The sequence below is a fragment of the Prionailurus viverrinus genome, chromosome B4 (genome assembly GCF_022837055.1).
Source record: "Prionailurus viverrinus isolate Anna chromosome B4, UM_Priviv_1.0, whole genome shotgun sequence".
Classification (NCBI taxonomy): Eukaryota; Metazoa; Chordata; class Mammalia; order Carnivora; family Felidae; genus Prionailurus; species Prionailurus viverrinus.
In genome coordinates, this window is record NC_062567.1 from 11,548,818 (window position 1) to 11,692,996 (window position 144,179).

Below are 144,179 nucleotides of genomic sequence, written 5' to 3' on the forward strand. Positions count from 1 at the left end.
TGGATGATCTATCCATTGATGTGAGATATTAAAGTTCCTTACTATTATTGTATTAATGTCAATTTTCCCCTTTATGTCTGTTAATATTTGCTTTATATAATTAGGTGCTCCTATGTTGGATGCATAGATATTCACAATTTTATGTCCTATTGTTGGATTAATCCTTTTATCATTATGCACTGCATTTTTAAAAATCTTGTTACACTTTTTGTTTTAAAGTCTATTTTGTCTGGTGTAAGTATTGCTACCCAGGTTGTTTCCCCCCCTGCCCTCACTCTTCATTTGTATGCAATATTTTTTTCCATACCTTCACTTTCAGTCTGTATGTGTCTTTAGGTCTGAACTGAGTCTACTGGAGGCAGCATATAGATGGGTCTTTGTTCTTTGACCCACTTAGTCATCCTATGTCTTTTAATGGGAGCATTTAGTTCATTTTAAAGTAATTATTGATAGGTATGTACTTATTGCCATTTTATGTTTATTGCTTTCTGGTTGTTTTTGTAGTTCTTCTCTGTTCCTCTCTTCTTCTGTAGCTGTCTTCCATTGTTATTTGATGACTTTCTCTGGTGTTAGTTTGGATTGCTTTCTCTTCATTTTTTTCTATATGGATTATAAGTTTTTGGTTTGTAGTTGCCATGAGATTCATATGTAGCGTCTTATGTACACAGTAGTGTGTATTAAGTCGATGGTTGCTTAAGTTTGAACCCATTCTGAAAGCACTGTTTTCCCACCTCTGTGTTTTATGTGTATAATGTCACATTTCACATCTTTTTGTGTATAATACTCTGGTGTTTTAACCTTTATGTTAGCTTTATAAGTAGCTGATCTACTACTTTTCCTGTGTCTTTGCTTTTACCAGTGAAATTTTTTCCCTTTATAATTTTCTTCCACTTACAGCCTGTTCTTTTTCTACTTAAAGAAGTCCCTTTGGGGCACCTGGGTAACTCATTTGGTTAAGTGTCTGACTATTTTGGCTCAGGTCATGATCTCATAGTTGTGAGATCAAGCCTCACATTGAGTTCTGTGCTGACAGCGTGGAGCCTACTTGGGATTCTCTCTCTCTCCCTCTCTCTCTGTCCCTTCCCCACTTGCTCATGTGCTCTTTCTCTCTCTCAAAATAAATAAATAAACTTAAAAAAAAAGGAGTCCCTTTAATATTTCTTGCAAGACTGGTTTAGTATTGATAAACCCCTTTATCTTTTGCTTGTCTGAGAAGCTCTTGATGTCTCCTTCAATTGTGGATGATGACCTTGCCAGGTAAAGTATTCTTGATTTTATGTTTTTTCCCCCCAACATTTTGAATAGATCCTGCCACTCCATTCTGGCCTGAAAAGTTTCTGCTGATAGATTAACTGATAGCCCTGTGGGATTTCCTTTATATGTTCCTTTTGTTACTTTAAAGATTTGTTTATCTTTAATTTTTGCCATTTTGATTATTATGTGTCTTGGTGAGGACACATAATAATTGGGTTTATCTTATTTGGGGATCTCTGTGTGTACTGGATCTTGTCTCTTTCTCCAAATTGTAGAAGTTTTTAGATATTATTTCTTCAAATAAGTTTTCTGCCCCCTTGTCTCTCTCCTTTTCTGGGATCTCTATAATAAAATGTTGCAATGCTTGATGTTGTCCCAGAGGTCCCTTAACCTATCTTCATTATTTTATTTAGGTGCTTTTAACTATTGAACTTGATTGCTTTCCATTAGTGTCTTTCAGCTAGCTGACCCATTCTTCTGCATCCTCTAATCTGCTGTTGATTACCTCTAGTGTATTTTTCATTTCAGCTTCTGTATTCTTCAGTTCTGACTGGTTCTTTTGTATTTTTTTATCTCTTGGTTGAAGTTCTGAGTTTATGTACTGTTCTCTCAAGTCCAGTGAGTAATCTTTATGACCATTACTTTGAACTCTTCATCAGGTAGATTGTTGATCTCCATTTTGTTTAGTTCTTTCTCTATGGTTTTATCTTGTTGTTTCATTTGGGAGATAGGCCTCTGTTTCCTCATTTTGTCTGACTCTGTTGGTTTGCATTTATTAGGTAGGTCGGCTATGTCTTTTCATCTTCAAAGTATTGTTCTTATGGAGAAGGTATCCTCTGGTTCCCTATAGTGCAATCCTCCCTGGTCACCAAAACCAGGCACTCCCAGGGGTCTCCTGTGGGCTGTGTGGGCCCCTCTGTTGTGACTGAGCCATGAGTGCTATGCACTCATTGGTAGGTAGTGTTTGTCCCCTGCATGGCTGGTTGAGAAGCTCTGCTACAGCTGCTGTGGGTGAAATTCTGCTAGGCAGAATTTACCTACAGTGCATCTTGCTGAGGGCCTGGTTGCAGGTACAGCAGGTGCAGTGATTTTGGGGTTAGCTCGGTCCAGTCCCCAACGCAGAAGGTGATTTCAAAAGGGCTTGCTGGGGCAGGCAGGTGGGTTGCATGGGGCTGGTCCACAGGGGAATGTTGTGGTGGGGCAAGCTGTGCTAGTAAGGTAGATGGGAAGTGTCAGAAGTGGCCTCACAGGCATCTGGCTACCTAGGCCGAAGGGGGGCCCAGAAAATGGCATGTGCCAGCACTGCTGTTCCTGGAGAAAGCTCCTGCAAATACTTGCCCCTATAGCATACATCCTAAAACTAGTCAGTAAATGTCCTTTACTTTTAACCTAGGCAGTTTTCAAACTTTGCTTGCATTGGGTCTTGTGGTGTTACACAGCATGCTGGCTCTTTAGAGAACTGGGTTCCTATTGCCCTGTAGCTCTCTTGGAGCTAAGTCCTGCTGATTTTCAAAGTCAGACATTATAGGGGCTAATCTTTGTGGTGCAGGTCTCCAGGGATGAGGATTCCCAGTGTGGAGCTTGACCCCCTTGTTTCGTCATGATTATGCTATCTCTCCAGTGGTGGGTAGCCACCCTGATGGTTTGGTTCCTTACCATGTCTCTGCTCTTCATTTTCTTTTCCACACGGCTTTCTCTTGATGACTTTAGTTGTGGAAGATCTGTTCTGCCAGTCTTCAGGTCATTTGCAGTGTGTTGCAATACATGTAGTCGTTTCTTCACTGTGTCAGTGGGAAGTGGTGAGCTCAGGCCTTGTCCTTTGCCATCTTCCCTCTCCTGAGATTATTTTAAAATCACGAATAGTTTTTTGTATCAAATGCTTTTTCTCTTTTGAGATAATCATATGGGTTTCTCTTTTATGTCTGTTAACATTAGAAAAAATACTGATTTTTTAAAATCTGAAGTGAACTTAATACTTCTGCAATACTGTGTATTGCATATAAGCACGTATACACATACACCTGTGAATTTACTCCTGGGCTTCATATTTGTATAGGACTTTTGTGTCCATGATCATGGAAAATATTTGGTTGTAGTCTTTCTTGTGATGTCTTTTTCAGGTTCTGGGGTCCTCTCAGGGTCATTTTGGCTTCATAAAACCAATAGTTACTCTTTTGTCTATTGCCCAGGAGTACTTGTCTACAATCTGTATTGTTCTTTTTCTCAATGTTTGGAAGCATTGCTAGTGAAGTCCTCTAGGCCAATAGTTTGCTTTGAGAGACAGCTTTAACATACTGATTAAACTCCTTTCATGGATGTGAAGTTTTCTTCTCATGTCAGTTCTGCTTTTTCAAATTAGCCCATTTCATCTAAATTTTTGAAATTATTGGTGTAAGGTGCTTCATAATACCCTTCAGTTTACCACCTAGAGAATTTATAGTTATGTTTGCTTTTTCATTCTAATCTTATTTTTCATTTTTTCTTCATCAGTCTTGCTAGGTTTACAATTTTATCAGTTTTTGTTAGTGAGCCAACGTCTAGATTTGTTTTTTTCTTGTTCTAGATGTGCTATTTCAATTTTCTCCTTTCGTCTTTATCACAGTTCAGTATTTTTTAGTATATTCACAATTACATAACCTTACCACTATCTATCCCACTTATCATCCCCAAAAGAAACTCCATTAGCAGTTTTTCTCCACTTGTTTCCCTACTCCATTTATCCTCAACCGCTGGTGACTGGTAATCCCCTTGCTCTCTCCATGGCTTGCCCATTCTGGACATTTCACATAAATGGAATCATATATGTGGTCATTTGTGACAGTCTTCTTTAACTTATTTTAATATTTTCAAGGTTCATCTATGTTGTAGCATGTGTCAGTAATTCTTTTGTAGTGTCAAATAATAATTGTATGTACATAATACATTTATTTATTTATCCTTCCATTATTTGAAGGACATTTAGGCTGTTGCCAATTTTGGCTAGTATGAATAACATCACTATGAATACCTACGTAAAAGTTTCTGTGTAAATATATGTAGCTAGGATTGAACTGCCAAATCATATGCTAACTCTGTATTTAGCTTTTTGAGAAACTGTACAACTTATTTTTTTAAAGTGATTTCATCATTCATATCCCCACCCACAAGGGACCCACTTTCTCTACATCTTTGCCAAGACTTTTTATTATCTCTTTGATTTTACATATTCTACTGCGTGTGAAATGGTAATTTGTGGTTTTGATTTTCCTTATGACTAATTACGTTGAGAATCTTTTAATGTGTTTACAGTATGGCTGTATGGGCATCTGTGTATCATCTTTGGAGATACGTCTCTTCAAATCATTTGCCCATTTAAAAATACCTGTTTTTTATTTGGTATTTTAAGAAACCATTGCTTTGAGTTCAAGGTCACCAAGACTTATTCCTGTTCCTTCTGGGAATTTTATAGTTTTTAGCTTTACAATTAGACTTCTGATGATTTTATTTTTTGCACATAGTGTGAGGTAGGAGTACAAATTCTTTCCTTTGCATGCGAATACCCTTTTCAAAAAATCTTGTTTACTTTCTTTGGTGTACTTTGGGTTTGAGATGAAAGTTTACCTTTCCAATTTCCAAGCGTTCTACTTTTCTAATGTATTTAAAGCTGTTCGTGTCCAAGCATTGCTTTAGTTACATCTATAAGTTTGACCCTTGGGTTATTCAGAAGTGTACTGCTTAATTTCTAAAGTTTTAGAGATTTTTCTTGACTGCTTTATGGTCAGCATAAGCGTCCCACAGGCATGTATAAAGAAAACGGACCCACAGTTTTTTTTTCCAGTCATGTGAGGAAAGACCCTTCCAGTCTCCCAGCTGCACCTGTAGATTGAGAAGGAGACAAGCTCTCTCCTCTGTGCTCTGTTTAAACTGTTCAGACCCAGAATTTGTAAAATGATTGTTTAATGACATGAAGTTTGGGGATGGTTGGTTAGGTAGCAATAGTAAAAAGTATACGCTATTTTGGAGGCTCAATGTTTCTGAGAAAATCTGTGCTTTTTCATAATCCTATGGAATTTAGGACCCGAGTTTGTTTTATATACATTTGGAAGTAGCCAAGATTAACAACAGCCAAAAAGACATTGTACAGCTGTAATTTTAGTAGCTAGAATCACAGTCCTGAACATATCACCAAAAGTCATACATAAAATCGTGTGCCACTTTTTTCTTATGCTAAAGTCTACTTATATTAGAATAGTTAACATCTATGATAATTAAATAAAACCCCAAGTAAATTCACAGAGGAAATACACCTTCAGCTAAACAGTGAAGATAAAATTTAGTTCTCTTGACAAATACTTCCCAAGCGAAGGAAAGAAACAATTTCTGGCTATTCACATTTCAAATTGCTAGGCAACAAACCTGAAGTAAATTTCTCTAGACAGGATAGGTCTTCTGAAGCTTTGTCTACTCAGGTTCTAGCACTCCGGGCTGGCTAAGTTATAGAGCTCTTAGGTCAGCATATGGTTTGGTCTCACTTTTCAAGGCCTTTGTTGTTGAGTACATCATAGAAAGCTCAAGAACTTTCTGCTGGGCAGAAACACTGTGAAGTATTAGTTTCTTCTGAGTAGCTAATGTAAGAAATGCAAAGCTACAGTTAAAAAAAGTGTTTATTTAGACCATCCACCAGGATAATAAATAATGCAATATACTAATGTAATAACAGATGTTCTCATGCATTTATCACATAAATATACAAGAAAGCTGGCTTACAGGCTGCTGGGACAAATTTGGAAAAGTGTATTTGGCAATACAGTTAACAGTGTTAAGACTATCAAACAGATTTTCTTACCTATCATTTTTTTGAAATATGTTCTCTATATATCAGTGAATAAATGGTAATGTTTCCTTACAGTTTCTACTTTTTATAAACATGCCAGAGCTAAGCCAATTGGCAAAGAATCCAGGTTGATAATTTGTTATTTATCAGTATTTTAATGGAAACCAGATTTTAGAAAAGAAATAAGATTGAACTCTTCTGCCTTTCCATGTGGAGGCTGAAAGAGTGCAAGCCAGGATCACTGAAATAATAAACTGTGTCTGAATGAAATAAAAACCCAAAGTAGAAGTTTATAAAGAGTAACTCTGCCCAATATACAAATACTATATAGTATTAGGATGTTTTTAATTTGATAAATGACCAATTATCCGACTGTAAAAGTGATGAACTTTGATTAAAGCTTAATTTTGCTAGTAAATTTCACATAAAGAGTTAAAATAGGGTAACCTTTAACATAAAGCTTTAAAACAAATAATTTAAACTATCTTAAACACTGAAAATGTGTTTTTAATTGTTATTTACAGTTGATGATACCAGTGTATAGCTTAATGTAGCCAACCGCCTGCCTTGCATCCCTCTTTCAACATCTGCTATTACGAACTTTCTTCTACATCCGTAGGCAAGTTAGTTCAGTGAAGGAGAGCGATCTGTGGTCCACAGTAACTCAATGTATGGCCATTTGGTTTGGAGACAGCGTTTAATAGGAGTGTCATCTGTCTGTAGCATGGGATCTTCAAAACCCATAACCACTGCAGTCCCTTCAACATACATGACCTGTTGAACAAAATCAAGCCACAAAGGTCAATCACTATTCTTAGCAAATTCTTATGAGGGATATGCTGACAAACAAGGTATTGCATATTGTTTCATCTGGAACTTGAATTTTACTTTGATAGAAATTATGAGCAAGAATGCCTGCTGACTAATGGGAAAATATATTTGGAAACGAGGGTGATAGGCATTGTAACTGAGAGCTTATCAGTTGATTTTTAGCTCATGATTTAAAGGAAACAAAAAGTCTGTGTGAATCCTGAAGCACATGCGGGTTGTTTACGATAATCATCCTTTAATTAACATATAACATACACCACTTGGAAGAAATGTTTATTTATATAACGAAGGCACTGTAACAGAAACAAAGGTATATATTCTGAATTTAAAAGTGTCAGGTTTCCAGAACTGGAGGCAACTTGAATGTGTGTCAATGCAATTTGCTTAGTAAAAATGCTTGACAGATAAAACTAACCAGGTATTTTATATACAGTGGTAATGATCATATAAAATATACATGGGCAGTTGGCTACTGGAAGAAACTTTAATTTACAATGAACTTTTAGAACTCTCTACGAAATAATATACTAATACCCGAATTCATTAAATGGGCTCACCGTGTACGTTAAATGAGTTAGTCAATTTCATTTCGTGAAGAGAAACTCAAATTATAAAAGGAACAGGTACAGACCGCCTTCTTCCAAAGTACGTATAAGTATTTTTATATATTCAGTGTTGGATACACAAGATTGTAATTATGTTCGTCCAATGTAAAAGCTGGTGGACTAAGGAGCCCAAAGAAACAAGTTTCTGTGAAAACACATTTGCATCTTTATTTTGGTTAATCTATTTCTACTTTTGATGAAAGAAACTTGAAAAGTGTGAATTGTAGTTTTACTATAATTATCGGATAAAATAGGACCTATTTTTCATAAGGAACTTCACTTGCTTCTGGCATTGGAGCAGACCTTCTTGGGCAAAGTACTAGGACCTACCTCTGTGGCCTCAGCCAGCCTGTGGTGGCTGGATCATACTCCCTCCTACAGTGCCAGCATTCTAATGTTTGTTTATTGCCTCAGATATTTTTGGTAGGACCCTACCCTGTGGGAAGTAGTACTGCTCATCGTATTTCTGTTTCATATATGTATACAACTTAACAACATACATGCTTTGCTTTCTAGTACTTACATCCTGTTGTCCCATTAATACTTGATTTCGCATCTTTGTGTTAGTGAGATGCTTGTCATGAGCATGATTTGAGAACTTACTATATACAGGTAGCATGGCCGAGTAGACCAAGGACATTATTGGGAATCAGGAACTCAGTTCCAATCCCTGCTCTGCCAATGACTTGGTGAGTCACTTAATTTCCCTGTCATTGATGCCTCATCTGTAAAATATGAATAATACTTGACTTACCTTGCAGGGACTGTATAGGCAAATAACTAATTAATGACCATACAATACCTCCTATTACAAGGTTATGTAAAACTTCAAAATCTAGAGGAAGCACTCATCAACATCTATAGCAAAAAAAAAAAAACTTGAATGCTCTGTTCTAATTTATCTTGTGAAAAAAATCTTTGCACTCATATTTCGTTATGAAAAAGTAACTTTCAGTCTCAGTTTTAGATTTGATGTACACTACGATTGTGTATAGCCATCCTCAATTTATTTATGAAACCAGCATGGGTATTTCAAATTAAAAAGGTATGTTAGGCCTTATTCCTTCTAATAGTAGCTAATTGAATAAATGCAAATATTCCCTGTATATTTTATGTGTAAACAAAGCTAATTACCCAAACTTTTGACTTAAACCAGGTAGAACCAGAGTACATGTGGAAGTGAATCACCTGTGTGCAGTTGTCAATGATTTACAAAGGAAAGCAGCACAGTGGAGCACGTGCAAATGCAGGCTCCGGGGTAGACTACCTCAAGCGCAATCCTAGCTCTGCCATTTCCTGGCTGCTGGACCTTGACAAGCTGCTTACCTCTCTGGGCTTCCACTTCCTCCTCTGTAACATGGGGATGGATACACAAACAATACTTACTCCACAGGGAGGGTGGGAAACTTCAGATAAAACAAAGTATTTAATAGAATTCCAGGTAAATGCTCAATAAATGGTAGCTATGATGTTATTAAATACTTAAAAATATTTTCCTCAATCAAAAATCTTACCCTTACCCCTTTCTTAAACAGATCAGTAACTATCATTGGGTGAAACTTGGTTTGGTAATATCTCTACAGCAGAGAGCAATAAAACATATGCAGATCAAGTTAGCTGTTTTGTCACAGTGAAACTATTGTTCCAAAACTCCAAGGAGGATCTCGATGACTAACATATACTGATATATTTACCAACTCAGGTGAAGACAAATTACTATGTGAATTATCATACCTTTTCATTATAATTTGACTGCTTCAATCCATTGTAGTGATAGACAGTAAACGACTCTGGACCACTGGAACCCTATTATAAATAAAAGACTATTAAAACTTTAAATTATACTTTGATATTTGGCAATTTCTAATTAGCAGTTGAAACGAAAACACAAGTTGCTTAAATCCCTACTCTTTGGCGAATTGTTTGATAAAGCAAGAAACTTACTAGACGTCATCTACCAGAAAACCTAAGAGCTGAACTAGTTGCTTCTGGGGAAGAGGTTGCAAAGTGGGAAAGTATTTATTTTTATTATAAGCTCTTCTATACTAGTTTATATTTTTAACTGTGTGCCATGCACTAGTATATATTTTCTTAAAGGATAAGACTCCAAAACACCCATATGTTTCGTAAAATATCTCTGCCTTTTTTTTTTTCTGGTTGTAAATAATTTGTTCCTCTCAATAACTACCTAAGAACAGTAACGTCACTTTTTGTCAACCTGCAATCAACAGCTAGACATCAGTACTTCTCATTTGGCTCACAATATCAAATTAGGGGTTTCCACACCACCCACCTCATCTAAATACTGTCAATTTTTAAATAGCGAAAAGAGCCTTGTGGGAAATGAAAAGCAAAACTATAGCGTTCAGAGCCTATAACAGCATCCAATAAAGAAAGGAAATCCTCTAACTTGCTATTATACTAAACTTTCAGGAATGTCTGATGATGTTAGCTCAGCTGCCTTATCCTGGGTTCTCAGCTAAAGATCAATTTTCTGAACTGGGGCATTCAAGGCCATCAGTGGCCTGGCCCCACCAAGCGCACCTGGCTCCAGTGATTTCCCACAGGGCTTGTGGCCTTGTTTTCCTTGCCGTATTGGATACAAGGATGCACATGGGACAGAAGCTGGTCCTGCAGTCTGCCTTAGAATTTGTTCCTTTTGGAATGTAGAGAAGAGAGATGCTAGGAATGCTGGCAAGGATGGGAGAGGGCCCGACTGCCTTCCTGGAGGCTCGCTGCTTCAGTTCTTGAGTTTGTCTAAGCTACTCCCCGCAGCTCTGACCTTTCCCCTGACTTCAGGCTGTGCTTTGCAATGAAGCATCCTAAAATACAGGACCTAGTCTATCTTTTCAGCTGAATCTCCGGCTATTCACGTTTCTGAATTCTCTGTTAGGACAGACATACTAGTCATTTCCCATGAAAAGACCTGGTGTGCTCAGCTCTTTGCACATTCATTTTTTAAAAACTCCTTTCTTCTCATTTTTCAAGGTCTAATAAATCTGTTTTCTACCAAAAATTCTATCCCACTCAAAATGCTTTACAAGAAATAGAAAAATAACTTGATCATTTTCTTAATTGTTTACATCAGTCAATATAATTAGTTACTTAGATAATTTGGCTGCTTATTTTTCAGAGTTAATGTACTTTAACTTAGAAAGTATTTCACTGTCCTGGCTACACAATCTATATTCTTTAGTTCCACCTAACAATTGGGAGAAAATACTGAAATACCAGCAGAAGGTAGGGTGACATGGTGGCAAAGTACCTACTCTGGACTCCTCAATCAGCCACGGTCTAACTGTATGACCTCAAGCATTTTTCTGAAATTCTCTAATCCTCAACTTCCTCATGGCCAAAATGGGTGAAAATAGCACCTAATTTCTAAGACAGTACCTCATGCACAGTTGTGAGCTCAAAAAATGGTAGCTGCTTCTGCTATTATTATTAACAAATTGCCTTGAAATGCTTACCTGTATTCCACCAGCCCTCCCTTCCAATCTGCCTCTCCTTGAGGCAAAGAAAGGCTCTTCCCTACTGCCTACTTTAAGCATTTGTAGAGATTACAGAAGTTAGAGAAATGTTTTCCTGGCTGTCCTTCTGAGCCCAGTTTTACAACTTTACTGAGTGTTACCATATTGATGTGTTGGGTACAAAGCAGTATAAATGAATGTGACTAGGTGGGGATGTGACAAGTCTTCCTCTGAAGCAGCAGGTCTCCAACAATGGCACCATTAGAATCCTCTGGAGGGCTTCTGATTCCCTAGGGCTGGGGATGAACCCAAGAATCTGCATTTCTGACAAGCTCTGGAAGACTACATTTTGAAAGGCAAGGGGACTAAATTTATCTTTAATTAGGTCAAGGAATACTACAATTAAAAAATGTTCTTGAACTAATGAGTTCTTAGAATACTTGTAAGTCCTATCATGTAATTAATTACATCTAAGATGTATATTTCCAAAAGACATGGTAACTATCCCCCTTCATTTACATTTCGCCAGCACTTTTCAAAATCCTGCCCTAAATTTAGTGCAATTTTTAATTTAATGCTATAAAGTGCTATAACTTACTGAACATTTATTAAGCTGTCTAAAACAGAGTATTAGGTTCCAGAAAAGGACTTTCAGAAAACGCTGGTAGTTGGGAGTGTGAACAGATTGGCCATCACAACCCAGTGGACATTCTAGTCATGTCCGGAAAAAGAAAAAATTTTTTTCATGAAGCATTTACCCAAATTTTGAGAAGTCTAATAGAGATCTTGTGATAAAGTTACTTTTTGAAATTCACCCCACTTTCTTTACTCATGGTAAGCGATCCAGATTTAGAAAATGTGGGTTCCTTTTTCAATTACCGAGGGTGAATGTCAGTAATATCGTCTACTCTGTTAAAGATAATTTAAATCTGAAATATCAAATTAACAATTCTATCTTGACATTTTCCCTCCATTATTTTGTTCTAATTTTGCTTCTTGACAGTATGTCTCCTTTGTAAGACAGGTGAAAGAGAAACTGGCATTTCTGTTGAAACAATAATCTTTAACTTAAGCCAGGCTGGTATCTGATGAAATGATCCCCATACACCTGACTCAAGTATTTGGTTTAGCAGTAAAATCCTTCACTGGGATAGGAAGCATGAAGAAAACACAGGCAGAGGCTGTACAACTGGCTTTGTCAACGATGCGGATGGAACACCTGTCCTAACAGGAAACCCGTCCACTCAAAGGTTCTTCTTTCACTCAACTAAAATTCTCCTGGACCTCAGCAGTTTCCACTACATATGAACCTCTTTATCTTTATTTAAACGTATTTAAAAATTCTAAAACGATGCAGACCATCTATGAACAACAGTGACCTGAGAGAAGAAAATAGGGGTGCAAGTGGATAAAGAGCATCTTTGTCTTTTTACTCCACATACTTCTGAATGTTATGCTTCCTCTAGAAGAACAGTATCATGGTATGTATATACTGATGTGCGTACACTTTTCCACTACCCCCACCCCGCAAGTGTTGCATTACTGTACTGAAACAGACAATCAAAAAACGCTCATCCCAATGGAACAAAACCGTAAGTGAATTTCTTCAACCATGTTACCTGATCAGGAAAAAATTCTTGGAGGAATGGACCCAATAATATGATTCCTAATCCTTCTGGATCTAATTTATTCTTCATGAGATTTATACTATAGGAAGAAGAAGAAGAAAAAAAAGGAAAACAGTGGAAACCAAAGGAAAAAAAGCTCACTTTTCTTCTTTCATGATTCAATTACTAGCACTGTAACACATCTGACTGCCAAAAATCTTAAGAACTGTTCTTTTTAGACCCTTAATGACAAATACACAGGAATGACATCTAATTTGCCAAAACTTGGTTATTTTTAAACCAGAGTGATCTGTTACTATTTAGAATTTAAATTACGATGATGACTTTGGAATATTGTTCCTTATTAGGTAAAGTAATTTAAAAACCTCGGCTTATAAACTCAGGCTTATAACCTCCCAAAGGCAAATTCTCTTTGCTTCATAGGTATGTCTGCATTTAACAATCAAATGAAGCACTTAACCTTAAAAAATGTTTATTTTAAGCTCAAAGAGAAAAAAGAACAACATTGAAAGGCAGTGCTACATCAGATAATCAGAAACATCTCTAAAAATCTTACCTTTAAGAACTAAATGAGAGGGAACCTTGAAATTCTTAGTCAATGTAAGCTGAAGGGTAAAGAGGTAGGATAATTCTCAAAGAGCTCAAGTGCAGTGACTTAGAGCAGGGGCAAGGACCATATTGTTCCAGGAGCAGCCTGGATTGAAGGCTGCTTTGCTTGGCCCTTAACATGCAGGTGTAGCCAAGGCTGGTGAAAGGTGTTATATGTAACCAGAAAGAAGGCAAAGTTTTAAAAGTGAAAATGGTCTTTTTAGAAAATTTTCATTTTCCACCTTGTCTCCCAAGTTATAAATGCCAGGTTAATTATACCTTATTATATATACTATGCAAAGGGTAAGACATTTGAATGTCTGAGTAAGGGCAGCAGGTTAGGACATGAAACAAATAGGCAAGGTCATATTTAATATGTTTAATTCATTAATCCTTAATAGGGTCCTGTTAGTTTATAGGCCATCACATATTATAAATGTGACTGGACCAATATACAGAATGAAGAACTCAGTCCAATCTGTCAGCTACTTCTAGAAAAACAATCTAACTCAAGTGTACTAACTTCACAATTCAAGGTATGTTATGTATTCTGATGAAAAAAGGAAAATTAGGTAGATGATATACAGCCACCTATGTAAGAATACAGGAAAAAAAAACACCACAAAACTTTTTCCCTCCTTTCCCTAAGAATTGTCAGTAACCAAAATTGCCTGAATTCAGTTTTCTTTTGCAAATTACAGTGATATAAACAAGATGGTCTCCACTTGGAAATCAGTTCAGCACACACAGAGTAATTAGGATTATACCATTTATTGGACTAGTTTACCTACTTCAACTTCTAATGTTTTAAAAGCAATAGAGTCTGAGTCACTTAAATAACACTTCCTATTTAGCTTACTATTCAGGATCTGAAACGAGGTCCAATGCTTTCATCACATCTTCTAGAAGTGATTCAGGTATGAATCCATTATCTGGGGAAAAAATTAGCAAAAACATTTTGGAATAAGAGTTTTGCCAAGACCTGCTATGAGAAAAACCATGGAAGAGGCAATTGTGGCTATTGTTACCAGACACTCTCTTCTTTTAGTTTTCTTGAGCACAGAGGCAAAGATTCATTTTAAGGTGAGCTTCTAATAAAAAAAATTCCACATGCCTTCTACCTGAGAATTCCAAGGAGACTTTAAAGCCAAATGACTTCTTAAACAGGCTTACAAATTTCAATGAAAAGAAGTTTCTTTCTCTATTTAAAGTTACAGTAATTATTTAATAATTAGGTATGTCTTTGAATAAAACAATGTGAACTTTTATATTCCCTTTAAGAAATCCAATGAAAATCAGTCTTTACCAACAAATTCCTTTAGTTATAACGTCATTTAGCTTTTTGAAAGAATGTTAATTATGAGCTGTTATTTAGGTATTTGACAATATAAGACCGAGAGCTATCCCTGTAACAGACTTGATTTAAATAAAAGCCATAGATTTAATGGGAAAAATTCAAAAGTTGAAATTCAGAATAGAATCAAATGGTTGATGAAGACTCGTTTGTGGAAAATATTCCTTTTCTTGGGCTTGTTGAGGAAACAGCATTGGGAAATGGCCCAAATTCAGATGAGGCAATGGAACATGACACACAAAGAAAGCGTGTAGGTCAATTTGAAATCACAGTTTTAACAAGCAAGTTCATTGCCTTAAATGTGCAGTGCCTGAGTTTCTCTACCCATTTACTCATTCTTGAAGACTGTTTCAGCTTTAAATCAACTTCCAACACAATATCCTTTTCAGGAATTAGATAAGTTAAAAACAAAGTCTTTTCATGGAGAACAAGATGTACAAAAGCCATGCTTCCGTAATTCTACAGAATAAAATGTAGCTGTTTTTTCACGATGTGGCATATACTCTGTCTCTATCAGAAAGGAAATGAAGACTTTAGAGTCTTACACGTCTCAAGTAGATGCTTACCCATTTGAAGCAAAACTGGCCTGGACTCAAGGCAAAGAATCATTTAGGATAATTTAAAAAGTACAGTTATAAAAAGTGAAGGTTTAATTCCAAATTGTCAAGTTATCAATAATTTGAGGTATACAGAGTAAACTCGTTTCAAGGTACTTGTGAAAGGACTTGAGCTCTGTAAGCCTAACACTGATGAGTTTGAAAAGCAATCTGCTTAGCTAAGTCAGAGCTAAAACCAGCACTCGAAATGTAAAATAGGCTTTCTCTGGCCACTCGCTGACAGGAACGTTTCTCTGTATCGGTTTCCCTGTTTTCCAGCTATCATGTATATCCACTTGAGAGAAACCCTCTGTATTACAGTGTTCTCCATGAGCACTGAATCGTGGGCAGTTTTCTCTCTTCTTGCCATAACTAGAACCTTGGCTAACTGACTGTATAATCTATGCAAAGAACAACCAGGAAAACAAACCACCTTTTTGGCTCAACTGTGATTAACCTCAAGCATAAACATTCCGACATATTTTTAAGATACCTACGAGTATCTTAAACACAGACATTCTGGAGAATAACAGTCACCAGCAAGCCAGTGTTCTACATTTGGTACATACAGTACTTTAAAGCTAGATGGTAATGTAATTTTCAAAGACTTTTACTATACTCAGGATGAGAAGAGGCGATTTGGAAATTGCTTACCTTTTTAAAACCTTAATTTTGATGTTACTTTATTCTTTAATCATATCAAATAAAAAATCAGACAAATTCTTTAAGAAATTCTTAAGTCTGAAAGCAAATGAAACTTAAATCATCTAGTATTTAGGCAACAAATTCCTTGAAGAATATGGAAATAGAGACACTGATAAGATCTCAAGACAGCAGAGGGAATGTGAGTACCATTTGCTGACTGAACAAACCTAAGAAACACCCTAGAGCTTGAATGCATCGCTAAATTAAGCAGATAAACATAAAATGGACTTCCATTGGTTTTTTTAAATTTTTTTTCTACGTTTATTTTTGGGACAGAGAGAGACAGAGCATGAATGGGGGAGGGGCAGAGAGAGAGGGAGACACAGAATCGGAAACAGGCTCCAGGCTCTGAGCCATAAGCCAGAGCCTGATGCGGGGCTCGAACTCCCGGACCGAGAGATCGTGACCTGGCTGAAGTCGGACGCTTAACTGACTGCGCCACCCAGGTGCCCGTGGACTTCCATTGGTTTTAAAGCTCAGAAGAAGGGGGACCAGGAGGTGGGAGAACACAAGAGAGTGTACCAGTTGTGATCCTAAGCAGTTACCATGTAAATATTTGAATATGAGTAAACTGTGTTTGAAAGGACTTGAAGGGGGAAAAGCTGTGTGTTTAAAAATTAGAATTTGTGGGGGGGGTGCCTGGGTGGTTCTGTTAAGTGTCAGACTCTTGATCTCAGCTCAGGTCATGATCTCACAGTTCGTGAGTTCAAGTCCCATGTAGGGCTCTGCACTAACAGCCCGGAGCCTGCTTGGAATTCTTTCTCTGCCTCACTCATGCTATCTATCTAGTAAGTCAATAAGTCAATAAAAAATAATTTTTATCAAAAGCTTGTAAAAAGCATCAAGTTCCTAAAGGCTGAGCGGAGGAATAACTCAATGTAAAAAATCAGTGATGCAGAAGAACGATAGTTCAGTGAGTAATTTCCTAAGCTAAAAAACATTTGCACCAATCATGATTTCTGTTCTGAAAGACAACAGACTTGCCCATCTGATGCTGCAGAAGGAAAGCAAATATCAGGAATTAACAGAGAAGACAGCAGATTGCTTGTGAGGAGATGGGGGTTAGGGTTGGGCAGAACACGACGGCCCTTAGGACCGTACACATTCAAACCACTGTAGGTGTAAGAGAGTCAAGTTTCTTGGGAATAGAAAATAAAACTGAGATTTAAAGATGTTTAACGCCATTTACTTAGTCAAATAATTATTTTTACTAAATGTTGTGTTGTATTATACTTTACCTAATCTTATTAAAAATGTAAGGGGAGGAGTGGGGGGATGAGGTCAGATCACTGGGCACACTCAGGACATCAATCTGTGGAGTGGCAGAAGGAACTCGACAATGGGAGGGAGACAGCTTGGCAGGAGGAGGTGCCTGTATGTGAACTGGGGGAGATAAAAGGATGTAGGTATGGAGAGGAGGGAACCCCTTCTGTGGAGACACAAAAGGGAAAGACAGATTGTGAAACTGCAGTATTGAGTTAGTACAAGAGGAAAACCTCTCCGGACCACAGACTGGGGAACAAGAAACACGGAGAGTGACAGTTTCTATTTTGCAAACAGACTTAGGAGCTGAAGAATGGAGGTTTCAAAAGTGGGCGGCTTTCTCCAGACAGGAGCTGCCCCCGTGTGCATGCCTGTGGGGAGGGGAGCCGGGAGGGGGGGGGAGGGTGCGGTAGGGATCTTAGGGGCACACGGGAAAGAATAGTCTCCTTCCTCCAGGAATGTGGGAGGAGAGTTTATTGCCTCTCTAAGGGCAAAAGACCCTGCAGGCGCCAGCCACAGGCCTTTCATCAGCAGGGCGGAGTAGTGCTACCTGGAACCAGGGGTGTGGGATCCTTTCAGACATCAGGTTTTGTATCCCGGCTGAGGCCTAGGAGGCTGGGGAGACAGTGGAGCAGGACAGGCCGAGTGCCCGCTCTGTGAGGGCCGCCACTACAGTGTGGTTTGACACACTTGGTCCGGGGAAGGGAGGCTGCGGTGGGAGACCAATTTTTCTCCCCATCACCAACACGGTGGGGCTTCAGGGAATCGGCCAGAAAGGACAGCGGCCCCTAGTGGTGGCAGGATCTGCTTACACCAAATCCTGCCCCGCCGTGCCTGGTAACTGCTTATCTACTGACACTGACAGAAACCAGACGGCCTCTCCTCCAAACCAGCACAGCCACTGATCCCTGGCACCAACAGACAACTATTATTATTTTTGTTTTATATTTATATTTATGTTTGTTTAATCAGGCGTTTTCACTCTATTCTTTTTACACCTTTTATAGATCTCCTTTATTTTCTTTTCACTCTCTATGGATTAAGCCAGGCACTTTTTTTTTTTTTTTTTTTAGCTTCTCAGCTTGGTCTTTTTTCCCCCCACTTTCATTTTTCTCCTTGTTTGGGATCAGGCTCCCCCTCCCTTTCCTTTTTTCCAGGGTTACTTCAACGAACAAATCAAAGCACACCTGGCAGAAGGTCCAAGCACTCCACCACTACAAGCAAGGGACAGCATTGCAGAGGACTGAGCAGTGTGATAGAGCAGCCAAAATACAACAGAATATGTGCAACACACTTGAAAAACACTTCCTGAAAAGCCAGGCCCTGGACAATGTATTGCCCCTTTTTAATATAGTAGTACTCACAGGTGCAGGACACATAACAAGCTTTTAACACATGTAAAAGACAAAAACCTGGCCCAAATCCCAAAATGGAAGAATTCTCATTAAAAGAAAATCCGGGAAGAAATGATAGCCAGAGAATTGCTCAAAACAGATATAAACAATATATCTGAACAAGAATTGAGAATAGCAGTCTTAAGGCTATCAGCTGGGGTTGGGAAAAAAACATAGAAGACAGCAGGCAATCTACTGCTGCAGAGATCAAAGACATAACTAGTTATGATTAATTAAGAAATGCTATAAATTAGATGCAAAATAAACTAGCCATATTGACAGCAAGGATGGAAGAAGCAGAGGAGAGAATAGGTGAAATAAGATAAAATTATGGAAAAGGATGAAGCTGAAAAAAAGAGGGAAAGGAAATTACTAGATCACAAGAGGAAAATTAGAGAGCTAAGTGATTCCGGGAAACAAAATAATATCCATATCATAGGAGTTCCAGAAGAAGAAGAGCAAGAGAAAGGGGCAGAAGGTTTATTTGAACATATTATAGCTGAGAACTTCCCCAATCTGAGGAAGGGAACAGGCATCCAAGAGTCACACAGAACTCCCTTCAAAATCAACAAAAACAGGTCAACACCATGACATAGAGAAACTGGCAAAGTACAAAGATGAAAAGAGAATTCTGAAAGCAGATAGGGACCAAAGGGCCTTAACCTACTAGGGTAGATTCATAAGGTTAGTACCAGTCCTGTCCACTGAAACAGTGTCAGAAGACATAAGGTATCAGACTGGATTAAAATTAAAAAAAAAAAAAAAAAAGATCCATCTATATTCCACCTACAAGAGCCTCATTTTAGACCTGAGGACACCTGCAGATTGAAAGTGAGGGGATGGAGAACCATCTATCATGCTAATGGATGGCAAAAGAAAGCCAGAGTAGCCATACTTATATCAGACAAACTAGATTTTCAAACAAAGACTATAATGTAACAAGAGATGAAACATTATATCATACTTAAAGGGTCTATCCATCAAGAAGAGCTAACAATTGTAAACGTGAAAGTACCCAATATATAAATCAATTAATTACAAATGTAAACAAATGTACAGATAATAATACCATAATTATAGGGGACTTTAATACTCCACTTACAACAATCATCTAGGCAGAAAATCAATAAGGAAACAACAGCACTGAATGACCATTGGACCAGATGGACTTAACAGATATATTCAGAACTTTTCATCCAAAAGCAGAATACACATTCCTCTTGAGTGCACATGGAACATTCTCCAAAATAGATGACATGCTGGATCACAAAACATCCCTCAAAAAGAATGAAAAGACTGAGATTATTATACCATGCCTATTTTCAGGTCACAACACTATGAAACTTGAAATCAACTACAGAAAAATGTAAAGCCCTCAAATGCATGGAGGTTAAAGAACATCCTACTAGGGGCATCTGGGTGGCTCAGCTGATTAAACGTTCAACTCTTGATTTTGGCTCATGTCATGATCTCATGGTTCATGAGTTCAAGCCCTATATTGGGCTCTGTGCTGGAAGCATGAGGCCTGCTTAGGATTCTCTCTCTCTCTCTCTCTCTCTCTCTCTCTCTCTGCCCCTCCCCTGCTCATGCTGTCTCTGTCTCTCTGAGGATAAATAAATAAAAACTTAAAAAAAAAAAAGAACATTCTAATAAAGAATGAACGGGTCAACCAGGAAATTAAAGAAGAAATTAAAAAAATATATAGAGGCAAATGAAGACGAAAACATTTTGACAGTCTAAACCCTTTGGTATGCAGCAAAGGCAGTTCTAAGAGGAAAATACATTGCAATTCACACCTATCTCAAGAAGCAACAAAGGTCCCCAGTACACAACCTAACTTTACACCTAAAGGAGCTAGAAAGGCAGTAGCAAAGAAAGACCAAAGCTGGCAGAAGAAGAGAAATAATAAAGATTAGAGTTGAAATAAACCATACAGAACCCAAAAGAACCAGTAGAACAGATTAATGAATCTAAGAGCTGTTTTTTTAAAAGAGTAAACAAAATTGATAAAACCCCCTTAGCCAGACTTCTCAAGAAGAAAAAGAGAACCCAAATAGACAAAATCACAAATGAAAGAGATCACAACCAACACCACAAAAATACAATTATTAAAGAATACTATGAAAAATTATATGCCAACAAAGTGGATAATCTGGAAGAAATGGACAAATTCCTAGACATTCACATACTATCAAACTCAAACGGGACGAAATAGAAAATTTTACCAGACTCACGACAAGCCAAGAAATCAAATCGGTGATCAAAAATCTCCCAATGAGTAAGAGTCCTGCGCCAGATGGCTTCCCAGGGGAATTGTACTGGAAGCAGAGTTAATACCTATTCTTCTCAAACTGTTGCAAAAAGGGAAAAGCTCCCAGACTCATTCTATGAAGGCAGCATTACCTTGATTCCCAAGCTAAAGACCCCAAACTAATATCCCAAACTACAGATATTACAGGCCAATATCCCTGATGAACAGGGATGCAAAAATTCTCAACAAGATACTAGAAAATCAAATTCAACAGTATATTAAAAGAATTATTCACCATAAATTAAGTGGGATTCATTTCTGGGCTGCAGAGCTGGTTCAATATTTGCAAATCAATCAATGTGATACATCACAATAGAAGAAATGAGAAGAACCATGTGATCCTGTTAACAGATGCAGAAAAAGCACTTGACAAAATACAGCATCCTTCTTTTTTTTTTTCTTCATGTTTTTTATTTATTTTTGAGACAGAGACAGAGCATGAGCAGGGAAGGGGCAGAGAGAGGGGGAGACACAGAATCTGAAGCAGGCTCCAGCTCTGAGCCATCAGCACAGAGCCCGATGCAGGGATTGAAATCACAGACTGTGAGATCATAACCTGAGCCGAAGTCGGACGCTCAACCAACTGAGCCACCCAGGCGCCCCAACAGCATCTTTCTTAATAAAAATTCTCAAAGTCAGGATAGAAGGAACATACCTTAACATCATAAAAGCCACATATGGAAGGTCCACAGCTAATATCATCCTCCATGGGGAAAAACTGAAAGCTTTCCCCGGGATCAGGAACATGACAGGGATGTCCACTCTTACCACTGTTTAATAGTGTTGGAAATCCTAGCCTCAGCAATCAGACAACAAAATGAAATAAAAGGCATCCAAATCGACAAAGAAGTCAAACTTTCGCTCTTTGCAGATGGCATGATACTCTATGTAGAAAACCCGAAAAGACTCCACCAAAAAACTAGAGCTGATACAGGAATTCAGCAAAGTCGCAGGATATAAAATCAACGTACAGAAATCGGTTGCATTTCTGTACAACAATAATGAAACAACAGAAAGAGATATCAGGGAGTTGATCCCATTTACAATTGCATCAAAAACCATAAAATACCTTTTACCTAACCAAAGAGGTAAAAGATTTGTACACTGAAAACTACAGAAAGCTTATGAAATAAATGGAAGAAGACACAAAGAGATGGAAAAACATTCCATGCTCATGGATAGGAAGAACACATATTGTTAAAATGTCAATACTACCCAAAGCAATCTATACATTCAATGCAATCCCAATCAAAATAGCACCAGCATTCTTCACAGAGCTATAACAAATAATCCTAACATTTGTATGGAACCACAAAAGATCCCCAATAGCCAAAGTAATGTTGAAAAAGAAAACCAAAGCTGGAGGCAACACAATCTCATACTTCAGCCTGTATTACATAGCTGTAATCATCAAGACAGTATGGTATTGGCACAACAACAGACACACAGACCAATGGAATAGAAGAGAGAACCCAGAAATGGACCCACAAACGTATGGCCAACTAATCTTCAACAAAGCAGGAAAGAGTATCCAAGGGAAAAAAAGACCATCTTTTTAAGCAAATGGTTCTGGGAGAACTGGACAGCCACATGCAGAAGAATGAACCTGGACCTCTTTCTTACACATACACAAAAATAAACTCAAAATGGATGAAAGACCTAAATGTGAGACAGGAAACCATCAAAATCCTACAGGAGAAAACAGGTAACCTTTTGGACCTTGACTGCAGCAACTTCTTACTTGACATGTCTTCAGAGGCAAGGGAAACAAAAGCAAAAATGAACTATTGGGACCTCATCAAAATAAAAAGCTTCTGCACAGCAAAGGAAACAATCAGCAAAACTAAAAGGCAACTGATGGAATGGGAGAAGATATTTGCAAATGACATATCAGATAAAGGGTTAGTATCCAAAATCTGTAAAGAACTTACCAAACTTGACACCCAAGAAACAAATGATCCAGTGAAGAAATGGGCAGAAAACATGCAGAGACACTTTTCCAAAAAAGACATGCAGATGGCAGACACACGAAAAGATGCTCAACGTCGCTCATCATCAGGGAAATACAAATCAAAAGCACATTGAGATACCACCTCACATTGTTAGAACAGTTAAAGTTAACAAATCAGGAAACAACAGATGCTGGCGAGGATGTGGAGAAAGGGGATCTCTTTTGCACTGTTGGTGGGAATGCAAGCTGGTGCAGCCACTCTGGAAAACAGTATGGAGGTTCCTCAAAAAAATTAAAAATAGAATTACCCTATGACCCAGCGATTGCACTACTAGGAATTTATCCAAAGGTTACAGGAGTGCTGATTAAAGGGGCACATGAACCCCAATGTTTATAGCAGCACTATCAACAATAGCCAGAGTAAGGAAAGAGCCCAAATGTCCAGCGATGGATGAATGGATAAAGAAGATGTGGTATATATATACAATGGAGTATTACTCGGTGATAAAAACAATGAAATCTTGCAACAACATGGATGGAACCGGAGGGTATTATGCTAAGTGAAATTAGAGAAAGACATCTTATGACTTCACTCATATGTGGAATTTGAGAAACTCAACAGATGAAATAGGCGAAGGGTAGGAAAAATAAGCTAACAACAGAGAGGGAGGGAAACCATAAGAGACGCTTAAATACAGAGAACAAACAGGGTTGCTGGAGGGTGTTGGGTGAGGGATGGGCTAAATGTGCCACGGACAATAAGGAGGGAACTTGTTGGGATGAGCACTGGGTGTTATACGTAAGAGATGAATCACTGGATTCTACTAATGAAGCCAAGACTACACTGTAGGCTAACGAACTTGAGCATAAATTAAAAAAAAAATTTACTAACACATAGCTGCAATTTAATATAACACATAGAAAAAAGTACTTTTGTCATTAGGCTAAGTTACGACATTTTCCTGTTTCAGTGTTCCTTGGCCTCTTCACTTTAGTGTTACTACTGGTTTGTTCATCTGGCTCCCTGATAGATAGGAGCTCCTGCACTGCAGCGATTCCCTAACCCCAGAGCTAGCACAGTGCTTGACACAACTTGCGCTCAAGAACATTTGTTACATTTAATTATTCAACCTAGTCCTAACTTCATGTTTCAACAAAGTACTCCATCCAGGCACCTGGGTTCAACCAGAAATGCTTTGTAAACATACTAAGTTCAGAAAGAAGGGAGTACTTTACGGCTTCTCCTGCAGAACCACTTTTATTACAAATGATAGAAAAGCTACAAAACAAACATGGTGGTGGGAAATGGAAAAACTATGGCTGGGCGCCTAAAACAGAGTGATAACTGTGCAACCACAAGGTAAAGCGTTGCAGTGACAAAAGGGGGAAAAGGGGAAGCAACAAAGGAACAGAGAAGAAAATGGTATCATTTCAGAGGAATAGAGAAGACTGAACAAAAGGCAATTTCTGGAGAATGTCTAAGGACTGATGAATAGTAAACAATCTCCAAGTAAAATTATTCTCAAAGGTTACACAAATGCAGCACACTAAAATCAGACAAAAGATGGCAGTCAATATATCTCATCAATTTAAAAAAATAGCATTTAAAGGGCTCTTTTTATATCAAAAAATAGAGCCCTGGCCCAAACAAGGTTGCCTCCTGAAATATAATTATACCAGGGAGGGGCGCCTGGGTGGCTCAGTCGATGAAGCATTCGACTTTGGTTCAGGTCATGATCTCATCATTTGAGTTTGAGCCCCACATTGGGCTCTGTGCTGACAGCTCTGAGCCTGGAGCCTGCTTCAGATTCTGTGTCTCCCTCTCTCTCTGTGCTTCCCCCACTCGTACTCTTTCTCACTCACTCAAAAAAATAAAATGTAAAAAAAAATTAATTATACAAGGGAAAAGAAAGAGAGTAAGAGAAAATAAAACAAATCCCATGGTGTGTAATGCACAAACTTGTGTCTGTCATTTCAAATACCATTTATGTAGAATTCAGTGCTTTGAAGGAAACTGAATAAGCTCTATGCCACTTTTTTTTTTTTTTTTAACAACATGGTCAATTTACAGAGTAACTGAATAACCATGTAAACTAGATATAAGTCCATTTTAGGGAGGAGAAAACCGAGGTTAGGAACTTTCCCAAAATCACACAGCTGAGTAACAGAGGTAGGATTTGAATCCAGGCTGTCTGATACCAACAGAAGTGTCTTTAGCAGTTTAGAAAGACATTTTACTTTTAATTTTTAATTGTAGTTGATATATACTATCAAATTAGTTTCAGGCATTAAACAGTGATTCAGTAATTCTACAGGATACAAAATGTTTACCATGAGAAGTGTATTACAATATTTATTGACTGAATTCCCTGTGGCTTAAATTTTAGAACTGAAGTTACTACCTCATGACCCTCTTCCCATCCCCCCAACCTCCTCTTCTTTGGCAATCATCAATTTGTTCCCCCTGAGTCTGTTTCTCTTGTCTTTGTCATCATTGTTATATTGTTGGCTTGTTCATTTGTTTTTTAGATTCTACACATAAGTAAAATCATATGGTGTTTTTCTCTCTCTGGCTTATTTCCCTTAGCCTTATGCCCTGTGGTCCATCCATGTTGTTAATGACAAGATTTCATTCTTTTTTACGGCTGATATTCCTATGTGTATATACCACATTTTTATCTGTTCTTCTATAGACACTTAGGTTGTCTCCATATCTTGGCTACTATAAATAATGCTTCAGTAAACATACGGGGGCATATATCTTTCCAATTCAATGTTTTCCTTATCTTCTGGTAAATATCCAGGAATGGAATTACTGGATCGTGTGGTACTTGTATTTTTAATATTTTGAGGAAACTCACTACTGTTGTCCACGATGTGCCAGCCTGTATGAGCCTATATGCGCCACCAACAGTGTATGAGGATTCCTTTTTTTCCATTTTCTCCACATCCTTGCCAACGCTTTTTTCTTGTGTTTTTGATACTAGAGGGGATATCTTATCATGATTTTGATTTGCATTTACCACATATACATTTCAACTAATGTGACATTGAGCATATTTTCATGTTGTCTGTTGGCCCCCTATAGGTCTTCTTTGGGAAGATGTGTATAGAGGTGTTCTGCTCATTTTAAAATTGGGATTTTGGGGGGGGGGGTGTTGAGTTGTAGGAGTTCTTTTAATATTTTAGATAATAACCCCTTACTAGATATATGACTTGCAAATATCTTCTCTCATTTGGTGCTTGCCTCTTTGTTTTGTTGGCTTCCTTTGCTGTGTAAAAATTTTCTAGTTTGATGGTAGTCCCAACAGATTTTAATTTGTTTCCCTTGAGGAGACAAATCCAGAAAAAAGATTGCTGAGGTTGATCTCCAAATTACTGCCTATGTGTGTTTTTTATTAAATTTCTAATTAAAAAAATTTTTTTTAGGAGTTTATAGTTTCAGCTCTGACATTAAGCCTTTAATCTATTTTGAGTTTGTTTTTGTGTAGGGTGTAAGAAAGTGGTCCAGTTTTTCTAGCACCATTTATTGGAGAGACTGTCTTTTCCTTGTATATTCTTGCCTCTTCTGTCATAGATCAAATGACCATATACCATGGGTTTATTTCTGGGCTCTCTGTCCTGTTATATTGATCTGTGTGCCATACCACAATCATTTTGATTATCATAGCTTTGTAGTACATCTTGAGACCTGGAATTGTGATACCTCCAACTCTGTTCATCATTTTCAAGCTTGCATTGGCTATTTGGGGCCTTTTGGGGTTCCACACCCATTTTAGGATTTCTGTTCAAGTTCTGTCAAAGCCACTGTTGGTATTTTGATGGGAATTTCATTGAATCTGTAGATCACTTTGGTAATACGAACAATTTTAACAGTATTCTTCCAATCAAAGAGCATGGTACATCTTTCCATTTGTTTGTGTTGTCTTCAATTTCTTTCATCAGTGTCTTGCAGTTTTCAGAGTACAGGTCTTTCATCTCCTTGGTTAAAACTATATCGAGGTATGTTATTCTATTTGACGTACTTGTAAATGGGCTGGTTCCCTTTCCTTCTTGTGATTTCATTATTAGTGTATAGAGACACAACAGATTTCTGTGTATTGATTTCATATACTGTAACTTTCCTGAATTTATTAATTAGATTTAGTTTTTTGGTGGAGTCGTCATGATTTTCTCCATAAAGTAGTATGTCATCTGAAAACAGTGAATGTTATACTTCTTCTCTACTAATTTGGATGCCTGTTATCTTTTTCTTGTCCAACTGCTGCAACTTTGACTTCCAGTACTATGTTGAATAAAAGTGGCAAGAGTGGGCATCCTTGTCTTGTTCCTGATCCTAGGGAAAACCTTTCAGCTTCTCACCACTGAGTAGGTCAGCATTGGGTCTGTCACATATGGCCTTTATTATGTCAAGGTATGTTCCTTCTATATCCACTTTGTTGAGAATTTTATCATGAATGGATGTCGAATTTTGCCAAATGCTTTTTCTGCCATCTGTTGAGACAATCATGTATTCTGTTGTGTGTATTAAACCGTGCTTGCAACAAATCCCACTTGATTGTGGTAAATGATCCTTTTAATGTATTTTTCAATTTGGTTGCTAATATTTTGTTGAGGATTTTTGCATCTTAAATTCTCATTTTTGTTTTTTTTTTTTTTGAGTTGTTTAGTATCAGAGTAATACAAGTCCCATAAATTAATGTAAAAGCATTCCTTCCTCTTTTTCATTTTGGAATAGTATGAGAATGGTAAGTATTAAGTCTTCTTTAAATGTTTGGTAGAATTCACCAGCGAAGTCACTGTCCTGCATTTATGCTTCTCACAAGTTCTTTTGTTTTTAAAAAAAAATTTTTTTTAAATTTATTTTTATTTTTTGAGAGAGGGAGAAAGTGTGTGCAAGTGGGGGAGGGACAGAGAGAGAGAGAAAATCCCAAGCAGGCTGTGGAGCCTGTCACGGGGCCTAACCCCACAACCCTAGGATCATGACCTGAGCTGAAATCAAGAGTCAGACACTCAACCAACTGACCCACCCAGGCAGGCGCCCCTTGTTCCAAGTGTCTTGATTAGTGACTCAATGTTGTTTATAGTAATGGGACCGTTCTCAGAAGAAGGTTGTACATTTTTAGGAATTTGTTTCTTCTAGGTTAATTTGCCAATTTTTAAATAATAATCACTTGTAATTATTTGTATTTCTGTGTTCTCATAACTTCTCATTTCTGGTTTTGCTTGGGCCCTTTCTCTTTATTAGCTTCAGTAAAGGTTTATGAGTTTTATCTTTTCCAACAACTCAGTCTTGCTTTCATTGATCTGTTCCACTGTTGTTTGTTCTCTGTTCCGTTTATTTCTGCTCTGATCTTCATAATATCCTTCCTTCTACTAACTTAAGCCTTAATTTATTCCTCTTTTTTAGTTCCTTTAAGTATAAGTTTAGATTATTTATTCAAGATATTTCTTGTTTCTTCAAGTAGGCCTGTACTGAGATATACTTCCTTCTTAGAATTGCTTTTCCTTCATTCCAAAGATTGTGGACCATTGTGTTTTCGTTTGTCGACAAGTATTTCTTGATTTCCTCTTGGATTTCATTTTAGCCTCTAGGTGTTTGGGTTTCTCCTATTTGTTTTTTTCTTGTAACTGATTTCTAATTACTTGCTGTGGTAGGAAATGATGGTTCATTCGACTTCAGTGTTCTTAAATTTATTGAGACTTGTTCCGTGGCCTATCATATGATCTATCTTGGAGAATGTTCCATGTGCACTTGAAAAGAATGTGTGTTCTGCTGTTTTGGGGTAGAGTGTTCTACACATATCTGTTAAGTCCACCTGGTTGAACATGTTATTCAATGTCACTATTTCCTTGATTTTCTGTGTGGATGATCTAGCCACTGATGTAAGTGGGGTATTAAAGTCTCCTCCTATTATTATTATATTGTCAATTTTGCCCTTGATGTCTGTTAATATTTGCTTTATATAATTAGGTTTTGTTATATTGGGTGCACAGATATTTACAAATCCCATGTCTTCTTCTTGGATGGATCGATCGCTTTATCATTATGTAATGTCTTTTGTCTTGTTATGGCCTTTGTTTTAAAGTCTATTTTGTCTGCTCTAAGTATTGGTACCTAGTTTGTTTTTTTTTTAACTTCATTTGTATGAAATACTTTTCCAATTCTTCACTTTCAGTCTGTATGTGTTTTCTGAAGGAGTTTCTTGTAGGCAGCATATAGATGCATATTGTCCTTTATCCATTCAGTCACCCTATAGCTTTTGGTTGGAGCATTTAGTCCATTTATGTTAATGTAATTTTTACAGGTATGTTGCCATTTTGTTAATTGTTCTTTGGTTGTTTCTGTAGTTTTCTGTTCCTTTCTTTTCTGGTGGTCTGATGGTTCTCTTTAGTGTTATGTTTGAACTGCTTTCCCTTTGGGTATCTTTGGATTATCAGAGGGTTCATATATAACATCCTATGTGTGTGGCAGTCTATATTAAGTTGATGATTGTTTAAGTTCAAATACATTCTAGAAGCACTAAATATTTACTCCTTTAAATATTTACTTCCTCTTTGAGGAAGTTCTCATGGATTTCATCCACTCTTCTCTAAAGTCCTGTTAGTATCTTTATGACCGTTACTTTGAACTCTTTATCAGGTAGATTGCTTACCTCCATTTTGTTTAGCTCTTTTTCTGTAGTTTTGTCTGTTCTTTCATGTGGAACGCAGTCCGCTGTCTCCTCATTTTGTCTGAGTCTCTGTTTCTGTGTAGTTGGTAGGTCACTTAAAATTCCAGGTCTTGAAAGGAGTGGTCCTGTGGTGTAGTGCCCTCCTGTTCAGGAGAACCAGGAGTTCCTGGGGTGACCCCTATGTGGATTGCAAGTGCCCTAATGTTATGGCTGAGCAGCAAATCCTGTGGGCACCCTGGTGTGCAGATCATGTTCCCTGTGCAAGCAACTGAGAGAGAAAGTCATTTTCTGATACCTCGAGGTACTCCGAGATTTTTCTTTTATCCCATATCTTTGGTCACATCAATTAACCTCCAAAACATCTACTTTTTAAAGTTTTGTTATTTTTAAAACTTGTATAAAACATGAACCTGAATACAGTGCACATATCCAAACACTTCCCCCACAAAAGGGATACAAAAAAACCACAAAACTATGAACTTGCTTTAAAGACCATATGTAACACTTTATATAGGTCTGATACCTGATTCATTTTTGGGTCTGAGCACACCTATTGGTGTTTATTTTCATTTCTGAATTTGAGATTATTCATTAAACTGAGCCAAGTAAAGCTTATTTCATCCAGTGGTGGGTAAATATACAGAGGTCAGTAGGTTGTACTTTTCATCTGAAGATTTAGAATGATATGTTTTTGAAAAGTGATGATTATTAAGTCCAAGAGAAAATAAACTAGCATGTTTCTTAAGTTAGAAAAAAGGCAGAGTGGAAGAAGCTAAATCAGAGTCAAGTCACTACTACAAGCACCATTCGATGTATAGAGAGAAACGATCTCACATTTATAAAGTGGATACTGTGTGTTAAGTACTAGACAAGGTTCTTTCCACAACATTACTCATTTAATCTTCATGATGATTCTAAAAAATAGATGTGGTTATTTTCATTTGATGGATAGGAAAAAAGACTCATCAGACCCAAAAGCAACTAGCCTAAAGCTAGAAAAAAAAACTGAATCCATTCAGGAGTTCAAAAGGACTTATTGATTCCACAATGTAGATTTTCCTGTTATCGTAATTTACAATGGCATTTCAGGTATGACTTGGTTTTAGTTATATACAAATGCAAAATTGATCAAATTAACCCACCTATAGTGATACAGTGGACGCTCTAGTGATATATATGTGAACTTTTAAAACTTTCTTTGCTAGAAATGTTAGACTCAGACTCAGACTCATAAGGATAATTTGTCTTATCCTTCTGCATCTTTTCCCAGCACAATCAATTATATGGAGTGGAGTGATGTCAGCAAGATGGTGTGCGAGGAGGCCCCGAGGCATTATCTCCTTCCACTCCCCACAAAAAACAACAAAAGCAGTAAGTAGGTAACCATAAACTTAAGAAAACACCTCAGGCAAAGCTCTAGAGTACAGAGAAGCAGCAGCAGCAACAACCCTGTGGGGTTCAGAATAATGGAGGATGGCCGCATCCAGAAGTACAGCAAACATATTCCCTGGGTCATTCGTCTCCTAGTCAAGATCAGAGTGCCACCAGGGAGGATCCCCTCTGAGGAAGTTCACTACATGGCATAATGGAAAAGAAGAGAACCCCAGCACGCCTCACCATGGTGACATCTGCAGCCTTCGCTTCGCCCGCCTTCAGCAACGTTGATTCCAGTTGAAGGAGCTACCCACAACCCCCCCTCACTTTGCGTCTACTTCCAGAGGCTGGAGCTGCTGCTGCAGTGAGCCCTTCAGCACCACTGTCTCACTCCCTCAGAGGGGGGCAATAGAGCACTTCACCATATGTGAGATCAGAGGTGCCACAGGTCTGTGTCCCACCTCTGCCCACCGCCCCACCCCCCCCAGATTGCGGCTTTATCCCACCACTACCAGGGTGCCAATGGACACATCACTGCTGGCAAGGGGTACTAGTGCCCTGAGCCATACCCCATGTCCTGGATCACAGCTTTGAACATCACTTCCAGGGCTGTGTTGCCATTGCTCTGAGCCCAGTTCCCCAGGACCTGACATGCAGCTTCAACAGACCACCACTGACATTGTGCTGCTGACCTGTGACTGCTTCCTGGAGCCCAAGTTGGGACTTTGGCTGACTCTATGCAGGCTATGCTGCTACTGCATCGTGTCATCACAGGGCCTGTGCCACTACTGTGTGACCCAACACTACCTAGTCACCTGAGTGAGCCCCTAAAGCCCAGTTCTGTGGGATATCTGCACACACATGGACCCCAGACACCAGTACCACAGAGGCACTTGCACTTGCCCAGGATCTAGGCACTGTGATAGTTCTACACGTGCCTGATCCTTGGACCCTGATGTTAATAATGCTCTGAGGGCCAGCAGGCAAGACAAAGAGCAGAGAATACCCTCAGCAAGAACTTCCTCCCACAGGCAAAAGGGAAGAACAGAAATATTCCAGCAGCCACAGCCTTCGCCTCTGAGGACCCCAACAGCACTACCAGCCACTGCTACCTGTAGGAAACTGTGCAGTCGTAGCCACAGAAGATCCCCACGCTATGGTCAATGTCAAACTCAGCCAATGAAGATGTACACAGTCGGTACCACTGTGCGGTCTCAAAAATCCACGATGCTGTATCCCACCTAGGGGGTGCCATAGCAGCCACCTCCAGGTTAAAGTCTTCCACCAATGAAGCCAGTCCAAAAAGGTGGGAAAAGGTAACTTACAACTTCAAGTGCACAGACATAAATGCAAAGCCATCAGAAACATGAAGAAGCAAGAAAAGATAAAACCACCAAAACAGTGTAATTTTCCAGTAACTGACCCCATAGAAATGAGTATCTGCAAGTTACCTGAAAAAGAATTCAAGAGAATTCAGAAAACTCAATGAATTTAGGAAAACAACATGAGAACAAAAAGAAGTTCAACAAAGAAGTATACATCAAAGAAATGAAATTTTGGAGCTTAAGGATATAAGAAATGCAATGAAAAAAGCAACAAGTAGCTTGAACAGGCTCAATCAGGCAGAAGAAAGATGGATAGGTCTCTGGATATTATCAGGTCAAAGGAAAATGAAGAAATTAGAATGAAAAAGACTGAGAAATCCGAAATGCATTACACTGTTGGGCATCAACAAGAAAATCAATATATGCATTACGGAAGTTCCAGAGGGAAGAGAGGGGGAAAGAAATGAAAACTTCCCAATTCTGGAGAAAGAGATAGCCATTCAGGTAACATGAAGGTCTAAGATCCAAAGACATCTTCACTAAGACATATTATTGTAATCAAACTCACTAAATTCAAAGACAGAGAATTTTGAAAGCAGCAACAGAAAAAAAAAAAAAAGACTCCTCTCACACAATGGAATCTCAAGCCTATCAGCAGGTTTCTCAGCAGAAACCTTACAGGTCAAGAGAGTTTGGGATGCTACATTCAAAGTGCTCAAAAGAAAAAATTGTTAAAGAATACTTTACCCAGCAAAACTGTCATTCACAAAGGAGACAGAGATAAACATATTCCCAGACAAACAAAAGCCGAGGAATTTATCACCATGAGCCTGCCCTATAAGAAATACTGTTTTTTTTCAAGCTGAAATGAAAGGGTGCTGAATTAGTAACATGAGGACATAAATAAGTATAAAATTCATTGGTAAATGTGAATATACAGTGCAATTCAAAATCCTCTATTGAAAGTGTAATAGAGAATTGTTTATGTCCAACACCTCAAGGAACTAGAAAGAAAAAAATAAATGAAGCCCCAAATTAATGGAAGGGAAAAAAGAACAAGGATCAGAGTGGAAATAAATGAAATAGAAATGAAACAGAAAAGGTGAATGAAACTAAGAGCTGATTTTTTGAAAACAGAATTGAGAAACCTTTAATAAGACACATCAAGGAAAAAAAAAAAGACTCGAATAAAATCAGAATAGAAGATGTGACATCTGATACCACGATCATAGAAATACAAATGATCAGAGGAGACTACTATTAACATTTATATACTAAATAACTGGACAACTGGACAAGAAAAAATGGATAAATTGCTACAAACATACAACAGATCAACGGTGAGTAAAGAGATTGAATCAGTAATCAAAAATCCGGTCAACAGACACAAGTCCAGGACCCGATAGCTTCACTGGTGAATTCTAAATATGTTGAAAGAATACATACCAATTCTTCCCAAACTCTTCCAGAAGTAGAAGAGGCAGAAATACTCCCTAACTCCTTTCATGAAGCCAGGATTATCCTGATATCCAAACTAGACAAAAATGGCACAAGAAAGGAAAATTGCAGGCCAATATCCCTGATTAACACAGATGCAAAAATCTTCAACAAAATATTAGCAAATATTAAACAATACATAAAAGGTACCACGTACAACCATCAAGTGGGGTTTTTTCCAAGGATGAAAGGATAATTTAAAATACACGAATCAACCAATATGACATACCATATTAACAGAATGAAAGATAAAAAACCATATGATCATCTCAAGAGACGCCAAAAAAGCCTCTGACAAAAATGAACATCCATTCATGATTAAAACTCTCCACATAGTGGATATAAACGGAACTACCTCAACATAATAAAGGCCATGTTTGACTAGCCCACAGCTATTATCACACTTAATAGTGAAAAGCTGAAACCTTTTCCTTTAAGATCAGACAAGACAAGGATATCTACCCTTGCCACTTTCATTCAACACAGTATGAGAAGTCCTAGCCAAGCAATTAGGCAAGAGAAAAAAAGGGCATCCAAATTGGGAAGGATGAACTAAACCTGTCACTGTCTACAGAGGACATGACAGTATATTTAAAAAAAAAAAAACACAAAAAAACCCCTAAACACTCCACTAAAAAAGTGGTTAAACAAATTCAGTGAGGTTGCAGAATATAAAAACCTGTTATATGTCTGTACGCTTATAATGAACTATCAGAAAGAGAAATTAAGAAAATAATTCCATGTACTATTATGTAAAAAGAATAAAATAGGAATAAATTTAATAAGGAGGTGAAAGAGCTGTAACTGAAAACTGGAACACATTAATGAAACTGAAAACACAAATAAAAAGAAGGTTATTCTGTGTTTATGGACTGGAAGAATTAATATTGTTAAAATGTCTACACTACCCAAAGCAATCTACAGATTCAATGCAATCCCTATCAAAATACCAATGGCATAGTACACAGAACTAGAATCAACAATTCTAAAATTTCTGCGGAAACACAAAGATCCCAAATACTCAAAGAAGTCTTGAGAAAGAAGAAAGCTGGACACATCACACTTCCTGACTGTAAAGTACATTACAAAGTTATAGTAATCAAAACAGTATGATACTGGCATAAAAAAAGACACATAATTCAATGGAACAGAGACCTGAAACTATAAACGGGCAATTAATAACAAAGGAATCAAGACATACAAGGAGGAAAGGATAGCCTCTTCTATGAATGGTATTGGGAAATGTGGAAAGCTACATGCAAAAGAACAGAACTGGACCACTATCTTATACCATACATAAAAATTTAACCCATTCAATACTAGAATATAATATCTGGTTTTCTTTTTCTTTTTTTTTTTTTTTTCAACATTTATTTATTTTTGGGACAGAGAGAGACAGAGCATGAACGGGGGAGGGGCAGAGAGAGAGGGAGACACAGAATCGGAAACAGGCTCCAGGCTCTGAGCCATCAGCCCAGAGCCTGACACGGGGCTCGAACTCACGGACGGCGAGATCGTGACCTGGCTGAAGTCGGACGCTTAACCGACTGCGCCACCCAGGCGCCCCAATAATATCTGGTTTTCTAATAAAAGTTTTATGTTTTCTAAGTGGTAAGCTTCAAGACATGTCTTGGCTATGACTTTTTGAATTTAACCCCAAAGGAAAGGCAACAAAATCAAATGTACATAAAACTAAAAAGCTACACAGTGAATGAAATAATCAACGAAATGAAAAGTCAACCTACCAAATAGGAGAAAATATTTGCAAATGATGTACCTGATAAGGGGTTATTATCCAAAATACATAAAGAACTCATACAACTCAACAGCAAAAAACCCATGCAATATTTTTAAAATATGGGTAGAGGATCTGGATAGACAGTGGATATAAAGTGGATATAGAGGATCTGGATAGACAGTGGATAAAGTGGATATAAAGATGGCCAACAGGTACATGAAAGGTACCACTAGTCATCAGGGAAATGCAAATCAAAACTACCATGAGATATCACTTCACACTTTTTGAATGGCTATTACCAAAGAGACAAGAAATAACAAGTGTTGGCAAGGATGTAGAGAAAAGGGAACATTTATGCACTGTTGGTGGGAATGACAGATGACATTATCATATTTATATTATATATATATGATATTAACATAAATATAAAACCCTAAAAACTCCATTAAACCACTGCTAGAACTAATCAATTATTTCAGTAAATTTGCAGGATACAAAATCAACATACTAACATCAGTTGCATTTCTATACATCAATGGACTATCTGAAAGAAAAATTAAGAAAGCAATCCCACTTACAACAGCAATGAAAACAATGAAATACTTAGAAATAAGTTTAACCACAGAGATGTAAGACTTATACACCAAAAACTGAGACACTGATGAGAGACTGAAGACTAACAAATGGAAAGATACCCCATATACTTGGATTGGCAGAGTATCGTGAAAATGTCCATAGTATCCAAAGCAATCTATAGGTTTCATGCAATCCTTATCAACGTTCCAATGGAATTTTTCACAGACGGAAAAATTATTTTGGAACCACAGAAGGCCCCACGTAGCCAAAGCAATCCTGGGAAAGAGAAATAAAGCTGGAGGCATCATGCCACTCGATTTCAACCTGCATTACACAGCTACAATAATCAAAGGAGTATGGCTCTGGCATAAAAACAGGCACATAGACCAGTTTAACAGAATGGAGAGCCCAGATGTGAACCCATGCATATATGGTTGACTAATTTTTCACAAGGGTGCCAGAAACATACAGTGAAGAAAGGATAGTCTCTTCAATAGATGGTTTTGGAAAAACTGGATAGCCACATGAAATGGATATGAAATGAAACCAGATCCCTTACACCACACAAAATTAACTTGAAGTGGATCAGAGACTTAAATGTAAGATCTGAAACTGTAAAACTCCTATAAGAAAACATAGGAAAAAAGATCCTCATCACTGGTCTTGCCACTGATTTCTTGGGTAAGACACCAAAACACAAGCAATAAAAACTAAAACAAGTGGGGCTATATTAAATTAAAAAGCCTCTGCAGAGCAAAGGCAATAAATTGAAAAGGCAACCTATAGAACAGGAGAAGATCTTTGCAAACCATCTATCCGATAAGGGGCTAATACCCACAACATTAAGAACTCAAGGAATTTAATAGCAAAAAAGAAAATAACCCAACTAAAAATGGGCCATGGGTCTGAGTAGACATTGTTCTAAAGACAACATACAGACAGACAACAGGCATATGAAAAGATGTTCAATATTACTAACCATAAGGACAGTGAAATTCAAAACTACAATGAGGTATCATCTCACACTTGTTAAGATGGCTTTTATCAAAGAGATGAGATAAATGTTGGTGAGTATGTGGAGAGAACAGCACCTCTATACACTGTTGGTGAAAATATAAAACAGTAACCCATTAAAAAATAGTATGGAGTTCCTCAAAAAATTAAAAACAGAACTACCATATGATCCAGCAATCCTACTGGTAGGTATTCTCTGAAGGCAGCAAAATCAGTAATTTGAGGAGATATCTGCACAACCCAAGTCACTGCAGCATTATTCACAACAGCCAAGATATGGAAACAACCTAAGTGTCCAGAGATGGATAAAGAAGATGTGGTTTATATATGCATAAACAATGGAATATTGATTAGCCATGACAAGTAGGAAATCCTACCTTCTATAAGTAATATGGGTGGACCTTGACAGCATTATACTAAGTGAAGTAAACGAGACAGATAAAAGACAAATGCTGCACAAAGATCGATTTGCGAAACAGTAGAATGGTGGTTACAGGGGCTGGGCAGGGTAGATTAATTGGGGAGATGTTTAAGACGTTACTTGCAACTAGTAGATAAATGAGTTCGGGAGAGCTAATGCACAGCATAGTGATTATAGTACAAAATTCTATACTATGCTACAAGACTAGATCTTAATTGTTCTCACCAAAGAAAAATTATAACTATGTGACATGACAGAGGTGTCAGTTAATGCTACTGTAGTAATCATTTTGTAATATATAAATTATAAAAGCAACACTTGGTATACCTTAAATTTACAGAATATTATTTGTCAATTTTATTTCAATTTTTAAATAACACTCTGGAAGACTTACTTAATATTAGTTTGAATAATAAAGGAATACCTTTTCAAAAACCTTGTTCAGAAGGTGGTATTTTCCCGTTTAACACGGACAGAGGTCAAGATTCAAGTAACCATAACTTTGTTACCCCCAAGAAACCTGCAAACCTTCTATTATGCTATGAGAGGATTTGACAATCACTTAAGTATCCTTATTTGTTCCCATTTTGACACTTCCCCTTTAAAATTTTCAAGAAATGCAATCTACATTTCCTTCAACAATCTAAAAACACTTTTGGATACAACTCAGGGATCAATATATTTCAAATATGTAAAGAAATAAAACACAGAGTCAGTGTTAATAAAATAATAAAATCTGTTACCTTCTGGATCATAGGTTTGAAAAACTCTCCTGGCTTGTTCTGAAGGTGCCTCAGGAGCAACTAAAGCCATGTCCTGAAAAGACAGAAAGCACGCTATCAACCAGCTACAATAATATCATGACCTTAAAAATAAACAGGACAAATACAAGGCTAGGGTGAGGACACAGGACATCGGGAGTCAGAAGACTTGGAGTTATATTTCTATCAGATATGTGTGACTAGGTAAGTCACAAACTCTCTGGGCCTTCACTGTACATTTGAAATTTGAAAAACAGGACAAGTACTTCAGCCAAAGGGAATTGTTGTGATCGTGACACTGAAGCTTTATATAAAAGCTCTTGAAAAGTTTAGTATTACAGAGATGAGTCATTACTATAAAATAGAATCTGCAAAAAGCAATGATCTATACATCATTGTTCAAATAAAAATAAACAGAACTTAAAATATACTCTACTTTTCAAATATTTAAAAATTAAATCAAGATCTATGATAGCAAACAATTACATAGAAATGCATTTGAAATTTATTAGTTTAGTAAGCATTTTACATCAATACCTGGCCACAGATCAACAATCAAGTTTTGCATGTCCAGGATTTTAATTTTTCTTAACTCAAAGGAAACATCTAGAAGGCAGATTTCTTTTTCCCATCAAACGAATTCTCTATCATATCTAATTTCTTTACATAGTAAGCCATATTACAATTTATCAAAAATAACCACAAAATTGAGTGTTAACTTGGACTCTTCACAAAACTTTACTCCATATAAACTGTTAGAAAATTCTATTTGACTGACAGAAATGTAGAATCTGGGCCCCAGTTGTCCTCTATTCATAGTGTTGGTCTGAGCCTCTGTCTATAATTGTGTTCACTGACCCAAACCTCCTCAGGGAACAAGTTTCTAACTACCTCAATTTACCTTCTTGAATCCTCTTTAAGAAGTTATGGGATATACAATTTGAAATGCTGTTCCTCTTTGTAAACACATTTTTTTTTTTTTAAGCTTTTTTTTTTAATTTTTTTTTTTTTTTCAACGTTTATTTATTTTTGGGACAGAGAGAGACAGAGCATGAACGGGGGAGGGGCAGAGAGAGAGGGAGACACAGAATCGGAAACAGGCTCCAGGCTCTGAGCCATCAGCCCAGAGCCTGACGCGGGGCTCGAACTCACAGACCGCGAGATCGTGACCTGGCTGAAGTCGGACGCTTAACCGACTGCGCCACCCAGGCGCCCCTGTAAACACATTTTTGTAGGAAATGTACTAATTATCTTTTGTCCTAATCACTCCCCACCCCTGCCGCTTCACCCCAAAGATGAAGGAACAAAGTGTAAGAATCAATTAGAGTAGTTCTTATGAGACTAGGTGCCTCAGTTTATATGGGAACATAAGTCAAATGGGAATAGGAATTAAAACAATGACACATTTTTCAGGTATTAAAGTAAAAAAAAAATGCTATTTTATAACACAGTCAAATTTGTTCTTTCCCACTTACTAGCCCTTTGCCTGCAGTTTCAATACTACTTTGCAGATGATCTGCATGTCAAGTCGCACGTTTTCATCTGGCCTAACTTTCAATCCTTTCTGATTTCATGATCCAGTCCTTCATTGCTGGATGCTTGGATAGTGTCTAATCTTTCACTATGAGAAACAGTGCTCTACCAAACAAAGCAGCACATGGAATTTCACACATGTGCAGTTTTATCTGTAGGAGACAGCACGGAGTAGGATTGCTGGGTCAGAGGAAGAATGCACTTGTAATTCTGGTTGATACTGGCAGACTCTTGTGTTATGTTTATTTAGCCTATTCAGAACATTATTTCTTAAAAACGCTTTCCTTTTTATAATGTATCACCGGTAAAGCCTTAGAACTATAATTAACTTTGTACTGAAGCTAGGATCCTAGTGTCAGCTCTCAGATTTAGGGAGCAATTACTAACACTGGGGCTATTATTATTATTCCCTAGCTGCTTTTATCACATCCAAACCGTAAGTGTAAAAGTCGCTGCGTGTATTTCACTGTAAGCTTTAGTTTCCTTAACTATTTTTTTAAGTTTATTTTTTTTCTTTTTAAAATTTTTTTAAATTTCATTTTCTTAATTTACATCCACATTTTTTAGCATATAGTGCAACAATGATTTCAGGGATTAAGATTCCTTAATGCCCCTTACCCACTTAGCCCATCCCCCCCTCCCACAATCCCTCCAGTAACCCTATTTGTTCTCCATATTTAAGAGTCTCTTAGGTTTTGTCCCCCCGTTTTTATTTTTGCTTCCCTTCCCTTGTGTTCATCTGTTCTGTGTCTTAAAGTCCTCATATGAGTGAAGTCATGATATTTGTCTCTCTCTAATTTTGCTTAGCATAATATCCTCGAGTTCCACCCACATAGTTGCAAATGGCAAGATTTCATTCTTTTGGATTAATACTCCATTGTATATATATACCACATCTTCTTTATCCATTCATCCATTGATGGACATTTGGGTTTTTTCCATACTTTGGCTATTGTTGATAGTGCTGCTATAAACATTGGGGTGCATGTGTCCCTTCAAAACAGCATCCCTGTATCCCTTGGATAAATACCTAATAGTGTAATTGCTGGGTCATAGGGTAGTTCTATTTTTAATTTTTTGAGGAACCTCCATACTGTTTTCCAGAGTGGCTGCACCAGCTTGAATTCCCACCAACAACGCAAAAGAGATCTCTCTCTCTGCATTCTCACCAACATCTGTTGTTGCCTGAGTTGTTAATGTTAGCCATTCTGACAGGTGTGAGGTGGTATCTCATTGTGGTTTTGATTTGTATTTCCTGGATGATGAGTGATGTGGAGCATTTTTTCAAGTGTCTGTTAACCATCTGGATGTCTTCTTTGGAGAAATGTCTATTCATGTCTTTTGCCCATTTTTTCACTGGATTGTTTGTTTTCTGGGTGTTGAGTTTGAGAAGTTCTTTATAGATTTGGATACTAACCCTTTATCTGATATGTCATCTGCAAATATCTTCTCCCATTCTGTCGGATGCCGTTTAATTTTGCTGTTTCCTTTGCTGTGCAGAAGCTTTTTATTTTGACGAGGCCCCATTAGTTCATTTTTGCTTTTGTTTCCCTTGCCCCTGGAGACGTGCTGAGTAAGAAGTTGCTGCGGCCGAGATCAGAGAGGTTTTTGCTTGCTTTCTCCTGGAGGATTTTGATAGTTTCCTGTCTTACATTGAGGTCTTTCATCCATTTCGAGATTATTTTTGTGTATGGTGTAAGACAGTGGTCCACGTTCATTCTTCTGCATGTCACCGTCCAGTTTTCCCAGCACCACTTGCTGAAGAGACTGTCTTTATTCCATTGGATATTCTTTCCTGCTTTGTCAAAGATTAGTTGGCCACATGTTTGTAGGTCCACTTCTGGGTTCTCTATTCTGTTCCATTAATCTGAGTGTCTCTTTTTGTGCCATGCTTAACTATTTCTAACCCTTCTTTTCTTTTTCAGTTCTTCCCTTTGGAACAGCTGCTGGAATCCGGGGATTCTTCAATGAAATTCTGGCTAAGGAGAAAGTACAGCTCCAGATGAGATTTTATCCAAACATAAACTTGTACGGGCCCAAGATGAGGATACAGTCCTTAAGTTTCTCTTAACCATCTGCTGCATTTCAACCTTTGTTACTAGTAAGTGATGAGGAAAAACTTAAAACGAGGGTTAAAACAGGACTTTGGATTTTCTAAATATAAGTATGATCTAAACAGAGGGAAAGGAAATACTCTTTTTCTTGGTCAATACGTAAACTTTTTAGAGAAGAGGTGGCAGAGAATACATCTGAAGCATTATTTTAATACTCTTAATAAGTGAAGTTTTGGGAAATTACTACTGTTTAGTTACACTAACAAGGAAGATTCTGGTTTCAGCCACAGACAAAAGTTTACATCCAATCCTCTGCATTCAAGATATCAGAAAATGCAGAAGCATAAAAGAATTAGAAGCGAACCACCTGATACCTTATCTCTAAGTTCCAAGCGCGACAAATGAAAAATATACTATGCTAATGTCAAAAAGATTTAAAACAGGCTTAATGAAAAGCGTGCTGCCTTATCTCTTGCCTTTGGTTATGAACATACAAACCACGTAGGCTTCAGAAAACGTATTATTCTTGTTTGAATAGGCTATATATATGCTGGCCTGATACAGAAGATCATCTCAAGCTTGGGCACAACTCCCAGCGTCCTCTGGTTTAACAAATGTTCACTTAGAACAGGGGCTGGTGGTATACTTTTTCTCTAATGGGCCAGAGAGTACATATACCAGGTCTTGCAGGCCATGTGATCTCAGCAGCAAGACAGCACAGTTAATACATAAACAAATGAGCATGGATATGTTCCAGTAAATATTTTACAAAAATAGCTCATGGCTTGATTTGCCCTGTGGGCCAGTTTGCTAACCCATGATGTATTATTTCCTCAAATGCACTGACGCTTATTAAATACGCCTTCTTTCCAACACATCTGGGGGTATAAAGAAGTCTTAGTACCTTAATGGGTTTCATAAAGAAGATAATTCTGGCTCTCATCTGAAAGAGAAAAGAGGGTAGGGAACCCTTGCTGGGAGGAATTAAGAGCCATGGCTGGGGGACTAGAACTGTGAGAAGAGCAGTAGTCAGCAAGGGAAGTCAGCTGTGGTGGAAGAATGAACATCAGGAGTTAGGAGGTGATGGTTACATATCCAGGTAGAGCACATGGCGTTCCCACAATGCTTAGCACACATGGAACACTTAGTGTTGCGAACAGGCCAGTGGAAGCCGGACGCGGGCACTAGACGAGACAGGGTTGCAGAGCCTACGAGATGAGGCACTGGAACGGATGACAGGCAGTTACTTCAAACATGTCACAGGAGAGGATGGCCAAAAAGGAATTTAGACTGTTCATTGTTTGAAGTTTCTAAGTTGAACCAAGTAGCTCAAAACCCTGTATATGAGCAAACAGCCGATGTGTCAACCACCTAAACACAAATTCTTTTTCTCCTCCCAAAACACGGCCCAGTGGCACGGGCTGTGATACACTAATAGTGATACACTAATAGCTAATTTGCTAAACTCCTTAGAAATTAATTGTTCTTAATCATACCACTCATTTTAAGATGTGTTTATGCCAAAGGGAGAAGAGAAAAAGGAAAAGAAAACAAAGGCCAAAGCAAAAAAAAGTGAATTCTAATGAAAACATTCCAAATGTTTTCATCCACAGATCAAAGCCAGTATGGTCTTCTGAACTGATTACTGGCTGGCTTATTTTGAGTATTTACAATGAGTTTTAGATTATTATAGAAAGCCATCTCTTAGTTAACACGTGCTTAAATTTACAGAATGTTTAAATGTTTATAGATGAAACCTGGAAAAGTTACAAAACCACCTATTCCCATTCAAGTGTTTCATACTGAACTCTCTTTAACTTTCTAATTTGGTTTAAAATGACAAATTCCAACACTAATCTCAACCAATTTCTTTAACTTAAATACATCTGAACAAGGTTCTAGTTTAAACATCTGTAACAGAATGATCCAAGTCGTAAATTTGGTAATATATTAATGTCAAATGTATTTCATATTTGCATAGCAAGTTTGGCAAATGAAGAATTCTGTTCAACTGAGGAAGACTCCTTTACCATCTTAAGGCAAAATATTTTAGCAAGAGATAGAACTGATGTGTTTTTCTCACTGAACATAAAGGATGAAGTAAAATGGAACTCCGATGTAATAAATAACTGTGTCTAAGTATGAGGAATAATAAGAGAACATTACCCTTCAGATTTCCATTTTCAAGACTTAATATAGCAATAGCTTTTAGATTACATATTTAGTATATTCTTTGCATATAACTATCCACACCTCCATAATGTTTTGAACACTGTCCAGCCTGTTAAATGGTAAAGAAAGAGGTAGTCTGTACATTTAAGGTGACCACCTAGTGGGAGGAAGAAAAATGTGCTACTATATGCTTATTTTGGTGAACAGTATTAAAACTGTCTTAAGAAAATTACACTGCAAAACAAAATTCAAATATACACCCCCCCCCGCCAGAAAACCAATGAGTTATAGATTCCAATGATGTAATTCCAAGTTATCCAAATCAGCAAGTATACCTGTAGACATTTTTTCCTTCGCCCCTAAATGCATTAAGTAGGACAAAATACCGAGTTGTACTGCATCTGAAACTCTTTTAGGTGCCCCTCATTGGGAAAAGATAGAAAACCTAACAGTCAAATATTTAAATATTGTTTTAGTTATTTAAACTCTGATTTACCATCAAAATTATTTTTACTCTAAAAGTAGTTCTCCACATTGGTCATATATAATTGGATGCTTTTATCAGAGCAGAGGAATTTTAGAACAATTTCTGTTTAGCCAATTTACTGGGCAACTGGGATTGCTACACAATATAGCTTTTAAAATGATCTGTCCTCAACCAACTTGCCTTAATTGGCAAAGTGCTACTGAAGAGAAGGGGGAAAAAGGCAAGCTGTTAAGGGACTATCTAATATCCTATAGTCACGAAACAAATATCTCTTTTCACGTAGTTCTGCCTACACTGTTACTATAATTATTTGGTGTTCACCATAAACCTTTTAAAATGTAACATTAGCTATCCTTCTAAACAGCCAGTGAAATATAAGGCAGGCCTATGTTCAGTTCATTGGCTAGGTGTAAGTAGCTCATTACTGAAAAGGTCTCTAAAGTTTATTCATTATGGCTTTCATCATTATCAAGAGCAATCTCTTGTCCTAAGTAATCAAAGAACTTCTGAGAGTTTTACCTAACTTCAGGAATGATCACACATATAAAGTACAATTTAGCTCCCAGACAGCATTTTATAGTGCTATGAAGATCCCTTCAAAAGAAAAAAAGTTAACTGGTATAGAACATACCTTTAAACTGTAAGTAATGTTTGCTTTAAAATCACTTTATGTTTCATATGCACTCTTAAACTCATTATACTTCTGAAAATATTTTGGGGGTTACTATGAAACATTTTAAATCAATAACCAAATGCTATTAAATATGTAACAGTTTTCAGTGCCAATGTTAGAAACAATTCAGGTAATGCCACGTCAGCTGAAAGTAGCTAGGACAGTGGTCTTTTTTCTTTACTCTTCCATTATTTCCCCCCAAATGTGCAAAAGCCCTTGGCTATCTCCACAGCAGCCCACGGCTGTGCAGCACTGATTTGTGCTGCGCTGGCAGCAAAGTCAGGGAAGGAAACATAAGAAAAGCCCTTCAAGGCTCCTTCTCCAAGAAAAACCAAACAAACTTTAAATGTGCAAGTTGAAATAAGGCAGTAGGAGGAAGTCTCCAATAGGTATGATCATCGTCGTTACTATTATTAACACTAGTCAAGGGGCTTCTTTTTCTCCCTTTCATCGTAACTATACAACTCACCTTAAAAATCCTTCCAACCTTTCTCAATTGGTTTCTGCCGGAGAATTCACCTCTAAGACCTAAGGCATCTACTCTATGCAACCAGAATCATGTTCAGTGTTCTGTTGCTTATGTGAAGAACTGTGCAGAGAAGAGCTGTTAGCCTTTTAATTACTGATTTTCATTAAGAAAACAGCTAACATAAGCCATTACTCTCTAGGCACATGATACTTCCATAACTCAAGAAAACTGACTCCCTAACTTATTTACATGGCTGAAGTTAATATTCACTGATCAGCTGGATAAAATCAAATACGTTGTTAAAAAGTTCCTCCTGATTTCTAAGTAAAGACTCTATATCAATTGAATCAATTTAAACTGTTAAATCACCTGGACACAAGAGTAACTGATTTATGGTGGTAGAAGAGGTTGTTCTCACACTCTTGCCCCTCCGGGCCTTGTAAGAGGATTATTTATCACTGCCTGTGGCTAGAGGACACAAAGTACCTCTCTGGTAGGGGTCTACTTCCTACCCTCACGGACATCAGGTTTGGCCAGAGAAATGAAAGCAGAAGTGACATCACGCTAGCTCCCAGAAGAAGCTTTAAGCGCCACCTGCGTTTTTGCCAAGTGTCTCTGTTCTCCCTCTGCCAAGAGAAGTGCACAATCCTATGGGCTGCTCCTTCAGTCCAGATCTTAGAATGAAGAAGGCACATGGAACGCACCTGCAGCCAACATGTAAAAGTAAGAAAGAAATTAGCTTTTGTGTGTGTTTGGGGAGAAGGGGTATGGTGGCAGTGGTGTACCCAGTATATGCAAATACAGGGTGCACGGTCTGGAGAGGATTTAAATGTAACAAAACGGACGCCGTCTTAATGCTTTTTATCACCAACACATGCAGGCAAATCTGAACAATTCCAGTGGCAGACATCCCTCCTACCTGGGGTAGACTGCACTCCTTCTCGAATACTGAATAAATCACTTAAATTGCAGGGTCTTTGCTTCAGGGAGCTGGCATGAGGAATTAAAACCTAATATTCCGCCCAGGGTTTCACTTTGCTTGTGCCCCACGTGTATTTGCTTTTCCTATTCATAGGTGGCTACCTTTTCCTCTCGTCTTTCCCTTCGTGTTTACCCACTAACAATTTTGATAATATGAACTGTATAAAGGGGTCACAGTACTCAAAGTTCTAATATTCTTCAGTTTTATCACAACTTTAGAGAAACATTCTTAATCTTCATTATGAAAGTTGTTCTACTTCCATGAACATGCCTTACATTCATGCCTTGGGTATTCAGGTTAAGCCTTTCATATCAAGATAAGCATGCAAACATAGTATACCAAAGATGGTGTGGAAATAAATGATTATTCCAGCCGGTCCTGTATCTGATCCCAGCCTTTACTTCCTTCTTAATCTTCCAGCGCAACTAGTCTGGTTCGGCCATCCTGAACCCATTACTATTCCCCAAATATAGCATGGACTGTCGTCACCTCCCTCATCTCTTGTGTTTCTGCTTAATCTTTTCTCCAAACCTAGAACATAGCCCTCATTTCATATTAAGTCAAAAACTTATGTCCTTTAATTCATGTATCATATCCTCTGTACCTCTCCCCTCTTCCAGTCTCTATTCCACTCTTGTATAATTATTTGCTTTTTGTATACCTAAGGGACAGAAGTCGTTAAAAGCTAAGGAGTCAGAAGATTTGAGTTTGAATCCTGGCTTTGGTGCTCACTAGCATTTAACTTTGGAGTTGTTATTTTTCACTGGCCCCAGACTATAAAATGTTGACGAAAAATGGTACTTACCTCACAGGGGTGAACTGAGGATTACACGAATGCATGTAAGACGGTTAGCGTAATACCTGGCACAGGCAATGCTCAGTAAATGTAAAGAGAAAACTACTACAATGCGTTCTTTATTAATCTTTGCATTTCAACAGTACTTAGTGCAATATAGGTAATGTAGCTATATTGGGTCCTGTGGGAAAACAGATAAATCTCAGGTAGTATCAGTGATCACAAGAAGGTAGAAAGCTGGAAGAAAATACAGGAGCAACAAGGGAGAAAGAGAAACAGGAGTCCCAACACTGAAGATTTCAAGCCTGGACCATGAATAATGAGCAGGATTTTAATCACATTCTAGGCAGAGGGTAACATAAATAAAAGAAACATAAACAAAATCATAAACTTGTTAACACCATCATACATAAATACATAAGACCTTTTGCTCCATTCTATCAAGTCTATTTATTATAATTATTTTCATGAATTATAAATAAACACCTAGAAGTGTATCAATGCTGATTCTAATTAAAACCTATAGACTTTGGGGCGCATGGGTGGCTCAGTTGGTTGAGTGTCTGACTTTGGCTCAGTTCATGATCTCCCGGTTCGTGAGTGTGAGCCCTGCATCGGGCTCTGTGCTGACAGCTCGGAGCCTGGAGCCTGCTTTGGATTCTGTGTCTCCCTCTCTCTCTATCCCCCTGTCCCCTGCTGCTCGCGCTCTGTCTCTCTCTCTCTCTCTCAAAAATAAACATTAAAAAAAATTTAAAAAAACAAAACAAAACATAGACTTAACTGATGACCAAACTCCTTTAGGCCTTTCTATCAATGATATTTTATCTTATTTGGACAACTATTTGGGTTCTAATGTAATAAAAAAATTATTAGAAACTAATTGAAAGGGAAAGAGGGACTGCTTTCAGTCAGCAAGTTGACATGACTGAGATAAAAAGGAAATTCCTAAAAATTATAAAAACCAGACACAGGAACAGCTGCATAAGGGCATTCAGAGTAGTAGGAAAGAGAACATAAGAGCAATTTAATTGTCACTTTTAGGAGGTAAAAATATTTATGATGCATTTTCAAAGAGTTCTGAAAAAAGTCAGGTACAAAACAGAAGCTTTATCATGATGGCACAATCGCTGGCATAACCCTACAGATTAGCTGATGAGGGCTAGCTCAAAGGGTGTTTGTTAAGCAGCCAGGAAACAGTTTGTGGTTAAAGATGCATAGTTTTTCAATAATTCACATAACTAAAAATTGTTAATTCATGTAGACTTCTACCCAAACTTTCCAAGTTGTTGAAATAACAGATGCTATTCTTATGTTTGAAGATAGTTGTTAAAAGTCACATGACAAGTTATGACCTTAACTATAAAAATAAGTAGGTCTTAAATCCATTTTCTTTCTGCAGTAGAGAAGGCAGGGCATTGAAACCTAAGCACAAATTCACAAAGTTACTTAAGATAAATGGATAGGGTGGGGTGCCTCGCTGGCATGTGACTTGATCTCTGGTTTTTGTTTTTTGTTTTTTTTTGAGTTTCAGTCCCACACTGGGTGGAGATTACTTAAAAATCTTAAAAAGCAAAAAAAAAAACCAAAAAAACAAAAACGGATACATGGATGGGATGGCGAAACTGCTTTAATATATATAACAAAACCCCAACTATAACATTTTATGTGTTACAGAATGTCCAACTGTGAATTAACTGCATTCCAAGTTCCAGGACTTTGACTCAACAATGAAAGATACACAGAGGTGAATTTCTCTATAGCAAAGTCTATAAAGTGTTGTTTTACTATTTTCCCTTAAAATTATGTTTATTACATGTAGAGAAATGTATTATTGGCGAAGTAGAGCTGTCCAATTTTTAAATACCTAAAACAAGAAATCTAACACTCAACTGTAGTAGTTGTCCTAATGTTACACCAAAGAACAAACACACAAAAGGAGCTAACTCTATAAAAAGAATTCTAAACAGTCTCCCAGTAACAGATACTACAGTAAGAGCAGTAGGCTCATGGAGGAACAGTTACATGTTTTGTTTCTCCTTCGCATTAAATTCAGTTTCTTTATATATTCTGAGCTGAAACAGTAATGTGTTTTCATGTGTTCTTACTAAAAGGAAAACTGCTTTATCACAGGAAAGGTCAAAGGTGATACTCTACACATACAAAGAGACCTTTTTATAACCACAAAAGAGGACAGAAAGGGATGTAAAACTCATCTCTCCAACTTCAAAAGAAAGTATGAAATGGATTACCAAGGAAATTAGTCACTGATCTTCCAAAGATGAAACTAGATGTTATAGGTAGGTTCCAGCTATTTTTATATTGAACCAGCAGCTATCATCCCACACCGAGGTTGAAATGTACAATAAAAACAAAAGAGACAAACTTATTTTGTCTACTATTTTATACACAATTTTAATAAAATTAAAAGTATCGTATTTTCAAATGTAAAACCCTTGCTTTCAAATTTGCTTTGAAAACTAACTTCATAATTGCAATTCAAGAGGAAATTATGAAAATGATCCCAAAATTTTAATCTTAAAGCCAAAATATAAAAAAGAAAAAGAATCAAAGGGAAAAATGATGGTTGGAGAGAAGGAAAAGATGGGAGGAGAAATGCTCAAATACTGACTGTGTCAGGTAGTATTTGGGCATTTAAATTATATGTTTCAGAATGAAAAGAACTGACTCCTAAAAGACGATTTAACATATTACAAAACAAATGTTACATAGCCTTGTTTTAATAATAAGAGCTCTTTTTTAAAAAAATTAAATATAGGTTCTAAATTCTTGAAGCACGTGCAAAGTCTTTTACCTGTTCAGTAAGTTTGCAAGTTTTAAGCTTATCAAAAGTACCATGGCACTAGAATTTAAAAAAAAAAAAAAAAATTACACTGGTATGATGATTTTTAACATATTATCCATACCTACAAGGCCTGCTTCCTCACAATGTACAGAAAACTTTATTCTGTTATGGCTCAGATGACTTGTTTGGAGAATTCTCCACCCTACTTAACGGAAATTAAGTTTCCTTCTTTGAAGAAGTCCCTTTACCTACTGCAGTTAGCTCACCCACATCCCCTTTTCCCAGGGTTCTGTGGGACTCCTGCTGCTTGATGACTAGGTTCCTGTAAGATCCCTGCAGTCAGGCTATGTGCTCTTCCCTCTTAGTATAAAACTCCCACTTACACAGGATTGCTTCCATGTATGTTTTGCAACCACATTCTCTAAGATACATCAAATAATACAAGATCATTTTTGTTGTTTCTCAGACATAGATAAGAAAGGTCACTTTTTCTATGTCAGATGGAAGAGTACGATGACTTATAAAATGTGGGAGATAAATTTAAAAACTTAAATGATATTAAAAAGATAGTTATAATCAATCTGAAGTTTTAACAACCTGCTCATAAAAGTCAATTATTAAATTTATTTTTACCACTGATTTTTAAATAAAATTGAATTGTGAAAAATCTCTTCTAATCCCACAAAATGTATTGAACGAATCTCTCCATGGGTCAGGAAAAGGGCTCCGATAAAATTTTAAAAAAGTTAAATTCTGGGCCACTGGACATCTCCAATATGAAGGGATAACTTTATTAAGTAAATAGTTTGGCACTCAAATTTATAATGACAAATTGTACACCTCTTTTAAAATAAATTAATATATGTAAGAGTCCTAAAAGTAAGCTATTCATCTCAAAAGGCAAAACCAAAACAGACAGTTAAGAAGTTATCTCACTGAACAGGAACAATTTTCTCACTCATCCTCAAACTATGAACATAAATTTTAAATATGATAGAGGATATGTGACGATGCTTATTTATAAATACTCATCAAAGCTGTTTTTATTCACTAATCTGGAGAAAGAATCTGCATAGGTGTGTGTATTTAAGTTGATCAGCTAGGAGAGCAGAAGCAAGTTCTTCTGTTTTAGTTTCCATATAGTTAATGCACACACTAACCGTTATTTCTTGGATTTACAAGCTTACGGATATGTTGAATTCTTATGATCAAAGACAACTTAGCATTCCTACGTCCCCATCTCCTTCCGTGTTCGAATCCCAACACAGCTGTATCACAATTTCTGGTGAGACAGATCTTCAGTGTTTTCTGCATGCAATCATTTGTTCAACAAAAGTTTACTGAGCACCAACACTGTGTCTGGCCCTGTTCTAGGTACTGGAAAACAGCAGGAGATAAAACAGACAAAATTCCTGCCTTCAGAGAGCTTACTAGTGAGAAAGATAGATAATATATAAAACAAGTAAAATATATAGTATGTGCCTAAAACCAGAATATATTAAGAACTCTTGCAATTCAATGAAAAGACCAACAACCCAATTCAAAAACAGGCAAAGGACTTGAACAGACATTTCTCCAAAGAATATATACAAAAGGCCAAAAAGTCTATTTAAAAAAAGATCAACGTTATTAGTCACTAATTAGGGAAATGCAAATCAAAGTCACAATGACTACTCGACACTCACTAGGACGGTTATAATAATAATAATAAAGAGGAAAATAACATGTGTTGGCAAAGACGTACAAGAACTTGGAAGCTCGTACGCTGCTGGCTGGGATGCAAAATGGTGTAGCTGCTGTGGAAACAGGCAGTTTCCCAAAATGCTAACCAGAGAATTACAATATGATCCAGTCATTCCGGTTCTAGGTATTTACCAAACAGAACTGAAAACAGGGATTCAAACAAGTTCCTGTAGAGGAACCTTCACTGCAGCATCATCCACGAGAGTCAAAGTCTGTTGTCTGCAGAGAACAGAGTGTCATTTAGCCACGGGATGGAAGCAGTGAGGATACAGTCTACAAGGAGGCTGCATTTCAAAAACATTACACTCAGTGGGAGGATCCCCAACAGAAGGCCACATGTATGATTCCATCCACACGAAATATCCCGTATAGGTAAATTCTCAGCCACTGAAAGCAAATGGGTGGCTCCTGGGGCTCTGGAGAGAACGAATGGGAGTCCATGCTTAATGGCTATGCCATTTTATCTTGGAGCAATGGAAATGTTTTGGACCTAGTTATAGGCAGTGGTTGTACAACGCTCTGAACGTACTGAAAGCCACTAAATTGTTCACGTGAGAAGGGTTAATTATGTTGTATGAATTTCACCTCAATTAAAGTGGATCTATATCTAGGTGTGAGAGAGAGAATGTCAACGAAAAGGGGGGAAGAGCAAGGGGCAGAGAGCCAGGGCAGGCCTTCCTAAGGAGACGACATGTGAATACCAACCTGGAGGAAGAAGAGAATCCTTCACACAGGCAGCTGAGGCGAAGGCAACAGCAAGTGCAAAGGGCTCGCTGCATTTCGGAGCCACGGCAAAGCTCGGTGAGGAGGCCAAGCACGACAGGAGGGGATCAGTAGGAAATGCGATTAGAGGGGCAACAGGGAATCAGCTGAGGTGAGGTGGGCCGCTAAGTTATTCTAAGGACTTTGGCCTTTACGCTGAGCACAGGGGAGCCTATGTAGGGTTTTGAGCACAAGCATAACATGAAGTAACTTACATTTTAACAGGGTCATTTTAGTTGCTGAACTGAGAAGATCCTACAGCTCCTCGAAGGGCAACGACAGAGTCATCAGTTAGGAAGCTACTGCCAACCATCTAGGAGAGAGATTTCTCCAATTTGTCTTTCAGTTCCTTATTAGTCCTTCAAATATTCTTTTCTCACAGCCTCCAGAGTTTCATGGATATAGTAACTTCTTTGACAGTTTTTGGTTTTTTGAAATTTTTTTTTTGATCCCTACACTGCCCTACACCAACTCCATTTTTTTTTTTTTCTTCTTCTTCTTTAATTTATCTTGAGTTCCTTTCTCCCTATTGCTCTGATTTCTGTTTTCCATGTAAGCATTTCAAGCACTGTCCATGTGGGCAGGACTTGTAAACCTCACTGTGGGGTTATCTGGCCGGGCTGTCTCACTGAGATACCGCAAACTGCAGTATCCGTCTTTCCTCTTGACTGGGTCAACTGGCCCAACAAAAAATACATTGCTTTAACCACGAGTGGGTGCATTCAACAATGCAAAGCTGCTGGGCTCTTTCTGAGGCTCTAAGATTAATCACTAAGAACACTCATCTCATTAGCTTTCTCCACCCTTCGTCTATCCAATCCAATCTGCCACCAAGCCTGTCAGTTTAACTCAGGAATGGCTCTCTCAAATTTATGCACCTCCATCCATGTCTACCGTCATGACCCTGGCCAAACCACATTCCCTGCTTACTGGAAATACCACAGACGTCCTCCCTACCCACTCCCTAGGCTATGTCTCTTTTCCACAATTAGCCACAGTCATCTTTCCAAGATGCAAATTTAATCCTGTTTCTTTTCTTCCTACCCCACCCCTCCACAACTATTCCCACCACCTACTTTTAACAAGTCTATTGGTTGTCATTACTCTGAACGGACTTCCTAAGTCAAAGACCTGCTTTTGCAGCCTCATCGTAGCCCTTGCCCCTCAAATTCTCCGTGCTCCCGCTCTTCTTCTTCAGTTGGTTCCCACCATAGTCTTGTACTCCGACTATCTCCTGTCCAGGGAAAGCTCTTTTCTCCTCTTCCCACAGTCTAATCTTACTAAGGCCTCAGAGTGCTCATCTGAGAGACACATCAGTTCTTCAAGGAAACGTTCCTAATTTCCAATACTAAGATAAATTCTTACAGTTTATACACCTGTGCTTTGTCAGCCCTCATCATAGTTGTAACTGTTATAATTCTATTAAGTGTGATTCTTTGATTAATGCCCCCCCCCCCCCCCATTAGAATGTACACCTCTGGAAGAACAGGAGCACATCTATTTTTGGTCACCACTGTTTGCAGCACCTGGTGCGATGCTGGGCACATACTATATGCCCAGTAAATATCTGACCAATGAGTACACACACGAATGATGACTGCTGCAACTCTTACTACCTCTGGTGTGTCACCTCAAGAATTATACTGCTTTTCAAAGGCATTTTCAAATGCTAAATTACAGATTACTTTGAAGATTGTGACCTTAAAACACACTTTTTTACTTAATCATAATCAGCACAAAGAAGCCAGCATGTGAAATACACATCCATACAATCCTATGAGTTTTACAGAAAAAGACACCAACATTTACATTAAGCTGCTGTTATAGGCCATAGAACATAAAGTGAATGACCCCCCCCAAAACAAACCCAAACTCAAAAATAAATAACAAACCCTAAATTACTTTTTGAGTAACAAAAACAAAGCCAAAATTACCTGTTCAAATATAGAAATATCTAAGAAAGAATGATCAAATCATAGATCTTATAAAAAACAGAATTTACAGTATTTTCTATATGGCAAATACTATATAGAAATATTTACTTCTATATAAATATTACTGTACTTAAAATTTTATTTTATTTTTTAAATTTTGTGTAACGTTTATTTTTAGGAGACAGAGAGAAACAGACCACGAGAGCGGGAGGGGCAGAGAGAGGGAGACATGGAATCCGAAGCAGGCACCAGGCTCTGAGCCTGACAGCTGTCAGTGGGGCTTGAACCCATGAACCGTGAGATCATGACCTGAGCTGAAGTCGCTGCTTAACCAACTGAGCCACCCAGGCGCCCTAAAGAATGTTTTTAAACTGGATCTAATAAGTGTAATCAAGTATTAGTGGCCTCATTTCCTACTTCTGTAATCTTCCAGCTTTTATTCCAAAGGGAAAAATTCTTTACTTGCAACTCTTTTTAAAAAAAAAAAACATGTTCAAGCAACCTAAGTTCAGTTGTTTTAAAATACACTGAAAAGTAGGGGCGCCTGGGTGGCTCAGTCGGTTAGGCGTCCTACTTCTGGCTTAGGCCATAATCTCCTGGTTCCGTGGGTTTGAGCCCCAGGTCAGGCTCTGTACTGACAGCTCGGAGCCGGGAGCCTGCTTTTATTCTGTATCTCCCTCTCTCTGCTCTTCCCCTGTTTGCGCTCTCTTTCTCTCAGAAATGAATAAATGTTAAAAAAATTTTTTCTTAAACACAGTGAAAAGGAATTACCCATACTTTTAAGAAGCTTCAGAATGAGTCATGAAAAAGTATTTTTAGAAGATATAAATATCACTGGAACAAGTGTGGAAAATTCATGCAAAGGCTTTATTCACTGAACTAATGAATCCCCTGCACCATGTGCCAGACTATATATCAGATCCAAAGATACAAAGGTAGGTATCAAAAGAATTAGTATAAAATTCAAGACTTCTAAAGGAGAAGTGAGGTGCTTGATATAGGTGATTTTTAAGACCTATTATAGCTGAAGAACCTAAAATCTTACTATAAAATTCTCTCCAATCACTTCATGCGGGTGTGCATTCTCCTATCAGGATTATGAGTAGCTTCCGGGGATGCAAATAAATGAAGACAGATTCAAACACCTTGTCTGACTCAGGAGGTGTACACGGAGCTTGTTTTGCCAGGCCTACAACTGATGTGGCAGGGCTTTCTGTTTCTCTCTATCCTCAAGTCTCTAACTCGACATTTTGTGGCACGTGGCTGAGGCCTACGAGTAAGATGACTGAGAAAGCCCCTGCCCACAAGGGCTCACTGCTGACCACGGAAGACACAGAAACAGGCTTGGGAAGCAAGAACTGTGCACTGCCTGATACGAGCAATTGCACAATGGACCAAACGCTATGGGATAATAGAAAATACCAAGCAGATGGGTAAGAAGTGTATGTTTCATAGAAATGTAGGTATCACTCACTTTCAGGACTCTTCTCAACAGACCTAACATTTAGATGCTTAAATACAAAATGCCTGCATATTTATGTAGCTCGGTTGACATTATTGCTTCTATTTTACCTCCTGTAAAGTCTCTTCTGTTGACAACAAAAATCACTTCTTGAATATCAAACATAAAATTTAAGATTTAAAATATTTTCATCTCATTATCTTTTATATCTGAAACTTTTACTGTTTCATAGGATTTATTACTTTTCCTATGCTAAAAAACAGAGCTGGAGATAAAAATAATAATTGGCTTGAAAATACATTTTTGCAAGTAAATTGGAACTGATTTTCTATTCTGGAAATTCAGAACACTTTACACAAAAATTAGTCAAATGGTGAAATCCTCCCTCTGGAATTAAAAGTTGTTCAGTTTCTGTCATTTACACTGTGCTTGTAACTTCTTCTCTACTTTAGGAGGGAAATAAACAGAAAAAGCTCTCAGACTCAATGTAACCTGTCAGTACTTTTAGTACTGTAGTTCTATAAAAGCCTGTACTTTTAGTTGTATTTCATAGCTTTTTCTGTTTAAGAAAAGTTAAGTATGGATCTTGCTCTAAATCCATTATCTAGATTTTGGCAGCACATTAAAAGTAATACTGTAATAAGGGGCGCCTGGGCGGCTCAGTTGGTTGAGCGTCCAACTTTGGCTCAAGTCATGATCTTGCAGTTCATGAGTTCAAGCCCCGCACAGGGCTCTGTGCTGATAACTCAAGAGCCTGGAGCCTGCTTTGGATTCTGTGTCTCCCTCTCTCTCTGCACTACCCCTCCCCGCCTCGTTTGTGCTCTCTCTCTCTCTCAAAAGTAAATAAACATAAAAAAACTTTAAAAAAAAGTAATACAGTAATAAATGAGGAAATAGAATCCACAAAACTAAGTTTTTGGTACAATTTATACAATTCGTCTTCTTTCAGACACAAATAAAATTACACTAACAAGTACAACCTAAAAAAGTATATGGGGGTAATCAGGAAAGTCCACTAGAAATAAGAAACCTCAAAATACACAATTATATATTTTCACCCTTTCCAACATCAGCAACTGCATCTAGGCACCCCTATGTTTAAGGAATACAGAATAATGAAAATGGCAGTGATGATGGCAACCGCCAATATTTCCTGGGCACATAACTTGCTCTAGGTGCTGCTAAATATCTTATATTTAAGCCTGATGACAATTCTAAGAGTTAGGTATTATCAGAAATCACTATTTTAAAGACATGGGAAAAAGAGGCTGAACGACGTTCAGAAGTGGCAAGGCTGGGATTCAAATGAAGTCTGTCTGACTCCAAAGCTCTTAACCACTCCACTGTGGACATAGAAATACTATAGTTAAAGGCTGAGATTTAGAAACAGGTTTAAGAATTTTAAAATAAACATATTCAAATACATTTAATCTATTTCAATATTGTAACCCCGTATACATTAAAATTATAGGAAATATTACATCTTAAAAGAGAATTTCTATACCACTGAACTATTCATGTATTTAACAATGTTTTCCTAGATGTTGTAACTAAAATTATTTTATATTACGTAAATTAGATTCTTATCCTCTTTACAAAAGAGCAACCTAAAACTTTTAAATTCAGTTATTTTCACCATAACAGAGTGATTTCTGGAAAATATCAAAAGCCAAAGCTCTCAAGTCACAAAAGGTAAATAAATTATAATTAAATCATGACAGATTTTACTGAAATAATTGCAAAACTAGAGCAGTGTAACAATATTTTCTTCAGTATCATTTTTTTAGATTTTGGAATAATCCCTCTGTTAGTGGGAATACACTGAAGTTTGCACAAAGATCCAAACTAAATATGGACTTATATTACTTGTTTGCCTGATGTCATACTTAAAAAAAAAAAAAAATCCTGCTATAAGCATACCTTGGCAAAAAATACGGTGAGGTGAGTTTCACTGCCAACAATCCAAATAGGGAATTTTGGAGATTTCAAGTAAGAACCAACCTAGAACAAATGTAGCAAAATAAACAAACAAATGAAAATCTGACAGTGCCTGTTGAATATTTGCCTATGAATATTTGAAGCAAATGGAAAAATGTGCTGTGCCAGAATGCCTTACCCATAAAGGTCAAATGCTGAGTGTAAAAAAATCAATGTTATAAATACTGTCAGGGCTAAGTTTATATTGCATCTTTACCATCAGGATAACAATAATACACTTTTAACACAGGTAAAAAAAAAAAAAATAGTTTAGCACTAAGAATCATTCTCAGGTTTTACTAAAGTTGCTAGACAGAATGACCACTTTAAGAATATCAGCTTGATTGTCAAACCCTACAACTATAAACTTGATAATTACTTTATCAGGGGAACAACTGTAAATTAATAAATATATTTATGAATAAATAAAGGGGAAAAACCTTAAGAACATCCTGTCTTCAAAGAACGTAGGGCAATATAATAATCCCTCTAAAGCAAAATATATACTCCAAAATATTTAAGAATATGAAAGAACCCTGTCACTCTTTATGGTTGGAAGTTCACTCCTGTCACTCTGCATGGTTGGAAGTTGAAAGTTTTAAAATATGAAGTCTCCTTAAGGTGTACAAAAAGTTATATAGCCTACCTTCTAGGTTATATATTTAATCTATAAAAACCATAGTATCTGAAATTTGAGAGTATCATTTCTGTGGGTGATGGAGAAAGTTTAAAATTCAACAAAAAACAGACTTGGGAAATCGCATCATGTTCATGTCGATCAATTCTATACCCCTATGAGGACAGAGACTACAACTTAAAAACAACCTTACCATTCAAATTTGCTGAATTTTCTTTTCTCACACAGACTCCCCGGAATGGGGGACATTCCGAGCAGCTACTTGCAGCAGTCAGGGCAATTCTTCCCTCATCAGTCAACAGGGTGCCCTGCTTTCAACCACCACTACGGTCCTTTGGCATTTATGTTCATCATGGGGAAGTAGGGGAGAGGGACTCTTTTGTATTCACGGATAGAAACACCGGTATGTGTGTCCTATGATGGGCAGGGTGGGCTGGATGTGCTGATGGCAATGGTGAACCAGGAGAGCAGGAAGGGTGATGGTTTGGGGGTAAAAGAGAATAAGGGCAAAGGACAAAGACAAAGGAGAAGCTCTAATCACAGGTTCAGAGCAGACGGGATTTTAGAGGTGCTTGGTGCAAGTCCTTCAATTTTACATCAGGAAACAGGAAGTATCCAGGATCCGTGCCTCGTCTGAATTCAAACAGTTAACAGAGCTGGAATTAAAACTCAGGATTTCTGACTCCTAATATGGTAGCTTTCCCTTACATCACGCTACCTCTTGGGGTGAAAAGTATAGACATTATTTAATTTCTATTTTAGAAACTGAGTATGTGTGTGTGTGCATTTAAATAAGGTAGAAGTAAAAAAGTGAGGATTATATACAGTAGAATCAAAAGGTAAACAAATGAACTCATTAAGTGTTTCATAATAATATAAATAAGTAAAGAGTGCATAAATAGTGCAGCCACTTTGGAAAAAGAGTCTGACAGTTCCTCAACAAGCATATAATTACTGTACGACAAGCAATTTCATTCCTGGGTACACATCCAAGAGAGACAAAAACACGTTCACAAAAAACTTATACGGAATGTTCTTAGCAGAGTTATTCATAGTAGCACAAAAGCAGGAACAACCCAAACGCCCACCAGCTGATGAACAGATAAACACAATTGATATATAAATACAATAGAATATTTGGTCATAAAAAGGAACAAAGTGCTAGTAGGTAAAACAAGAATCAACACTGAAAACATTGTGCCAAGTCAAAGAAGCCAGACACTAAAGGCCACCTATTGTAGGATTCCATTGAGATGAAATGTCCAGAACAGGCAAAACCACAGAGAAATAGAGCTGCCAGGGGCTGGGGAGGATTGGGGAAGCGACCCCTAGCGGGGTTAGAAGATCTTGTCAGAAGAAGAAAAACATTCTGAAATTCAGTAAATGGTGACGGGTGCACGATCTTCTGAACTGCACGCTTTAAGATGGTGAGTTTTATGGTATTTGAGTTTATTTTAAAAAAAGGGGGGGGGGCACAGACCAAAGCAGAGTCACCCTCTGCACTGTGTGCATATGTACCGACACGGTTTCATCTGTGTTAATGAACACATATGATCAAAATGACATGAAAATGTTAATTTCTAAAGAGCAATTTGCTATGATGGTAAAGCACAGGGAAATGTTCAGATGCACAAAACTAATACAAACACAATGATTTCCTTAATGCCATTTCTCTAAATGTTTGGTAAAAAGTAAATGTATACAGGTTTTCAGAAGGCCATTTACAGTTATGTACACCACAGTGTAATTTAGTTCTTCAAAAAACTTTGTCACACCATCCCGACCACTTCCCTTACAGGTCTCCCACACTCCAGGCCACTTCGTACGGCCCTAAGTGCCCTGGAGCCAGCTGTCAGACAAGCAGAGACAGCCCTCAGCCTCAGAGCTGACTGAAACTGTCCAACCCCTAGGGAGCCTATGAAACCTAGCCAACTCCACCCCAACGCCCATACACAGGCTGCCCTCTGTAGTGGCACCTTGCTGTTGCCCTGTCCCCAGGTGTCATGCTGTCTGTGGCGCTGTCTGGGAGCCCTCTCTTGTTTGGAGGTGTAAGTAACAGAGAGTTCTGCCTTTCATCTATCTGAGTACCATTGTGTTGTGTCCTGCCATTATAATAATCTTTAGGGGTGCCTGGTCGGCTCATATGGGTAGGTGTCTGACTCTTGATTTTAGCTCAGATCACGATCTCAGGGTTGTGGGACTGAGCCCCATGTTGGGCTCTGCACTGAGCATAGAGTCTGCTTAAGATTCATTCTCTCCCTCTCTCTCTCCCCCCACCCGGCTCGCATGCCATTTTCCCCTACCTCTTGCTCTCTCTTGAAAACAAACAAAAAACAAACAAAAAAAGTTACTGCTAGAACACTAGAGCAATATGCATTAGGAGAACACATAGCCATTACTGGTTTCACACTAAGATCATAGGAGGAAAATAGGCATTGCTCTACCTGCTCTTCCTGACAGCTAAAGAAAAGCAAAAAGCATGATTTAGAAAAGCTTACAATTCTGAAATTGGTAATTCACTCATTCAACAAATGTTTACTGACCACCAAGTATGTACCCAGAAATACAACATCACTGGCTTCAAAGGGTCTATAGTCCACTGGTGATGAACAGAGAAAAGCAAATTCAAGATAAAAAAAATAAATAAGTTAACAGACATGATTATAGAGAGATTATTCCTATGCTATTATGAAAAAGGGTCACTGAGGCAATGGCCGAAGAAAGGGTCTTGGAGGCACCATTTTAAGTAGGACCTGCAGGGGACAGGGAGCCATCCACTCAAGATCTGGAGAATTCCTGGCAGAAATGATGGCAAGCACGAAGTCCTATTAGGCAGGAAAGGGCTTGGGTGTGTTCAGAAACTGGCAGGAAACCAGGAGGACGAGTGCACAGCAACAGAGAGGGCAGTGCGCCTCCAGAGGGCCAGACAGGATCTGGTTCAGGGCGTGGAGAGGGCAGTACGCCTCCACGGGGACAGACGGGATCTGGATCAGGGCGTTACAGGCCACACGGTGACAATTTCACAGTATATCATCTCCACACCCTATCCTCCTGCAAAACCCACACACGTGCTTTAAAAAAAAAAAAGGCTTTACTGAAGTGTCTTTGACGTGTGAAAATGGTACACATTAAAAGCGTGCAACTTGATGTTTTTATATATGCATACGCTGTGAAAAGATCACCACCATCAAGCTAATTAACATATTCATCACCTCCATACAGTTACCATTTTTGTGTGTGTACCCATGTGCACACTTGCCAGCACACACACTCTTTTTAGGATCTATGAATGTTTGTGTGTGTTTCCTGGGAGAACGGGATGCAGCTTGATGCTCTGGTTGCCAGGCTACTTCAGAATAGCTTTAGCTTGTAAGTTAAAGTCACCGAAAATAATAAAACAGTTGCTACTGTGTAACAATATGATGTCTACTAAGAGATCCGGGCAGGATGGAACCTAATTCATTATCATACCATACTACTCCTTTCCAAGTGTTGTCATGAAAGAGGGACACTTCTGCTTAAAAGAAAGTAAGAAGGCAAGAGGGCAAGACACCGCCATTTTCCTGAATCCCTATCACCAGAGCTACTGCTATGGAACCACAATTCTAAAATGGAAAAGAAAATGAGATCCACTTCTCCCTTTCCAAAATCAGGACACCTCATTAAGTGCAAATCATTAATGATTTGAACCCCATTTAAAACTATCCAATAGTTATTTCAGAACATCCAATAGTTATTTTAGAGTATGCAGAAAAGCCATGAAATATTTATCAATAAATGAGAAGTTCATGGCAGTTCCTAACCTTAGCCCATGTGCTAAAGAATTTAATGCTATGAAATGCTTGGAATTTTGTTTTTAAGTGTGAAATCATTTTTCAGATGGAATAGACAAAACTTAAAACTTCAGGCATCTAGCAAATTCTTTTTCTTTGCCTCATAAGTATTGCCAGTTGTTTCAGCAAAGCGTACCATTATGAGGAAGCAACAACACATCCTTTTCCCTTGGTTTGCCAAAAAATAAATGTATACGCAATAATAGATTTATTTTTATAAATTGTTTTTTTTTTTTTTTTTTTTTACTGGGTTCTGCCCTCTGTCCTTGAAAACAGGAAACTCGGCATCATCAGCCAGCTTAACTCTATCCTTCACACGCCTGTTAGTTTAGGAAAGGAGATCAGGAAAGAAGTGGAGAGTATGTACTAGCAAGTTAAATGTCATCTAGGAGAAAATACCATCCACGACATTGGACATGTGAATAAAAAGCATTGAAAACACCTTCAGAATCAACTTACCTTACAGTATCTTAAAGCTTCCATTAATGTTAAGAATCCTACTGCTGCTTGTTCATGTATACCAAGAAGTTCTACAAAAAAGAAGTTAGCACTGCATTAGCATATATAAATCTGAAAAGTACCTATATGTAAATATAGATGTACCCTATATACATATTTTACATCAAAACTTTTATTCCCCAAACTATACTTTAAAACCTAGCACGTATTTACTGTTAAGAGTTCCATCAAATCATTGTATTACTAATTATTATCAAATGCCATTAGATCATGTTTGTGTGGGTGATGTGATACTTCAGATGTACATTAAATGTCTTTATGAACTTTATTTTCAATGTTAATGTTTAAAATGAGGACATTTTTCTCTCTGAAAGCCAAGGAGTTACGGACAAAAAGAAAAAAGAGATACTCAATAATATCCATTGTTTTGACTTAGAAAAACAAATGAATATGCTAATCTTAATCCATAAAATTTATCATTATCAGTGAACCTACTTGTAGAATACTTAAAACATGGGAATTTGATTCCATTCCTGACTCCTATAAATAAACACAGTGTGCTTAAGACTCCAGAAATAAAGAAAAATAGAACAAGTTATCTGCCTTACAAAGGCTAAATTTATCAAGAGAGATAGAAGAAAAAACTTGCGTCTTCACTGTTTACACACACACATACACAATGCATCTTAAAAGTGATAAAAGAACATCTGTTTATTGTATTACGGAAGGTGTACAGAACTGACAACATGTGAGTTGAATCTCGAAGCATATGTAGGAATTTTTTCCAGGCCAAGAAGATGATACGAAGAAAATTCAAGGCAGAGGAAACAAGAAAGAATTATCAACAATAAAGAAAATCAATGTATTTAAGTGGTGAAGAATATGCCAAACATTCCTTCAAGGTTTCTAGCCTGGGGAACCTGACAAATGGTGACTAACTGATAGAGTTAAGAAAAAGCAGGTTCTGAAAGTGGTATCAAGAGAGAACATGAGTTTGGTTTTAGACAAGCTGGAAGGGAGGAAACCTCAGGACTTCTAGCTACAGATGGATACACAACTAAGGCTCAGGAACACAAGGAAGAGGGGTCAGGGGAGGATACAGAGCTTTGGGCATCATCAGCATAGAGATGAGAGGTGATGTCACGGATGTGGTTAAGAAAGAACTGACAAAGCTCAGAAAATGAAGACAAGTGATTATTTCACAACAAAGATGTAACTGTGGTGATGATCTTATCTTTTACAGACTATAGCTTTCAGTTAAGGTATATTAAGTGGAACTATAATAGTATTTGGATCCATAAATGTTTTTACAAAGCATTTTTTCTGGTTCAAAATTATGTCCACTGTAAATACTACACACACACACACACACACACACACATAGCTTTGCTTCCTTTTTACCATCTGGTCATGTTTTATCCACTTTTCTGTTAAGATATAGTGTTTTCCTTATTAATTAATGTAATAATATCAATTCTTAGTCATACCATGTATCCTTAAGTACAACATTCAGACAGTGTAGGCCAAGAACTGGTTGTTGAAACTTCTGGATTTGGAAATTCAAAATTAAGAGAATATACATATAATTATATTTTTCACTAGTTTCTTACAGGTACCAGGAGGGTATAGCAATAGTTCCCAAATTGTCATTTATGATTCCTAGGGATCCACAAGACCCTTTAGAGACTACATGATTTTCATAAAAGGACATTAATTGCCTGTTTTTTTGTTTTTGTTTTTTTTTTGCTCTTAAACTTTCATGAGTATAAAGTGAAGTTTTCCAGAGGCCAAATGACATGTCATATCTCAAGAGACTAGATCTATAAACAGATATGAGAATGTCTACTAATCACCTCAACATTGAAGGAACTTGCAAACTTTAAAACAATGTCACTTTTCTTACTGATTTTCTTCTTATTTTGGAAAACAGTTATTTATATTGAGAAGTAAAGGATGTATTATTATCATTTTAAAATGAATTAATACATCTTTTAAATTTCTAAGTCTTAATTTCTAAGAAAAATATTGATCATTATTTGGTTATAACCCATACAAGAAAAAGCTCTTTGGGATCTTCAATCATTTTTAAAAGTATAAAGAGCATGAAAACAAAAAATACCTGAATCACTGAGTTATAGCATTCAAAGGAAAAAAAGGGAGTGGGGTGAGTGACCCAAATAAGCAGAAATGGTACTCTACGGTCTCACAAATTTTCCCTTCCTCTTCCTTCTTAGATTTATTTTCAAGTTCAAAGAATATGTATGTTGAGAAACATTTTCACACTTTAATTTCTAAAAATCAGATATCACCACCTAGTGTTATGATTAGATATTGCATCATCGATTTCCTTGTAATTTTAAACAAATGTCTCAAAGAATATATTTGTAACTTAATGCTACTAGCTATGGCGAACCAGCTGTTCGTAATTGTTGGGGAATGAATTATTCAGATTAGGTCAGCAATCACATGTTTAGGCATGCAGTTTGGATGATAATATTTAAAAACTACTCCTATTTCCTTAGACTAAATATTTAAATTTTTTATCTGTAGTAGCTAATGTGCATCCTTAAGAATATTTATTAGTGTACAAAGTTATAAACATAGTGAGGATATACTCACCTCACATATTACAACTTACAGAATTTACTTATATAAGACTTGTCTCAGTAAGTCTCAAAGAAGTCAATTTACATTTGCAGAAAATCCTAATAATTGTGTCATTATATTTGAGAATTTTCTAACTTTGTTTTCTTAGCTTCGTATTTCAGATTAATCATGATCAGAGTCCTTATCAACCCCATCTGCTTCAGTCAGTGAGACCATACACATACATACACACACACACACACACACACACACACACACACACACACAGAGTTTTATATTCCTTGGTTTGCCATTCTGCCCTTTTCTCTTCTACTTTAAGTGTCACTTCTCACCACCATCAGCCCATCTACAAAAGTCCTGTTTGGGCCTTTTAAATTTGATGCTGACTTGGAAACCAGATGACTACACTGCACTTGTTTAAGAAACATACCCTGAGTGCCAAGTAGTAAAAAGAAACAATGCTGCATAGTGCAGGAATACAAAGCTACCAGCAGGAATACAGAGATGAAGACAAGACCTGCTTTGCAAACCATGTAAAGATAAGGGATTAATAACCAAAATATATAGGGAACTCCTACAACTCAGTTGGAAAAATCCAAATCACCCAATTAAAAATTGGGCAGAGAACATGAATAGACATTTCTCCAAAGAATACATAAAAATGGCCAACATGAAAAGATGCTCAACATCACTAATCGTCAGAGAGATGCAAATCAAAACTACAAAGAGTTACCACCTCACACCTGTCAGCATGGCCATTATCAAAAACAAGCAAATCAAAAGCTGTTGGTGAGGATATATAGAAATTGGAACCCTTGTACACTTCTGGTGGCAATGTAAAATGGTATAGCAGCTATGGAAAAGAGTGTGGAGGTTCCTCAAAAAATTAAAAGTACAACTACCATGTGATACAGCAATTCTACTTCTGGGTGTTCAATCCAAAAGAAATGAAAATCTTTTGAGATAATCTTTCGAAAATCTCAAAGAGATATCTGTGCTCCCTCACTCACTGCAGCACTATTCACAACAACCAACATGTTCAAACAACTTCAAAGTCCAGCAACTAATGAATGGAGCAACATACTGTGGTACATACATGGAATGGAGTATGACTCAGGCTTAAAAAAGAAGGAAATCCTATCATATGTGGCAACAGGAACGACCCTTGAGGACACTATGCTCGGTGAAATACACAAGTCACAGAAGGAGAAATGCTGCATGATTCCACTTAGATGGCTATCTAAAATCATCAGATTCAAGCATAAGAGACTCTTAAAAACTGAGAACTGAGGGTTGATGGGAGGTGAGAGGGAGGGGAGGGTGGGTGATGGGTATTGAGGAGGGCACCTTTTGGGATGAGCACTGGGTGTTGTATGGAGACCAATTTGACAATAAACTTCATATATTGAAAAAAAATAAAAAATAAAAAAATAAAATCATCAGATTCATAGAGGCAGGGTGGAATGACGGCTGCTAGGAGCTGGGAGGAGGAGGGAATGGGGAGTTGCTACCCACCAGATAAAGTTGCAGCCATGTAAGATGAGAAGGTTCTAGATATCTGCTGTGCAACTTCACACTTACAGTTAAAACGGTATCTTAAGTTAAAAATTCATTATGAAGGTAGATCTCATGCTGAATGTTCTTACTACAATTAAAAAAAATCCTCGCCCCCTCCCTCAAAACAGTAGGTGAGACAGGGTAGAATGCGTTAAGTGCCATGAAAACGAAATGCTCAGAGGTCAGGACAGATCACTCTGGACTGTGAGACTCAGGAAGTTCCCCCTGTAGGGACAACAGCACTTGAGGTAGGCAGTGAAGGACCAGGCAGGCACATGTGGAAGGGACATAAGTCTTTGGCAAAAGGCATAGTATGAACAGAGAAATAAAAAACAAGTAGCATAATTTTGTTCAAGCATAGGTTCATGACAGTTGAAAAATAAGCTTGGATCAAGTTATGCAGAGTGCTTAAGTAAAGAAAAAAGTTTGCAGTGAGAAAAATTAAAAATGATTTATTTCCAAGGATGTTAGAACAGCTAAACTAAAAGGTGATAAAATACTGAGAAAGACTTGGCTATCTACTGAGACATAAATTGCACACATATACACAATTTGAGCTAGGAACTTTGTGAAATCTATTTTTGAAAGTGAAGAGCTTTTCAAACCCAGTTACTATTTGTTTTATTCCTAAGAAGTCAGGTTGCTACAAGGTTCATACGTAGCTAGGGTTGCCAAATTTAGCAAAAAAACCCCAAAAAACAAAAAAAAAACCCAAAAAACAAGAAACAAGATGCTCAGTTAAAATTTAAATTTCATATTAAAAAAAAACAATTTCTTTGGTAAACCTATATTCCAAATATTGAATGTCACATACTTACACTAAAAACGGTTTACTCTTTGTCTGAAATTCCAGTTTAACTGGGAGTCCTGTATTTTACCTGGCAATTAGCTCCAACTAATTACATGTATTTTTACAAGTAAAAAAATTTAGAGAAAATAAGCACTTGTGCTCTTTTCTTACACAAATTCTGATAAACCAAACACTTCAAATTTGTATATCACCTAGTCACTTAATTACAATTCTCATTACTTAAAAAATACTAAAATTTCAAAATGATCTTAATCTTCAGGTTCTCTTAGTGATTATGTATCATGAGTTCATCAACTTTCAGTGAACTATTTAAATATAGCCTGGATAGACTGGGATATTGATTTCTATTAAAAAAAAAAAACAAGCAAGTAAGCTCTGTGTTTCTGATTTATAAGAGCTGACTCCACCTCAATTCCATAAAATGAAGAAAACATTAAAATAATTATCAAATGAACATAATAAATGTACAATACATTCAATAACAGTACACAAATACAGCAGAAGGCCTTTAAGACAGAAAAGAGACCACCAGAGAACTGATATACAGGCAAACCAAGTCAAAGAGAAGCTCGGCTCAAAATACAAGCAGTAGTGCAAGCTAAAGAAAGATGGCAGGTAAAGAAGGGCCAGACCACAAAAGGATTTGAGAGCCTTCATTAAGGAGTTTAAGTGCACGGGCAAGCTGGTCACTGAGTGGTTGTGAGAAACTATCATGATCTGATTTAGCTTGTAAAATGCTACACCAGCCACTGGGAAGGACTAAGGGGGTGGGCAAAAGTGATATTAGGTGACTAGCTCTACTGTGTTCTATTGCAGAAGCAAAAGATAGTTTTAATGGATGAGGTAGAATAAAGTACTTGGATTTGGGAACTGTGATCAACAATATACACTGTCATTTAAAGATACAAAAATAACAATCTAAATGGGAAGATTACTATCGTAAAGATGTCACTTCTTCAAAATAATCTACAAATTTAATATAACCTGAATCAAATTCTAACAAATTTCTTAAAAACTGAAACTTACAAAGCTGAAAAAAAGTTCAGTTGGACTGGATAATATAAAAATGGCTATAATCATTTTGAAAAAGTTTAACAGCAGGAAACATTTGCTGACAAATGTCAAAAACATTATAAAACTACGCAATAATGTAGTTTTGGCAAGAGAACTCACAAACCGATTAGTGGAATAGAGGAGTACGAAAAAAGTCTCATACACATGGAAAAATCTGTTCTTTGATCAAGTGGGTATTTCACATCTGTGGAGAAATGACCAGTTAGCAAGCACAGTAAGCAATTCTTTGGGAAAAAGAAAACAGATCCCTCTCTCACACCACTCATAAATAAATAATCCAAATAGTCAAAAGAGCTAAACATTATTAAACAAAAAAAAAGCCTACAAAAGCAGTTGAAGAAAATACTAGGAAATATTAGTTTAATCTTGGGATGGGGAAAATACAAAACTGATTCAAGAAAAAAATTAAAAAACAAAACAGAAGCCATAACAGAAAAGATGAAATGATTTATCTTCCTAAGAATGAAAACTTTGGGTATGATAAAAGATACCACTAACAAAATTAAAAGACAGAAAAGGCTGAGAGAAAATATTTACAACACATTTTTAAGACACGAAGAATTTATAGAGCTCCTAGAAATTGTGAACAAAAGAAAATAAGTCCTTCCCCACAAAATTCCAAAAGCTAGAAAGAGGCAATTCCCAGAAGAGGAAATACTAAAAGCGAACAAACACACAAAAAGACAATAAAGCACAGGCTCAGGAGGAATGAGAGAAATGTGAATTAAAAGAGGCTATCAACTATCAGTAAGATGACATAATATTAAAGATGGATGGTTCTGAGAGGTGGCCAGGATGCAGAAAAACAGGAACTCCCCTACAATATTAGAAGCAAAGTGGACACATTAGCAGTTAGTAAAGCAGACTGTACAAGGTAACTTGGCATTATCTATCAGTTTAACAGGTGTTCTTCTAAGATTAAGTATATGAGTTATCATATTACCTAGGATTTTAACCCTAGGTATATAACAAAGAAAAAAGAAAAACGTATAGCCACACAAAAACTTGTACATAAATGCTCCTAACCACATTATTCAGGACAGCCAAGTGGAAACAAGCTGGGTGTCCATCAATCGATAAATGAATACATAAAATATGGCCTATCCACACAATGGAATATTATTCACCAATAAAAAGGAATGAATAGCTGGTATATGGCTAAAACATGGATGAAACTTGAAAACATGCCAAGTGAAAGAAGCCAGTCACAGATGATCAGATACTGTAGAATTCTATTTTTAATTTTTTTAATGTTTATTTTTTGAAATAGAGACAGAGCATGAGAGGGGTAGGGGCCGAGAGAGAGGGAGACACTGAATCCAAAGCAGACTCCAGGCTCCGAGCTGTCAGCACAGAGGTCGATGTGGGGCTCGAACTCATGAACTGCGAGATCATGACCTGAGCCAAAGTCGGACATTTAACAGAATGAGCCACCCAGGAGCCCCTATAGGTTATTCTATTTATAAGAAATCCCCAGTTTCAGCAAATTTGTGGACAGAAAATAAATTAAAGGAGGCCTGCAGCTGAGTGGCGAAGGGATTATGGGGACTGACTGCAAAAGATAAAAGGGTTCTTTTTGGGCTGATAAAAATGTTCTAAAATTGATGTGGTGATGGCTGAATAACTCTAAGAACATATGAAAAACCATGGAACTGGACAAACAGTATCACATGGGGCGCCTGGATGGCTCAGTTGCTTAAGCATCGAACCCTTGATTTTGGCTCAAAACCCTTGGTTCCTGAGATGGAGCCCTGCATTGGGCTCTGCAGACAGAGAGGAGCCTGCTTGGAATTCTCAATCTCTCTCTGCCCCTCCCCTGCTCACGCTCATGCATGCTCTTTCAAAATAAATAAACATTAAAAAAAAAAAAATAGTACCACAGGTATGTGAATTCTATCTTGATAAAGCTATTGCTAACAAACATTAAGATGCCTAATTTTTAGCACACATTCTACTTTTAGAAATCCTATAGGAACAGGATTGTACAGAAAGATTTATATACAAAACTGTTCACTGCAGTATTTCTTTGTAACAGCCACAAATGACAACAATATACACGTTGATCATAAACTAAAGCAAAAGACAAACTGGCAAAAATGTTTATTATACGTTACATAATATAGGACAGATCAAGCATTGATATCCTCAATAAATAAAGGCAAAAAAACTGCCCTATTTATCTTTCAGTGAGCCTTCCTGGCCTTTCCTGGATAATACAGAATACTCATTTTCTCATCAACTGCTGGATTGATGATTACTGTGGGGAAAAAAGCCTATCAGCTTTACTGGTTGGACCCACTCTAAATCCCTCTATGTAAACTCATCCCTACTCTTACTGCTGACTCCACACTTAAAAATTTCTCCCATCATCCGTTTTTTTTATTCCTTCTTAAAGCAGTGGATTCAAACCCTTTCTCTCCTTTATATACCTCTAACTTTACACCCTGTCCACTCATTCTCAGCAGACTTCAAAATCTCAAAAATTCTCCCAATTTAAATCTTTAACACCTCAAATGCCTTCTTCTTTTCTTAGCACATTCTTTCTTTCTGCTTTAGAAGAACTGTGTATCATTCCAATGTCACTGTTGTCCCTGACCCCATTTACTTTGATTAAAGGTGGTTCCCTTTCCTGGGCCAATGAACAACTTAAGTGACTTCCATTCCTTAAAACAAAACCTAAATGCACCATCTCTCCACATGGGAATCAATTCCTCTCTTTTCCTCTTTCGCCAGCAAAACTACCTTGCTTATGCTGCTAAAATATGTACTCCCTATGATCTGGTTTCTAGCTCGATAGCTCTTTAAGTTTTTTTTTCAATGTTTACTTATTTTTTGAGAGCGAGAGACAGAGAGAGAATGAGAGGGGGAGGGGCAGAGGGAGAAGGGGACAGAGGATCCGAAGCAGGCTCTGCACTGACAGCAAAGCGCTTGATGCGGGGCTCAAATCTACAAACCATGAGATCGTGACCTGAGCCGAAGGCATACGCAGTTAAGACTGAGCCACCCAGGCACCCCCTCAATTGCTCTTTTAAAAGCAAAGACCTAGCTAATTGCTCAATTCATAGCCTGGTCTTAGTCCTCATTCTCCTTGAATGAGAAATATAGCATGTGGCTCATTCACTAACTCTGTATCATGGACAAGAATCTTTGGATTAAGGGCACCAGGGTGGCTCAGTCAGTTAAGCGTCCGACTTGGGCTCAGGTCATGATCTCATGGTTCTCACATTGGGATCTGTGCTGACAGCTCAGAGCGTGGAGCCTGCTTCAGATTCTGTATCTCCCTCTCTCTCTCTCCCTGCCCTTCCCCCACTCACGTTCTGTCTCGGTCAAAACAAAATAAATAAATGTTAAAAACATTTATTAAAAAAAGAAAATCTTTGGATTAAATTCTCAAAATCTGTTTCTTTCAATAAATGAGGCACATAATTACCTCTCAGGGTATGAATGTAACAAGATGAACTCCTACCACATCATCTTATATACTTATTATCGCACTGAAGATTCTGTTAAACGTAGTTTAAGAGGTGGTTTATCGTAATGATTATGTAAACTGGTTACATGGAATCAGACTACTGTCATTCAAATCTCAGCTCTGCTAGTGTGAAACGAAGCAAGAATCTTGACCACTCTATGCCATAGTTTCCTGTACTCTATGATCTTCATAGAACGCTTACAAGAATGAAGTCATTAAGTACTAAGCACAGTTAAATAAACGTTCCCCACTGCTGCTTAATAAGCATTTAATTATCGATAGCTATACCTGCTCTTCAAAGAAAGTCAAATACTTGAGGCCAGAGATTTTTTCTGACACCAAAATACACCAAGTGACTTTCAAGTCAATTGGCCATGATGTTCCTTCATGTGTTCATTTCTTCAAGAAGCTTTATTTGAAAACCTACCGGTCCTTTGTACATTACCCTCGCACATCTAATCAGTTGGATGCTGTGGGTTCTACGTTCCTATAGTCTCTGTCACGGAGGCGCAGGGTTACGGCAGAAGGTGATATGGTGGAATGCGCACAGGCTGTGGATGTGGTCAGAAGCACTTGATGCCTCTGCTGTTTGACGTTGGGCAAGTTACTAAATTATCTAAGGTTCAATTTTTGTATCTTTCCATCAAAGTTAAGAAAACACATATCTAAAACCTACTGCTTAGCACAAAGCACACAAATACTAGTTGCTCTTTTTTTCTTCCTTCCAAATGCCTTCAATGACTCTTTTCCTAACGCTTGCCAACTAAAATGTCAACTTCTTAGTATCAAGAACCCTGAGGTCTTCTTCAGCCCCACGTTTACGATCATTCCCCATACTGGTCTCTCTCACAGGTGCCGTGCTCTCCTCCAGTGGTCCTCAAATGTGGCTGCACATCAGAATGATTCTGGGGTAATTTTAAAAGTACCATGTCCCATCTCTACCATGAAGAATCTCTAATTTATTTATTTACTCTTGGCGGGGGCCTGGGCACTGACTTATTTTTAAGTTCCTCAAGTGGTAATGTGTGGTCAGGATTAAGAACCCGGGGTCTCCTCAGTGTTGTCTGCCTCCCAGGCCCCAAACACAACCTGCTATTTTCCTCAAAATGCCCTCTCGCTCATTCCAGCTGCCACCATGAAAATGTTACCTCCTACTTAAAGTCTCCCTGTTTAACATGGTAGGAAAAGTTCTCTCCCTCCTCTGAAGCTGTGCCACAGTTTCTTTCAACATGCTTCATTTCGCACCGCATTATAGTCATTTACATGCACGTTCTTGTTTCCCCAAACTAGGTGTGTGTGCTTTTGAGGGAAGGCTGAGTTCTCCTCGTGGGCCAGTTAAGGCATTTTAGAAATTTGATCTTAATTGTCACAACATCTCTTTGAGGAGGGCATTAAACCTCCATATTTTATAACCAAGGAAACAGAAGCTAGAAGTAAAGTAGCTTGCCTAAGGATTTTAAAACTAGTAACTTACAATTTTTCTTCATATATTACCTATATTGCAACTTTCTTGCAGGTTGTCACATCAGAAAAACATCCAATAAATGCTGAATAATGTACAGATTTTTAAGTTTGGTCACTGAAAACAGATCAAGTCAGTACTGCTAACAATTAAGGGAAAATGAAAAAAATATGACCTATGTTCCTTTCCAAGATAATTACTTCAAAGTCATTGCTTGGTTTTGATACTTAAACTATACTGAAAAAAATTCAGAGCAAAACAATAGTTTGGGAAACTACTATTTCAAGAAACAGAAAACAATGAATTTGTACACATCAAGAACCAAAAGTTGTGTAAGTGACTAATATTCTATAAAGAAAGTAATGAATTTACGGCAAGAAAAAAAGCCTATGCGAGGGTAGGGGAGGAAAGGCCTAGGGAGACAGAAAGCAAAGTCTGGCTCTGGGAGTAGGAGGGGCGCAGGAGAATTTGCAGAAGGAGAGAGGAGGACCAAGATAACCAGTATCAAGAGCCAGAGGAACACACCCGAGTCCAGGCGACAGAGTTATGCGCCCCAGCCCAGTAGGGGCACCAAGGACAGGGGCTGCGAGGCGGAGACCCCTCAACCAAAGGGGAGCAGGAACCTTCCTTCTCTGATCATCTGAGATGATGGAAGATACTTCAGGCCCCGGAAACCGCAGGGGGAAGGGAAAAAGAGGGGTGTGGAGAAGTCATGTGGGTGAGTGCATATTACTCAAGAAAGAATGACATACTTTTAACTGGCAGGATTAAATGCCTTCAGTGTTGAATCAGAAGGGCAGGTTCAAGAACAGGACAGGCTCACTTACAAACAACAGAGCAAGGTAACCCGTGCAGTTTGTTCATAAATTTTTTGTCCTTTACCAGAAATCAGCAAGACTAGGTTCTCATTCTAACTAAATATTAAATGAATAGTTTCGCAGTATTTTTTTTTTTTTTTAAGAGAGAGGGGGCAAGTGAGTGAGGGGCAGGGAGAGGGACAGAGAGAGAAAGAGAGAGAGAGAGAGAGAGGCGGGACTCACTCGGGGTTTCTGTTTTACCCAAAGAGGGCTCAGGCTCACCCGATGCGGGGTTCATCCTCACCCAATGTGGGGCTCGAACTCACAAACTGAGATCATGACCTGAGCCGAAATCATATGTGTAACAGCTGGGCCACCAAGGCATCCTAATTTTGCAATATTTTATACAATGTATGGAGGGAAGGTGGTTCTTATATTCCTTAAATGGTAAAACGAAGGGATGGATTGTGCAAATGTGCTTTTAAACTTGAAACTCTATAATCTTTACTAACATTGCCCATGTTAATATTGTATCCTTTCGTGTTTCTGTTAAATAACGATACCCTATTTCTAAAACTTAAGAAAAATTCAAATTTAAGAACAAGGTTCGTTCATTTAAATGGGAGTAAAAAGCAAAATATTTGCTTCTGTCATTTGGTGACAGTTTCATCTCATTATAGAAAAAAGAAAGAAATTTTTTCTCAATCATAATATTTGCTTCTATCATTTGGTGGCAGTTTGATCCCATGATAGAAGAAAGAAATAAAATTCCCTGTATAGAAACTACAGAAGCTTCCTGTCCCATGCTACATACTCCAAAAAGAGGTACATAGCAGTTAATATAAGTTGAATAAGGAAATAAGTGAATTTAGAATGACTCAGTAATCAGCTGAAAGGAATTTTACTCAGAATTATTTATCAGCTCTTAACTGGATGCACTGGACAATAATGTGGCTTCACTTAAACGTCCCTGGGAACATATAAAGCTACAGCAGAGGAAAAAGTGAGACCAGAAATGGAGGTGTGGTGGATGGGGCGGTGGTTTAAAATTCTCAGGTAACATTACATCTACCCAGCATTTTAAAGGAAACTTTGGACATTACATGTAATACAGGAAAAACCATTACCCTCACAAAATTGCAATACTTGTAATTCTCCTCAATTTTACGAAAATCCAATAGTGTCTGAGGCTTATAGATACCACTGGATAAATATGTACCAGATTTATAGATAATAAGAGATTTATTACTTTTCTAATGAAGTGAGTCTTACAATCCCAATTTTATACTAGAAAATACTTAAAGGCTTGAGAAGTAATTTGACTGAAGTCTTACACTTGGAATTTGAATGCAGGTGTGTCTGTCTCCAAACTCCATACTCTTCAAGTGACAGTGCCTTGCAAACAGGTAAGGAGTCTTATATATAAAGCACTTATCTTACCTCTAAGTAATGCAGAGCCATTAAATACATGAATAACAATCAACTGTACTCTAGTGAAACAGCAGTCATAAAAGAGATCAACACAGCAAAAAATATACTTACTCATTCCTGAGCATTCTCTATCACCATCCCATACATTAGAAACAGCATGTCCAGTCAGTAGGAGGTTAATTAAACTTTGGCTATTAATAAAAATTTAAAAGTAATTAAAATATGAATAAACTAGTTTTCAAATCAAATGATCCCTATGGTAAGGCATAAAGTAATGACTACTTACATTACATTATGTCGGCTAAGAAACAAAGTTAGAGAAAACCTTACATTTTTATTTTATACACTCAACTGAACAACAGCTTTGCTAAATGTATCACTACGTGTATCACCACATGGGTATCTATTGCGCTATACATTCAACTACACTTAACTTTATCCAACACGTCACCTTTTAGTGGACAAAAAAAGATGAGACTAATAATTTGCTTGATATTTATAATACTCTATAAATATAAATATAATTATTATTTTTTGTTTGATGGCTGATTTAATTTTAACCTCTGAGGCAAAGATCTAAAGAGAAAGACTTATGTAATACAGTGGGTTAACTATCATTGTTTCATTGATTTTAGTAGAAATATTAAGAACTCGGGTGTGTGTTGGGGGAGGATGTTTCAGAGAAAAATAAGGAGAAAATATTTCCCCCAAACAGAAAAGCATTTACAAATAGTTAAGGATACACTTATTTCTAAGTAAATTTCATCCATTAAAAAATTTCATAAGTGAAACATACAGCAGAATTTGTTAAAACACCCCTGTTGTCATCTTAAAAGAAAATTTTTGCCATAATAGATGCAATGCATACATAAACCTGAAGTGGAAAATAACATTTCATATATAAAGCAAACAATGCATAAAGTACAAGGTTGCTCAAGTTTCTATACTTTATGCTGTCAACACTGACAGACAAAATTATCTGACTCAGGAGCGTTTTATCTTAAAGTCAAGTTCCTAAAAACCTAAGTCCGTGTAGGTAGGGAGATAACAGATTTTAGTTAATTACCTGCCATGTCCATATACAGGATCTATCAAAGGTTCATTTGAATCTTCAATTTCATTTTTTATGTTTTCAATGCCCTAAAGGAATCAAGAAATTCATTGGCTTATTTTAAAAACTAAAATTGAATATTACGGTAATTTAAAACCTGATCATTTTTTTACTATAAAAGAATAAAGCACAATTATTTAAGTAACTTTTCTCCCCCAAAGTTACTCAGATTTGATGGGGGGGGGGGGGGCATTTGAGATGCTAATGGTAAGAAGTAGCTCCTCCAAGAATATCTTTTCTTTCATGGGCTGTATATCAAGAGTGCTGACGGACTCATGGGTAACAGATCTCATGTCAGCATGATGAGAGATAATGTTTAAGTTTCAGGAGGAAGGAGGAGAAAATTATTTAATCCAAAAGTTAATATTCACTTAATTCCAGGCTAAATAATACACCCGCTAAGGCATCTGATGTGTTTGCTTGGGCCATTTAAAAAACATAGGAAATTTAAATATACAAAAGGTGTAACTGGCATAAAAGAAAATAGAATTCTGATTTTGCATTCTCACAAACATCAGTAATTTAAATGTACTGACAAAATACAATGTAAAACTAGGAGGGCAGGATTTTTCTTATTTTCTTAAAAACCAATTTTCTGATATTTTTTGATTCCTCACAAGGGCATCCAGATCGTCAAAGGTCTGGATAAGTCCAAGACCTGGGCATTTTAACCTCATCAACTTGGAAAAGGCCAAGATAAACGGCCCTTCATTGTGCTACTCACCTAACTCTAACCACTGGTTCTATCAAATTACAGGCTATTTCTAAGGATTAAAGACATTCATCAACGATCCAAATACTGAATGACGGCCTAAATATTGTAGGAGAATACAAACAAGTATGAGGTCTTACACTTGCTTCCTTTTAAACAACATGCAGCAGCCCATGATAAAGCCAAAATGAGTACTATGAACAAGTGACATCATCACTGGTGAGGGAGGGGACATCATTTCGAAGACCAGCACAAAGAAGGACAATTAGACATGATGGATTATTGGCTGTAGAGGGCAAGAGACGGAGGGGGTATCAAAAGTTTTGAGTATAAAACACCGGGGAAATAATGAACAGTCAAAGCTCAACTCCTACGAGCCCAGGCATCTTAGGTGCCACCCTCACGGCCACTCAGCACATCTCACCAACTACGAGATACTTTTGGTTCTTTCTCTTAAACATGCTCCTAAGATGTTTTTAAATTTCCAAATTTAGAACATGCTTCTCAACATGCTCCTTGTCTTTTCCATTTCCACAGTCACTGCTCTAGCTTACGTTCGGCTATTCAGTGCCCACTTTTCTCACCTTCCTGACTCCAGCCTTCTACGCCATATACAGACTCTCTCCACACAACTCTTAGCTCCAGTTAAGGAATCTTATCAACAAAAAGATCCTGTTATTCCTGTATTCAAAATTTTTGTTCTAATTTTGGCCAGATGAAATCACAATTATTTTTTGCACGGAACATACAAGGGCCTTCACATTCTGAGCTTTTTTTATATAGATGCGCCGTCTCATCGTCCACAGTTGCCTTTCTGGTGTATAATATGCTGCAAGCTACGCTGAACTCCTTATAGTTCTCTGGGTGTCATACCCCGAACCCATATGCCTTTACTTGCTGTTTCCATGGCTTAGAAAATCTTCCCACAGCTTTTCCATCTAGAAAACTTTTCCTTATCCATCAAGACCCTATAACCACCACATGGTCCCTACCATATAAAATCTGTCCTTGAATTTACCGAAACAGAACCCCCAAACTCAGACATTGTCTGAGACATTTCTATTTTCCCCCCGTGCCTTGTACATGTAACAAATAAACACCAAAAACCACTGCCATAATGGAATTATTAAAAGTGTCAATTTATTTTTACAGTACTGAAGAGGAACCATTAAAAAAATGTGTCTCTTATAATTCCAGTCCCTAGCATAGAGTCAATGCCCAATAAACATCTGTCCAATGAAAGAAATCTGCTATCAGACATGGTAAATCTAGCAGGATACTCAACTAACGTGGTGCTGGAGACAGGAGATTGGCACTTGGGGAAAAAAGTCAGGATAGGATGTATATACACTGGAATTAACCACATAAAGTAAGTTGAGAAAATAAAATGCCCATAAAAGAAAAAGGATGTCTACTGACAAGGACCGAAAATTTTTAGAATATAAAAATGTAGAGGGGGAGAGAAAAGAGCAGGAGATAACAGGTAAAGAAGAAAATGAAGCTATCAAAAAAAAAAGGGGGGGTAGGCCTCATGAAATAGTACAAAAAGAGAACTAGCACCGTGATTTATCTGTAAGTTAGGAGAGGGACTAAGGGTCAGAAAGAGCTTCTAGAAGGCAGGAAGGGGTCAAATGCCAGATACTAGGATGAAAGAAAACAAAATTCAGAACTGAGTCCATTTCATAATTAGAAAATTATTGATTACCCCTGTACCAAAGAAGATCAGGGGTAAAAATAAGTATCAAAGTGCGTAGGTACTAAGTGAGTGGTGAAGACAGAGAACTTGATAATTAGTAGCATAAGAGATTTTTACTCAGATTTAGAAAAAGTATTGATTTACAAACAGTATCAAGAGTAAAATTACTCATCACAGCAGGAGAAACAGTCCTAAACTCAAACTAATAAAAGCCAGAAGAGGTAACTTCTTAAACAAACCTTTGTCAGTAATACAGAATACAAAAAAAGCAATACTCCAAATTTGTTTCCCCACATTGAATACTGGTCCAGGACAGCATCCTTTAATTCAGGTAAACTTCTGAATGATCTTTTTCTGGGGGGAAAAAAGAATTAAGTATTAGTACTATGAGGAGAACGAGGACATTCACAAACGGGAAAATTTTTAAATCGCCTTATACATTAAACTGTGAACATACAAATGAGATTTCTGTAAGTGCCTCAAATTTTCAAATACGTATTTAGCCATAAAAGCAAAAGCTATTGCTGACAAACGTCCCTAAATATATACCATTAAAAAGAATGCCTATGTGGCAAGGAAACGCTTCATCACCTGGGTGACCTATCTGGCATCAATAAATTCCATAATAATTATACATATTTAAAGAATGGAGTGGCCCTCTCTAAAAGGCGTTCAAGAAAAAAAAAACTTGACTCTGTAAAGGCTGAAGATGATTTAATAAATATCTCAATACCAAAGATAAGGTGAACATTTGTGGCCTCTTTTAAGAGAAATTAATGTCATATTGCAAATGCCACCAGTAATTCTACCAATGCGGCCATCCTTACCTTTCACATTAACACGTTTAATGCTCTAATGAAAATACGAGCACTTTTAACAAAAATCCTAGAAGGAATCTGGCAAATAAGATATAATAATTCAAATATTCATCCTATTAGAAATCTTTGCATTCATTCAGGTCAGAGAAACATTAAGCTACAATGATTTTTTTTTTTTTTCATTCTAACGATGGAGAAGATTTTCACATTACGAAAAGGTATATTTTGGTAGTTAGCTAATTTAGGAATCAGAGTAATTTAAGTAAACTCTTATAACTTATTATTTCAAAAACACTGGTAACAAACGAATCCTCAAGTATACAAATCTAAGTACCTTTCCATGGTATGAACAGACTTAAAATGGCAATGTGTCCACAAGGTAAGTATTTTAAATGTTCCAATGTTACTTACTGAATTAATGCATGAAATCGCTCAAAGCCAAGCTCTTCGACAGCCAAGGCAGCTATACATAAAAGACACTTTTCAGCACTCCACATGGCAAATAAATGACACAAGATACACACAGCAGGCTGTAAATACTTTCAAGCAATCAAAATTTTCCCTGTTTCCTTACTCCCTTAAAATTCTCAGTTTATGTTCAACTTTACTGTAACACAAATTTATATTTCAACTTCTTAGTTACCATGATTCTAACTAAAATGGATATGATACTGAGGATGTGGAAGGGGGATTAAATAATAAACCTTTACTTTCGATTCAGTTACACTAGGATAGTTTATAGTATCTGAAAAATTACTGACAGAGTGCTTCACACATCACTGGAATGTGTCCTGCACTTTTAAATATTCAATTCATAGATCCAAGAAAAAGAGCTAATCTTCCTCCTTCATAATATCTTTAGGTTAAATGTTTAATTGTTAAACAAATGTTATAAAAAGGCATAGCACTTTGAAACTACACAGGTTCAAAGACAACTTTAAGTTTGTTTCCTCGTTTACTTGTACAACTGTTGAGAAGTTTTCAGTAACTTATTTAGATTATGATTATTATTAACACAGCACAATTATAAATTAAAAAAAAAACCAAAGCAAATAAAAGACAGCATTTAAATCCAAGGTAATGTCTCTGCAGCACTTTAAGTGTCAGGCCCCTCTCCAAAAGCGTTACGGGTGTTTCGTCATTGAATCCTCTAACAACCCTGTTCTCCCCATTTCACAGAAAAGGAACTGAGGCACAAAGAAGGAGCCTCCCTGGAGCAAAATGTAACTAACAACAGAGCTGAGATCTGAATCAAGCCAGTCTTGGCTCCCTCTACAAAGATACTCTCTTTAAAAATTTCATTACATGAATCAAAACGCCTACTCTATCACAATGCACAATTTCACAAAAATTTTATACAGCAAATATTAGTACTTTTAAATATTAATTCTTACTAGAGAATGAGAGAAATGGATTTATTAGGAGTTCAAAATTAGGATTTTTGATTTATAATTTAAAATGTCTCATGAGGCCATCCTTTCAAAATCATTTTAATTTTCAAATGTTTCCAACAGTTTTTAAAAATCTTCACAAGTCCAAATAGGTTAATTTCAGTGATTTTTTTTTTGATTTGTGGGGGAAACAAACTGAAATTGAACCTGAGCATTCACTACTGCAAACAAGTGTGCATTACCAAAAGCCAAAACTACACACACCACACAAGCCAATGAAATTAATGTTTGTGCAGAATGTAATATTGACAAGAGGGAAAACAGTTCACATGTAAAATCTCAGGATAAAACAAAAACTCGGCCTAATCTTTTCCAAATTGTACTAACTGTTCTGCAGTGCTTGATCACTTAAATAATTTTACTGGATATACACTATGAAAGTAGACATAAAGATAGTAATTTAGAGAAAAGAGGCAAGCAAAATAAAAAGCTTAGCAGGCAGGATGGTGGAAAAATATAAAACACAAGAAAAAGAACATAAAGGAAAGAACAGGTAAAACAGATTGTTATATGAAATATAAACTTTAAGTTTTTTTGCATTTGTCAACATCTATGGCAAATTCTCAAATTTTCAGTTAAAAAAACTTGTCATATTTTTACAGTACTAAAAACAGATTTAACACAAGGTTTTATTTCATGTCCACTCTTAAAATGAAGCAAGGGAAATTGGAAAACTACTAAAATATGTTTTTTGAAGAGGAATTAAATCTAATATGCCCACCTAAATTAGTTACTGAAGTACCAAAGTTAATACGTTATGAGGCTATTTAACCTAGAGCAATTTAACCTGTAACTACAGAAATGTACAGTATATCCCATAGAAAGCACATCGCATACCCCTAAAATACTAACAAGAAACGTTACAAGAAAAGACCTTAGCTGTTTTCTTGCATATTAATATACAGATTGGCTTTAAGCAGATATTCTCTAAAACAACTTTTAATTAGTTCAACTATTCCTCTGTCAAAATTTTAATGTCCTAAATGCAACTATTAAACATGCTTCCATGCAACCCAGTAAAGCCTGGAAAATATCTTAAAACCAATCTTAATTAAGATTTTTTTACTATCGTCCTTGTGAACATTTTCTACTTGTTTTCTTCTACGGTCATCATCAATTCAAAAAGTACGTTGAATTCTTTTTGAAAGGCTAAGTTTGAAAGAACTGAACAGGAAAAGTCATTCAACGGTTCAAATTTTTAAAAACTGTTCCTGGCAAATGTCCTACTGTTAGAATTTGCAACTGTGACTGCAAAAGTAGGAGAAAGAAGATGCTGACACATCAGAGTCATTTCAGCCCATGGAGACAATAGTCCCTGAGGGATCATCCTACATGGAAATGAAGATGTACATCACAAGTAATCAAAATTTACTCTCTATAAATCACGTTTATAATTTCTTTCAAAACAGTTTCTGCAGAGATGATAGTTATTGGAATGCATCATAGGAAGAAAAAGTCACTTATTCAATATAAACACGTGGAGCTACCAATTATCAAAAGTCACATACTATCAAGAGAATTCCTGAAAAGAAAAACAGAAAAGCAATTCTTTATTTAGCTTCAGTACTATCAGAAGTTTCCACTTTACTAGTTCATTCTGGCAGTTTTAAGGTCAATTAAATAAGAATTTTCAAAGGCTAAAATCCACAGGGTACATATTTTTATGAATAAGAATAGCTATTATTTAAAGAGAAATCTTCAATAATGAAAAACTTAAATGAAGGAATAATTAAAACCCTTACTTAAAACTACCATAAAATAATGTGTATAGACTATATCGAGTAATATCCAAAAAATTCAGGAGGAAAAGAAACAATATGTAACAAAGAACAATGTCCCCACCTTTGCTCTAAGAAACAACTAAAGGTATTTAAGAAATTTTCTGATGTCCCTAAAACCCCCTTTTTTCCATTACCAAAAAAACCCCACAATGCTAAGGCATCTAAAACTAAAGTATGTAGGATTATGTTCCTTAAATTTTCTAAATGACAGTTCTAAAGCTCAAAATTTCATCAAGCAGACATTAACTAAAACGTTCTTAAAAAGTTTAAGAGATGCATTTCCTTTCTTTTCTCCAAAAGTGACAACAAGGGAAACAGGCCCCATTGCCCTCTGGTAGCTCAAAGAATTGAAAGGGAAATGAAAAATACTAAGGCTCCTGAATTAAGCAGGGACTAAAAACGAGATGTGTTAGGAGATTTTACACCTTTTTTTTTCCTTCAAAAACTTCAACAATTTTACTAAAACAAAGGTACAAGAAACTCCTTCGGGAAGTAAAAAATAGATCTTACCAGAATGCTCCACTTGGCAACTAGATTCTGCAGGACTCCCAGAAATGCCCGCAGTCTGCTCCTCAGTTGTCTTTCCTCTTAACCAGGAAACCAGGCAGAATGCTCCAGAGTTGTCACAACAGGCACTTTCTAAAATATCACATAAGGTATGACAAAGGAGTTCCTTCCGCTCTTCCTCTAAAAATAACCAAAGTACCAGTTATGATGGTTTTCTTTGAATAGAAGAAAAAAAATCCTGTCATGGGTAACAACAGTAAGAATGTTTTAATTTAATAATGAAAACCCACCATTTTAAGTGGATGGAGGATTCCTCCCCCAGCATAAATAGTCTTACATTTTGGAACAACAATGTGCTTGAGGGCTAAAGTGTCATTACTATTAAATATTGCCATTAATTAGAAAAAGAATCCTGAAAAAGTAAGAACTAAACCTCAGGAGAGAGAAGTTTCCTGCACTAACCCAATACTGATCGCTCCCCTTCCTTGGGCTGTGAAGAAGGGAGTAGTGAAGCCGTGAGGGTCCCTCTACTGCAGAACCAGGCACAATGTGAGGGCCTGCTGAAACTTCTAGTTTTTTCCTCATTTCTGAATTAGTCTAATGTCTTTGATCTCCTTGTCCCACAGGGGTAAGGCTTAGGAGATAACACACCATCAGCACACACAATACCAAATTCATTACATTAGCAGACGCCATCATGGTCATGTTGTATAACATAGAGGCTCCCGATGCCGTATTGCAGTGATTGGAGCATTAGATAGACTCTTATAGACAGGAGCACAAATGTTCAATTTCTTCCGGAACCTTAGCCACCTCCTCTTTTCAAGCAGTATCACTCCCCAAAAGTGCTGTTCCTGAAACTTTCAGGAACAGCAGGGGGAGATGGGTATACGAGCTATGCAAAATTTTATACTATGGGAAGATTTCTATTTCTAATAGACTAGTAGTTCTTTAAAGGAGGAACTATGTCATTCACTTTCTAACCACCACCATCTTTACGTTTATGACAATGCTATATATTTTGTCAATGTGCATATATTTCTGTACAAGAAATACTTCAAATTTTACCAGTAAAGCAGTGATGTTAATATTAAATAGTATCTCTTGGTTTCTTCTCTACAATTTATTTTGCATTTCAGCTAGTAAATAATAAAAAAAAAATACATGGGGGGCACTTTAACTCTTAAATTCAGTAGATTCTATGGGTATAGTTTGGAATGAAACTGTTCTGCCCTTATACACAAAACTAGGATTATATAATATGTCCTACATTCTTCAGAAGTTACTGTGAGGTTCACATAAGAGTGTTCACGTATTAAAGGGAAGACGGTAAACCGTCAAGCAGAATGCAAACGTTTTACTATTATCAGCTAGCACCATACAGCTCTCTGACCTAATCATACTGCAGAAGCTATGACAGCTTCATCTGCGATTTAATTCGGTTCTTTGCAGTATCTGCATTGTGTGAGGCACTATACTAAAAGCTGCGGGAATGCAAAGATAACTCTGAGTTCCTCCTCAGAGCTAAGTGAGATAAAACAAACACAAATGACTATCCCTTACAGGGTGCTATCATTTAACAGTTGAGAGAAAGGCACCACTTTTTAGCGAGAGGCCAAGGGTTTATTTTCCCTTAGGTCTATTATCCTGTCCTATGCCTCTCAGGTAACCCAAATTTGGGAATATACACATTAAAATTTGAGGTCACTGTTCATGAATTTTCTGAAACACTGAAAAAATAAAACTCAGGAAAAAAATACTCCATTTATAGTTTTTTTAAGATAAATGGTTTCAGTTCAAGTACTGCCAATGGAAGCTGCATAGATCATCTCTAAATTAGAAGGTGATGGAAAAGTTTATAGAAAGCCACTATCATACCTGGGCAATCCCTCCAAGAAGACTTCTCAGAAGAAAACAGGAGCTTCTTCAAAAGAAAGGCCTTTATACAATTAAAGCAATAATTATTAGAATCCATTATAAACAAGCCTTATTCTTTTTTTTTAATGGGAAAAAAAACCTAATGTATATCTCCTTTATGGTCCACTGAACAGTGTTATAAAATTTTCAGATAGTTTCCCTTCACATTCAACAGTAATTGAGCATACTATTCAGAATATACCACTATAAACTTGATTCTAGATCCCTACAATTCTTCTTTCATAATATGTACTTTCCGGCAAATAGAACAACTGACTCAAAATAACAGACACATAACTGGAAAATTAAAGAAACTTACTGCTCATTCACAAAGTAAAGACCCCAGAAACAGGAACAAGTCTACATTTCTCTTAGACACCTTGGGGGGAAAGATGTCACAACACAAAACTGGTTCTGCTCTATTAGTTCTGATTTGTGATATGAGAATATCACTACAAGACTCATCATTTTAAGGAGTTCCTAACTTCCTGGTTTAACTCAAAAAGCTTTAAGAGTCAAAAGAAAAAAAACAAATTGATCTCTGACCTTTTCTTAAGTGAGCTGACTCTGTTACACTGATGACTTGATAGAAAGAAGATCAGTGTAGTGTTTCCTTCTCAAAGTGTAGTTCAAGGACCATTTCCATCCCAGTCACCTGACCTGTTTACTTAAAATGAAGACCCTTAGGCTCCACCTATTGGATCTGAATCTCCAGGGGGCAGATCCAAGAAAAAGGTTACTTGGACGCTTCTCACTTACTGTTTGAAAGTGGTAGTGTATTGGTAAGAGGACTGCTTTTAGTCAGACACATCTGGGTCTGAATCCTGGTTCCACTACTTTACTAAAAATAATAATAGCATAAACTTTAAAAGGCTGCAGTGAGGATTATATAGAATAATCTATGTAATACACTTAGCACAGTACCTGGCACCTAATAAGCGATCATTTGAAAGTATTTTAACAAAAAATGAAGTAATATTCTGCAGTATCTTAAAGAAGTAAAATCTAAAACTACTACAATCAAGTGTTTCTGACTTTTTCCCAAAACGGCAACAACCATAAAATGGAGGACTATAACTACATTACAAAAGTTGGGAAAAGTGAGGTGGGATACCCACTGTTTTACCACTGATGTGATCACTGTCAGTATTTTGATATACTTCCTTCCAGTCTTTCTTTCATAACTGTCTTAATTTTTATTACAAGTGAGAAGCATAATGGGTATGTGATATTTCCCATTTCTCTGTTTTCCAACAGGATTCCTAACTATAATTCTTAATCACTACATATCTATCGAGCTGTCGAAATTTACTCAAACATTACTTCATGTTTAAACATTATTGTACACTAGCCTTATAATTGTTTACTACTGTAAATATAAAAACTTCTTATTGAATACAATCTTTTCCATATTAAGGATTATTTCTTTAAGAAAGATGCACAGAAGTGCAAGGATTTCATCAAAAAATATGCATTCTTATACTTCTGGTTCTAATGTAAATTTCCCTCCCTGAATCAAAGTACAAATGTACCACATAGCAATATGAGTGTGCCAGCACCATCCTACCCTTCTAGGCCCTGGTAATTATTTTATATTTAAAAATTAGGAAAAGTCAGCAATAGAATCTAGTTGTAGTTTTCTTTGTACTTTTTTGGATTCCTAGTGAGGTTGAACGTCCTGATTCTTTGGTTATCCATCATCAGTCTACCTGTTATGCCTGCACACACATCATTTCACCACTGGAGCCTGAGTGGTTTTCTAACTGATTTGTACACATTCTTTGTAGAAGAAAGACAATATCCACTTATTGCTAATATTCGTTGCAAATCTTTTTTGGTCCAAATCTTTTCCATCTTCCTCTTGGTGTTGGCAATACATTAGTTTTTCTGTGGTTCAGTATTATGTCAAGAACATATTTAGTATATGGTATCAGATGATCTAACTTCATTTTCCCCCTCAAACTGGCAACCAGTCTTATCAGTGACATTTACTAAATTTCATTTTATTCTACCAGTGATTTGTAGTTCCTTCTTTATCACGGTATGTGATAAATTCTTGGTAAACTGCTATCTATAACATGGTCTACTCCTGTATTAGCCATCTGGTTCCACAATAAGCCTATTCTGGCAACAGGACCATGTTCTAATTTTTATAGTTTAAAGAAGTTTTACTATCTAGACTTGCTCATTTCCCTTCATTAGGCTAAATGGTTTAGTTTCGACTTTTACACTAAAAGTATTTTAAAAACCCAAAATTCTTCATGATTGACAAGATTTATGTGACTATGAAACTAAATTATGACCTCAAAGATACAGGATTTGAACACTACAATTATCCCTTGCAGAAACAGCTATCATTATGGAAATATACTGAATTTTATAAAACAGGAAACTCCTGTGGTACACCTTACACTTAACTACATTCGTAGACTTTTAGTAAAAACCCTGGGTGCTAATATGGCCCAGGAGGCCCTGGGTTAATAATCTAATTTAAATACAGACAAGCAATCTTCAAATTCAGATGGTAAGATTTTGCTAGCAACCAAAATCTGTCCCCAGCATAACGGCATGATAACTCCAATACTAATTCACAGTTAAATTTTATTCTTTATATTCAGTAACTCCCAGACAATGTTCAAACATTCAAATTTTTCTTAATTTTTAAATAATTTTACTAATGCAAACAAAATCAATTTTAGCCCTTAAAGAAATAAAATAATGACTTATAAAGGGTATAATTTGGAATCAGTCATGAAAGGATTTTTTCCTCCTTCAGAGAAATAAATTTTTAATTTAATAATATGAAGTATAAGGCTTGAGAGACCAGTTTACTTCACAGCTAACAGTTCAGGAATGTGTTCCTTATGTCCAATGAAAAAAATATCACATTAAATATGTACTTTCAAAATGTGCTGATTAAAAAACAGAATAAATTCCAGTTTCTTTTATAATAGTTGTGAAGTTACACTGCTGGTCAGACATTGTAAGTATTATAGTAAACCAAAAATTCAATTAGTGGTTTTAAAAATGTAATGATTGTAGCAAACTGGCCCTTGAAATTCAAACAATAGAACATATCAAGATTCAAAATCGTATACATATATTCAGATTAACACTACCTTGTGCAAAGAAAAACCTTTTTTTTTTTAAATTTTGGAAATTCTGTTTGAAGTCTGTTATTACTAATTTTATTTTAAAAGCTGAAGCCATAGCCTAAAATTGTAAAGACAACTTATTTTTAAAATGTATACAGTTTTAGAGCATAAAAATATTCACTCGTCAACTTTTTAGGAAAATCACTTCTACAGAAAGAACAAATGAAAATAATATATTGCTATGATGTAGCTATCCCTAGTATAAAACGCTATTACTCAACAGGATCACTGTATTAGAAAGATGTCACTATCATTAATTCCTAATTTTCTGAAGGTCAGGGAACACCTATTCTGGTTTTTTTGATGTAAGATTGTCAAAAGGCTATTGTTGCATAACCTGCTGATGTTCTGAACTCATTTTTATTCTGGATATTCATAGCACAAGAATAAAAAGTTAAGAGATAACTGATCATGTCTCGTGACACAGATATTAGAAAACAAAAAATTAAGTATGAAACGTTTGAACATGTCCCTCTAAGGAGTCGGTAAAGTAGTCTATGTTACCTGAACAGGTGCAATAACAGCACAGGGGCCACCTTCAAACTGTTCTAATGCAGATCCCTCTGATTCACTAAACACAAACCCTAAAAATGAAAGCAAGCAGCAAAGATTAAAAATGTAATTCAAACAGCAGCCCAAAGAATTTTTAATGTACTTTGCTTTGAGAAAGACCACTTATTACAAAAGCAAAATATCTCCAAGTTAGGCACAGTGGTTCTTAACTTTTTGGGGTATCAAGGAATCCTTTGAAAAAAGATACAGAGCCTATGTTCCCACCCCTGTGCCACACACACGCACACACACATTTTGCCCCAGGGAACCCTCTCAGTAGAATAAAGGAATAAAGTGTGGACCTCAGTAAAAGACCACTAAATTAAGTCATTTACTTGAAGAAAGACTAGATACACTATCTACTGAATTCAAACAATTTTTAAGACCTTTCTGTACAGAATCTTTTTCATTCCAATCTTTGAATCACATTCTATAAGCTAAAAATTAAATGGCATCATAGACAGTGTATGTGTCCACACTAGGTCTATCTCAATTTCAGTGCTATCCAACCAAGACTGACTGGGAACAACTAGTACAAGTTCATTACAGAGAGCACAGGGCCAGAAGTATGGAGGATTGTATTTGTATCACCTTCAGGAAATCATTTTGCCTCTGTAGGTCTCTGTGTACTTATCTTTAAAATGATTGTTTCCAATTCCAACATGCTAAGAATGTGTAAGGTTTCACCTGTAGTTCAGTCATTCATCCAACAAACATTTGATGAACGTTAAGATACTATACCAAGCATCTAGGATGTATGCATGAATGACAAAGTCCCCCGTCTGGAGGAGCCTACAGTACAGGTGAATACGGACATAGGAGCAAATAAATAATAAAGAATAAGTGAATGTTACAACAGAAGTATGAAGATAGCATTGTGGATATAGAGAGGAATGATTTACATGCCTGAGTCAAGTTATAACAGGTGACTTTGAAGCTGATCTTGAATAGGAATTTGCAAGACACAAGGGTGGAGAATGACTCTGAGGTAAAGAAAACACCTTTATTAAAGGACAAAGGTTTGATAAGAGCAGGGCAAGTTTATGGGTCAGGGGGAAATTTAGTGTAGCTTAAAGGTAGTATGGGGGTAGGTAAGGGAGATGGTAAATGGGAGGAGGGAAATCTGACAAGAGGTTAATACTGGGAAGGGCCAGACCATGACAAGTACTGATTAAATATGATCATACTGGATTTCTGTTTCTTTTTAAAAAGAATAGAATGGGGATAAGACTGTTTCAACAGCCATACAGAGATGGTGTTGACCTAATAAAACTGACATTAGTATGGACAGGAGGAACTATATCTAAACAGTATTTCCAAGGTAAAAGTTAAGATTTGATGTGTATGTGCAAGTGTGACAAAGACATTAGAACAGATGAAGTTTCTAGCTTGAGACATGAGGTGATAGCAAGTGAGATTAGAAATACTGTCGAGGATCCCATTCCATCCACCTCCTCTCTTCGAACCTTTCAATCCCTCTTTCAAACAGTACTTAAACCTGGATCTCACATATTTAAAAACAAAAAAATCCTCCTTAAGAGTCCACCAAAAGCTCCTTATTTACTCGAGTTGAAAACTTCTAGCGACACAAAAACTGGCACACAGATGTTTACGGTTCCTTTATTCCTAACTGCTAATGGAAGCAACCAAACTGTCCTTCAGTAAGTGAATGGGTGGCTAAATGAACTGTGATACATCCAGACAACAAAGTATTTGTTGTATTTTATAATTTAGGGCACTGAAAACACTATGAAACCATAATAATGGATAAAAGTCATTATATGTTTGTCCAAACCCAAAGAATGTACAACATCAAGAGTGATCTGTAAACTATGGACCATGGATGACAATGATATGCCAGTGTAGGTTTGTCAACTAGAACAAATATTCTACTGTGGTTGGGGGTAATGATAATAGGGAGGCTATGCATGTTGTGGGAGCAGGAGGTATATGAAAAATCTCTGTAGCTTCCCCATTTTGCTGTAACACTGCTCTAAAAAAGTGAAGTCTTGGGGCACCTGGGTGGCTCAGTTGGTTAAGCATCTGACCCTGGCTCAGGTCATGATCTTACAGTTTTGAGTCTGAGCCCCATATCGGGCTCTGTGCTGACAGCTCAAAGGTTGAAGCCTGCTTTGGATTCTGTGTCCCAATCTCTCTGCCCGTCCCCCACTCATGCTCCGTCTCTGTCTCTCAAAAGTAAATAAACGTTAAAAAAAGTTTTTAAAAAGTCCAAATTTAAAAAATTCATTGGACCAGTAAAAAAACAAATCCACCAAAAACTCCAATCACCACCCTCTCCAAGCCCACCCAGTTGTCTATGTGCACTGTCTCACTCTCTTTACCTCACAATTTATTCAACCCACACAAATTTGGTTTTCAACCTATGACTGCACCAAATTCATTCTCACCAAGTTCATCAATGACCGGTACAGGCTATTCCTCGAGTCTCTTCTTATTTACTCCCGAGAGAATCATCTGAAATGCTCACCAACAACTTCTGAAAAAGCTTTGCCCCTTAGCTTTACTGGTCCAATTTTGTTCCAATTTTCCTTTTTTGTTTCTTCTCAGTCTCCTTGGTCAGTTCCTCTTAAATGGTAATGTTCCTCATGTCTTGGCGTTAGGAGCTCTATTTTTTTCATTCCAGACATCCTCCTTGGGTAATTCATCTACGCCCAAGATTTCCATTACTGGTAGTATTCAGGGAATTTTCAATTAGAGCCCGGATTAGAACTCCAGACATAAACAGAGTCTCATTTCCTTACCATGGTCCTGTCTGATCTGCTTTCCACCTGAATCTCCTCTCTCATCCTTTGCCACTCTTCCTCTCAGATTTCAGGCAGGCTGAGCTTCTTCCAGGTCCTCAAATATCCCTATTCTCTCCGGTTTCTTACCCTTTGAGCATACTGTTCCCTACACTGGAAACATTTGCTAACCCTTTCTCTGCCACTTGAAGGCAAGATTCTCTTGTTTCAAGGCCCCAAAACATGACTTCTATCTGTCCATTTCTATCCCATCTCGGTAGACCAGATCAAGCCATGATTGTCTCTCACCTCGAGGACTGTTAAGAGTTTCCAACTAGATGTCTCCACTCCTCCCCACCTGTCCTGCCTCCATCTTTATTTGTTCACCACAGACTTGCCACAGGAATATTTTAGATTTGGAAATCAGATTTTGTCCCAGCCTGCTTCAGTACATTTCAGGGGCAATTAGAATGAAATTCAAACTCCTTTTCCTGGCCTTATAAGACACCATGTTCTATTAAACCCACCTTCCCTCAGTTCACTCTCATTTTCATCATCCACAGTGATCTTACAACATGGCAACATCTTGACTTGAGACCTAGTGCTTGCTGTTTCTACTACATGCATGTCCCCTTCTCTCTTCATAAAGCTGAATCCTTCTCCTTCTTAAGGACTCATGTTGGTGTCGACTCCTCAGAGATACTCCCTGATACACCTACCTAAGTAGGTGTGTCTAACTATCTAAGATGGTAGGTCTCTCCTACCATCCTCCAAAACAACCAGTACTTTTCATAATCTGTGATTACGATATTATTGTTTACTTGTTTATTATTGGCCTTACACGTGTCTTGCGTGTTCTGTTGACCACTGTTTTCCTAGTATGTTATATAGTTAATGTTCCATAAATGCTTTTTGAACTGTTGCAAGGAAAGAAAATGGGGGAATTTGCTTCTAGGTATTCCAAGTTCGGTTTTGAGATAACCATTTGGCATTATTTAGAAGAGGGGGAAATATGGGTTTGGAGCTCAGGGCAGGGGTTAGGATTAGAGACAGCAATTTGAATTATCTTCAACACGGCAGTCACAGTAAATGAGAACATGTAAACAAAGACAATGGAGTTGGGAACATTAAAAAATAAGCAGAGGCTGAGTCAGCGAAGATGGACAAAAAGATTAGAAAGGTAAGAGAAAAACACATTGAAGTCCTCCAGGAAGCAAAGAGTAGTTACTTATTACAAATGCTGCTGAGAAAACACATAACATTCAAACAATGGATTAACCGCATCACTGGGAATACAAAAGAAATGTAGAGCACTGGAGAGAGTAACCAAATTTTAAAGGGTTGAGGTATGATTCAGAATACAAGGAGAAAGAGTAAATACAAACTATTTGTTAAACAAATGAAAAGGAAAAAGGATGATATCTTGAAGGGCAGCTGTTTAAAGAATCATTATTTATTATTATTTATATAGGCTGAAGGACAGGAGTTTAAAAACAGGAAAGGGGCGATTATATGGGAAAGAGGAAGTTTAAAGACACCAAGTCCTCAAAGAGCTATGGTGTGGGGGTGGCAAGACTGGATACAGAGAGGTCCTCAAAGTGTGGTCTACAGAACTTTGGAAAACTGAGACCCTTTCAGGGGATCTAGAAGAGGTTAAAATAATTCTCATAGTGGTACTAAGACATCATTTGCCCTTTATGCTGTGTTGACATTCACAGTGATGGTACAAAAGTAATGGTGGGTTTTACCGCTGGTGCCTCAGCACACATGAAGGCAGTGTGGTTAAGCTGTGCTAGCAGTCATCCTAGTAAACAAAACCACCCTCTTTGACACAGAAAAAGCCAATTTAAACTTAAAGAATGCCCTTACTGATGCTAATTTTATTAAATCTTGACCTTGAATAAAATGTCCTTTTAAAAAATATTCTGCATGACAAAATGGAAACTAAAGCACCTCTGCTACATACCTTGATAATGACCATTGTCTCAAGAAAAAGCACTTGTGTAATTTTCTGAATTGCAAGCTGGAACTGCTTTTTTTGTAAAGCACTGTTTTTATTTTGAAGAGCTATCGACAAACTATGATTATTCAGACCTGGGTATGTGGCAGACCTTTCTCAGAAGTGAATGAAGGAAGCCTAATACTTCAAGGAAAATAACAGACTGTATTTTTGCCAGTGGTAAGTTTTCAGGCTTTCAAGCAATAACTAAAATTTGTGGAAAACCTGCATGCACCACTGTGAACTTGACAGCATCTCAATTCTTAGAGATTTTTCTAATGAGATCAGAGGTCATAGTAATAAATATGACTTCTGATATTGTATAATGAAATGTGTTAACATCTCTGTATAAACCAGTGGACCAGTAACTTCCAGATGACGGATGCATGCTGTTAGAAATGAATGCATGGGTAAAGATCCATTCAAAGTACAAGGCAAACCAATGGATTTCAATTTAAGAGAGTACAAAAAATTCATTGATGTGGCTTCTGATTCCAGATCACTAATAACCTGTAAGAAACTACCACTTGCCAAGTTTGGGTGTAGTACTAAAGAAAAATATCCTTGATTGTCTGAAAGGCCACTGTAACTCCTACCTTACCAGTCGCAGTCTTTGTGAGGCTGGGTTTCTGCATACACTTCCTAACAACATCCTAACACCCTGTAAAAGACTGAACAGAGAAGCAAATGCAAGGAGCCAGCAGTCTTCTAATGAGCCAGACATTCAAGATACTTACAGAAATGTAAAACGATGCCTCAGGTCTCATTAATTTTATTTTTCATATTGAAATCTTAATAACTTTTAAGATTATAATGGGGCCCTGAGTTAAAAAAACAAAAAACAAAAACTTGAGAGTCGCTGGCCTATGAGAAGAAGTGAATCTTGGCAGGCTTCTAAATTAACTGTTCAGGCAAAGAGGGAGAATAAGAGTGACTTTTAATTACTAAAAATTAAATTATTAAAACTTAAAATTTTAAGTTTAATTATTCACAATTACTGAATAAGAATGAGGGGAATCGGAGAGAACTGAGAAGCAGGTTAATTCTGACAGACATAACAAAAGCTGACAGGATAAAGAACTAAGAGAAATACTGAGGGCTCAGCTAATGTTTGATTGCTGCATTTGTACTGATGGTGACAACAATTTTCTCCATCAGTACACAGCAGCCTGGGAAAAACAGAACAGATGACAGGCTAAATGGAGGGGAGAAACAGGTGCGATGCACAGGACAAATTCAGTAAGGACAATGAGACCTAAGGGTGCTGGTTATCACGTCAAGACAACTACATCTGAGGTCAACCCAGGAACAAGAGCTGAAGCCAAGAGGCCCCCACTCAGCCCAGCTCTGCTCCTACTGGTTGGAAATAGGGGAAGGGACCCTGGCCTTGGGCCTAAGGGCAAAGGTGAAACCAGGCTCTGTCAAACTTTCAGGGTACGTAATAAACATGAATCAGTACTGAATTCTTACCTTCCTTAAAATTACTACGAATGTAATGCAGTTGTCAAGATCTATGGGTGGGGCTTATAGCTGAAATGCATTACAGTGAGTTGTTTGGTATGTTAGATATAAAGACCCCATGGAGAGAATTCCTGGCAGACCTGCTGCCCACCAAATTCTGTTTAATTACAGTATATGCGTTTGACTGTGTTAACAGATAATGAACAAAGGCCATTAGTGCACAAAAGGAAATACAGTCAACTAAAAGTAAATTAAGTATTCTATTCTAAAACAGGACTATGCTAAATAGGCTTCTCCTTTCATAATAAGGTTGTGCTTGAATTCAAATTTTTTAGGATATAGAGTTCTCTCTTTTGTATTCTCATATTTAAATTACTTCCTACTTTTAAAAGGAATTAACTTTTCACAAAATGGTTGTTTTTCCTGATTAGATCCAGAATTAGCCATCTAAAGCATCTGATCCTAAATATATAATTTTGTATCACATTCCACAGTATTACAGACATGAAATCTGTTTTATAGCTTCTAATTTAAACCTGAGCCATGAACTTCTTTGCAATTTTCTAACCTTTCACTTTCATGTGACTTACTATGCATATATACATTATTTGAACCAGTTTTACAACTTCTGTCCCCATAATTCTGGATCCCCATGTAAACAAAAGCCCAGAGGAAAAAAACTTGGTTTGTCATTACAAACTCGATGATAATGGTTGAGCCAAAACTAAACTGGGCCTTACTTTCCTCATCTATGAAAATCAGGAAACTACAATTATCCTTTGCTATCTCTCAGGGTTGTTGCAAGGATTAAATAAGACTTCCAAAAACTGTAAAGTATAATACAATTTAAGATATTATGACAGATACTTTAAACTGAAAAACATGTATTCAAAGTACCAAGAAATTAACTTTTTCATATAAGCTCACAAATTTTAAATTTGAAAGAAATGGATTGTAGATGACATGATTCAGGTAGGTTGGAGAAAGGAGTATCTATTCTTGAGAGAAATAAAAGGCTTCCACCAACAAAAACCTCTGAAATGATACGATCTCACAGTTATTATTCTTACTTTAGAAGAAAAATTAATAATACTGGCATATCACTTTATTATTTTGGTAAAATGTTAAATCACATTATAACGAACGTATTAACTTGTAAATACATTTTATACTTAAGTACTTCAAATAAATACTTAAATACTTTATATTTAAATACTTTAAAACGATCCCTCACTTTTCCTAATACATAACTTTTCCTGAGTTATTTGTTAAGTTTTATTTTTTCTTCATATTACATAACAAAATTGTCCTATACCCAAAGTCCAAACTCTAATTTGAACCAACCACAGCTCCATTCCCCACCTCACCCCCAAAACAAGGCACTGGTATAAACAGCAATTGTGTTTCTCCCTTTCTGGCTAATCTTATAGATGAAATAATAAAATAAAGCTTAGAGGAAAGGGGGGGAAAAAAAGAAAAAATGGTTTCTCAGAGTTTATAATCTAGATCAGGGGTTGACCTGTTTCTGTAAATGCAGTTTTGGAACACAGCCACACCTGTATTATCTAGGGCTGCTGTTGCTGCAATGACAGAGATGAGTTTTAAGACAGAAATAATAAATGCCAGTGACTCTTCTACAGAAAAAAGTTTGCCAAACACTGAACTAGACAATCAATACTGAAAAACAACAACAAAAAAAACAACCCACAAATATTCCCAATAAGTCTAATGACTAAATGACTGGTTCTGCTGGGAACTGGTCACTGCGACCACCTGCCATCATCTCCAGTGCTACTGTCATTGGTCCAAGTCACCACTTCCTCCCCGCTGCATTACTGCCTTTGTCTATCATTTCATCTTGCTGTCTCACTCAAGCCACTACAGTCTACCCTCAAACACAGCAGTTAGATCAGTCCTTTAAAAACTTGTCATGTCGTCTCTCTCTGCTCTGAACCTCTCAATGGCCTTTCATTTCATTCAGAAGAAACATCAAAGTTCTGACCATGGCCTCTAAGGCTTTCTAGGCCACTGGATGAAAATGAGGTCTTACATCATCGTTTATTACTCTCCCCTTCCCTCATTCCTTCTCTAGCCCAACTAGTCTCCTTCCTGTTCCATGAACAAAAAAGCAAGGCATATTCTGCATTAAGTCTTTTATAGTGGCTATCCTCCCTGCCTGGAACACCCTTTCTTCAGATAACTGCACAGTTCACTCAGTTGCTTCAAGGTTTGCTCAAATCTCATCTTAAAATGAGGCCTAGCCACACTACCCCACTGCACAATCCCTAGTTCTTTACCTTCTAACTATCACATATGCTCAATTTATGCTATGCGCATTATCTGCTGTCCTTCCCATCCCACCAAGTCTAACCTGCAACACTGCTGCCTGGAACACTGTTGTAGTGTGTTTCGGGAAGAAGGCAAGGAGGACAGACAGTGCTTTGGAATAAGAGGTAGAAAATACACACTTTTCTTAAAAAACTATCACAGGCAAGAGAGCAGGAAGGAAGGCGGCAGGAGAGACTCAATTTCCTAGTTAGAAAATAATTGCAAACCTTAAAAGTACGTCTTTGAAAGAAAAACTGGCAAAAAAAAAAAAAACCCACAAAACCCTCTTTTTTTTTTTTTTTAAGAAAAAGGAATTGCAGAAGAGAATTATCTAAAACTGCCAAGTGAAATAAAACAACGACCATGTGCCACTTCTGTGGCTCACTGCTGTCATGTACAGTCTGTAACTGGCAGATCAATGAAGAGAAAAAAAGCAACTCTGGGCTGCACCAACCCCTGCAGCTTGTTTTAAACGCATCAAAAACGTTTAATGTGACCAATCGATATGGTCTCATAAATGGAATATCCCTAAACATAATTTTACAAACATTTACCCTAAACATCTCACCCTTTTAACATGCTTCCAAAAACCTCCTTACGATTCCAGTTGTCAAAACACAGTGACAGACTGTGAACTAGAGCCAAAGTTGGTGTCACGTTACAAATGCTGTAAGGCAAGTGCAGCAGAGCCGCGTCCTGTGCCTATGCTCAAATCCCAAATGACCGCCAAAGCGATCCTCAGCAATGACTTCTGCCTCCAAACGAATAAATGAATGTAACAGCTAACAAAGCAAAACCAATAACAACCTCCCTCTGATTCGGAAGTGGTAACTTACAAATACATATTTGGCTGCCTGAAAATCTTGATCAGTGTAAGACCATGAAGAATTATCTATCCACGATATAAACACACTCTAAAAAGAAAAAAAAATGTAAACGGTATTGACTGAATGATTCTCGTTAAGGAGCTCCTACAGGACTACGAGGTGGCCGAGCGTTCTCGTATCATTATAAAGTTATAGTTTAAATAGTGGTTATCATGTATCAACTATCCTTCAATAAAAAAGAAAGAAGAGTAAAAACAAAATGATTATTCATCAAATAAACAATAATTTCTTGTAACTGTCAGCTCACGGCCAGAGAGTGATCTTTGGCTTAGCCTACAATGAAACAATTTTTAAATCAAGTGTTAACGGACTTCCATTGTGTGAGCGTTCACTCTATGTCAGATATTGTGCTAAGTGCCTCAATGTATTTATATGCCTTTAATCCTCACAACAACCCTGTAAGGTTGACACTACTATTATCTGCATTTTACAGAGAAGGAGACTGAGGCCTGAGGAAGTGAAATAACTTTAACCTGGAACCAAACTACACCTGTTCCAAAGCCCTCTCTTAACCAGTAGAAGTGCCTTTCAATCCTCCTTGAAACTTCATCACAGTATTAATATAAACAAGGCCGGACACGATCTTATTCTACCTTGTACATGCTTAATTAATGTTGACTACACGGGAAGTAAAAGTTTTCTTAATGCTTCACAGCCTTGTAGACTTCAGGGCTGTTCGCTATTAGGATAAAACGAAGTCAACGTAGAAAGCAAGCTTTAAAATCTGCAAATGCAGGTGTCCAAGATTTCAGGAAATGCTACTCCAGTGACGTAATCAAATGTGTAAAAAGTACAAAAGCAATTCCATGTTAAGGTTTGAAAACTTATCAGTGAAAACAAATCTGTGTGAGGAATCAGGAGACTTGTAATTCACTCCCTTTCTATCCATTTGTGTGACTCTGGTCTGGTCATTTAGCTTCATGACTCATTTTCCTCAACTTTGAAATAAGAGTGATGGACTAAATAACCTGTAATAACCTGTAATACATTACGATTCTAATTTTACCAGCTCTTAAAAGAGGCGTATCTAAGAGGAAGCGATTTCCTTCAACCCTGAATTTTTCTTACAAAATACACACTACGAACTAGGAACTTAGATTTACTATGCTAAAATTCCCCCAAGTCCTTTGAGAACACGGATTCTGTAAATAAATGATTTAACAACAGAAATGAAGAGCTACCATTTACTGGCCTATGTTTTACATACTTACACCACGGACCCTGACTCCAAAGACTATGCTTGTAACCTCACTTAACTTCAGTCTTTCTTAAGTCACCTTAAGTAATGTGCAAAGTTGTGTTTTATCATTAAACTTAAGAATTACAGGTAATTACTAGTACAAAGTGCCAAACGCAGAGCCTGGCACGGCGGAGGAATACAATAAATGGTCATTGTTACTTCCTTAGGGTTCGTAATAATACAACTTCTTACATAACTCAAAATCCTGTCTGGATAATTAGACCAGCACGGGAAGTGCTGTGATCCACATTCCTTTGAACTGTAACAGATAACTAAACCATCTCAAAACTGGGGACACTTTGGGTCAAAAGAGCACCTGACGGCAAGCAACACTGGTATTTTTACGCCGAGGACTACGTCCGACCACACAGTTAAAACACAAACAACGAAGCTGCCTTCTGGAATTGGCCACTTTGACTTTCCTGTGGACTCCCCTCTCGCCAAAATTAAACCACACGCCAATAACACGAAGCCTTGACAGTGGGTAGGGATTCGGGAAGCCGCAACACTGGCTGCGAAACTGACACCGGGGCACGGGGCACACCCTCAGTGTCACACACTGCAGCCCAACCACCATCCTTCTCTCCTCCTGCCGGAGGGCAGCCCAGGGAGTGGCAGAGGCGCTTCGGGTCCTTAGGGGACAGCTGCAACCATTCTCCTACTCAACCACTCCCCCCTCCCCCCACCCCGAGACAGGCAGGGCGTTTCTAGAAAGTCCAGGGTCCGAGCTGAGCACGGGAATCGGGACAGAGTGCAAGGCAAGCCAGGGTGGCTGTGGCGCCGGCGGCGTCGCAGCTAGACTCTCGCAGGGCAAAGGAAGCGGCTGGAAGTCAGAGCCCCGTCAGGGTACCTTGTGTCCAGCGGCAGAAGATGGTGTCAGAGAGACCGGGGCTGCTCTTGGTGCCCCACACCAGCTCCATCAGCTCTTTAGTCAGTTCGGACATGATGGAGTACCGGCGAGCGGGTCTTCGCTTTCAGGACTCCCGCCCCGGAACATGGGGAAGGGGCGCCTTCAGGGACAGGAGTTGTGGGACGGCAGCGGCAAAAGAGCTGGGAGGGTGGACGGGCGGAGGGCGGAAGGCGAAAGGAGAGAGAGCTACTAGCCGAGACCGCGCCTGTCAAGCCAGCCGGAGCGGCAGCAAGGAGTTTCCCGTGCCGGAAGTGCCGGGCCACTTCCGGCTTCCCTTTCGCTACCGCCCCCGCCCCCGCCCGGTGGACCCGGGAGTCGCCTCCCCGGAAGCGGAAGTGGGGGGGTAGGAAGCGCTTAGGCAAGCTCTGGTGGCCGCCGGTTTTCCTGAGCTTCGCCCCCCGCTTTAGGTGGGGTGGTAACTTTTGTACTGGCGGGGACGCCGCGTTCCCTGGGCGTTGGCCTGTTTTCGCCATCCAGGAACCCTTCTTCCCTCGGCGCACCGCAGGCCCTGCGGTCCACGCCTTAGGGCCTGGAACGTAGACTAGCCCTTAAAATACGTAATATTAGTTACACCGAGCTACAACTCTAGGACGATGGTTGAGTCTCCGTGAGGAAACATCTATGACTTCACAGAGAGCCACCACTAATTTGAAGGCTGTCGGCCTGTGTGCCTCGATAAATCCTATAAAGTCCAACCACCTATTAAATGCATAAGCGAAGGGTGTGGTGTGTAATGTGCGTTAGAAATGCCTCTACTGGGTGTAACGCAGACTTAGAAAGCTATTTATTGGGAAACAGATTCAAAGCAGCCTGTTTGTAAACAGTAGAGCATTCTCATCTCGTTTTTTGAGTGTTCGGTGAGTGGACAACACCTGAACTGAAGTCCAGGTCTAATCGTTGACAAACATGCAGTTGAATTTGGTTTGTGTAAAAACTTGTATTTAGGACGCCTAAAAAGGAGAGAACATATTGACCAAACTTTGAATTTAAAACAAAAGGCCCAATCTGATGGGTTCCCTGCAGGTTGCAAATAAGAGGGCGTTGCTAATTTATCCTTTATTCCGATCTGCAACAATCTTTGTTGTAGTGCCTGAGCCGTATCTATAACCCTCCTAATTTTTATTCCCTTTGGAACTCTTTACCCTATTTTTGCAAACCAAATCTCACTCATTCTTCAAGACACAGTACGAATGCCATTTTGTAATAAAGCTGACTCCAGTCATTAAAATCTGAAGTACAAATTTTAGCTTCTGCAATTTCATGGTAACTCATGTGTAGCTTGCTCATGACAGTTACTGTCATCCTTGTATTTGCAAATTATTACTCTTCTGAGGGGCACCTGGGTAGCTCAGTTGGTTAAGCCTCTGACTTTGGCTCAGGTCATGATCTCCCAGTTTCATGGGTTAGAGCCCCACGTGGGGCTCTGTGCTGACCGCTCAGAGCCTCCGGCCTCCTTCAGTTTCTGTGTCTCCCTCTCTCTCTGCCCCTCCCCTGCCCACACTCTGTCTCTCTGTCAAACATAAATACATATTAAAAAATTTCAAAAAAAAAACCAAAACGATTATTCTCCTGGGATATAAGTTTATGGAAGTCAAGGACTTGTCTAACTCATAGCACCTAGTATGGAGCATTGAACATCATAGCACCTAGTATGGAGCATTGAACATTGCTGGATATCAGTAAGTATTTGTTGAAGGAATGATATTTGCCTTTACTGGAATGTAACAATTCGTTATATTTTAGCACATTAGGGATCAGGAGAAGTAGTATTAAGTCCAGTTAAACATCTATTATTTGCTTGGTGGTTTACAATTTACAGGATGATTTCACTTCCTGAAAGACATAGAAGGGTCTATGTTCATAGAGTGTGTAAGTGGCAGACCTCTAAGTTCAGAGGTGTTGGCCACAATTGTTTTCTTTCCATTAATATACAGATAGTAGTTATACATTTGATTAACTCTCTATACATATGGGGTAAAGGCTATAATTTCAAAACATAATTTTAAAAACAGAATATTTCTTGATCTGTGATTTTTCTAAGTTTACAGCTACGACGAGCTGACAAAATCTTCAGCACATTGATATGTCCTTTCCACTTTTAGGTTATATTCTTCATTTGCAGTGTTTAAAAAATTTAAATTAGCAGGACATCTTTTTAACAAGGAATATTTGATGTTAAATTATTTATGTTGCTTAATTCATTAGTTATAACATCTAAAATGTGAACTTACTTAAACTGCAATAGAAATGCAAATTAATATTCGTTTCAAATTTTCTTATTCAGTAATTATACATAAACATAATACATTTTGGAAGCAGTCAAGTTTGTTGCATTTATAGCTGGCACAGGATAATAATGAGTTTCTCTTATTATAATAACTTGAAAATTATGTACATTTACTTTGAAGTATTTATATTGCTCCATATTTTCACACATATTTTTTCTTAGGACCGTCTATGATTTTGGTGAAAGTGATGTGTATCGTTAAGATGTACACAGGTTGCATGAATGATCTTTAGTCCTAAAAGAAAGTCCTGAAAAATCAGAAACAGTCTGCTCGTATGTAAATTTTATTAGTAATATTTCTCTTTCGTTCAAATTCAAGTCAGGGCACAGCCATAAAACGAGGCTGAGATTTCCATCATGATTAATTCCCTTTAGCAGTCTTTACTAGTTCACAGCAGCAGAATTACTCTATCAAACCCCTAACTCTGGGCTTAGTTTCCTGTCTTTCCCCAAATTTCCCTGTCAAACGAAGCACAGTGACTTCGTTACCTTGTTCCTAGCGATCACCACGGAAAGAATATTTCTCCAACTGGAATCCCTCTTAGTCGTCATTTAGTGTATTTGCATTCTGGTTATCTAAGAGAAATCATATCGTTGAAAAAACCTACACTATAATGTGGTTAATACATTCCAGGCGAGTTGCTCAAAGAATCCCATACTTATTCACTAAGAAAGCTATTTTATTTATGGGCCCTATGTCTTCCAATAACAGCATAAATCCATCAAACAAATGAAATTCTTTCCTTTCCTTTAGCCTGACCTCATCTCGGCAGGGTAATTTTCCTACCAAGCATTTAAGCCCACCATTGTCATTCCCAAGTATGGCATACTGCATCATTTCCCAAAGCACTTTCTACTGGCATTAATGCATGGTGGAAAGGGGATTCTATGATTAAAATCTGGGTTAAGGAAAGTTAGGCAGTTATGGGGTGCTTGAGTGGCTCGGTTAGTTAAATATCCAACTCTTGATTTCGGCTCAGGTCATGGTCTCATGGTTCCTGAGTTCCAGTCCCGCATGGGGCTCTGTGCTGACATGATGGAACCTGCCTGGGATACTTTATCTGCCTCTCTCCATCTGGATTCTCCTTCTCTCAAAATAATTAAATAAATAAACATTAATAAATGAAAAATAGAAAAATAAAACAGTTGTTCACCACAACTCTTCAAGAGAGAGGATTGTATTCAGGGCTAAAAGACATTTGAATGACTTTATTCACTGATCTTCTCACATAGTTTAGGTTGAGAATCACTGGTATGATGGAATGGGCTTCTGATTGGAATGAGAAAATATGAATGTTATGATTATGAATATGATTAAGAGGTACAAACTTTAAAAAAGGAAATATGAATGTTACTTATGTGACTACTAACTATGGCCTTGGATGAATCATTTAAACTATACTGTGCTTCTTCATCAATAAATTAAAAGGACTAACTTTAGATCATCTCTTAGGATGCCATTTATTTCAGATCCTGTCCCCTTCTATGATTTAAGAAAAAACACTGTTTAGAAATTAAAATATATGGAAAAAGTGAGAAGGAAAAGAATGTTGAGCATGTATATAGAATAAACAAATGACTTAGCATTATTCTCCACTAACACATAGAATAAAAGAGGTTATTTGTCCCTTACCACTTACTTGTGCTAACATTATGCAATGAGAAGATCAAATTCCAAAATATATATCAGTCCAAGACTGGCTATGTTAAATGAGTACATAATATTTGCACACTTGGATGTGTCATAGACACCTCAAACTCACTGTGTGTCAAATAAAACATCTTTTTCCATAAAATCAGCTCCTCTTTCAATGGTTCATGGTCAATGAATAGTACCATCCTCTACAAACAAGCACATTTTTTAATGTTCTCAATTTTACAGGATGAATAAACAACGTCCTTGAGGCTAAGTTGCCACATTCATAAAAGAAGGTCATTAATAATAATTACATCATACAATGATTATGAGATTTAATAGAAAACATTGTATGTGAAAGAAATATGTAATTGAAAAATACCATTCTTATGTTAGCTCTGTTAATGGTTTGACCAAAAGACCATAGGAGCAAACATGGAAGATGAGTTACTTATGCATTTGAACTGGGTATAATTTTGACCAGAGAAAAAAGGGAGGATGTGCCTTTTTGGCATGAAATGCTATTATGGCAGGAGCCTGGCATTTGTATCCCTAGAGAGAGATGAGTCAGGAATGTCAGGTAAAGGAGGGTGCCATAGACTGAATTGCGTCCCCTTCAAATCCATATGTTGGAGACATAAGGTAAATGAGGTCATAAAGATGGGGCCCTAACCCAATGGAACTGGTGTCCTAATAAAAGCAGAAAGACACCAGAGATCCCACAGGCATCCGGCCAAGAGGCTATGTGATGGCACAGTAAGAAAGTGGCTGTCTGTAAGCCAGAAAGAGAGGTGTCACCATTAACCAACCCTGATGGAACTTTGATCTTTGTACTTGCAGCCTCCAAAAATTGCGAGAAAATTAGTTTCTGTTATTTAAGTCAGCCAATCTCTGGAATTTTGTTATGGCAGCCTGAGGAGACTAATGTAAAGGGCCAGAATCTTAACATACTGTCTTACATAGTTAAGCAGCTAATATTTATTGATCACATTTTATGGCAGTCCCTATACTAAGCAATTTACATGTGTTACAGTACAGAACCCTCACGACTCTGGAATAAGAACTATGATCTCTTAGGAGGATAAAAATCTTGCCCTGAATCATGCAGTGAATGGAAAAACTAGCATGGACACCCAGATTTTTCTGACCCAGAACCTGTGCACAAACTCATTTCAGAGCACAGGTGATTTGATTCTAGATCTGTGGCCTTAATACTACTCAGTCCTCAATGCTATGAACTTTAAATGTAACAAGAGCTAGTTAAGATTTTTCAACAGTGTGGTGCTAACATCATCTTTATATCTTATGATTATAACTGGCAGTATGCAGTGAGGACAATGATTACAAATGAGAAATGGCTGAACCAGTTAGGAAGTTACTGCAATAATCCATGATGAGATGCTTAGGGCATAAAGTGGAATGGTGCCATTGGCAATTTCACTGAGCAGTAAATCCCATGGCCGTTTTAGAAATAGAATGGATGAAACTTGGCGATTTACTAAGGAAGGTAGGTGACATTCAAAATGTAATGAAACTTAACTATGCTTAAATACAAGATTAGCATCTCTGTTGGGATCAGAAACAGAACAGAAACACAAAGGGGGGGTCAGACCTATAGGTGTGCTTGTTTCCAGATATGGAAACAGGAATAAAGAAGGAAGAGTTTGTCTTCTGAATGCTGACGTTTCCTGAAGCCGCTGTATAGAAACTGGAGTTGAGGATGCTGACTCTGCTCCTGAAAGGAAGCTATGACCACTGTATTAAACTGTGTTTTTGGTAATAGAGTGTAAGAGAATAAGCAGATCAAAAGAGAAGAGGAAGAAAGTGTATTAGTTTTCCACTGCAATCGTAACAAGTTACCAGAGAATTTACTGGCTTAAACAACACAAATGTGTCATCCTACTTCTGAAGATCCTAAGTCTAACAAGAGTCTCACCAGGATAAAGCCAAGGCATTAGCAGGGCTGTTCTTTCTGTAGGCTTTGGGAAGGGTTCCTTTCCTTGCCTCTTCGAGGTTCTAGAAGCTGCCTACATTCCATGGCTTGTTACCCCCTTCTTCTATCTTTCAAGCCAGCAAAAGCTAGTTGAGTGCTTCTAACATCACACCACTCTAAGCTCCTCCTCTTGTCCCTCTTCCAGTTTTAAGGACTCTTGTGATTACACTGAGCCCACTCGGCTGCTCTGGAACGATTTCCTTAGTTTAAGGTCAGTTACTCAGCAACTTCAATTTCATCTGCAACCTAATTCCCCATTTCCATGTAATCTGCACAAGTTCCAGGGATTAAGACATGAATATCTTCTGATGGAGGTAGTCTCCTGCCTATTGTAGTGAATGACAGATAATGCTTGGTGTCTCTCGAGCATTAAAATGAAGTTGTTCGTTAGATGTTCACTAAAACTGGGGGGTCTACCATTTATCTGTCTAATAAGTATTTACTTACTGTCTACTATACCGGCTCTTTTCTCTATATTTTGGGGATCCAGCAGTTAAAAAATTGACAAATATTCTTACCCTCATCAAATTTACATTCTAATGTGGATCACATACAAAAAAAGCCAGATAAGGGAAGTATATAGTATGATACATTAAATCCTCCCAAGAAAATAAAGCAGAGAAGGGAGATAGAGGGCTGGGTGAAGAGTAGGGGTTGCAGTTTTATATAGTCCTTCCCTAACTCATGATAAAGTGGCCTGTAAGCAGAGAAATGAAAGAGTGAGCCAATATATACAATGCAAAAATGTTTCAGGCAGAGGAAATATCAACCGCAAAGACAAACTGAGAGTTAACCAGGAAGTTGGCAAGACCGCAGGGAGCACACTGAGATTGAGGACAAATGAGGAAATAGCCTTTGTTCTGTGCTGCAACTTTCTTATTGGGGATTGTTAGGGGTCTGTCCAGCTTCTTTCTCTCCAAAGGGTATCTTGGGAGCCCCCAGGTCAGTAGGATTGTATAGAGGAAGAGAAAGAGTTGCTTTCATTGCAGCCTGACCTTGCAGTCAGGTATCTTTTTGCATTTGACCCCACTCAAGAATTCATGCGGCACGTGATAAGCGAGACAGAATATTGTGCTCAAGTGTGGAATGTACCGCCTCTGAAGCATAAAGAAGGCTACTAAGCATTGCTCTTCTTTCTTAGTGGTTAGAGGTACAAGGTACATAACTTGCCCTTTATTTTGGAGGCAAGTCCAGAAATGCTCAAAACACTGAACCCAGAAATGTATCACTGATTTGCTGGGCCCCTGAATCTTTGTAGCGTTTCTCTCTTACCCTCTGGAGCACGTGTCTTACCAGGCATCTAGAGTACAGTTGGCTCTTGAACAACATAGGTTTGAACCACACAGGTCTACTTAGATATGTGGATTTTTAAGATATACTACAGTACTGTACATTTTCCCTTATGGTTTTCTTAATAACGTTTTCTTTTCTCTAGCTGGCTTTATCATAAGAATATAGTATATAATACATAGAACATACAAAACATGTGGTAATTGACTGCTTATATTATTGGCAAGTCTTCCAGCCCACAGTAGGCTCTTAGTGGTTGGGGTTTTGAAGAGTTGAAAGTTATATGAAAATTTTCAACTGTATGAGAGGTCGGCACCTCTGAAACCCTGTGTTGTTCAAGGGTCAACTATACTTGCTATTTCTTAGTTATTAGGTCCAATTAACATGACGTCATGTGTAGTAGCCAGATTCTAAGACTGTCCTCAGTGATTCTCTCCCCCCTGCTATTCCTGCATTTCTGTACTTCCATCACATTGAGGAGAGAAATCTTTCCAAGGCAAGGTCATGGAAGTTCTTCCTTGCTTTCTTAAGGGATGTTACCTGCTGTGTTATGAGGATACCCAAGTAGCCCTACAGAGAGATCCATGTGGATCTAAGGTTTCTTCTCAATAGTCAGCACCCAGTTCTGGGCCATATGGGTGAGCCAGTGTGAAAGTGGGACCTACACCACCAGTCAGGACCAGGGTCAGTGTGGCACCAATGGGAAGAAGCCCTAGTAGGGTCCTGGAGAATGCATGGCACAGCTCCCCAGAGCCGGTGTTTCCACAACTTCCAATTTCTGCACTGTCTGATGCTGGTAGCTTGAAATCTACCATAGCAGGGATATTCGCAGGGTGGAAATTGCCAGTGCTACAGATTAGGATCTTTTATTCCTAGAGACCAGGATATCAAATATTTACCAGCACACCACGGAGGAGACTCTGTCTCCAAAGGAAAATGTATACATTAATGTCAGCTTAAAGGAGAATGTGCTCTGGAAATGCATAAACAACAGCAGTCCACCATGGAAGGAGAACTTCAGTTGGGACATTGATACTGAGATCGCCCCAGTTTAATTTAGCACTTAGGACATGCCAGGCATTGTGCTGAGTACTTCATGCACATTCTTTTATTGTAGAGAAATTTGAGAGGCAGTGGGGGGCAAACTGACTCCCAGTCACAGAACTAGGATGGATGATGCCATTGTACCTATGCCCTGCTGACCAGATATGTCTGTTCTTTTATTCACCTGACTTCCCTCCCCCACCCCACCCCCAGCCCCATCCCAATACTGTTCAGCCTGAAGAAATCAGAGTCAACAGAACTGTGGCCTTTCACATGCTGGATCCAGAAAACCAGGGGCAACGTGAGCCAACCACAGCAGAAGAGTTTTTGTGTATGGTGTAAAGAAGGGGTTTAGTTTCATTCTTTTGCATGTTGCTACCCAGGTTTTCTGACACCATTTATTGAAGAGACTTTTTCCCATTAGATATTCATTCCTGCTTTGTTGAGAATTAATTGACCATATAGTTGTGGACTCATCTCTGGTATGGAAGTGTTGAATGACTGTAGTGTACGTCTGAAACTAATACTATACTGTGTGTTAGCTAACTGGAATTTAAGTAAAAAACTAAAAAAAAAAAAACCCACAAAACACTAACGTCTAATTTAAGAGATAATATACTTATGGAAACAGTGCCAATTTGAACTAAAAGGAAAAGAGACAATAAAAAATAAGAATTGATCTTTGACTCCCCAAATTTATATAGGAAGAAGGCTGAGAACACAACCCAGCTGGGGTTGCAAACATGAGATATCTTTTATGGTCAAGGAAGGGTAGAACCAAAAGGTCAGAGAACAGATTCAGAACTACAATGAGTCTTTCCCAAGACTTAAATCCTAATTGAGGAAATATCAACGTGCGTCTGACGTGTCATTCTAGATTTAAAAAAAAATTTTTTTTCAACGTTTATTTATTTTTGGGACAGAGAGAGACAGAGCATGAACGGGGGATGGGCAGAGAGAGAGGGAGACACAGAATCGGAAACAGGCTCCAGGCTCTGAGCCATCAGCCCAGAGCCTGACGCGGGGCTCGAACTCACGGACCGCGAGATCGTGACCTGGCTAAAGTCGGACGCTTAACCGACTGCGCCACCCAGGCGCCCCATCATTCTAGATTTTAGAAATGCTATGGACCCACAACTCCTGTGGACCTCCTTTACCAGTTTCTGATGGAAGAGTCTACTCTGGTTATCCTATCCCTGCCCCACAATTCTGATGGGTGTCAGGCCAGATAAACTGTCTCTTAGTTCACCAGTCTTTGGAAATTACATTCAAGGAAGCTCATACATACTTTACCTAATTTAGATGATGAGACCCATAGGATTCAAGCTGATGCTGCAAGGGTATGAGACTTTATGAGAATTCATGTGTGGGAGAGACTTGAATTATTAAAGCCAAAAGGTAGTCTGTGGGACTCGGCCTACATTATGGCAACCATGATTCATGCCTCTTGATATTCATACCCTTAAATAGTTTCCTCCCACACTAAATGGAACTGAACTGTGTGACCCACACAGTATTGTGGAAGTGATGGTATCTATTTTCCAAAACTAGGTCATGAAAGGTATTACAGTTTTTGCATGATCTCTTCGTTCTTCCACTTTGTGGGAAGCCAATTGCCATAATGGGAAGATATCCAAGCTGTCTGTGAATAGGCGTGTATAGAGAGGATGTGAGGCTGGATATCCCCATTCCAACTCTTGGGATCCCACTTTATTATGAGATCCCCAACCTAGGCAAGGAGAATTTGGCCTCCTCTGAATTTCTGATACTTTCACAAATAAATTTTATATTTGGCCTTTAGGTTTATTTACTCTCTTACTCCCAAAACTATTTTTAATGTTGCCAAGGAGAATTTTGAGTCTCATACTTTGTCTTAGACTGCCAATTAATAAGTATGAGCCTGTCATTTTGTTTCTTCAATGTCTCAATGATACTTACAAAGTGGTCAGTCTTTGTAATCTGACGTCAGTCAGTAGACACTGGTTGCCCCAGTGGCTCCAATTTGATCAAGGATAATTCTTTGTGGAAAAAGGCAGCTGCAAACTTTAACTGTCTGTAATTTCCAATAGTGAGAGGATGGTTGTATTGACTGGCTCCATGAAAAGAATCTTGGTTGAAACTGATAGCACCCATTATAGGAACCAAATATAATAAAGCCTTTGGCAACATCTTACTTAGTGGAGAAACTAGAAAAGCTTCCCTTTTAGATTGGCAACAAGAAAAAGATGCCTTCTGTCATCACTTTTATTCAACATAGTAAAGGAGGTCATAGTCAGCAAGGCACAAAAAAGAAATCAGAGGGTGAATAAGATAGAAACAAAGTTGTTGTTATTCATAGCCTGTCCCATGTTTCATTCTATAGATAGCCATTTTTTTTCTGGATTTCTGTAGCAAGGTTTGCCTTTAATGCTCAAGACCTTTCCCTCCTACAGTCACTTACACTTCCATCTAAGTCTCACCTGCCTATGAGTCTCTCACAGCATTTCCTGAATATCTTTTGGACAGACTGAGGCCAAGTAAATGAATATGAAATTGAGGTGCTTAATTTTTACCAACATAATAATCTAATTCTTTTTCTCTATTCTGGAAGAAGAGTGGCAATTTCTGTTGGGTAAAGCTCATAAACTGGATAGAATGAACAGCCAGAAAAGAAATGTTCTGCAGGTTTTAAACCAAGTCAGCAATGGTAAAACTGGATAGGAAAATTGGTTCCATCTGCTTTTAATCTCAGAATGTCTCCCCATCTTTCTTGGTTGTCTCAAGTAGGAGCTGTCCAAATTTGCCTGACTCAAGGTTCATATTGAAATGCTGATTATAAAACCAGAGCAGGAAGAGGTGTATGATCAGATTGAATTAGTGTCGTGATCACTCGTGGGGCTCCTGTTCAGCAGGATGTCATGCTTGCTGAAGGATGAATGACCTCTGCCCCTAAATCCTTTGGTGCCACACATTGTGCAACATTGGGAGGCAGCTTTAGGTGAGACTGGGACCTAGAAGAATGGAGGTCTGGTTCACATTAGCAAAGAAAAGCAGATCCCTGAGGCTGCTTCTGTTTTCTTTGGTTTTTATTTTTGAAATCTGTTATGACAAAAAATTTCAAACACACACAAAAAGAAGGAATTATAAGCACCTATCTCCTAGATTTAACAATTAAATCACTGGTTTCATCTGTTTTGGTGCATTTTGAATATAAATTAAAGATATCATAACAATATACTCCTAATTATTTCAGTATGCATCTCTAAAATGAAGATACTTTTCTACATAAACACGACAGTATTATCACACCTAACATAATTAATAATTCCATAAAATAATTTAATATTATTTAATGTTATCCATACGTCTCCAGTAGTTCATACAATGCCTTTGAAACCTAGATTCTTCAGACCATGATTCAATCAGTGGTAATATAAGGTATTTCTCTAAAGGAGAATTTAATATAGAACATTCCCCTCTTTTCTTTTTCATGACACTAGCTTTTTGAAGAGAATGGATCAATTTTCCTTTAGAACATTTGATTTTTAAAATGTATGTCATGTTTCCTTCAGGGATTGTTTGACTTATAGTTTTGGCCTTTGGTATTTGGTATCACTGTAGGTTTTGGTATTGCCTATTACTTGGAAGTTTTGGTGTAAAGATTTTATTTGATTTAATCTGAATATGTTATTTAGATGGCAAGATGCTTTTTTGCAAGTATATTTTAAGAATAATACTATGTGCTGCTTATTACATCACATCAAAAGGCTGTCTCATTTTGAATTTTGCTAACATTGACTAATGGTGGAAGGTGTCACCAACAAGGAATCTGTGGGCTCGACTTTTGCTCTGTATCAATTCCATTTTCTGTCAACTTTTTACCTAATGGTTTGGCATCCACTAAAAATCTTTGCCTGAATCAATTACTTCATTAGGACTTGCAAAATGATTATCTTCTGTTTATTTTTTGTTCTTTTTTTTCTATTTTAAACTTTTTAAATGTTTTATTTATTTTTGAGAGAGAGAGAGAGAGAGAGAGAGAGGAGTGGGGGAGGGGCAGAGAGAGAAGGAGACACAGAATCTGAAGCAGGCTCCAGGCTCTGAGCTTTCAGCACAGAGCCTGATGCGGGGCTCGAACCCACGAACTGTGAGATCATGACATGAGTCAAAGTCAGACTCTTAACTGACTGAGCCACCCAGGTGCCCCTCTAATTTTTTTGAGTTACATGGTTAGTTTCATTATTTTTAATCTATCTGATGCATTCTAATACAGTATATAGTACTACAAAATTCCTAAGAATTAACCAAGCTTTGATATTTGGTATTTTCATAATCGTCATTCAATTCAAATATGTTAACATTCTCATTTATCTCCCTCAATTTCTAAGTAAATTTTAAATCTTCAAGTATTTCTTAATCTATTTGTTATTAATTTCAAGTTTAATTATATTTTTTCTTAGTGAACAACATATTGTGATCCTGATACTGTAGCATTTGGTAACACTTGCTTTTAGGCTCAGTCCATGGTCAACTTTTTTTTTTTTTTAAACTTTTTTTTTTAACGTTTATTTATTTTTGAGACAGAGAGAGACAGAGCATGAACAGGGGAGGAGCAGAGAGAGAGGGAGACACAGAATCTGAAACAGGCTCCAGGCTCTGAGCTGTCAGCACAGAGCCTGACGCAGGGCTCGAACTCACGGACCGTGAGATCATGATCTGAGCCGAAGTTGGATGCCCAACCGACCAAGGCACCCAGGCGTCCCTTATGGTCAACTTTTAAAAAAGTTTCATCCGTGAATGAGAGGAATATCTGCTCCCTGATTTTTTAGTATATCATACTGTGTGTTAGTAATAGATTAAGGGACTAATTAATTGTTGTATCCATCTATAGTCTAAACAACTTTTTAAAAAATCTAGTGGAGGAGCTGGTGAATGTCACAGTTTATGTTCCCCCTCCACCTTGGTAGACTGGACAAGAACAGACTTCTAGACACTATAGCCAGCCCACTGCCTCAGTGAGTCCCAGGCACCTCGACCACACCATTCTACCTATACAGTCCCAACATGGCACACACTAGAACACCCCTGGTTCTACAACTCTAGCCATTGCACTGGGAAGGCTCCAGGTCTGTATCACTTCAAATCCAGACTGCTTGTTAGGCCACCCCTGGTGTGGGGTGCTCAGGAACTTTCTAGCTCATACTTTGTCTCCATAGTAATAAGTACATATCTGTCAATAATTACTTTAAATGTAAATGTTTGAAATGCTACAATCAAAAGACATAGAGTAGCAGAACATATAAAAAACCGAAATGCAACAGACAAAAATAAGACTAGCTATAGTTGCCTACAAGAGACTCAGTTCAGACCAAAAGACACATATAGACTGAAAGTAAAGGGATGGAAAAAGATGTACCATGCAGCTAGAAGTGAAAAAAAAAAGCCAGGATAGCAATACTTATATCAGATAAAAGAGACTTTAAAACAGACTGTAACAAGAGACAAAAAAGGATATTTCATGATGATAAAGGGGTTAGTTGAACAAGAGTTTTTAACAATTGAAAATACGTGTGTACCCAACATTGGAGTCCCTAAATATATAAGGCAAATACCAATGGGCATAAAGGAAGAAATTGACTGCAGTACAATAATAGTAGGTGACTTTAACACCCCACTTACATCAATGGGCAGTACAAATTACATCCAGGTACAAAAATTAACAAGGAAATAGTGTCTTTGAATGACATATTACATCAGATGGACTTAACAAATATATACAGAATATTCCAGTCAAAAACAGAAAGACATTCCTTTCATGCACACATGGAATCTTCTCCAGGATATCTCCATATTAGGTCAAAAAAAGTCACAATAAATTAAAAAAATTGAAATCATGTCATGCATCTTTTCCATCACAACAGTATAACCTGAGAAAACAATCCCAAGAAAAAACTGGAGAAAGCACAAACATGTAGAGGCTCAACAACATGCTACTAAACATTCAAGAGGGCAATGAAAAAAGACAAAATTTAAAAAATACATGGAGACAAATAAAAATGAAAACACAACAGTCCATAATCTTTAGTACACAGAGAAAGCCATTCTAAGGGAGAAATCTATAGCAGTAAATAGGTCTACTTCAAAAAAGAAGAAAAATATCAAATAAATACTTTAACCTGAACAGCATTAGAAAAAGAAGAACAAACAAAGCCCAAGGTTAGAAGAAGGAAGGAAATAATTAAGATCAGAGCAGAAATAAATGACACAGAGACTAAAACAACAATAAAAAAAATCAATAAAATCAAGAGTGGCTCTTTGAAAAAATAAACAAAATGGAAAGATCCCAAATGTCCATTGACTGATGAATGATAGACACTCATATATATGTTTATGTATGTATATGTATATATGTATGTACATATATACGTATGTACATATATATGTATGTACATATATGTATGTATGTATTCACATAGACATATACACAATGAAATATTATTCAGCCATAAAAGAGAATGAAATCTTGCCTTTTGCAGCGATGTGGAGCTAGAGAGTATTCTTATCAGTCAATCAGAGAAAGATAAATACCATATGGTTTCACTCATATGTGGAATTTAAGAAACAAAACAAATGAACAAAGGGAAAAAAGAGAGATAGTCAAGAAACAGACTCTTAACTATAGAGAACAAACTGATGGTTTACAGAAGGGAGGTGGGGGGATGGGTGAAGTAGGTGATAGGTATTAAGGACGGCACTTGTTGTGATGAGCACTGGGTGTTGTATGCAAGAGATGAATCACTGAATTCTGCTCCTGAAACCAATATCACACTGTATGTTAACTAAAAATAATAATTTAAAAAAAGCTTCTAAAAGAAAACATGGCTAGTCACGTCTTTGACATGAGCTATGGCAACATCTTCCCAGAGATAACTCCTCAGGCAAGAAAGCAAGAGCAAAAGTAAATTATTGGGAGGACACCAAACAAAACCTTTTGCACAGTAAAGGAAACCACCAACAAAACAGAAAGGCAACCTACCACATGGGAGAAGATATTTGCAAATTATATATTTGGGAAGGGATTAACATCCAAAATATGTAAAGACCTCATACAATCCAACACCTGAGAAACAAATAATCCAATTAAAAAACGGACAGAGGACCTGAGACATATTTTCCCAAAGGAGACATACGAATGACAAGCAGACACGTGAAAAGCTGCTGAACATCACAAATCATCAGGGAAATGCAGATCAAAACCATAATGAGCTGTCACCTTATGCGTGTCAGAATGGCTAGAATCAAAGAGACAAGAAAAAACAAGCGTTGGTGAGGATGCGGGAAAAAAGGAACTCTTGTGCACTGTCGGTGGGAATGTAAATTGGAACAGCCACTGTGGAAAACAATATCGAGCTTCCTCAAAAAATTAAAACTAGAATTACTTTATGATCCAGTCATTCCACTACTGGATGTTCACCTGAGGAAAATGAATACACTAAATTGAAAAGATATATGTGCCTTTTTGTTTATTGCAGCATTATTTACAATAGCCAAGATATAAAAGCAACCCAAGTGTCCATCTACAGATGAATGGATAAAAAAGAAATGGTGTATACATACAATGGAATATTACTCAGCCATAAAAAAGGATGAGATCTTGCCATGTGAAATAACATGGGGGATCTAGAGGATGTTAGGTTAAGTGAAATAAGCCAGACAGAGAAAGACAAATACCATATGACTTTATTTATGTGGGGAATCCAAAAAACAAAACAAACAAACAGAAAGTAGAAACAGACTCGTAAATATGGTGAATAATTTCAAGGTTGCTAGAGATGAAGAGGGGTAAAGGGATGGGTAGAATGGGTGAAGGGGAGTGGGAGATACAGAGTTCTAGTTATGGAATGAATAAATGGAGGGGATAAAAGGTACAGCATAGGGAATATAGTCAATGATATTGTAATTGCGTTGGTAGCTACAGTGGTCGTGAGCACAGCATAATATATCGACTTGTTGAATCACTCTGTTGTACAACCGAAACTAATGTAACATGGTGTGCCAGCCCTACTTGCATAAAAAATAAAAAAATAAAATACATGAAAAATGTGAGAGCTATTTTCTCCCATTCCTTAAAGATAACATTCTACCATTGTCTGCTGCTTATTGTTTCTTTGGGGATGTCCGTAGTTGACGTAATTGTCATTGCTTTTAGAAAACCTGTCTTGTCTCTCTGTTTGCACATGAGGGTACTTCACCTTTGGCTTTCTGTGCTTCATTGCGTTACGTAGGCATGGTTCTTTTCTATCTACCCTTCTTGGTGTTTGTTGTACATTTTCAAACTGAAGATTTATGTTTTTCATCAACCTGGAAAATATGGAAGCCATTTAACTTTTAGTATTTTCTCTCAGTCATTCCGCTTATTTATTGTCCATCTCTGGAAATCTGAAGAAGTACACATTAGGTTTAACCATTTCTATGGTTCTATGTCTCAACTTGTCTTCCATATTTTTCATTTGTCATTCTCTGCAACATTTTATATGTGAAATAGTCTTCTAATAATTCTGTTTAGCTTTGTCTTACCTGCTTTTAACCAACTTATTTACTTTTAAATATAAAGGTCTGTTTTCAATTTATACAAATCAAGATGTCTGATTATTTTTCACTGGCTAACTTGCTAGAACTTTTAGAATCGTGTTTTCTGACTCACTTATGAAGACATGTTTCCTTGTTCTTTTATGATTTTGGATTGTAAGCATATTTCCGTGAAGCTTTATTTGTGAGAACCTTATATGGCTGTATAGTCTAGAGTATTTGTCCTTCAAAGAGGGTTTGAATTTGATTCATACAGATATTCCAGTGATATTGTACAGTAATGCAGCCAAAGACAAATTTTATCTTGCTTTCTCAGCTGAAACTTTCCTCGATCATATAGATAGTAGAAATAAGAACTTCATCCTGTCAGAGGAAAACTCCAATATCAGAAATTCTCAAGTCCAAATTTTTATTGATCCATCTAGATTTCATGTCAACACAAACTTAGTTTTTTCCTGAGTTGGTGGGTGTATTTTTTTCCCTTATTCTGCCCTTTTACTTACAGTGACATTTGAAAGATTCAGTTGCATCTAACATTATCACAGAAGTTTAAGTTATTGTCTTTTGATTTGATGCCTTAAAACCCAAGCACTTTGAAAGTCTTTTCTTAATTTTCTTTCAATGTTTATTTTTGAGAGAGAGGAGAGAGGGAGACACAGAATCCCAAGCAGGCTCCAGGCTCTGAGCTGTCAGCAGAGAGCCCGATGTGGGGCTCGAACTCATGAACTAAGATCATGACCTGGGTCTAAGTCAGACACTCAACCAACTGAGCCACTCAGGCGCTCCAAAACCAAGAACTTCGAAAGCAATCCCCACTCCTCCAAAACAGATACACATTCCTCTAGGACAGCTGGGGGATATTTAGTTCACTGGCTTATGGCTTTTCTTTTGGGGGTCTTCTTCAGGTTCAGTCTTTGGGGATATCTCTTACCTTCTTGCAAGGATCGGTATGCACCTGAGAGTATGTTTCCCATATTACAAAGTTTATTTTTGAATGTGTTTACTAGATATTATTCAATCCAACATCTTTCCAGAAAACAAAGTCTAGATTCTCCAAAATGTATTCCGAAGATTCCTAATATTCAACTCAATGTGACGATGTGTTAGATGAAATAAATCATTCTTACAATATTTTTCTTCTAAGATTTACTTTAAATATAGGTAAGAAAACTAATATTAATGATATATTTTCTTATGTTTCAGCGAGGATTAGCCCTTCAAAAACTGCTGTGCCATTCCAAAGAATGCCAGAAAGTAAAAAAAAAAAGCAAGTGATATTGCTGATATATGTCATCTTATCAGTGGTTAATGACCTATGTTCTATACCTTGGTTTATAATTCCCATGAATATCTGATCCTGTGTTGTTTGGAAATTTAGGATTTAAATTCTGCCATTCCATCAATAGGTGGTGCCATTGTATTATAGTTTGAATATTGCAAAAGGAAAACAAAACAGAACATTTTGGAATAGTTGCACCTATCAGCCAGCATCTCATCTTTTCTAGATGATTCTGTCATTGCTTTGGCACCAAGAAACTTAGGTTTAAGGTTTTCTTTTTAAAAAGGTTTTATATTAGGAATATGTGGAATAAAATTGCCCGTATTCCTCTAATGTGTATTATGCTTTCAGAAATTGTGGGAGCACTTGTGTGCTGTTTTATTTACAAAGCAATTCATAATCAAAAATATTTGTGGCAGTTAGCAATATATTCTGATATCTACAGGACAAGTATATGCTTTAATATTTTAAATCATCACAAATTCTCATTTTCATTTTATGATTTTCAAAACACTCCTTTGTATTTATAAAAATGTTGCATTTTTTTTTATTTTTTATATTTAAAAATTTTTTTTAACGTTTATTTCTTTCTGAGACAGAGAGAGACAGAGCCTGAGTGGGGGAGGGGCAGAGAGAGAGGGAGACACAGAATCAGAAGCAGGCTCCAGGGTCTGAGCTGTCCGCACAGAGCTCGATGCGGGGCTCGAACCCGCGAACCGCGAGATCATGACCTGAGCCGAAGTCCATCGCTCAACCGACTGAGCCACCCAGGCGCCCCGCGTGTTTTTTCTAATACCGAGAAGAGCAAGACAATACCTATTTGTGTTTTTTCTTTTATGGATGCTATTAAATATTACCTTGGTCACAGCTCTGTGAAGAGATCGCTTTTAACTCAAGTGTTCCCAGAAGTAACACCACTGTGGGGATCCTCTCAGGTTGCAACAAGTTGTGCAGGGTCACTTGGGAATGAGTAACCCAGTAGGTACCGGAATAAAGATGACAATTAGTGGAAGGTACTGGGCTCTACCCCTTTCCTAGTTCTGCGTTTCGATTAACTCTGTAGGCTGACAAAACTAGTCCCTCAAGGGGGATTGTCAAAGTCACGGCATGATCACAGAAGGTGGGCGTAAGAAGTGGGAACTCACCAACAGAGCTTCTGTAATTCTCCTCAGTGATTTCAGAAACGGTTGGTGCTTCTAAAATAATTAGTCCCGCAGTTGTTGATAGAGATGATCTGAGAAGAAGCAATGGAAAATGATAGTTCCTTTGCAATACTAAAAATGTAGGCAACATAAATATCAACAAAGGAAGCAAACATATTTACAGTCGTTTCTATCCACTAGATGAGTAGGTCAGCAGACAGAAAACTCAGTTCAAAGTAGACAAAATATAATCCATTCAGGAGGGAAAACCCAAGTTGGGGGCTATATGTGAGATGATGCAATTATCAAACAGTTAACACAATTAGTTTTATTAATAAGCTAACAGGTGTTCTTAAAATTATTTTCCTTTAGTGGAAGTTTAAATATGTATTTCTTATTTATGAACATATTTCTATGGTTTAAATACATATTTTCAAATTTATTCTCCTTGATTTTTATTATATAACTCTGTAACAATCCATTTTATTTCACAATTTGCAATTCAGATACATTTTAAAAAGTTACACTGAAAGTAAGTGTTAAATCCCAGACTAAGCGAGGGCCCTCTAAATTATATGTTCTTTTTCATTACAAAATGGGGATTGAGAAGATTAACTTTTAACTACGACTATAGTCACTGTAGTACAGCAAGTGAAGAAGTTTAGAGGCAAAGGCATGTACAGAATAGTACAAATGTTATTTCAATTAAATTGTATTAATAGATGATAGGTATCCTCTGCTCTCCATGAATTATCTTACCATATTATAATTCTGTCTTCATTAGGGATTAAATTAGGAAGTCAGATTATCTGATTTTCAGATCTGGTTCCTCTTCTAGCTAGAGTGGTGGGGAGTAGGGAATATCACTTTTCTTGGAACAAAACCAAATAAAGGCATATTCTGGGTGTATTTTGTTGATATTCTATTCCTATCTGCCATTATGCTCTTTCAGAGTTTGTTTGCAGGTACTTACCATTTTTCAAAAGATCATAAGAGTTTACATTTGTCCTTTTTTCTGTATGCCAGGGAAGTACATAATGATTTTTTAACCAGGCTGGACTTTTTAATCTTCTTTGAGACTGTTTTCCTTGATAATAGAAAGCATACTTTTAGTCATTGAAAAAAAATTGGTGCTTATCTTTTTTTTGCAGAAATTTTATGCAAAGTGGAAAAATATATTCATATTGTATACAACATATATATAACAAATGAAGTTTATATAAAGAATTCAATTTTTTGTTAAATGGAGAGTTTAATTTTTTGTTGCTGTTGAAAGTTAGGGAGAACAGGTGAAGTTACAAGGAAGACAATATGCTTCCAGTGAAAAACACTGTAGGAAGTCAACTTAAGACATTGTTAAGATACTGTTTGCATCATCAGTAGTATAAAAAAGAAATTCCCTTTATTACAAAAAACCCATAAAGATAGAAAATAGGAGATAAAATTTTGATGGATGAGGAAGAAAGTGGAGATTGATGACACAAAATTGATTCACATGGCGAGAAAATTGTGAAGAAACTAAAAACCGTAGAAAAGGAAACTTCTCTCATAGAGTGATAAAGAGCATAATTCGTGGTGTACAAAATCAGTTAAGTACTCAAGCAGACAAACTGAAATAAGTCTTCCAGCATGCATATGGAAGATTAGAGCAATGTGTAAAGTGATGATAGATAAAGTAGACAGAGAGGATGGAGAATCAAAATAAACATAAGTGGCTAGAATAAGCTCTGTGAGGAAAAAGCAATTGTTTCTGCTTTATTCACTGCTTATGAGAGGGTGCCTGGGTCATAGTAGCTATTAATTATGTACTTACTGAAAAAATAATTACTTGCTTACTGCTTCAATTAGGATGCTTTCATCTGCGACATAGAAGACTCAAGTCAAATTGACTTAAGTCATTAATGAAAACGGTTCACATAAGGAAGTCCAGAAGTAGAATGAAGGTCAAGGCTGGTTGATCCAGCAATTCAACAATGTCTTCAAGGATTTGTATTCTTACTATTGCTCCGCTCTGGTATACAGAGTAGAAGCTTCCTTTTCAGACTGATTCCTCTTGGAGTTTTAGAATGATGGCTACTTCCTCATTCATGTTTAGTGGGATAAAAAGAACGTCTCTTCATCAACCTTTGAAAGAATGTTCTTCCTCAATTTGGCCAATAGTTTAGAAATCCAGCTCTGTTGCCGGGGATTGCTATGCTGTGATTGGTTTAAGCTTGAAGTTAGAAACCACTCTGTAAGAAGTGTTTTGTGATTGCAATGATTGTTTAATACTAATCAGAAATCATTTGTGGAGCTCAGGCACTCAATTGTTGCTACATAATGGCAGAAAGGTAGAATTGGATTTGAAGAGTCAACTACATGTTCTTTACAAAATTCATAAAGACATTTGAGACAATTATATAGCAGGTATAATTTTAAAACTTCTTTTGCTTAAGAAAGATTCATGTGTACAGATTAGAAAATCAAAGCCTGTTCCTTAATTTTCTTGACTTTAGTGCTGTATTAGTCTATTAGGGTTGCCATACAAAATACCATAGAGTGGCTTAAATGGCAGCCATTTGTTTTCTCACAGCTCTGGAGACTGGAAGTTCAAGATCAAGGTGATGTCAGTGTTGGTTTTTGATAAGACTTCTAGGGTTATAGACAGCCATTTTATCATTGTGTCCTTATATGGCTTTTCCTCTTTGCATGGACACCAAGAAATCTCTTGTTCTCTCTCTTTCTGTCTCTCTCTATTTCACTCCTTCTCTCTCCCTCTCTCTCTTCCTTTTCTTATAAAGACAACAGTACTATCAGATTAGGATACCACTCTTATGACCTCATAAACCCTAATTACCTCCCTAAAGACTCTATCTCTAAGTATAGTCACATCTCAGGTTAGGGCTTCAATTCAAAATCCATGTGAATCGTGAGGGACACAACTCAGTTCATAACAATGGCTTTGACACTTTCAGAATTATGGGATACTTATTTTGTGAAATAGCAGTCAATTTGAGTGTGTTTAATATTTCCTCATGATGGGATTCAGCTTATACATCTTTGGTAGTGATGTTCTCTTCATTGTATCCTGTCAAGTGGCATGTGATTTCAATTTGTCCCATTACTCATGATGTTCACTTTGGTCACTCAAGTGATCAAAAGAGTGACATCCAGCCTTCTCTACCATAAAGTTATTTTTTCCTCTTTTGTCATTAATAAGTGTTTTTTAGGGGGATGTCTAATATCTTAGACTATGCAAATGTCTCATATCTTATCAAGTACTATTTTAATCAATTAATTTTCTAGTTAATTTGTTATGCAGTATTTATTTTATTTAATTTTAAAGTTTATTGATTTATTTTGAGGGTGTGGAAGGGGCAGAGAGTAAGAGAGAGAGAATCCCAAGCAGGTTCTGCGCTGACAACACAGGGCTCAATCCCACAAACCATGAGATCGTGGTCTGAACTGAAATCAAGAGTCAGATGCTTAACTGACTGAGCCACCCAAAACACTCCCTTTTGTTTACTTTTATAATTATTTAAACCAAAATGGAATTATATTACTCCCATTATTTATTCCATTGCCTCAAATGCCTCCAATTTTGTCCGTGGGTGCCTCTTCCTGATGGCTTTTACACAACCCAGTTGAGGAATTTCTGGGTTTGCTTAAGGAAATCAGAGGGCTATTCATCAAAGGAGCTGCAGAACTTGGATAGCATAAAGCTTGGTACTGGCCGTATCTATTTCTACTAAAATAAATTCCTATCTCTTCCAGGGTTGAAAAGGTCTACTGTGGTCATCTTGCCAGTGAATGGCCAAGAAATGGTACCATATCAGGGACTCAGATTTAGTTTTTGTTTTTTTTGTTTTTTGCTGGCATGTGGTACATTTGGTAAGTGGGGTCCGTGTTTACTCCACAAAAGTCCTCAATTCCTGTCATTATGGCCATGTGTTTGTTGTGCCAGCAGTGGGACAGCTGATGTTGGAGATGGCTGATGTCATCTGGTTGAATCATTTTGTTTACTTGATTGTTTAGTGGATGCTCTCTGATGGACAGTAACATGAGTGTCTTCATACTTCATGCTCATTTTCACATGCCCATTCTCATGCCTTTATGCCAGACCTCAATGTATTTAATCTTCTAGTCTTTCTTCCTCTTAACACGTCCCCGATCAGCTGACCAAGCCATTTTCATTTCTCAAGAATCTGTCTGTGTATACTTTAACCGTAAGCAATATCTCTTCCTACATAAAATGGCTAAGCATGCACAAGGTCAAATCTTTGGCCACAAAGGATATTTTCTTCTCTCCTATTTTTCAAGGCTGTACTTGAGTGGAATTATACTGCCATCCATTTTTGGCCTGCACACACACATTCCAAGAAGACCAATCCATGAGTCAAGCTTGAGCTTTTTCCTCCCCTGTCACCTGGACATAAGGAATTTTTTAGTGTGACTTAGACACAGGTACTAGTATAACTATGGTGATGAACTGGAGATCTGGGTTATCTGCTCATGGAGCTTATTTGTACTCTCTGGTCCTGCTCTGGTTTGATCCCAGATGTACTATTGCTACCTATGATGGATTATTGTGCGCCTGTCTAACACTAAAATGTGTTGCACCTAACAAAAATCTCAAGATGGGCAGTTGTGGCCAAATGATCTTGTTGCCTTATCAGTTGGATGTTCTGTCTTTACCAAGTCCCAGTAGCATATCTGAAGGTGGAATGGTCTTTCTCCAGAACTCTAAGACTCTGCATTGTGATTCTCATGTGGCAATTTTCCCCAATACTGATGCTTTTAATACCATAGAGTCTAATGGGTTGTCCAAACCAAAGAGCAAGGATGTTTATACCACACTCCGGATCTGCTATAGAGCTCTTTCCTGATTGATAGCTTTTTGCTGCCCAATGGATGGGTTGGAGCATATACCAGTATGGAATATGCTGCTTTTAGTGTGCAAAGATTTCTATTAGGCATGTGCTTCCTTCTACTTGGTAAAAGCTACAAGGTGTAATAAATTGTCCTTTATTATGGATGGGATATTCTGGGGTGCCCCTGACAACTGAACCCCTAATCATTTATGTGGCAGGGCCCTGAGGATTTCTCTCTCATCCCTGGAGTATATGTGTCTTACGGAGGTCTCCAGCCTGCCAGCCACTTGGTGTTTTGCATGACAACATTCAATATAGTGAATCGATGTAATGTTCAGAAGGATGTCCACATATTTTTCAGACAATATTTTAAAAGAAGGTGGGAGACTTAGAGGACTTGGGAAAATTTGTAGTACATACTGTAGTCTGTTTCATGGGAATGTGAACAGATTCTGATCCTCCATAGGAATAGGAAAAACTTAATCTTCTCTAGCAATGACGCCCACACCCAGCAACATAGCTGCAATTAAATCTAGTACTTGTTTGAGTCTGTGGTAGTCTTCTGTTTTTCTATAAGATCTATCTAATTTTTTTCAGGGGCCAGACTGGTGAATTAAATAATGGCATCCATCACTCCCTCATCCTGAATCTTTTGAAGTGGCACACATTTCTGCCCTACACCCATGACTGATATGACTTAAAATTTTTTTTGCTAGCTTAACTTGAATGGGGGGCAGATTCAGAGAATTTCACTTGGTCTTTATCACTATGATAGATCTTACCCCATAGGCCAAGAATCTAATGTGGGGATTGTGCTAATCTGTAAGTAATGTCAATCGCAATTTTACCTTCAGAATTCAAGGAAGTGACCACCAGTGAACCCATTGTGGACCACATATTGTCCAGGACTTCTTTACTGTCTTGTTCCCATATGCCCATGAAATAATAGGGGGCCATGATATTGATTTGGGCCTCTGGGTGTCACTGTCAAATTGGACTCCATGTTTAACAGAGTTCTAGAAATGTTTGGATAGTTCCCTTTCCCCAGTGCACAGTTACATGAGTAAATACCTGTAGGTTCTGTTGGGGAAGCACTAAGGAAAATCATGGGACTTTGTACACTTGCTTTATTGTTACAAGATCCTTTTCCCTGGGAACCCAGTCTCTTCTTAAGGCAATGAATTCCATGTCTAACACCTGATTCAGGTTTGAAAGCTGGTGTAACAGTATCACTTAAAAAAATTGGGGCAACTGTCTTCAATATCAATCCTTTCTTTCTTTTCGATGGTACAAATTAAGTAGTAACCCTGTTAGCTGTCCATCTATTTTGCTCCTTAGAGAGCATGTTCTATTAAACCATCCCCATAACTCTCTCTGGATCAAGCCCACCTATATGTCCTTCCAACTTTGCTACCCATTATAATTCCATTCACCTGGTTTCCTACGATTATGTGCATTCACCTAGACTCTAAAGTGTATGGGTGTCTATCAACACCATAGTTATCAGGGACACTAGTTCTTTAAAGGACTCTCTTACTGTCAGTCTCAGACTACATAGGAGATGTACTACTGAAGCTTTTCTTGACACTGGTGATTTCTCACCAGTGTATTTCTGATGGCCTGGAAAGGGTGTCTCTTCAAGGATTTCCAATTGAACATTATAATTTGATAGGTTTTCTGGCCTTATATGATATATTCACTCTAGCATGAACACTTCTGTGAGCTTCTGGATACCTTTTTCTACAATCTTCTATGGCAATTCTGGCATTTCAATTTTCTTTTGTGTGGTCTATTGCTTTTTCCATGTTTCTGGGAGTAAGTTGTACCATCTTCTGGGGTCCTTGTCAGGACAGTAAATCCTGCATCTTTGGAATATGCATTTATCCCCTTTCATCATACTCCCTTAGAATCCAATCCCATGAGAATCTTCTGGTTCTTTCTAGAATATAGAGGTTGATCTTGTAGGTCTTTCAAAGTAGAGTCTTTTTCTTCTCTTATCAGGCCCAGCATGTTCCTGACCGAGTTGTACTGTGACATAATTCTAATTACAGGCCTAGACCCCGAGAGAAGAGATGGGGCAGATCTTGAGAAGGGCACATGTTGCCTTGGAAAGCAGAGGTCTTTAAATATTGTGGAGCATTCTAGCTTTTAATCAGGATTGAATACTTGTGCAGATTCAGAAGGTTTAGGGGAATCTTGGGATTCAAGATTTTGGGACCATTAAGCCAGATGTATCCTTCTCATGTGTCAGGACACATTGTTTCTCAATCAGACCCTGATCTTAACCTACCTCAGTTTTGAGTTCAATTTTTTGTAAAGATTTTATTTATTTTTAAAATTTACATCCAAATTAGTTGGCATATAGTGCAACAATGATTTCAGGAGTAGATTCCTTAATTCCCCTTACCCAATTAGCCCATCCCCCCCCCATCCCTCAAGCAACCCTCTGTTTGTTCTCTATACTTAAGAGTATCTTATGTTTTTGTCCCCCCATTTTTTTTTATTATTTTTGCTTCCCTTCCCTTATGTTCATCTGTTTTGTCTCTTAAAGTCCTCATATGAGTGAATCATATGATATTTGTCTTTCTCTGACTAATTTCACTTAGCATAATACCCTCTAGTTCCATCCACATAGTTGTGATTGGCAAGATTTCATTCTTTTTGGTTGCTGAATAATACTCCATTGTATATATGTACCACATCTTCTTTATCCATTCAACCATCAATGGACATTTGGGCTCTTTCCATACTTTGGCTATTGTTGATAGTGCTGCTGTAAACACTGGGGTGCATGTGCCCCTCTGAAACAGCATCCCTGTATCTCTTGGATAGATACCAAGTAGTGCAATTGCTGGGTCATAGGGTAGTTCTATTTTTAATTTTTTGAGGAAACTCCATACTGTTTTCCAGAGTGGCTGCACCAGTTTGCCTTCCCACCAGCAGTGCAAAAGAGATCCTCTTTCTCTGCACCCTCGTGAACAACTGCTGTTGCCTGAGTTGTTAATGTTAGCCATTCTGACAGGTATGAGGTGGTATCTCATTGTGGTTTTGATTTGTATTTCCCTGATGATGAGTGATGTGGAGCATTTTTTCATGTGTCGGTTGGCCATTTGGATGTCTTCTTTGGAGAAGTGTCTATTCATGCCTTTTGCCCATTTCTTCACTGGATTATTTGTTTTCTGGGTGTTGAGTTTGAGAAGTTCTTTACAGATTTTGGATACTAACCCTTTATCTGATATGTCATTTGCAAATATCTTCTCCCATTCCGTCAGTTGCTTTTTAGTTTTGCTGATTGTTTCCTTTGTTGTGCAGAAGCTTTTTATTTTGATGAGGTCCCAATAGTTCATTTTTGCTTTTGTTTCCCTTGACTCCAGAGATGTGTTGAGTAAGAAGTTGCTGCGGCCAAGATCAAAGAGATTTTGGCTGCTTTCTTCTTGAGGATTTTGATGGCTTCCTGTCTTACATTGAGGTCTTTCATCCATTTTGAGCTTATTTTTGTGTATGGTGTAAGAAAGTGGTTCAGGTTCATTTTTCTGCATGTCGCTGTCCAGTTTTCCTAGCACCACTTGCTGAAGAGACTGTCTTTATTCCATTGAATATTCTTTCCTGCTTTGTCAAGGATTAGGTGGCCACACGTTTGTGGGTCCATTTCTGGGTTCTCTCTTCTGTTCCATTGATCTAAGTGTTCAACTTTCTTTAGAGTTCATTTACACTGAAAATTTATTCCTGGGCATGATCCTCAGCTTTTACTGCCCTCTCAATACTTGAGAAACTATAATGGAAGCCATCTGGATTTCAGACTTCACTTTCAATTTGGCTACTAACCACTCTGAGTTTTTTGTTATCTTTTCTAGCATTTAATAGTTTAACCCCATCCACTTTCATTACTTTTGTAGTTATTCTTTCCACCATATTTCTCAAATGCGTGATTCACAACACCAGCTAGTGCATTCACTTCTACTGACATCATTCCAGTTTATCATCAGTGAAAGTTTTTTTTTTTTTTAAATTTTTTTTTTTCAACGTTTATTTATTTTTGGGACAGAGAGATACAGAGCATGAACGGGCGAGGGGCAGAGAGAGAGGGAGACACAGAATCGGAAACAGGCTCCAGGCTCTGAGCCATCAGCCCAGAGCCCGACGCGGGGCTCGAACTCACGGACCGTGAGATCGTGACCTGGCTGAAGTCGGACGCTTAACCAACTGCGCCACCCAGGCGCCCCTATCATCAGTGAAAGTTTTAACAATTGTTCTGGGGAATACCTACACTCTAGTTACTACCAGTGATGTGGTCTTCATTGCTGGCAGGTACAACACCTAGCTCCAAAACCCCATCTAATATCCTGTTTTCACAGACTATTCCTGGTACCAATCATTGCAGGTTGGCTTCTTTGGGAAGCAGGCTCTGAGACAGAGCTTAGGGTTCCAGATGTTAATTAGAACTGTATTTGGAATCATCACCTGTGGAAGGGAGGGCAAGGAAGGAGCACTGGGCTGCTACAGGAAGACCTAGCTGTGTTGCAGACCCAACACCAATCTGGGCTGATCACTTGAGATCTCTGGAACCCAAATGGTCCTACAGAGTTGTCCTGAGCTGAGTTGAAATGTTAGCATTTTATATTCCTGCATTAAGCAGTCATTGGATGTGGACCATTCTGAGAAGGGTGTCTGACCTTAGTTGAGGGTGTCTCTGCAGCTGAGATGATGCCTGAGAGTGTAGGCAGCTGAAGACTATTTTCCACTGTGACTGGCATCAGCATCAGGGACATCGAGTCCTTCATTGAAGGGGATCTGAGTGACGCATCACAGTGCCCATAACAGTAGTCAGGAAAGGTATTTTGTAATATAGGTATTCAAAAGAAATAAAGAATGAAGACTGAATAATGAAGAAAAGAAAATCTGAACAGATTAATTACTAGGAAAGAGATTACATCAGTAATAAAAATCTCCCAACAGACAAAAGTCTAAGACCAGATAGATTCACTGGTGAATTGCACCAAACATTAAAAAAAGAATTAACACCAATCTTTCTCAAACTATTTCAAAAAATTGAAGAGGATGGAATACTTCCAAACTCATTTTATGAGGCCAGCCTTATCCTGATACCAAAATCAGACAAGGACACTATAAGAAAAAAAAATTACCTGCCAACATCCCTGATGAACACAGATGCAAAATTCCTCAATAAAATATTAGCAAACCAAATGTAATAATACATCGAAAGAATCACACACCATGATAAAGTGGGATTTATCCCTTCAATGTGGGGATAGTTCAACACCCACAAATCAATCAACATGATATGCCACATAAATAAAATGAAGGATAAAAATTGAGTGATCGTCTTGATAGATGCAGAAAAAGCATTTGGCAAAATTCAACATTCATTTATGACTAAAACTCTTAAAGTGAGTATAGAGGGAACGGACCTCAACATAATAAAAGCCATGTAAGACAAGACCACAGCTAATATATTCAGTGGTGAAAAGCTAAAACGGTTTCTTCCAAGATCAGGAACAGGACAAGAATGTCCATTCTTGCCACTTTTGTTCAACACAGTAGGAGAGATCCTTACCAAAGCAAGAAAAATAAAAAGCCATCCTAATCAGAAAAGAAGAAGTAAAATTGACTCTGTTTGCAGATGACATGGTATTTTATAATAAAAATCTATGAACTATCACTCAGCCATAAAAACGAATGAAATCTTGCCATTCACACCAATATGGGTGTACCTGAGGGTATTATGCTAAGTGAAATAAGTCAGACAGAGAAAGACAAATACCATAAGATTTCACTCATTTCCAAAACAAAGGAGCAAACAGAAAACAGAAACAGACTCAGAAATATAGAGAGCAAACTGGTGATTACCAGGGGGGATGGAAATGGGGGTTGGACAAAATAGATGAAGAGGATTAAGAGGTACAAACTTACAAGTCATAGGAAAGAAAAAGTACAGCATAGAGCAGACTGTCAATAATATTGTAATAACTTTGTATGGTGACCGATGGTAACTACATATAGCATGGTGAGCACTGCAAAATATATAGAATTGCTCAATCACTGTGTTATATACCGGAAACTAATCTAACATTATCAATTATACTTAAACCAAAAAAAAAAAAAAAAAAAGAAAAAGAAAAAGAGAATCCTAAAGACTCCACCAAAAGCTGTTCGAACTAATGAATGGAGTAAAGAAAAAAAAAAAAAAGACAGAATGCGCGAGCAGAGGATAAGGCTGGTGCCCCAATGGAAAATCACGAACCTTTGTCTAGTGGCTAGACCAGAGCTAGTTTTCAGACCCTGAACTCAATAATTGAGAAAGAAGCCTGGTTCCCCTGGGGAAGGACTCTGCAACTCCACGGGTGTAAAAAATCGTGATTCCTCTAGTCCTTTAACAAAGAGAACTATGACCATTTATTTTGATAAATGTAGATTGGGGAAGGGGAAATCCCCAGATCATTTGTAAACTGTTGGGTATAAGATCCAAGTTGACGCTGATATCCAGGGACCCAAAATAATGTCATCCCTGCCCCAGCCTCCCCATCTCCCCATTCAAGTGCAGGCATATGGGGCAAAGTAATAAATGAAATCTTGGCCTGGGTCTGTTTCTCTCAGTCTTCTAGGTCCACCTACATCACATATAGTGTCATTATCAGTTTGGTGAACTTCAAATCTATCATCTTGCTCTTTGTTTTCTATTTGGCGTATTCTTTTTTCCTGCCTTCTTTTTGGAACAGATGAGTATTTTTTAGAATTCCATTTGTCTCCCTGCTTAGCTTTATCTTTTAGTGGCTGATCTAGGCTTACCATGTATCTTTAAGTTATCAGAGCCTGCCTTCACCTCTTCATATGGAACGTACCAATCTCGCAACACTGCTTTCACTTCCTTTTTCCTGTCCTTGGTATTATTACCGCCATACCTTTAACTTCTATGTGCAGTGGGAATGTTACAACTCTTAACAAGCATGGGGGGTGAATTCTCAGTTCCACCTCCCTTGGGCAGGCACAAGGCCTATTTCCTGTCCCCTAAAGTCTCTTAAAAAAACAGTCAAGAAGCTTCAGCTTTGGCTACCACTCTGATTCTTGCAGCCTACATTCTACCTCTGTTGCTCTTATGAAGAATTTTCCTTACTTTCTGGAAGGCTAGGCTATTAATATACAGGGGTGCTTGGTTTTATGTATCATTTCTAGTTGGTCTGAATGGGGAAAATATTAAAGGACATTTCGTATATCATATTTCTGAAAACGCATATATAATTAATACAATAAACCACATCAATTTTACAATTAAATACGTACTTGTATGTATGGATATGATAAGCTTTGCTTCTTAAAAAGCTTTTATCTGGGCGCCTGGGTGGCTCAGTCAGTTAAATGTCCGACTTCAGCTCAGGTCATGATCTCACAGTCTGTGAGTTCGAGCCCCACATCGGGCTCTGTGCTGACAGCTCAGAGCCTGGAGCCTGTTTCAGATTCTGTGTCTTCCTCTCTCTCTGCCCCTTTCTTGCTCATGCTCTGTCTCCATCTGTCTCAAAAATAAATAAAAACATTAAAAAAAAATTAAACTGCAACTCAAAAAGAGTTTTTATCTACTCTCTTTAACAGAACCTTTGAACATTTAGAAGAATCAACGGTATTTTAGGTCACAAATACATTTCTTAGTAAATGTATAAATCATACAGGACACATTTTTGTCCCAAAGCAATAAAATGAAAAAAATAATAAAAAATATACCTAGAAATATATAAAATACTTTTTAATATAACTTCTGGGTCATGTTGAAAATTCTAGCTTCAGGAGATACTAGGAATAATTTTAGGTTTTCTTGGGGGGGGCCTCTAAATACTTTTTATTTTTAACATTTTTTATTTAAATTCCAGTCAGTTAACATATAGTTTAATATTAGTTTTAGATGTAGAATTTAGTGACTCATCACTTACATACAATACCCAGTACTCATCACAGCAAGTGCCCTCCTTAATGCCTGTCACCCATTTAACCTATTCCTCCTACCCACCTCCCATCCAGTAACCCTCAGTTTGTTCTCTGTTGTTAGAGTCTGTTTCCTGCTTTGTCTCTCTTCTCTTCCCCATATGTTCATCTGTTTTGTTTCTTAAATTCTACATATGAGTGAAATCATATGGTATTTGTCTTTGACTGACTTACCTCACTTAGCATAATACTTTCTAGCTATATCTGGGTTTTTGCCAATGGCAGATTTTATTCTTTTTTATGGCTGAGTAGTATTCCATATATATATATATATATATATATATATATATATGTCATATATAATATATATCACATCTTCTTTATTCATTCATTAGTCTATGGACATCATTCGGGCTCTTTCCATAATTTGGCTATTGTAGATAATGCTGCTATAAACAATGAGGTGCATGTATCCCTTCATATCAGTATTTTTGTACCTTTGGTTAAATATCTAGTAGTGCAATTGATGGATCATAGGGTAGTTCTAAAACTTTTTGAAGAAACTTCCTACCGTTTTCCAGAGTGGCTGGACCAATTTGCATTCTCACCAACAGTGTAAGAGTATTCTCTGCATTCTCATCAACACTTGTCATTTTCTGTGTTGTTAATTATAGCCATTCCGAAAGGGGTGAGGTAATATCTCATTGTAGTTTTGATATGTATTTCCCTGATGATGAGTGATGTTGAGCATCTTTTCATGTGTCTGTTGGCCTTGTGTATGTGTCCTTTGGGAGAATGTCTATTCATGTCTTCTGCCAATTTTTTAATTGGATTATTATTATTATTTTTGGAGGGTGTTCAGTTTCATAAGTTCTTTACAGAACTTGGGTACTAACCCTTTATGAGATATATCTTTGGAAATATCTTCTCCCATTATACAGGTTGCATTTTAGTTGTGTTGATTATTTCCTTCATTGTGCAGAAGGTTTTCATTTTGATGAAATTCCAGTAGTTCATTTTTGCTTTTGTTTCCCCTGCCTCAGGAGACATATCTAGTAAGAATTTGCTATAGCCAAGGTTAAAGAGGTTACTCCCATTGTTCTCCTCTAGGATTTTGATGGTTTCCTGTTTGACATTTAGTTTTTTTTTAAATCCATTTTGAATTTATTTTTGTGTGTGGTGTGAGAAAGTGGTCTAGTTTCATTCTTTTCCATGTCGCTGTCTAGTTTTCCCAGTACCATTTGTTGAAGAGACTATCTTTTTCCAAGTAGATATTCTTTCCTGCTTTGTCAATGATTAATTGACAATACAGTTGTGGGTTCATTTCTGGGTTTCTATTCTGCTCCATTGATCTATGTGTCTATTTTTGTGCCAGTACCATACTGTCTTGATCGCTACAGCTTTGTAATATAACTTGAAGTCCAGAATTGTGAGGTCTCCAGCATGCTTTGCTTTTTCCAGAAGCCTCTGGCTACTCAGAGTCTTTTGTGATTCCATGCAAATTTTAGGACTGTTTGTTCTAGCTCTATGAAAAATACCGGTGGTATTTTAATAGGGATTGCATTAAACACATAGATTGCTTTGGGTGGTATAGACATTTTAACAATATTTGTTCTTCCATCCCATGGGCATGGAATGTTTTTCTATTTCTTTGTTTCTTCAATTTCTTTCATCAACATTTTATAGTTTTCAGAGTATAGTTCTACCTCTTTAGCTAGGCTTATTCCTAGCTATCTTATGGTTTTTGGTGTAATTGTAAATAGGATTGATTCCTTTATTTCTCTTCCTGCTGCTTCATTATTATTGCATAGAAATGAATCAGATTTTTTAATGTTGATTTTGTATCCTACAGCTTTACTGAATTTGTGTATCAGTTTTAACATTTTTTTTTTTTTTGGTGGAATCTTTTAGGTTGTCTATACAGGGTATCACGTTATCTGCAAATAGTGAAAGTTTGACTTCTTCCTTGCTGATTTGGTTGCCTTTTATTTCTTTAAATAAATATATATTTAATAAATAAATAAATAATTTAAATAAATTAATAATAAATAATGAATTAAATAAATAAATAATTTAAATAAATAAATATTTATTTATTTAATGAAGTTAGATCTTCCAGTACTATGTTGAATAACAGTGGTGAGAGTGAACATCCCTGTCTTGGTCCTGACTGTAGAGGAAAAGCTTTCAGTTCTTCCCCATTGAGGAAGATATTGGCTGTGGGTTTCTCATCTATGGCCTTTATTAGGTTGAGATATGTCTCCTCTATCCCTACTTAGTTGAGGTTTCTTATCATGAATAGCCATTGTACTTTATCAAGTGCTTTTTCTGCATCTATTGAGAGGATCATACAGTTCTTTTATAAATGTGGTGTACCATGTTGATTGATTTGCAAATATTGAACCACCTTGGCAACCTAGGAATAAATCTCACTTGATTATGGTAAATGATTCTTTCAACGTACTGTTGGCTTTGATTTGCTAATATTTTGTTGATAATTTTTGCATCCGTGTTCAACAGGGATATTGGCCTGTAGTACTCTTTTTTTAGTGGTGTCCGTCTGGTTTTGAAATCAGGGCAATGCCAGCCTCATAGAATGAGTTTGGAAGTTTTCCTTTCATTTCTAATTTTTGGAATAGTTTGAGAATAATAGGTAATAATTATTCTTTAAATGTTTGGTAGAATTTTCCTGTGAAGCCATCTGGCCCTGGACTTCTGCTTTTTGGGAGATTTTTAATTACTGATTCAAGGTCTTTGCTGGTTATCAGTCTGTTCAAGTTTTCTATTTCTTCCTGTTTCATTTTTGGTAGTTTATGTTTCTAGGAACTTATCCATTTCTTCCAGAGTGCCCACATTGTTGGCATGCAATTTTCCTAATATTCTTTTATAATTGTATTATGTGGTGTTGCTTATGATTTCTCTTCTCTCATTAGTGATTTTATTTATTTGGGTCTTCTCTTTTTTCCTTTTGATAAGTCTGGCTAGAGGTTTATCAATTTTATTAATTTTTTCAGAAAACCAGCTCTGGTTTCATTGGTCTGTTCTACTGGTGTTTGTTTGTTTAAGTTTCTATATCATTTATTTCTGTTCTAATCTTTATTATGTCCATTCTTCTGCTGGCTTTAGGGTTCTTTTCTTGTTATTTTTCTAGTTCCTTTAGGTGTAAGTTTATGTTGTTAGAGATTTTTCTTCTTGAGATAGGCCTATAGAGCTATATACTTCCCTCTTAGGACCACTTTTGCTGTATCCCAAAGGTTTTGGGCCATTGTGTTTTCATTTTAATTTATTTCTGTCTATTTTAAAATTTATTCTTTGATTTCCTGATTGGCCCATTCGTGTAGTATGTTTAACATGTTTAACCTCCAGAGATATGAGGTCTTTTCAAGTTTTTTCTTGTGGTTGACCTCAAGTTTTATAGCATTGTGGTCAGAAAAGATGCATGGTATGATCTCATTCTTTTTGTACTTTTTGAGGTCTGATTTGTGACATACTATGTGGTCTGTTCTGTAGAATGTTCCATGTGCACTTGGAAAGAATGTCTATTCTGCTGTTTTAGGATGAAACATTCTGAATATATCTGTTAAGTCCATCTGGCCCAGTGTGTAATTCAGAGCCATTATTTCCTCATTGATTTTCTACTTAGATGATCTGTCCATTGATGTAAGTGGAATATTAAAGCCCCTTACTATTATTGTATTATTATTAATTAGTTCTTTTATGTTTGTTATTAATTGTTTTGTATATTTGGGTGCTTCATATTGGGAGCATAAATATTTAAAACTGTTAGATTTCCTTGTCGGATAGTCTTCTTTTTATTCTATAGTGCCCTTCTTCATCTCTTGTTACAATCTTAGGTTTAAGATCTAGTCTGTCTGATACACGTATTGCTCCTCTGGCTTTTTTTTGACATCCATTCCATGATAAATGTTTCTCCATCCCCTCACTTTCAATCTGCAGGTGTCTTTAGGTCTCAAATTAGTCTCTTGTAGGCAGCATATAGATGGGTCTTGTTTATTTTAATCCACTCTGATACTCTATGTCTTTTGATTGTAGTGTTTAGATTATTTCTATTCAGAGTATTTATTGATATGTATTTAATGCCATTTTATTACTTGTTTTGTTGTTTCTGGAGATTTTCTCTGTTTCTTTCTTGTGTTTGTCACTTTTGATCTTTCCTTCTCACTCAAAGATCCCCCTTTAATATTTCTTGCAGGGCTGGTTTAGTATTCACAAACTCCGTCAGTTTTGGTTTGTCTGGGCAACTCTTTATCTCTCCATATAGTCTGAATAATAACCTTGCTGGGTAGGGTATTTTGGCCGCATATTTTTCCCATTTAGCATACTGTGTATATCATGCCACTCCCTTCTGTCCTGCCAAATTTCTGTGTAGGGAACGTGGTGGAGAAGTAGGGGGATCCATACTTCCTGTGTGTCTCAAACAAAGAAGAGCTGAAGCCAAAGGACTCTGAACCCCAAGAGTCTGGGAGGAAAAGAGACTGAGTCTAAAAGGGAGACACCAGGACACCCTTGATGGGCTTTAGGTGGGTGATTGTGAACTGGGGGAGATAAAATGGGCCACGTGGGCACTGAGGGGAGGGATCCCCTTTTGCAGAGAGACAAAGGGAAGAGAAAGAGTGGCTGGGGAAGCGTGGGACTGTATCTAGACAAGAAATAAACCTCGGACTGGGACTAAGAGGGATCCCATCTCTAGCTGCAGGGCTTTCTTTGGACCGTGGCCAGCTGCCCATTCATGCACCTGGGGAGGAGGGGAGCCAGCTCTGGGTTCGGTGGGAAGTTAGGGGCGCAGTCTGCAGGAGAAAGCGGCCCCTCCCTGGAATGCTGTGGGAAAAGACAAAGCCTGCCTGCGTTTGCCACCCCTGGGGCTCAGCAGCGAGGTTGGCGGAGCAGTCCACAGTAGGAGCAGGCGGTCCTCCCTGAAGTGTGGAGGCACAGACAGAGCCAGCCGCACAGAGAGGCGCTTCCCCAGGGCCAGAATGCACAGAGCTGAACTTTGAATACTAGCCAAGAGCTGGGTCAGGGGAGTTGGTGGAGCGAGAAGGACCGCCCCATCTACTCTCAGGGCACAGTGAGTATGACCCGAATAGAGTCCACCGGGTCCATGGAGAAGAGACGGGGGGACTGCCATTCCCCACCACCCACACCCCACCACCACCAAGGTGGGGCTTCAGGGATCCATCCCGGGGCCCACAGTGGAGGTGGGACCAGCCTACACCATGCCTCACCCCTGTGTGCCAGGTAACTACGTATCTGCTGGAGCCGGATAGATGCTGTGGAGCCAGATGGCTCCAACATGCAGATCAGTGCTGCTGCATTGCCTGGATTAATTCCAGGACAATTTTTGATATTTAGATATATTCTCCCTTCTTATCTCGTCCCTCCTCTAGCTGGGTTACTCTGGTTGTTGGTTTGTTTAAGCAGACATGTTTAATCCATTCCCTTGATACATGTTCTACATCTTCTGCACTTTGCTTTCACTCTCTCTGGAATAATCAAGCTGTATAGTTTCTCTGTCTGGGTAACTTTATCTTCTCCCCCTCCGTCCCCCAACCTCCTCCTTTATTTTCCTTTCTTTCTCTCTGGATTAAGCCATTTAGTCTCTCTGCCCAGTCAATGTTTATTTTCTTGCTTTCCCCACCCCTGTCATTCCTCTCTTCCATCAGCATCACCTCCACCCTGTTCTTTACTTGTAGCTGGTGTTCCTGGTGTTTTTGCTTTTGGACTGCTTTGTGTGTGTGTGTGTGTGTGTGTGTGTGTGTGTGTGTTTGCCTGTTTGTTTTATTTGTCTATGTGTTTGCGTGTCTTTGTTTCCTTTTGTTTGTCTGTTTGTTTTCCTTTCCAGGGCTACTTCAAGGAACAAATCAAAGCACACCTCGTGGAGGGTCCAAAACACACTACAAGGAGAGAAATAAAATAACCGAAGTCACAACAAAGAGCAAGTAACACTCTCCAAAAAAACACCTCCTGAAGGACCAGGCCCTGGACAGTGCTCGCAGGTGCAGAGCACATTAACAAGGTTTTAAAACTCATAAGGGACAGAAAACTAGCCAAAATGATGAAATGGAATTCTCCTCAAAAGAAATTCCAGAAAGAAGTGACAGCTAAAGAATTGATCAAAACAGATATAAACAGTATAACTGAACAAGAATTTAGAATAATAGTCATAAGATTAATTGCTCGGCTTGAAAAAGGCATAGAAGACAGCAGAGAGTCTATTACTGCAAAGATCCAGGAACTAAAAAATAGTCATGATGACTTAAAAATTGCTATAAATGAGATGCAAAATAAAATGGAGATGGCCACAGTGAAGATTGAAGAGGTAGAGGAGAGAATAGGTGAATTAGAAGATAAAATTATGGAAAAAGAGGAAGCTGAGAAAAACAGAGATAAAAAAATCTGGGATCAAGAGGGGAGAATTAGAGAACTAAGCATGTAATTAAATGGAACAGTATCTGTATCATAGGAATTCCAGAAGAAGAGAGAGAGAAAGGGGCTGAAGGTATTCTTGAATAAATTATTGCTGACAACTTCCCCAATCTGGGGAAGGAAACAGACATTGAAATCCAAGAGGCACAGAGAACTCCCTTCAGACATAACTTGAATCGATCTTCTGCATGACATATCATAGTGAAACTGGAAAAATACAAGGATATAGAGAGAATTCTGAAAGTAGCTAGGGATAAATGGGCCTTAACATACAAAGGTATAAGCATAAGGGTAGTAGCAGACCTATCCACTGAAACTTGGCAGGCCAGAAAGGAATGGCAGGAAATCTTCAATGTGATGAACAGAAAAAATATGCAGCCAAGAATCCTTTATCCAGCAAGCCTGTCATACAGAATAGAAGGAGAGATAAAGGTTTTCCTAAACAAACAAAAACTGAAGGAATTCATCACCACTAAACCAGCTCTACAAGAGATCCTCAGGGAGACTCTGTGAGTGAAATGTTGCAAGGACCACAAAGTACCAGAGCACCACTACAGGCATGAAATCTACAGATAACACAATGACTCTAAACCCATATCTTTCAATAATAACACTGAATGTAAATGGACTAAATGCTCCAATCAAAAGACACAGGATATCAGAATGGATTAAAAAACAAGACCCATCTATTTTCTGTCCACAAGAGCCACATTTTACACCTGAGGACACCTTCAGATTGAAAGTGAGGAGATGGAGAACTATATCATGCTACTGGAAGTCAAAAGAAATCTGGAGTAGCCATACTTATATCAGACAAACTAGGCTTTAAATTAAAGGCTGTAACAAGAGATGAAGAAGGGCATTATATAGTAATTATAGGGTCTATAATGCAGGAAAAGCTAACAATTATAAATGTCTCTGCACTGAATTCAGAAGCACCCAAATATTTAAAACAATTAATCACACACATAAGCAATCTTATTGATAAGAATGTGGTAATTTCAGGGGATTTTAATACTCCATTTACAACAATGGACAGATCATCTAGACATAGAGTCAGTAAAGAAATAATGGCCCTGAATGATATATTGGACAAGATGGACTTGACAGATATATTTAGAACTCTACATCTCAAAGCAGCAGAACATACTTTCTTCTCGAGTACACATGGAACATTCTCCAAGATAGATCACATACTAGATCACAAAACAGCCCTCAACAATTACAAAATAATTGAGATCATACCATGCACACTTTCAGACCACAATGCTATGAAACCTGAAATCAACCACAGGAAAAAGTCTAGAAAACCTCCCAAAGCCTGGAGAACACCCTAATAAAGAAGGAATGGGTCAACCAGGCAATTAGAGAAGAAATTTAAAAATGTATGGAAACAAATGAAAATGAAAACACAACAATCCAAATGCTTTTGGATGCAGTGAAGGCAGTCCTGAGAGGAAAATACATTGCAACCCAGGTCTATCTCAAGAAACAAGAAAAATCCCAAATACAAAATCTAACAGCACACCCAAAGGAACTAGAAGCAGAAGAGTGAAGACACCCAAAACTCAGCAGCAGAAGAGAAATAATAAAGATCAGAGCAGAAATAAACAATATAGAGTCCAAGAAAACAGAACAGATCAATAAACCAAGAATTGGTTTTTTGAAAACAAAAACAAAAACAAAATTGAGAAACCTCTAGCCAACTTTTTCAAAAAGAAAAGAGAGAGGACCCAAATAGATAAAACCATGAATGAAAATGGATTTATTACAACCAATCCCTCAGAAATATAAGCATTTATCAGGGAATACTACGAAAAATTATATGCCAACAAACTGGACAACCTGGAAGAAATGTACAAATTCTTAAACACCCACACGTTACCAAAACTCAAACAGGAAGAAATAGAAAATTTGAACAGACCCATAACTAGTGAAAAAATTGAATCAGTCATCAAAAATCTCCCAACAAGTAAGAGTCCTGGACCAGATGGATTCCCTGTGGAATTCTACTAGACATTTAAAGCAGAGTTAATACCTATCTTTCTCAAGCTGTTCCATAAAATAGAAATGGAAGGAAAACTTCTGGACTCATTCTATGAAGCCAGCATTACTTTGATTCCCAAACCAGACAGAGACCCAGCAAAAAAAGAGAACTACAGGCCAATGTCCATGATCAATATGGATGCAAAAATTCTCAACAAGATACTAGAAAATCGAATTCAACAGTATATAAAAAGAATTATTCACCATGATCAAGTGGGATTCATTCCTGGGCTGCAGGGCTGGTTCAATATTCACAAATTAATCAATGTGATACAATGAGCCCTGCTAGTTGTAAAAACTCGTGAAAATCAGCCTCTCCTGTTTCCCAGGCAATGGCTTTGGGGAAGTGTTATCCTTCTGTGTATCTCTGTGCACTCCATTCTCTCGTCTTTCTCTGTGACCAGGGCTCCCTCCCCTCCACAGCACCTGCAATCTGTTTATCCCCCAAACCATGTCTCCGAACCTCCTACCTTCCTCCATGTGACCTATTCTCTCCCTCTAGTTGTGCAGTTTGTTCAGTCAGTCCTCAGGTCGATTTCTTAGGTATTCAGAACGACTCGATTGTTAGCTATCTGTGTTAAAGGGATGAGGTAAGTCTGGGGTCCTTCTACTCCACTGAAATTTTAGCTCCCCAAAAGGGGAATGATTTTGGATGGGTGAAAGTGCCACAGGCACTATATAAAATATGTAAATACATGGTACATATAAAGCTGAACCATTTATTGCTCTTCATTCAAATAAGTAACAGTTCAACATCTTCCAAAAATTTGAAAAGCAATTTAAATCTTTATAGTGGCATAGTTGGCACACATTTCTTAAAGTTTCTTCTGTTCTCTCTCTGTCTCTCCCTCCCTTCCTCCCTCCCTCCCCTTCTTTCTCTTTCACACACACACACACACACACACACACACCACATTTCATAGTCAAAGCTTTACTATTCACTTTCATTACAATCTTCTTTTCTCATTTCCTTCCATATTCCACATCTATTTTCTTCTCTTTTTTAAACATTTTATTTATTTATTTATTTATTTATTTATTATTTACATCCAAATTAGCATATAGTGCAACAACGATTTCAGGAGTAGATTCCTTAGTGCCTCTTACCCATTTAGCCCATCCCCCCTCCCACACCCTCTTCTTTAACCCTCTCTTTATTCTCCATATTTATGAGTCTCTTCTGTTTTGTCCACCTCCCTGTTTTTATATTATTTCTGTTTCCCTTCCCTTATGTTCATCTGTTTTGTCTCTTAAAGTCCTCCTATGAGTGAAGTCATATGATTTTTGTCTTTCTCTGACTAGTTTCACTTAGCATAATACCCTCCAGTTCCATCCATGTAGTCACAAATGGCAAGATTTCCTTCTTTTTGATTGCCGAGTAATACTCCATTGTATATATATACCACATCTTCTATATCCATTCATCCATCAATGGACATTTGGGCTCTTTCCATACTTTGGCTATTGTTGATAGTGCTGCTATAAACATGGGGGTGCATGTGTCCCTTTGCAACAGCATACCTGTATCCCTTGGATAAATGCCTAGTAGTGCAATTGCTGGGCTGTAGGGTAGTTCTGTTTTTAGTTTTTTGAGGAACCTCAATACTGTTTTCCAGAGTGGGCTGCACCAGCTTGCATTCCCATCAGTAGTGCAGAAGACATCCTCTTTCCCTGCATCCTAGCCAACATCTGTTGTTGCCTGAATTGTTAATGTTAGCCATTCTGACAAGTGTGAGGTGGTATCTCATTGTGGTTTTGATTTGTATTTCCTGGATAATGAGTGGTGTGGAGCATTTTTTCATGTGTCGGTTGGCCATCTGGCTGTCTTCTTTGGAGAAGTATCTATTCATGTCTTTTGCCCATTTCTTCACTGGAATATTTGGGTTTTGGGTGTTGAGTTTGGTAAGTTCTTGATAGATTTTGGATACTAACCCTTTATCTGAGATGTCATTTGAAAATATCTTCTCCCATTGTGTAGGTTGCCTTTTAATTTTGCTGATTGTTTCCTTCACTGTGCAGAAGCTTTTTATTTTGATGAGGTCCCAATAATTCATTTTTGCTTTTGTTTCCCTTGCTTCCAGAGATGTGTTGAGTAAGAAGTTGCTGCAGCCAAGGTCAAAGAGGTTTTTGCCTGCTTTCTCCTCAAGGATTCTGATGGCTTCCTGTCTTACATTGAGGTCTTTCATCCATTTTGAGTTTATTTTTGTGTATGGTGTAAGAAAGTGGTCCAGGTTCATTCTTCTGCATGCCACTGTCCTGTTTTCCCAGCACC

General features: G+C 37.6%; 1 protein-coding gene across 4 annotated transcripts; it reads right to left on the reverse strand.

Moving 5' to 3' along the window:
* Window positions 1–5,879: 5,879 nt before the first annotated feature.
* On the reverse strand, window positions 5,880–101,658 carry MINDY3 (MINDY lysine 48 deubiquitinase 3). Of its 4 annotated transcripts, XM_047868229.1 has the most exons (15): window positions 101,337–101,658; window positions 89,783–89,862; window positions 86,085–86,145; window positions 84,210–84,386; window positions 80,879–80,930; window positions 79,889–80,003; window positions 77,197–77,270; window positions 76,242–76,321; window positions 62,920–62,990; window positions 57,934–58,014; window positions 38,126–38,198; window positions 14,049–14,121; window positions 12,593–12,680; window positions 9,238–9,309; window positions 5,880–6,841 (listed from the first exon to the last, which is right to left on the reverse strand). In XM_047868229.1, the coding sequence occupies exons 1-15, from the start codon at window positions 101,428–101,430 to the stop codon at window positions 6,692–6,694; spliced, it is 1,341 nt and encodes a 446-aa protein (XP_047724185.1). In that variant the 5' UTR covers window positions 101,431–101,658; the 3' UTR covers window positions 5,880–6,691. The 4 variants fall into 4 exon arrangements, with proteins under 4 accessions (XP_047724185.1, XP_047724186.1, XP_047724187.1 ...); XM_047868230.1 differs by lacking the exon at window positions 57,934–58,014; XM_047868231.1 differs by lacking the exons at window positions 86,085–86,145; window positions 89,783–89,862.
* Between the last annotated feature and the right edge of the window lie 42,521 nt (window positions 101,659–144,179).

Excerpts from the sequence above, each read along its gene's own strand:
- MINDY3 (XM_047868229.1), bottom strand. The coding sequence starts at position 101,430 with ATGTCCGAACTGACTAAAGAGCTGATGGAGCTGGTGTGGGGCACCAAG. Across the intron at positions 77,271-79,888 it reads ATTCTGTATTACTGACAAAG|GGCATTGAAAACATAAAAAA; the intron begins GTTTGTTTAAGA and ends TGATTCCTTTAG. Across the intron at positions 12,681-14,048 it reads CTCGTTTCAGATCCTGAATA|TATAAATCTCATGAAGAATA; the intron begins GTAAGCTAAATA and ends TTCTTCCTATAG.